This window comes from Chroicocephalus ridibundus, chromosome 20 (genome assembly GCF_963924245.1).
Source record: "Chroicocephalus ridibundus chromosome 20, bChrRid1.1, whole genome shotgun sequence".
NCBI lineage: Eukaryota > Metazoa > Chordata > Aves > Charadriiformes > Laridae > Chroicocephalus > Chroicocephalus ridibundus.
Window position 1 is genome coordinate 2,487,698 of NC_086303.1, and position 136,668 is coordinate 2,624,365.

Genomic DNA, 136,668 nt, shown 5'->3' on the forward strand with positions numbered 1-136,668 from the left:
GCTTTGTTCCTTGTATCTTGTAACAGGTGGCAAATGTAAAGATGTGAATCTGTATATGGTTCTGAGCAGATCATATGATTTGTAATATTAACCACTTTACAATGTACCATTATACATAATTTTTTGTTTGTGTTGAATGGTAATCAGTTTGTCTTGCATAGATAGAAGAATGTTTCAGGTCTTGACGTACTGGGGTGTGTTTTGCTGGGGTTCAGCTGTTGGAAGGAAGTGTGCAATGAAGCTGTGTTCATTGTGGAAGTGTGGCTGTGAGCGGTGTCCGTCTGCAGAATGAGGTGTAGGCGCTCCATAGTGCAGTTCCCGGAAATAGTCAGGAACGTCGAGCCAGTGGTGTGTGAAGGGAATGACTGAGCTGCAGTCTTATCCAGAGCTCTAGTTCTGACTTCCATTACCTGGAACTGAGCTACTTTATATTATGTGAAATATAAATTTTTAGCCGTAGGGTCAGTTAATTTTGTACTTCATGTGAGTGACTAGAGTACTACTTAAATAGCCAATTGTTTGATTGACCATCTATTCCAGAACCTCTGAACAGACCAAATACACAGCAGAACTGACAACTGGAGTGGATGTGTTGAGTGTGTAATGGTACATTGTAAAAGTTATGAATTAAACATTTCTTTACTGTACAAGAATTTTCATGTCACTTGTAAAATGTCTTTTGTGAGATCCTTGGGATTAAAGTTTTGGTTACAACTTGTTGTTCAGTATTTAACTCGAGTACCTGCTCCATACCTTGGCTTTGCAGAACGCGTGCTTGGGTCTCGTGGTGCAGCTTGGTTCAAATTCAGTGCTCTCTGCAGTTCGGGGTGAGATGGCACTGGTCACATCTTGCTGTGACACACCTGTGAACCGTTCCCATGCTGCTGTGACAGGTCCCTGCCTGCAGTTGGGCTGTGTCCTGCCTTGCGTCCCTGCCTTATGCTGTCACTGGTGTCTGGATACCAGTGTTACAGGTGCAGTCTAGGTGAGATTGGTGACACCAGCTTGACTTCTTGCCTTGCGGTGAGCTCCGTAACACTTACTCAGAAAGCTGTCTGGGGATTCCAAGGTTCACAACGTTCTCTGCGTCTGGGATGTGGGTTGGGAACATTTAAGGTGTTCTTCATATCTGTCAGTTCTGAAATGGCTGGTCTGTAAACTGAAGCTTTGCATGAAGATTTCACTGGGAGTGTAAACCCGTGGCATGGCTCGAGTGCGATTGGAGCTCCCGCACTGCTCAGTGCCTCCTTTTTATTCCTTTGCATTTAGATTAAATCAGTTAAATCTGTCTTGTGGTTTAATTTCCTTCAACTTGTGGTATCCAGGCGGGGACAAGGCTGGAGAAGCTGTAATGGAAAGAAATTCTGCTGCTTCATGTGGTGCCTGGAGAGGGAGGTGGGGACAGTGGAGGCAGAGGTGTAGTGTTGATTTATTTATTTTTTTAATTTAGTACTACTTATGGTTGAGATTCAATGATCTTAAAGGTCTTTTCCAACCTGAATGATCCTGTGATTCTCTGGACTAGGAGTTTACCAGCCCCTGGCCCAAACTGGGAGTGCGGTGAGCTTAAAAGCCAGAGAAAAATCCATCATGAGTGTCGGGCTCATGGCTGGCGCAGGGCTCAGAGGCCGTGGGTGCGGTGGCCGCTGCCATGCAGTGTCACGGCTCCCCAGCAGAGGTCGGGGTGTCCCCATCCAGCTCCTGTCCCTTCCCGGGCGGGTTCGGCCTCAAGACGCTGACAGCCCAGCTCCTTCGGGGCTGTTTGTGTGAGGTGAAGGGCAGCTGGGGGCTGAGATCACACCGTGTGCTGCACGCAGCTGGGCTCCCTTCTTCTAATATGTGCTTTAGCAGGGTTTGATCTGTGGAAGGATTGTGGCGCTCGTTGCCTGGGAGCCAGCCTCTGCTGGCACAACGCTTCCTCTCGTGGTTACGCGGTGGGGGACAAGCGCCTTTCAGTGGTTTTGACTACCCGAGGGGAACGGAGGGAAAGAAACCTGAAGCACCAGAGACAGCGTACGCTGCGGGGAAGCAAGTTGTGGGTTTCGTGCACAAGGGAGTCTGCAGAACTGGGAATGTTTATCAGTTTCGGGTTTCTGACTTCATATCTTACTCCTCAGCTGATGGAAGAGGTTGGCCCTTAGGCTGGATCTGAGCTGCTGTTGCACAGCAGACGGCTGGGTTTATGTAATCAGGTGGGGGTTTGATTGGGAACAAAATTAGCAACTTCTAGAGAAAGATGGGAAGTGTATAAATGCTGGCTGTGTACAGCCAGGGTGTAATTAGCAAGTGTTATTTTTAATGCAGCAACACATTCTCGCGTTTAAGGCTTCCAGTTTGCTCTGTGAGAGAGTAACCAGCCCGGTGAACAGGCAGAGCCTTGTGGCTCGTGTTTAGAAAGTCTACTCTGAAACTAAATTTATAAGGAAATACTCGTGTTGACCTTCTAAGACCAGGACCATCTCTCACCTCTCCCCAAAGATTCTCAAAGTGGGAAGAGAGGCCGACTGATCTGTCCTGGCCAAGGAGGACAGACAGATGCTACCCAGCGGTTCCCCGGCAGCATGAGGGGACTCACACCCCGTCATTGGCCACAGCCCTGCTCTGAGGGCTCCCGAGTGACGGAGGAATCTCCTCTGTCTGCCACTTTCTAAATTGTTGTGGAGCTTCCTGGTACTGACACGAACGTGTTCGGCTGCATTTTTGATTTGGGGGGAGGTTTTGCTGCCTTTGCTTTTGCCCCCTAGAAGTCTCCTGAGGTTAATGCTGCCCTGGTTCCAGAGGGGAAAAACGCTCATCAGCGCTGGGTCCCAGCACATCCCAGAGCACATTAAACGATGTAACGAGCCTCTGTTTATGTGCAGTTTGTTCTTTTCTCACACTCTCCCTTGGGAGGGTATTGTGTGCAAATGGCTTTGTGAAGAAAGGGATTATTTTTTTTTCTTTTTATGTGCATGCTGCTCTCTGTTTATGGCAGAGAAGATCATTTTAAGAATGTGCCTTGCACTTCAAACGGAAAATGGAGAGGTTACATATGTTCTTCCTTTCAATGGGCTGTGTTCCACTGACCTTCAAAGAGGTTCAGCTACCCTAGATCGTGCTCGGGTGAGAAACTGCCATCTTACCCAACACCGACCGTGGTTCTAGTTAAAAAAGTCGTGTTTCAGGTATGCTGGGGAGCTGCCGCAGTTCACCTCCAGAAGGAACACTTTGCTGGAGCTGCGCTGTTCCGCGCTCCAGGTGCACCAAGAGCTCAGATGTGTTCTCAACAGCAAATCACTTGCACGCTTCCTACTCTGGGCCTTTGCATTTCGTTTGGTTTGGCGTCAGGGGAGACGCTGCGCCGTGCCCTCGGGTCCTGGAGGGGCCGGTTGTGCCTCTTATCTCTGAGCCTCTACGTGCTTCTGCAGGGACCTGGCAGCAGAACTCCCCACTGGGAGTGACAGCACCCGAGCGGTTCCGCAGCTTTTTTTTTTTTTTTGCTGTTAACATCACCTCGTTTCAGTTCTGGTTTTACTTTCTTTTACTCATGATCCCATCACCACCAGATTCCGCAATGTCTCCTGACATAAAGATCTGTGAAGCAGCTGAACATTTGACAAACTTTCTGCCGTTTCTGCTGGTTTTAATCCCTGTCCCCATACCCCTGTTCAAATCATACCTCAGAATAACATCCCAAAACCTGAGCTACTGTCACGCTCCTCAGTCGTCCTACTCTGGTGCTGCTGTAGTGCAGAGTCACTTAGCTAGGAAAAAAAAATAAAGTGAAAAAACTGGAGCATCAACCCCTTTTGCAAACAGAAGGCTGAAGGGCAGAAGTGCGATTCCGGCAGCTCTGGTTCGACCTTGGATCCCGCACGGGGAGGCGACAGCGCAGCACCTGGGACCTGCCGGGAAGAGGCGGGTCTCAGCCTCCCGGCTGCTGAAACGCAGCGAGCTTCAATTTCACACCTCAACCTGCCAAAAGTAGGCAAAATAAAGACAATTTTCGCTTGGCAACTGCTTGCAGTCATTTAGTAAAGAAGTAGCTGACGCCGAAGCAGCATCCCAGCCTGCCAGCCCACGCAAGAAGCGCTCCGGCTTCTTAGAAACACTGTCACTGTCTCCGTTTTCTGTTTCACTTCTGAAGTTTCACTACCATTAGTTACATTCTCTTAGTGCCCTTCAAACAAATACTGTTGGGGACTAAAATAAACACGAGATCCAGACAAATATAAAATAGACTATGCAATAGGAACGCTATGTTCCCAAGTGATTCATTCATCTATTATTTAATAATTTAGGAGCTGACATAACTTTTCGTTGAACAAATCTTCGCATTGATGCAAGTGGTGTTTTTGCTCCGTCCTCCGAGTAATTTTAGCTGTCAGATGTTTCTGTGGGAGTAATCCCAATCGGAAAAGGGAAGTGTATCTCCTTCCTGGCTGGATGCTGCCACTGATTCAAGTGGTGGTACCCCACCCGGCAGTACCCCGGGATTCATCCTGCTACAGCCGGAGTCCGCCTGTCCTGGCTTGGGGCGCTTCGCTGGGGGACACATGAGGACGCTGACGGGTCGCGCAGCACGTGCAGCCACCGCCACCGGCAAAGCAGCCCGGCGACGCTGTGGTGTGAACAGCCCGTAGCAAAGCCGCAGCCCTCCGTCGGGAGCTGCGGTATCAGGGTGGAGCCGCGGTATCAGGGTGAGGCACCGTGTCACCCTGGGTGTCACTTCGGAGCCAGCTGGGAGATCGCTACCGCCAGCTGTGAGAGAGCAGCATTATCTCCCCTGCTTTGCCCATGAATATTCAGCAATATTCATCGGCGTCCCCGCGAGGAAGCCGCCGCCGCAACGCCCAGCCTTTCCCCGCCGCTGCCGACGCGGGGCTCGCCTCTGTTTGCTAGAAAACGTTTGCAGTCGCTCATTTCTGACTAATACTGACATTATTTGCCCTCAAATTAAAATGCAGTCGGTCACTGCCGAACGCCCGCCGGCTGCGCTGGGTGCTGTGCTTCCTGCTGCTGGCAAACGGTGGATTGATCAGCTTTTGATACGGTGTTATTATTATAAGCTTTTGGGGAGGAGGTTGCCCCAGCGGGAGAGATAAGCTTCAGGAGTGCCACGCTGCTGCTCCTGCCAATAGTCATTCTTCAAGCTGCCTGGTTGACATCTCCTGCTCGGAGACTCGTGGTTGAACGTTCACCAGATTTGGGACTCGGGAGGTTCCTCTGCCCAGGGACCGCTGGGGTGGTTTTTGACCTATAGGCATTTTGGGGTTTTTGTGTTTCACAACCTCCCTCTCCCTCTTTGTCTCCCTCCTGCCCTCTTTGTGGCACATTGCAGTTGGTCATCTGGAAATCTTTTCTGGTCTTCTGCGAAGCCCAGGTTTGTTACGGCGGGTGGGAAGGGCTCTGGTGCAGCGTCACTGCTGGCAGGTGAAGGATGGGACATTTTTAACCTGTTTCCAGCAGCTCCAAGATCCAGCAAATTGCCTTTCCCTGGTGCACTGTGGATTCTCACGGACGAGGCAGGAACCACTGAGGGAGGCTGAAACCAAAAGAAAAAGGTTTTATATTGGCACCTGGGACTCCTCGACTCAGCTCCTTGTTGGGTGGAACCCAGCGGAGCTCCACCACGCTGCATGGACCACGTCCGTCCCCACAGCTCTGTGTCAAGGCCAGCGGAGGTTCAGAGTGGGGTGAAAGCTGCTCCTTCACCCCCGTCTCCAGGAAATCCTGCTGGGCACGACCGACACGTGGAAAGGAAAGTGCAATCGACCCTTACCCTGGCGGCTGGGTGGCGGCTGCCATATCATCACCGATGGCTTTATTGGAAGTTGTACACGCAGAGCCGTCCCCTCCCATTGCCTCTGCTCCGCGCCGGACCGTGCACTGAGCCACCGTGCCAGACACCCATCCGTCCGTCCATCCGTCCGTGGCGCGTGGTCTGGGCACGGCCCTCCTGCAGATGCCCCTTCAGGCATCCCTTTACTCCCCGTGCCCCGATCCGCCCCTTCCCATTCCCTCTGCTCTGCCCCACGCCCAGCCCCACTCCTCGCCCCCCAGGGAGGTGAATCACATCCCCAAGGCGACAGGAATCCCGAAACGCCTGTCGTGAGCGGGGAGATCCCAGGACGTGCTGACACACGGTGAGCCACCGGCACCGGGGCGGGCGAGCGGGCTGCAGCACACGTCTCCCCGAAGTTCGGCGTCGCTGCCTCCGCCAGCGGGAGCCTTGCGGATGCCCCGTCCTTGTGTCTGCCTGCTGCGGGCGCAGGGTGCTGCGCTGGCTCGGGGATTGTTTTTAAAGCGCCCGCGGTGAGCAAGCGTTAGCCAACACCTCTTCATAGTCCCCTCCTTCTCACGCACGGCTCTAAAGGGCCAGGTCATGCTCCCAATGGATTTCAAGCAACGCCGCGGCTCGGGGAGCAGCACATCCCTCGTCGGCAGCGCTGTGCCGCACGTGTCATCCGCTGGGGACAAGTTATGTCGGTCGACAACCTCCCGTGGCTGCACCAAGAGCGGTCTGGACACCCCGCACGCCGCATGGACGGGAGCAATTCTGCCCCACACTCTGCTCCTTTATTCCCACCCGTGAGACGAATCCTGCCACGGGAAGTCCCGGTGGGCCTGGAGAAGTCCTTGCCCACCACAACCCCGACAGGACGCTCCCCCCTGCCCTCGCCGAGCTGCCTGCAGGGAAGAGCTGGCACCAAAAAAAAAACACCCCTGGGGATGTTTTGGATGGAGCTTTTGCGAAAGGCCGGAGCCGTCGGCCCCAGTTCCCAGCGGGGCGTCCGTGCTCCCCCCGGCCGCTGCACGGTCCTGCCTTGCTCTGGGGTCGTGGTCAATGGGGGGAAGCGGCGAGTGAATGAAGAGGGAAACGAGCCCGAGGTTCGAAGCCAGGTACCCGCCGCCGCCCTCGCCGGGTCCGAACAATGGGGTCCTGTGCTGCCAGCAAAAAAAAACCAAACCCACAAACCAACCCACAAAGCTTCCGAGCTGCTCATGGAAAGTCAGTGAAGCAATTACGTTAATGACTGTGAATGGGGCTAAAAACAATCTCGGATGAAAATGAGTGAGGGGCCGAATGAAGCGAGCGATTCATAGCCCGGCTCCCGCATCCAGGAATATTTCCAGTAAGCAAAAGCCTTGTTTTAGGGACTGTCTCATCCCCCATTTGTGCTTGGTGGGACTCGATTTCCACTCTGCTGGGTCCGGTGTCTCATCAAAATGCCTTCATAAATGGAGCAAACAAGGGCTGTATATGGCAGGGAAACAGTCAATTAACACGATCCGAGTTCTTTTAGGGGCAGAGTTAATCAAGCATTCAGCGTTTTGTCATTCTTGTCTTTCTTTCCTGGGAAAATCCTATTAGTATAAAATCACTTAATTGGGCACTTCAAAGAGCTGATGGGAAAACAGCCTTCGCCGGGATATAAACGCCATTCAGCCGAACACTGGGTTCATTTAGACTTTTGCTGGAGCGTGAGTGTTTCATTAAGAGCCTTCACGTTTCCCACTTAAAAGAAAAAAGCTTGTTAGCGGAGATAATAAAAAATAAAATGGGGGGGGGGGGGGAAATATCTCGGAAATTTGAATCTTGCTGAAGAGGGGTTTTTACTGCCTGAATGCGCGGGGCTTTGTTGGGGGGGGTGGGGGGGGGCTTTGTAAGAGCCTCTCACACCTCGAGGGAGCGTCTGGGCTTTCCCGAGCCTTTGGGGGGGGTGTTTTTGCGAGTAAAGGCTGTTGGAGGAGGGAAAGAGTCACCCCCGCGTCCCACGGGATCTGGGTGACAGCCGTGGGTCTGACCTGGGGGGCGGAGGACGGTGCGTTTTGTGGGACCGAACCCCCCCCCCCCCAACCCCGCGTGCTCGTCCCCGCTCTCCGTGCCGGGGCGGGGGTCCCGCGTTACCTCCCCCCTTCTCAGGTTGTTTTCCTTGGGCAGAAATTCAGGTTTTCGCAGAGCTTATGTTTATCCCACCATGAAAAATCACACCCCGCGCCCTGCTCTGTCATTCCCAGCTCCATCCCCGAAGACCCGAAGGATGCTCGTCCGCCCGACCCTGCGCTGTTTCTTCCCCCCACGTTGCTTGATCTAACAGGAATATGACGTTTCACCCCGCCGAAAAAAACCCACTTCGCGTACACCTTTCACCACCAAATTTCCAAACCTTCCTCGCTGCCGGGGAGGGCTGGGAGAGGAACCACGCGAGTTGCTTCATTTCTGCGGTCGGCGCTGGAAGGCTTCCGTCTGGGAAGACATTTCCAGGTTGACCACGTACTTAGATGTAGTAATGACATTTTGTATTCAGCCTTGACGAAATCCTTACATGGGGGTGTTCGTGTGCATTTGGGTTACGAGCACGGGCTGGACCTCAGTGCGTGATTCCCACAAAACACGCCGGGATCCTTCCTTGGCACCACGTTTGGCTCCTCTCTTTGGGGTCAGGATTACCCGACGTGGCTCCGCGAAGCCACTTTTCCCCATTCTCCACTTTCTCACCCCAAGGCTGGGGCATCCGAACCCTGATTTCTTCACCCAGCCCGAACCATTCCCCCGCTCCGGGCCAAAGCTCCCACCCGCGTCCCCCCTGGGGGTGCTGCTCCCCGTGTCCCCGGAGAGGATGAAAGTCGGTGGCAGAGACGATGTGCCCGGTCACGCTCCCTTGATGAAACCCCGGCGCTGAGGACGGGCTGAGTCATGCTCCGGCTCTGCCCGCCGTGAATAACGTATTTGCAGCCGTGTCCGCCGTGCCTTCCTCTCCCCTCGGCGCCTGCAGGACCTGCCTGGGGAGATCCGCCGGGAAGGGAACGTTCCCGAGGGCTCCAGGCCCAGGCAGTGGCCGCCGCTCGGTGTTTGGGTGCCCCCAGTGCTGGGGAGAAGGTAACTTTGGAGGCCGTGAAACGAGCAGTCATTTAATACATTCCTTTTTGCTTCCAGGCGTTGGGGTGGGTTTTTCAAGTTATAAGGACGGGTTCTCCCCCCGCTCCGGGGTGGGGGTTTGGGACACCCCTCACGGCCTGGGCGAAGCGACAGCTCCCGGAGGGTGGCTGCGAAGGGGGAGGAGGGAACCCCCCACCTGCCCGTCCTGGTCCCAGCCCCGCGTCTCTGCCCTCCTCCGGCTGCGGTTCTTGGGGCTGAACATCGTGAGTCACCTCTGGGATTTTATTTTTTTTAAAGTTCCTGTTACCGCCTTCTGTATTAATCACGCTTTTTTTTTTTTTTTCCCCCTCCCCCCTTTTTTTTTTTTTTCTGGAGGTGCCGCTGCAAACATGACCACGGACTCTCTGACCCAGACCCTGCCGCCGTTCCTCTCCCCACTTCCCATTTCCAGTAACCCCCTTTGGCGATGCCGCAGCTCCCGGCGCGGGGGCACGAGGATGGGGAGCGAGAGGCAGAAACCTGCCCGCCCCCAGCCCGGAACCAAGCCCCCACCAAAAAGAAATCACAGAAATAATGATATTTTTCCTAAGGGAAAATCCGCATCCGCTTTATTTTCTGGCTGGGTTTGCCCTGGAATGTCTCCCCCGTGGAAGCGGGATGCTCGCACCGGGCGGGCTGGGGGTTTATCTCCCGTCGCTTTGCTTTTTCGGTCCCTCGCTCTTGCATCAGCGGTCGCCGGATCCCGCTGTGGGTTGCACAAGCGACGCCACTCCTTCCTCTGCCACTTCGGGCGCTAATTTAAAAAGCTGCCGCTTTTGATATTCCTGTTCCCTTTTGCGTATTCGGGGGGACTTTTCTGGGGGGAAAAAAAAAAAAAAAGCTGATTTAAGCGGTGAGCATCCTCTGCTTCGTCTGAGCGCCCCGGCTGGAGGCTGCGCTGACGGTGGCGGGGGGATGCCCACAGCGCTTTGAGCTTCCCTTCGGTGCCGATCGCGTCCTCCTCGCATCCAGAGGGAGCGAAACGGCAAACCGCGGCTGGAGGGGAGCTGGCGGTCGGCGAGGAAATGAGCCGTGACGTGTCCAGCCCTCCGCAACGCAGCTCCAAAAGCTGCTCTTTGCCACCAGGACCAAAAATCATTCCCAGGTGGAAACAGCAGCCGGGCCGGCACCCGCCTCTCCCTGCGTGTTACCAACGGAAAGGCAGAATTCGGGAACATCCCCAGCTTTCCCAGGGTGGATTTTCTGCAGTGTGTGGTATTAATTTAGGCTGCTTTCAGCATTCCCCATCCACCTCTCACCTTCCCTCCCCATCCCACCGGGCCCGGAGGCAGCCACGGGGGTGAGCGGATGCCCCCGACCCAGCCACCAGCACCTCGTGCTGGCCCAGTGCCGCGGAGGGGACACCGGTGACGGCAAACGCTGCCGCGGCGCGTGGCAGCCTCCAGCCAAACATGCCCGAACACATCCTCCAGCTGCTCCGGCCGGTGGGAAGCTGCTGGTCCAGCCGGGAGATGTAGGGGTGTTTTACACACCCAGGGTCCCGCTCAGCACCCCCAGCTCCAGGGGCCTTCGAGGGCACCTGCCACCCCCGAGGGACCGATTTGACTTGGTCTCTGTCACTCGGGAGCGCGCCGTCGCCTTCTTGTGCCCTGCAGGAATGACACTTTTGCCCCTTTGCTGCCCAAGTCGCGATGCCCACGGTGCCTGGGCAGCTCGTGCCACGCCGGGGGGTGCTGCAGGACACGGCCCCCCCGTGCGCCGGGATAAGCTGACTCCGAGGGCATCAGCTCTGGCGCCGTGGGGCAGAGTCGGCCCCACTGCCCCAGCTCCTTCAGCAGCACAGGGGGTCGCTGCCCCCCGGCCTTGAAGTGTAACCCCCGGCAGAAGCCCCCTGGATTCCAACCTTCCCTGCCTGTGGACTCGGATGCATTTTCCAGATAAGCCACAAATCCCTCCAAATCCTCCCCCCGGGTTCATGCAGGACATGAACGGACTTGTTCCTCCTCTTCATCCCTGCAGGACTCAGACCAGCAAATCCTTCCCCAAAACGCTTTTGGGTGCTGGGGGGGTTCAGCTGGCGGAGCAGAGCCAGGCCCCGGGGAGAAAATCCGGCAGGAGAGGGCAGGGGTGGCCCCCGCGGCCCAGGACGGGGTCGGGCCGTGCCTGGGAACCAGGGGACCATCGTCCCGGCTGGCTCCGAGGTGGGCACCCGGAGGGGAAGAGGCCGTCGCCCCATCCTTGACCAGTTATCCCCCTTTCCCACCGGAATCCTCTGCATTAGGGAGCCGGTGGACAGGAAAGCCTGGGTGGGATGTGGAGCCCCCCAGCCCTCCCCAGCCAGCTAAAGCGTTGCTGTCTCAGGTCCCTGTGTCTCCCGATGGGGAGGGGGCACCCCTCTACCCTCTGATGGGGGGTCCCCTGCATCCCCTGATGGGGAGGTCCCTTTATCCCCTAACAGCGGGGTCCCTGCACCCCCTAGGAAGGAGGTCGCTGCACCCCCTGATGTGGAGCTGCCTGCATCCCCTGCTGGGGCTGGGGGTGTCCCTGCACCCCCCTAGGAAGGGGGTCGCTGTATCCTGTAAGTGGGGCGGGGGGGGCTGCATCCCCTAGGAAGGGAGTTCCTGTATCCTCTAATGGGGAGGTCCCTCGGTCCCCTGCTAGGGGGGTTCCGTGTATCTCCTGATGGGGGGGGTCCTTGCACCCCCGTAGGAAGGGGTTCCCTGTATCCCCTGATGTGAGGTCACTGCACCCCCCTGGGAAGGATGTCCCTGTATCCCCTAAACGGGAAATCTCTATCCCCTTATGCCGACATTGCTGCATCCCCAACTGGGGGGGGTGTCCCTGCATCCCCTTGGAAGGGGGTCCCTGTACCCCCTGATGGGGGGGTCCCCGCAGCCCTTACTGAGGGGGTTCCCTGCATCCCCTGGGAAGGGGGGTCCCCGCACCCGGTGACCGGCGGGTCCCGGTAGGTCCCGCTCCCCGCTGGCACCGCGCGTCCTCCCGGGACCGGGGACGGGGATGGCGGGGCGGGGGGGGGGGGGGGGAGGACGACACACACAGACCGGCGGGTCCCGGGGCGGGGCGGGGCGGGGCTGGGGCGGGAGGGAAATCCCGGGCGACGCGGGGAGCGGCGGCGAGGCCCCGCCCCGCGCCGGTATAAAGCGCGGCGAGACGCGACGGGCACCGGCCGCCGGGAGACGCGACGAGACGGTGAGGGCGGCGGCGGCCGGTGGCTCCTGCCCGGGGGGGGGGGGGGGCGGTGTGTGACACGGTGGAGGGGGGTGACACCGTGGGGGGAGTGTCACCGTGGGGAGGGCGCCGGTGCCCGGCTCGGGGGAGCGGGGAAGGCGCCGCAGCGGGAGCGGGCGGCGGCGGCGGCTCCGCCCCGGTGGTCGCGTCCCCGGCGCGGGGGAGGGAGCGGGGCCGCTCCCGGTGGCGGGGCCGGGGGTGGTTGAGCCCGGGGGGTGGGCGGGATGTGCGGAGCCGCCGCAGTCTGTCCTTCCCCCCCCCCCGCCCTTCCCCGGGCGCGGGGCGCCGGTCCGGGCTGCGGTCGCCCCCCGGTGGCGGTGGGGCGCGGTGCGGGGCGCGGCCGCGGAGCATCCCCGTGTGTCCGCCGTCCCCCCGGGCTGGGCGGCGGCGGGTTGGGATCCGGTCGCCTCCCCCCGAGGGCTCTGGAATAGCCCCCGCGGTTGAAAAGCCCCACGGGCTCATCGGTGTCGTGAGCGGGGCGTTCTCGGCGCCTCGGCCCCCCCGGCCCCGGGAGGCACCTGGCGCGGGGTCCCATCGGCTGCCGGCTCCGTCCTCCCCCGGGTGTGGGTACTCCCCCCTCCTCCTGCTCCCCAACTGGTGTAACTGGTCCTGGGTGTCGCAGGTGGGGCTGGCGAGGGTGTCCCCGGGAGTGTCTTCATCTCCCGGCCGGGCTGGGTGAGGTGTGAAGGCAGCCGCGCACCTGCCTCACCCCGGGGTTCTCCAGCTGGGCTCAGGAAGCCTTGAAACCTCGGAGAGGCTGCGAAAAGCACGGCCAGCCCCATGGGAGGGGACGGTGACCTGGACCCTGTCCTTCCCTATTCGGTGGCTCCGTCAATCTGCAATCATGAGTCAGGGCGAAGCTGTTATCTCAAGGCGTGGGGCTCTGGGGTGGCACCTGGGCCATGGCGGTGGCCCGAGGATGGGGAGGTCGGCGCCTGACACAAGCCGGGAGGGCCGGAGGGTGGCCAGTCGGGGCGTCGAAACATGCCCCCTGCCCGCTACCTGCCAGGGCTTGCCTGGACATGCTGGGACTTGCCTTGCAGTGAGGTCACCCTGTTTACGCGCTCCCTCTGCCAGGAGATAGGAAGCTGGATTGCTATTTTTACTCGGGGATGCTCGAGTTGGGTTGGGAGCGGGGCCGGGCGGAGGGTCGTGGTGGCCCCGGGGACAGAGTGTGGCCCCCCCCCCCGGCCCCCAGGCTGGTGGCTCTCCAGCCGCCCGTGGGCACGCCGTGCCGGTGACATGCTCGGTCGCGCGGCACAGGCCATCCGGAGGGGCCGGGGGTGCTGAATTTGGGCAGAAATCTTCCCTGCAGGAGGCTGAGCGCTCCGTCCCTGGGGACACTTGGGGGTGCAAACCCCGGGGGGGGGGGGGGCAGGGGGTCTGTTGCGGTCCCGGCTTTGGGAGTCCCAGAGCGGGTGGGCAATGAGGAAGCTGTCTTGCACGTAGGGATTTTATTTCCGTGAATTTTTTTTTTTAAAGCAGATTTAACGAGCACGGCTAATCCAAGTGGGGTCAAGCCTTAGCTCCAAAAGCTGTCAAATCCCGGAGCGTTGTTCGCTTTGCTCTGATAACCAGGTTCCTCGTAACCGCGGGCGGTGCGAGGGATCCGCGAGCCCCACGCGTGTGGAAGGGGGAGGAAGGAGAGGCTTTGCCACTTACTGTGAAGGTCATGGCTTTTGGCACCGATTTGAATAAAAACAAACAAACAGGTTCTTGCCTCCGGTTACCCAACAGCTTCTTGCAGATAAGGAGGGTGGTTAACAAAGTGGTCAAGCTTGTGGCATGTTCTTGCAGTTGCTTAAAAGGCTTCCTTGCCACCGGACCTGGGTTCTTGAGAAACTGGCCAGAAAAATATCTCGTTGCTTCACTTGCCCATCCGCCGACTTGCCTTGTGGCTGCGTGGAGGTGGGACCGCGGCAGGGTTGTGGATGGAGCTGGTGGTGGTGTCGAAGTGCCGGATGTGCTTCCTGGCAGGACTTTACCTGCTGGAGGAGGAATGGGGAACGTCAGCGTTTGCACCTTCCCCATCCTTCTGTGTCGCACCAGGCCGCCTTTCGTGCTCAAACCTCTGCCAGAGACACCACTAAAATCCAAATGTCCGAGTCCAGGATGAGCGCTGGCAGATGGAGGTCCCCATCTCCAGAGCACAACCCAGCTTGTCCCACCTTGACTACTGCCTGCTTTGCCGTGGTAGCCAATGTGCCAGCCCTTGGGCTTGCTCGTGGCTTGCCCAACACCCCAGTAACTCGCTCTGCTCTCCTCCCAGCCACCACGATGCCACTGTCTCAGAGCAGGGCCGGGCAGATGCCATGCAGCAGTAAGGTGTGCAGGAACCTCTTTGGCCCCGTGGACCACCACCAGCTCCAGAATGACTATGAGAACATGTTGAGGCAACAGCTGGAAGAAGCTCAGCAGCGGTGGAACTTCAACTTTGAGACGGAGACTCCCTTGGAAGGACACTTCAAGTGGGAGAGGGTCTACCTGGATGAGCAGCCGCCCCAGGAGGTCCACAGCCTGGTCACGGTCACCGGCAGCGGGAGCTCCTTGGTCCACAAGGTCTCTCCCAAGGGCCATCTTGGCAGGATTTGCCCTGAGGGGTCTCAGCAGAGCTCGGAGGTTTACAGGGCTGGTTCCCCACAGAGCTTGAAACGTGGGCAGACCACCATCAAAGGTGAGTGCTGGAGGCTTGGTGTCACTCCATGCGTGCTTCGTGGCACTGCTTGTGTCATGGCTTTCCTGGGAGGGACAGATGGAGAGGACTTGGGTGCAAGAACCCTGCCTGGCTTCTGGGCATGGGGAGGGGACCACCCTCCATGCATCTCTCTCCTGGGTGAGCAGAGCCCATCTTCCAAGGGAAAAAAGGCTGCGAACTGGGTGCCTTTTGTTGCTGCGGTTAGGCAGGGGGCTCGCGTCAGGTTTGTGGGTCTTACAGCTGAAGATGCCCCAAAATAGTTCATCACCCTCAGTTCCTGTGGTCAGAGCCTGTCCTCTAAGATCAAGGGCTGGGGTGGAAGTACAGGTGAGACCAAACAGAAGGGATGGTGGAGACCTACAGGCTCTTCAGGAATGCCTGGCTTTGGGTGGGTGGTTCTAAAATGGAGTCCACCTGGGCTGGGTTTTGAGGTGCTTCCCTGGGGACACCTCCCTCTTCCTGCTCTGCTGCTCCTGATGGGCTGGAGGCACTTTCCAACCCTCTCTTTCTGCCTTCCAGACTTCTACAGCGCCAAGCGGAGGAACATCCCTGACAAGCCCAAGCCTGACAAGCCCAAGCTGTGACCTGGTGGTGCTCAGCTCCTCTGCCACTGGGGACAGCTGCCGATGCCCTGGGGGTGTCCGTGTCTCTTTTCCCCCCCACCCTGTACAGTGTAAGCTGTCTGCATGAAGCAATGTAGAGTTTGTAGTTCCCTATTTATGAGTAGCTCTGGGGTCCTGAGGGACCTTCGCTGTGTGCAATGTATAGGAGTAGCCCACGTTGAGGCGTGTAGCCCGATGGAGGAGGACTGAAGAAAGAGTGTGTCTCCTGCCTTGTGTTGGTGGGGCCAAGCATCGTCCTTGCACCATCCTGCTGTCTGGCTGTGGTCCCTCCCCTGCCTGACGGCTGGCCATGGAGGACACTTGTGTCCCAGCCACCTGGTGGCACCAGATATCCTGAAGAAAGTGGCAGAGATATGGATCGTAGAGCCCTGGGACAGCCTGACCCTGAGGACACCCCGTTTGCTGGCACATGGTGGTGGCCCCTCTTCCCAGCGGGATGGACCCAGCGGTGGCAAGCCCTTGTCCATGCGTGGAAGCGGAGCGACGCGGGGGCCGCTCCTTCCCGTGGCCGCCTGGGAGAGGAAGCGCTCTTCCCTGGACAGCCCTTCCTTCGGGTGACTCACCGGTGCCGTCACCCTCAGATGGGCTGCAGACAGTGACAAACCCGCTGGAGGTCCCCAGCGCTGAGCTCATTGTGGGACCAAGGCTGCCTTAGGAGGCTTTGGGCTCCCCTGGACTCTGCTGACCCAAAACCCCACTTTCTTACCTTGCCGTTGGGTTTGCCCTCCTGTTCCTGCCTCCTTCAACACTGACACCGGGCTGGGGAGCCGCCTGCTCTGGCCATGTTGGACTGCTCTAGGAAGGAAGGAGTCCTGCTCGCCAGCAGGGATGACACCGAAAGAAGAAACTGTAGTTTTCCTCCTGGACTTTTTCTCCTTCGGGACCGGGGGAGAGAAGACCCTCACCTGGCTCTGCGGAGCGAGCAGCTTCGGTCGCCTCTGGGACCAAGGGATGTCCTGGAGCGAAGGTTGCTCGGTCCCAGCACTGAAGGATGGGTCCCTGCTCTTGAAGGACTCAAGACTGTCAGGTCTCAGCACTTTGATGGGGTTCATCTCCTGCCTCTGCTGGAGTTGGACTCTGGAAACTGGTGCAAGATGGTCCCAGGCAGAAAAGGAACGGGATCGACCCCCCACCTTGCACCGTGATGCACTTTGCTGTCGGTGAAGCTGGCAAGTTCCCAGCATTAAATGTTTATTTATAAAAAAAAATTAATAATAATAATTAAATGCTATTAAGTCTATGCGGGGGGGGGGAGGGGAAGGGGAAATACCTGTTTGTCTGTTAATGTTAACTCTGAATAAAGACTTGTCTCGTAGGGGAACTGGTGTCTCTGGGTTGATGGGAATGATTGTGCTGGGAGCAGGGTCTAGCTGGGGGCAGGAGGATGCTCTGGTCTGGGTCCCTGCCTGGCTCTGGGGGCTTGGGGGCGGGTGTGTCGCTTTGGGGGGTCACTCTGGGGGTGCAGCCCCGAGCTGGGAGCCGCCCTTGGGCTGGCGGGGAGCAGGGGCGGCTGCAGCACAAACCCGGCTGTGGGAAGGGGCTGTGGCAGCCCTGGGTGACTCCTCTGCAGCACGAAACATGGCAGCGGGGGGCTGGGGGGGGAGCTGTGTGAGGGCTGAGAGGGGCGAAACCTCGCCACAGCCCCCGCGTGTAACCCTGTGTCTGTGCCGTGGTCCTGGGTGCAGGACTGGTGACGCCACCGTGTCCCTGGCAGAAGCCACTGCTGCCTGTGCAGGGTGTCACTGCAGGACCCCTGTGTTAACGTAGGCTCCTCTGCTGCCCACGTCGTTCCTCCTCCTCCACAGTGACCCCAGTCCCCTACTCCCACCCCCCCAGTGCACTATCTTGTGGGGCAAGTGGCCGTTAGCCGTGGGCAAGCTGGTCATGTCTTCCAGTCCTCTTTTAAATGGGTCCCAGGTTGAGGGTGACCCAAGGTGTGGGACAGGGACATGTAAGAGCGTGTGGTGGCACTGCTGATGGAAACATGCAGCAGCGAGTCCCAGGTGGGACAGACTGGAGCTGCTGGATGCCAGGGCTGATGGTGGGAGCCAGGGATGCCTCCCCCCTGCCATCGGCTGCTTCCTCTGAGGGCTGAGCAAAGGCTTGGCTGCGGGCTGTGAGCTCAAGTTATGGTTAATGTGATAAACGACCTGATTTGCAGAGGATCCAGGTGAAAATAAAGTTTTGATGGCAATGAGAACCCTGGGTCATCGTTCAACCGAGGATCCCTAAGGCATCTGCCTGTCCCCATAGTGTTGGGTGACACTCACAGGTGCCGATGCCCCTTGAAATGCTTGCGGAGCACAATCACCCAGCCTTTTAGCTGCTGCTGAGTCAAGCCCTACACATTTAGCCCTTTTAATCTTTCCCCTTACGTCAGTCCTTCCAGCCCCCTCGGCTGCTGCCAGCTGCTCCCCTCTGCTGTCACCTCCTGTTTGTCCGGAGCGGTGGTGATGGAGGAAGCAAGAAATAAATCAGCAAATATTTTCTCATCCCTCTTTGTGGTGCTCTGAGGGCAGCCAGGGTCTGGCTCTGCTGTGCAAGAGGGAGCTGGTACGTCCAGCGCCGGGGCCACCAACAGCAGAAGGACACGGAGCTGTTGGAGCGGGGCTGGAGGAGGCCCCGGAGCTGCTGGGAGGGCTGGAGCCCCTCTGCTGTGGGGACAGGCTGAGAGAGCTGGGGGGGTTCAGCCTGGAGAAGAGAAGGCTCCGGGGAGACCTTCCAGTCCCTGCCAGTCCCTAAAGGGGCTCCAGGAAAGCTGGGGAGGGACTCGGGATCAGGAAGGGGAGCCATGGGACGAGGGGGAATGGCTTCAAACAGAAAAAGGGGAGATTTAGATCGGATATCGGGAAGAAATTTTTGGCTGTGAGAGCGGTGGAGCCCCTGGCCCAGGTTGCCCAGAGAAGCTGTGGCTGCCCCATCCCTGGAGGGGTTCAAGGCCAGGTTGGACGGGGCTTGGAGCAACCTGGGCTGGTGGGAGGTGTCCCTGCCCAGGGCAGGGGGTGGCACTGGATGATCTTTAAGGTCCCTTTCAACTCAGACCATTCTGTGATTCCATGTCTCCATCTCCTCGGGGCTGGAAGGGGCCGCTGGTGCTGTGGGGCCGGATCGTACCCTCCCAGGGCTGGTGCTCACCCCGGCTCTGCAGCTGGAGGCTGGGCAGAGGGCCCGAATCAATGAGCTCTCCCAGGGGCATTTAGGCTTTCCCCCCTAAAATGCATCCTCAGGGAAAGGAAAGCCGAAATTCAGTCTTTATGCAGCAGCAAACAGCTCCGGGGTTGCGAGACAGGGCGACAAACGCGAGCTCGGAGGTGGTGGTTGCCAGCGGAGCCCCCAGCCTGGCCGCGGGGCTGCTCCAGCCCCAGGATAACAGGCACCAGCTCGGCGAGGAGAGGAAACAGCTGAGCCTTGAATTGTGCCTACAGACGCCCAAAAGGAGCGGCTGCACCTGAGCTGGCTGCTGCTTCGTTAGGTTAAACAGCAAACGAGCTGGGCTGGGCTGGGCGCGGGTGGGTGTGATGGGGCAGGGCACTGGCGCAACTGGTTCCCAGCGAGTGATTTAACCAGCTCGGACGGGAGAGACGGGCACAGCACCGGCCTCCACCCCACAGCTCCTGCCCCGGGAGCCCCTGGATGTTAAGTCTAGTTATAACCTAAAGGCAATAGTTAGTATTTTTCCCTTGCTTGGGCCCTCTTCCCGATTTGCAGTGAAAATGCAGCGAAAATGGGTGCCACCCACCTAATTCTGCCATCCCCTCGCAGCCCAGAGCGGGTGCAGTCGGTGGGTTTGGTGTTGGCTTTAAAGCTGAATTAACGATACAGCCAGGAGCCTGGGAAAAAAGAAAACATCCATGTGAGGAGCACAGCCAGGGAGATCTCCAAATCCTGGGGCCAAAAAGCTTCTGCAGGGAGGCGGGGGGGGAGGTTGCAGGTTTTTTCTGTCTTTGGCAGGACATTATCATCTGTGAGTTATACGTTAATCTGTGAGTTATACATATTCGTGTAGCTTGGGTTATTTTTAGTCTTGTAGTCTTGTAGTTTGGGTTATTCGGGCTCTTAAAATAACACTTGCTGTTTCTCCGATGCTTTTTTTTTGCCCCAAACACCTTCCAGCCCTGGCCGGAACCACCGCAAACAAGGGAAGGCCGGGGGCTTGTGCCGCAGTTCCCGATGGCGCCGGCGGTGCCCTTGCTTTGGGACACGGCGGGGTTTGGGGGGGACGGTGACCCTGCGGAAGGGCCCTTCCCGCACCCCGCTTGCACGGCGGCAAACAGGAAACGTGTGAGCGCCGGCAGTTGAGTGTCACCCGAAAACGGAAAAGTCGCCTTGAGTAAGAGAGAAGATGAGAGCTCGGGCGCGGGGCAGGTGGGTGGGCGGCAGCAGCACCCCCGGCGTGGGACCCGCATCCCCCCTGGCACAGGGAGCCGCGCTGCCCCCGGCACCCATAAGCTGAGGATTCTTCTTGGGACACGGGAAAGGTAAGCGTTGCTGCTCCGGGGATAGCTCGTACATCACCTGAAAAAATAGAAAAGCAAGGAAAATAAAGGGGTTTTCTCACTGGTGATAAACCAGGGGGGGTGGGGGGGTCGTTTTCTCCTGCCCGTGGAGGGGACTGCGGCTGGGGGCCCTTTTCCGATGGCTGGGAGCAGCGTGGGGTGTTTTGGAGGGGAGGTGGGTCGCCGGGAGTCGGTGATGCTGGCGGGTGGGGGGACGGCCCCGCTCAGCCGGGGATGGGGGGTGCGCGGTTCCCATCCCAGCCCCCATCCTTGTTCTGCACCACCTTTGTGCAGTGGGCGCCCCCATGGCTGGGGCAGGTAACTGGGGGCTTCTCGATGCCTTAAACAACCCCACCTGCCCCCCGGAGCTCCCACTTCTGCTGTCTTAGAGCCTGGGACCACCATAAAAGCACCCAGTTTCTGCCCCCGCCTCACCCCCCCGCCCCCGGTGTCCTGTGGGCCTCCAGCAACTCCACGAGACCTTCTTGCTTGAAGGGGCTGATTTTGGGGCTTCTTCCCATGTTTCTGGTGCACCCTGGGATTTAGCAGAAGTGCTGTTTCACATTGCAGAAAGACGGGGGCAGAGGGCTGGAGCCAGGTCGGTGCCGGGGGGGGTCCCTGGACCGGGAGCGGAAAGCCGGCTCGAGCGTGGCCCCAGCTCTGCGTCACCTTCTCCGTGGCTGTGGTTTCCTCTGCTCGGTTTTTTGGCTTTGCCATGCAGAGAACAATCCCTCCTGGGGACGGCGGGGGGGCTGTTGGTGACGCCGCCACCCACCCAGGATGGGGAGAGGGGACAAGGGTTGGGGGGTGGGGGGGTGGAATGTCCCGTGCTCAGACCCCGCAAGCCGGGGGGAGTGATGAAAACCTGCCCGAGGTCTCGCGCAGCCTCCCCAGGGGTGACTCACGGCTGTGAAAGCCGGGGGAGGAATTTTAAAAGCTGCTGCTGAGCTCCCAGAAAGCAGGTGGAGCCACCATGTTCTACCCAGACCCCCAGCAGTGCCTTGGCTGGTCCTTTGCCGGTGTCACCTCCCGGCTGTGTCACCTCCCAGGTGGCCCTCAAGCCCCCCATGGTGCCAGTGCCCTGCGCATCCTCCATAGCCGGGCTGGAGCATGGGGAGATTTGGGGTGGGCACTTGGCCAGTGGCAGGAGAAGCCGCTTGCCCGGGGGGTGCTGGGCTCTCAGCCGGTGGGGGCGGCCGTTGCTGGCTGCAGGTCGAGGCTCCGTTAGCACCACGCAATCGGAGATAAGCGCTTCTCTTCCTATTGCCAAACCCGGGGGCCTTTTACATCAGCCAAAATGAATTTTCAGCTCGATCCTGCTCTGAGGACCCACCACAGCAGAGCAAAGAGCTCCGGCAAGGAGAGAGCTGGCCGAGGCTCAGCACCCGTGGGTTTCCCCCTCGGCAGGACCGAGCCGGGAGCCATGGCCGAGCACCGGGTGGCCACCAAGGGTCGGCGGATGGGCTCCAGCCGGCGCAAGCAGCTGCGTGAAGGCTCCGGTGAGGCACCGGCACCAGCCCCCAGCCCCGGTGAGGAGCCACCATGGGCATCCGAAATCGCACAGAGGGTGCAGGACTTCTTCAAGGAGCGGGACAAGGACCAGGCGGGGTTTGTCACCCGCTCGGACATGCAGGTAAGGCACGGGGACATCTTCTCAGGTCAAATGCCACAGGGGTGGAAGGAGACTGGATGACGGGTAGGTTTTTTTCCCCTGACTTGCTTTGTTCTTAGAAATTGCAGGAGGAGGATTTCCCGTGCAGCATGGAGGAGCTGGAGCTCGTCTTCGATGGGCTGGACACTGCCGGCACCGGGCGGTTAAGCACCGAGGAGTTCACTGCCGGGCTCCGTAAGTGCCAGCAGGCTGCCTCCAATAAATGCTCCTCCTGCTGGGTGGCACACGATGGCCCCAGAAGTGTCCCCATGCCCGGGTCTCAGCCCATGGCTTGCCTGGTGACGGCCTCTATTGTGCTGAAGTCGCTTGTCAAAGCCCTGGGGTGGGGAGTGTCGGGGTTTGGGCTTTGCTTTCGCCCCAGGCAGGCGCTGAGGGTTTGGGGTGTCTTGTTGGCAGGGCAGTTCCTGAGATCCCAAAAAGCTGCCAGGGACCACCGCCGGCGGAAAACGGCATCCCGGAGGGTCCGCTTGGTCCTCCCCAGCCCAACGTTGGAGGGGGCGGACAGCGAGGAGCGGAGACACTTTGCTGCCTTCATGGACCAGCTGGGCACAGCCAACGTCTCTGAAGAGTAAGCCGCCTTGCTCAGCACCCATGGGTGTCCTGCAGGATGGGGCAGAGCTGTGCAAGCGGGGAAAGACTTGGGGCAAAGAGCTCAGAAATGGCTCGGAGGTGCCTTTGCCCCAAGCATGGGAGTAGAGGACAGGACCATGGTCACCCCACTTCTCATCTGTCCCCCTCAGGACCACACATCCCGAATGGTGTGAGCTAAATGTCCCAAGACCCCATAGCCGGCCTGTCTTTAGGGGGTTCGGGGGGGGATGCTCACCACAAAACGCCCCTCTCCCTGCAGACAGGAGATCTGGCAGCTCTGGGTGAAGCTGCGGCAGGACGAACCCCAGCTCCTGGGGAACCTGGAGGACTTTCTGGCCAAGATGAGGCACCGCATCCAAGAAGCCAGGAGTAAGAAGAAGGCTTTGGAGGTGACCCTCAACAAGTGAGTCACGCCTGGGCAGCAGAGGGAGATGGGACGGGAAGGATGGGGACAGGGATGGGGCCCCCTGCTCACCCCAGCTGTGGAGACGTACTTGAGGAGGGAGAAACCTGGGTGCTTTCAGCATCTCCATGGGTGGCTGAAGGTTTCACTTGGAGCCAATGTTTGAGGTTGGGCTCCCTCTACAGTCCCACACGGGATGACAGAAGTGCCGGACTCAGACCGCTGGACACGTCCTTGCTGGGTGAACCCCTCTGAGCAGACCTGCTGCAGCCTGTGCATCCCATGGGCAATGTGGGGTCCCGGGGACCTGCACCTGCTGCAGCAGGGTCTGACCACCCCCACCCCGTCCCCACCAGGCATGTGGCTGAGCACGACAAGGAGGTGCAGCAGCTCTGCGAGGCCCTGGAGCAGCAGATCCATCAGGAGCAGCAGCAGCTGCAGCAGGAGGTGGGTCACCAGCTGCTCCTCTCCCCTTACCACCCACCCCAGGAGGGCACCCAGCACCCCCAAACCCCCGTGGCAGTTCCCAGGTGGGCAAGTGGGTGCTAACATCCTTGTTGCCATCCCAGAGCATGGCCCGGAGCCACCAGCACAGCGTGGAGCTGCAGCAAGCGCTGGATGCCAGCGAGAGGGAGGTGCAGCGCTTGGTCATGGCGCAGATGGAGGTGAGCTGGCCTCAACCCCTGGTCCCCCATCGTGCGTATGGGGTCTCTGGGCTGCACCTGTAGCAGCAACACGGTGTTGCACAGCTTATCCCAGTCTGTCCCCACCAGCCCTTGGTGCAGGTTGTCACATAGGACCTCTCCTTTGCCATCCCCATGCTCCCCTCCAATCCCAGAGCGTCCAAGTTGAGTTTCCCACCCACCACCCCGAGGGATGGAAATTCAGCCCCAGGTCTAGAGGAGATGGTTATCCATCGTTCTTTGGCATGGTTCTCGTGGGGGTCCTGGCAGGGTGCAAGTGTCCTGGTTGCCATCCCGCAGCTGGAGACCCGATGCCGCAGCCTCCGCAGCACACAACAAGCCGCCAGCACCGAAAACCAGCAGCTGGAGGAGAGCAACCGGGTGCTGGAGGATCACCTGCAGCATCTCCGCCAGCAGCTCCAGCAGACCCAGGGGCGGCTACAGGCAGCGAGGGCTTCGGTGGTCTGGGAGCGCACGGAGGAGCCCGGGTGAGCAGCTGGGTGACCACCATATCCCTGCGCGCATATGTGGTTTCCTTCTGGGGGCTGGAGAGGATGGGGAATGAGTTTGATGGGTCTCAGCCATCGTGGTGCTTCAGTGGTCTCCACGGTGCAGATTAATCGTGGCTTGGTGTGAAAAACATCAGGAAAAAAAACCCAGGACTGTCACCACCATGCACTGAACCTGTCATTCAAGGGCAGTGGCGGCAGAGAGGGGGATGTCCTTCACCCAGAAGAACCTGACCAGGACTGATCCAAGGGTCATAGGTCTTGCTGTCCTGCTCCAGCCCATCACTGCCTTTGGGGCTGGGGACAGCCCTGGGGCAGGGGTGGACATGGTGAAGAGGATGCAATTGCCATTTTGACCCCTGTGCTCTGTGTTTGCAGGGACGGAGCAGCGGCAGAGCTGCCCGGTGAGATGCCCCTGTCCCCACAGGTACCTCAGCTGGGACGGGGTGGGGTGTCTGGGCTCCAGGGCCTCGCGCTGTTCGGTTTGGGACTGTCAGGGAGCCCAAGAGCACCGGGTGCTTCTGCGGCAGGGGCAGCGCCTCCCCTAAAAGCTTTCTTAAACTGGGTCAGCACAGTGCCCTACGGATGCTTGGGAAGGGAGGGGGTAGCAGCACCTTAGTTCTGATACCCCCAAGATTTCGGGCAGGTACGTCTGGATGCCTGCTGGAAAGTTCAGCATCGTTTCTGGTAGATACGCTCCCTCGCCAAGAGCTTTCCTCTCTCCTCTTCCCACCCTGTTTGCTGCAGACGAGCCTGGAGAAGAGCGAGAAGCACCGCTCCGAGATGCGGATCAGGCTGGGGTCCCAGAGCGGCGAGCCCAAAGCCAAGGCAACCTACCAAGTGTAAGGGGTCCTGGGCAACGGCTGCTGCTTCAGCTCGTGCCCCCGACATCTGCGAGCCGGTACCGAGCACCCAAGTCCCCCTCCCTCCCCAGGCAAAACTCGATATTTACTCCTTCTATTGCTTCTTTCCCACCCGTCTCTCATCCCGGGGAGGAGACCTCTTACCCCAGCTTGCTGCCCTGCGTCGCTCCTGTGGCTCAGGCAGTACCTGGCCAAGAGCTGGTTTTTTCATTCCTGATAATGAGCTTGGGAAGAGGCACGTTCACTTGCTGGGCAGGATTTGGCCCCGGGTCTGTCTCCCTGGGGATGCGTCCCCTTTTCCCCTGTCCCTCACCGCCGCCTGTGTGACCCTGCGGTACACCCGGAGCGTCAATACGGTTGGGTTTGGAGCGGGACGGGGTGAGGTGGTGGAGGAGGGACCCTCCTGGTGCCAGCCCAGCTGGACAGGAGGGAGCTGGAGCCTCACATGTGGACTGGGCTGACCCCCTCCCTTTTCTGCCCTTTCCAGAGTTTGGGAAATGCCGCCGGCAGACATAAGCCTTTTGGGAGCCCCGCGGAGAGCGAGCTCTGCGGAAGAGGACCCCTTCCCAGAATTTCTGAAAGAGGAACGCTTTTCTGACCAAAGCTCTTTGCTAAGAGAGATGAATGATGCAATAGCAGCTCTGAGCAAACAGCTGAAGCCACAGGCACCGGGAGCATCCCCCGCCCCAGCAGACGCTGCCCGTCACCCCCGGGATGATGCTGAGCCCCAAACAGGGCCGGAGGCAGCCACAGCCCACGGCACAACCCCCGGAGTCGGGCGAAAGACCCTCCCCGGCCACATCGGTCACCAGCCGGTTGAAGGAGACCTGCAAGAGGGACCGGCCGCAGCTGAGCTTCGTGCTCCAGACGTGACACAGGCTGGTGCGTCTGTGGGAGCCGGGCACCGCAGGGCTCAGGAGCCGGGGGCAGAGCAGGGAGAGAGCCCAGAGGAGGCATGGAGGATGTCATTCCTGCAGGGAAAGGGTGCTGGTGTGAAGGAGCTGATGCTAAAGGCAGCTGAGCATCTGCAAGGAGCACCGGGAGAGAGCATGGAGGCAGGAGAGCAGGCACTAATGGAGGTGGAGGTAGAAGGATGGATGCAGGAAAAAACAGGTTGGGAAAAAGTGCAGCCCCCAGGAGAAGCTGAGGAAGCGGCATTAAGTCAGGGAGAAAATCTGGAGGCAGGTCTGGGGACACCTGAAGCTGGGGACGCAGGTCTAGCAGCGGGATGGCGGCTTGCCATGGATGAGCTTGGCCCGGCTGCGACTCCGGGAGAGCTCGCACAGCCCCTGAACGTAGGGCTGGGGGAAGAGGCTGATCCACCACTGGGGCTCTCCGAGAAACCTGAAGTAAAGCCGGGAGAGTGCCTGGAGCCAGAGCCACCATCCCCAGGTGAGGCACCAATGGGAGCAGCCCAGGGGGACGGTGTCATGCCTGAGGTGACAGTGGCTCCTGGCCCTGGGAGGCTGGCGGAAGAGCGCGTTGGTGCGGAGGTGCAGCCCTGGGGACAGACCTTAGGTGCCCAGGAGCTGCCAGCCCAGGCTCAGCACGGAGGGAGCAGCAGAGCCGGGGCTGAGGAAGGGGATGTGGAGGGGCCGCAGCCACAGGGTGAGTCCGCGAGGGGAGCGGCAGCAGCGAGGGGAGGGAGCCTGGGCGCGGGGGTGACGGCGGCTGCGCCACCCGCCGAGGTGCAGGATGGCAGAGCGGGACCAGATGTGGCACCGCTGGAGGCCCAGAGCAGCGATGCCAACATGCAGCTGCTTCCAGAGGTGGAGGCGGCTCTGCAGCCCCCGGGTGAGCCCGGCTTCCCGGGGACAGGGCAGGGAGGGAGCCTGGCTCCAGATGTTGAACCCTTGGATCAGGTCGATAAACCAGAGTTCGTGGAAATGGAGGCAGAGGACTCCCAGGCAGACATGAAGCTGTGTGGGGGTCCCAGCCTTGAAACCCCCCAGGGATGTCATGCAGCCCTGCAGCATGTGGAGGACGCAGAGGATGGGGCACAAGGGCTGGAGGAACATGAGCTGCCACATGAGCCTGCGCTGGATCCGCAGGGAGCAGGAGCGGGGCAGGCAGAGGGGGCTGGTGCAGGTGTGGAGCCCCCTGAGGAGGCTGAAATCCTGGACACGCTGGAGGACCAGAGCATTGATGCCAATGTGCAGGTAATTGCAGAGGCAGATGAGCTCAAACTGACCCCAGGAGGGGGCACAGAGACAGATCTGCAGCCCCAGAATAAGGCTGGTGCCCTGTGGACAGAGCAGGGAGGGAGCCTGGCTCCAGATGTTGAACCCCGGGATCAGGTTGATAAACCAGTGTTCGTGGAAATGGAGGCAGGGGACTCTCAGGCAGACATGGAGCCGTGTGAGGGTCCCAGCCTTGAAACCCTCCAGGGGTGCCATGCAGCCCTGCAACACATGGAGGAGGCAGAGGATGGGGCACAAGGGCAGGGTGAGCGTGAGCTGCCACATGAGCCTGTGTTTCAGCCCCACAGAGTGACCATCAGGCAGGGAGAGGGGGCTGGTGCAGGTCTGCAACCGCAGGAGGAGCCTGAAATCCTGGACACGCTGGAGGACCAGAGCACTGATGGCAACGTGCAGCTAATTGAAGGGGCAGATGAGCTCAAACTGACCCCAGGAGGGAGCACGGAGACAGATCTGCAGCCCCTGAGCGAAGCTGGTGCCCTGTGGACAGAGCAGGGATGGAGTCTGGCTCCAGGTGTTGAACCCCTGGATCAGGTCGATAAACCAGAACTAGTGGGAATGGTGGAGGCAGAGGACTCTCAGGCAGACACACAGCTGCGTGGGGGTCCCAGCCCAGAAACCCCCCAGGGATGGGAGGACCATGCAGCCCTGCAGCATGTGGAGGAGGCAGAGGATGGGGCACAAGGGCTGGAGGAACATGAGCTGCCACGTGAGCCTGTGCTTGACCCGCAGGGAGCAGGAGTGGGGCAGGGAGAGGGGACTGGTGCAGGTGTGGAGCCCCCTGAGGAGGCTGAAATCCTGGACACGCTGGAGGACCAGAGCATTGATGCCAACGTGCAGCTAATTGCAGAGGCAGATGAACTCAAACTGACCCCAGGAGGGGGCACGGAGACAGATCTGCAGCCCCAGAATAAGGCTGGTGCCCTGTGGACAGAGCAGGGAGGGAGCCTGGCTCCAGATTTTGAACCCCTGGATCAGGTTGATAAAGAAGAGTCAGTGAAAATGGAGGCAGGGGACTCTCAGGCAGACATGGAGCTGTGTGGGAGTCCCAGCCTTGAAACCCCCCAGGGATGCCATGCAGCCCTGCAGCATGTGGAGGACGCAGAGGATGGGGCACAAGGGCTGGAGGAACATGAGCTGCCATGTGAGCCTGCGCTGGATCCGCAGGGAGCAGGAGTGGGGCAGGGAGAGGGGGCTGGTGCAGGTGTGGAGCCCCCTGAGGAGGTTGGAATCCTGGACACGCTGGAGGACCAGAGCACTGATGCCAACGTGCAGCTAATTGCAGAGGCAGACGAGCTCAAACTGACCCCAGGAGGGGGCACGGAGACAGATCTGCAGCTCTCGAGTGAGGCCAGCTCCCTGGATACAGAGCAGGGAGGGAGCCTGGCTCCAGATGTTGAACCACTGGATCAGGCCGATAAACCAGAGTCAGTGGAACTGGAGATAGAGGACACCCAGGCAGATACGAAGCTGCATGGGGGTCTCAGCCCAGAAGCCCCACGGGGAGGGCCGCGTGGAGCAGCCGTGCAGCTTGGGGAGGAGGCAGAGGATGGGGCACAAGGGCTGGAGGAACATGAGCTGCCACGTGAGCCTGTGCTGGATCCGCAGGGAGCAGGAGTGGGGCAGGGAGAGGGGGCTGGTGCAGGTGTGGAGCCCCCTGAGGAGGCTGAAATCCTGCACACGCTGGAGGCTCAAAGCACTGATGCCAATGCACAGCCAGTTGCAGAGGCAGATAAGCTCAAACTGACCCCCGGAGGGAGCACGGAGGCAGATCTGGCACCCTGGGATGCAGCTGGGATGCGGGAAGAGGAGCAGAGCCAGATGCCTGGTTCCATGGCAGGTCTGTGTGCCGCTCACACCGCAGATGCCTGGGAGGGAGCTGCTGGTGCACATGCGTCCCCTCCAGCTGAGGCCACTTTGTACCCTGAGCGTGCCGCTGCTGCCGAGGGTCCTGCTCTGGGAGCAAAGCTGGGAGCGCTTGCTGGTCCTGGTGGGCAGATCCTGGAGGACACCCAGCCACTGGAATTACCGCAGGGAGACGGGGCTGCTGCAGAGGGGGGGCCTCTGGATGGAGCTCAAGGTCTGGAAGTGGTGCAGGGAGAGAGGCTGGAGGCAGGGACGAGTTTAGGCGAAACTCAGGATTTAGGGCTAAAGCAGGGCCATGATGACGGTGCATCTGCACTGGCCTCCCCGGTCTCCAAGGTGCCAGTACAAATCAGCACACTAAAGCTGGAAACGATGATGCAGGAGGATGTTCTCGTTCCAGATGTGCGGCGGCTAAGCGCTTCGGGACAGGGAGCCCAAAGCGAACTTCAGGAGCAGGTCTCAGCGCAGGCAGATAAGGTGAGGCTTCACACTGCTTCCCAGCAGCCGGAGGAGAAGCCGCCGCATGTGATGGAAACAGAACAAGCAGCTGCCGGACCTGCTGAGCCTCCAAAACCAGAGGTGCCACCAGCGTCAACCCTTCACACGAGGGTCCGACAGGAAGATGCTGGAAACGACCAGTTGGGGATGGTCCTCGGAGACAGCTCACTGGGGGATGCAGCCAACAGCAGCCTGCAGCCTCAGAGGCAGCTCGTGGGAGAACAGGGCGATGACCTCACCGTTGGTCAACGGGAGAAGCAGCAAGAAGTTGGGCGGAAAATGAGCCAGAAATCCCAGCCCAGCCCAGGAGAGTGGGGGGATGTGACTGCAGATGGGGCAGGAGCTGCCCCAAGGGGTTCTCCTGAGGCCTCCCCGGACCCAGACCACCTCTACAACGTGCTGTTCATCGGGGACTCCCACGTGGGCAAAACGTCATTCCTGTACCGCTTGCACGCCGACACCTTCAACCCGCACCTCGCCGCCACAGTGGGTAGGTCTCCTCCAGCTCCAGCACAGCTCCACACCCGCTGGGGTGACCTTTCACGATTCCCTTTCCACCACCCCACAAGCTGCTGGTGATCATTACGCCCATGTAATGATCATGCACGCTCATGCCAAGCATCTATACAACCTATTTGGTCACCAAGGACCAAATAGGACTACCAACTTCACATGCCTGGATGCTCACAAGCAGGCGATGCCGGTCCTCCTTGCCCTCTCTAGGGCAGCAATACCAATGGCCCTAGTGCTTTTCCCTCTGCTTTGCCTTTCAGCTCTCTTCTCCTCTCTTAACCAAACTGGTTTTACTCATCGTGAAATTAGAGCCCTTCCCCAAATCCAGCCCTTAAAAGATCTAGAAGCTGGAGGTTCACTTGGGACCAGCCTGCTTGAGCTGCAGCCTCAGCCCACACTTGCACCATGTGCCCTCTCCATCCATCCATCCTCTGTTGCAGGGATGGGCTCTACAGTATCAAAATATCCCTTTTTGTGTCTCCTAGGACTGGATTATCACGTCAAAAACCTCATCGTGGACAACAAGTGCTTTGCCCTCCGCCTGTGGGATTCAGCTGGTCAAGAAAGGTGAGCTGCCGTGCTGTCCGCTTAAGGAGAGCAACCTGTGGGTTTCTCTTTTTCTGGTAATTTACTGGAAATGAACATTATTTGTTTCGCTAAGCAAAGGAGGGGTTGTTTAAGAAGGGACTCTGGACAGTGTGTGATCTGATAAAGCATAATAAGGGAAGTAATTAAGATAAAGGCTGTTTATACGGCCTCTACGATCAGGATGGGAGCAAAATCTGGGTTTTGCCTTTTGTTGTAGACATGCGTTCCTAACTTTCCCACTGGGATTTCAGATCGCTCCTAGGCAAAAATGTCCTTAGACCGTATCGGTGACCGTTTAAAATACCCGCAGGTACCGCAGCATCACCAAGCAGTTCTTCCGGAAGGCGGACGGGGTCGTGGTGATGTACGATATCACGTCGGAGTACTCCTTCTCGGACACGCGGTACTGGCTGAGCTGCATCCAGGTGGGTGAAGCTGGAAAACCTTGTTCTGTCCCAAGGTCTGAGAACTCTGAGATCAGCATTTCCCCACCCGACCTCTGCCACCGGTTAAGGATGGACGTCCGGGGGTGACCAAGAACTTTGTAAAGGGCTTTTTGCTTTGCTTTAGTTAGAAAATATTTTTTCTTGGAGGTTTTAAATTCAGATATTGACAATTGTCACATTTTTTGCAGTGTTCCCTGGGGTAATTTGTTGATAGCATCGTTATGCTAATGATCAACTTTTTAAAAATTAAAAACTGGAAAATGTTAAAAGTTATTTTTATAACAATTTAAAATCAAGAATAGCCCACTTTGAGTCCTGGGAAACAGGAGGCAACTTGTGTCTTATTAAAAAACTTCATGGCAGAGATTTCCAGTCCAGTACAAAGTCCGTGTTTACAAACAAACGCCGCAACAAAATGGGATGTCGCCTTGTTCAGTGCGTGTAAATCCCAGCCAGAGCATCTTCTGGAGGGTTCCTGAAGTCAAACACAAAGGTGACTCACCCGGTGTTATGCCCTGTTAATAGATCAGGACAGATGATTTAAGGGGAAAAAAAATATCCCTTTCTTAAATGCTGTTAAACGCGCTTAAGGATTTAAGGTTTTGTCATTGGCCCAAATCCATGGGCATCCCTCAGGGTGCTCCGGGATGCTGCAGGCAACGTGGCCGGCTGTGATTCGAGGGAGATCCGGTCGCGCTCCTGAGCCTCCCCTCTCTAATTGCGCAGGAAGGAGCAGAAGACGGAGTCGTTATTCTGCTCCTCGGGAACAAAACCGACTGCGCCGCAGAGAGACAGGTCCCCACCAAGGAGGGGGAACGCTTGGCCAAGGTAGGTGCATGGCCCTGCTGAAGCCTGCTGTCCTGCCGTCCCCCCAAGTTAAGCTACCCCCCAGGACAGCTAAGGGTGGTGCCACCAGCCCGAGGACCTGGGGAAAGGTGAAAGCCCTTCACCCGCCTTTTGTGCCTCGGCAAAGTGATCTCTGAACCCATCTTTCACCCTGCTTTTGCCCTTTTAGTTTTGACTCAGCACCGCCCCAGTAAAACAGTTTGTGGAACCGGATCTATGAATTAAAATGCTTTCATCTCTGCTGGGAAGTGCTGCGCATCTTCCTAGCATCATATAAATAATAAGCCCACCAAGCCCTACCTGTTTTAAAGATAGTGAAATGTTTAAAGTACGATTAATCCCTTCAAATGTAGGTGGCTAATAAAAATTAGGCGAGAAGAATCACACCTTTACCAACTTAATTTCAAAGTTTACGGGATTTGGGGCAGTATCCAGTGACTGGTTTTACAAATAGAGACACCAGGACAAGGGGTTAGATGCTGTTTTTATTTTTATCTTTTTCTTTCACAAACCTGTCACTGGCAGGCACAAAAGACCTGGGAACGTCGAGTTATGTCTCTGTATTCGCTCCACTAACGGGAGCGCATCCCATCTCGGTCCATCTGCAGTGTCAGCCTTTTCCTTGATACTAAATGTTGATGTTGTAGCTACCAAAAAAGCCGGATTTCACCCTCACATTCCAGTAAACCAGTTATTGAGTTATTTGTTTCCTTGAGTCCTTCTGTTTCCCCTTGACCGTGGCTGTCCCTTGGCCATTTACTCCCATATTAAGCTATTCCAACTCAAGAATATTACAATTCTCTTCGGGCTCTGTGTCTTCCAGGAGCATCAGCTCATGTTTTATGAATGCAGCGCTGCCTCGGGCCACAACGTCTCCGAGTCCATGGTCAGCTTAATCAGGTGAGGCCTGTGCTTGGGTTTTTCAAGGTGTCCTGAATTTAATGGCCTCCCTCCTTGTTTGTTTGGTTTTTTTTTTAACTCCAAATGCTGGTGTGTTACTGTCATTTGAGACTCCCTCTGCCCAAATGGCAGGGAAAACTGGGAGCAGCGTGAGCATGGCCGGGATGAGCTGGAGAGAAGCGCTGCAAGACGTCTCCTGAGCAGTCGGCACTGCAAGGAGATTAATAAAAACCCTTCTCGGGATGCTGCTGATTTCTCCCTGGGCTGACTGAAATAAATTCTGTCTGTGATTTGATTTAGGTTGGCGTTTTTTAGCAGAGCCCAGGGTTCTCCAATCACGCTGGGCTGGAAGGCTCCTAATTCCTTTCAGCCCTGCTGAGCCTCCTTGACCAACGCTCATCAAGACAAATCGCAAAGCAATGGGAAATAGGGGGGGGGAAATATCCGGCTAATTTGCTTCCTTTTCTCCCAGGTCGCTCAAAGTTCGTGAAGATGAATTAAAAAATGAGGCAAAAGAGGTAGCAAAGCCACCCCAGAAGAAGAAGGGCTGTTGCTGGTGATGGACGGACTGCCCCCCCCGCCCCTGTTGTGATCGGAAATGGCAATGACAACCAGAAAAGCATAAAAATAGCCCTGGGGGGGGACCACCTCGTCTCCCCATGTGTCGGCCCTGCCTGATGTCCCTCGGATGCTGAGAGCAAAAGCCGCTGCGGAGGAGCCGGCTGTCACCCGTCCCTGTCCCCGCTCACCTGCTGCTGTTGTCCCAGAGCACACGAGCCCCCCGAAATACTTGTTGGGAAACTTTTTACCACTTTGTGGAGACAAAAACAGGCTAAGGAAAGAGGCAGAAAAGGAATCCGCCTGGATGCGAGATGCTGGAGCAATACTGGAAGCAGCAGGGAGAAAAACTGAGTCTTGGGATAAAAGAAAATAATACCAGGAGTCACTTGAAGACTCCTGAAGTGTATGAAATAAGGGGGTTTAGGGCTGTCAGTGCCACTGTGCAGCGGTGACTTTTGCTCTGGCTTTTTAATCAGATTGGATCTGGAACGATGAAATCTGCGGTATATCCTAAAGGCACTTTCTAAGTCTTTCCAATTAGGCAAAGCAAAGCTAATTTTTCTCTTTCCTGGTTTATCGTGCCAGGGAGCGTAACGGATCTTGACAGAAAACTACTAAAAACTGCTCCAAATGAATACAAAAGCCCCAAAAGCGTGTTCAGGATAATAGAAAGAGCCATGGGGTGGTGGGATATAGGATCAGATAAATGCTTGCAAGAGCCCTTTTTCCTTGCATTGCCCCCAGAACAGATTTTTTTTTTTTTTTTTGCGCTATTGCAGGGAATTTAAGGTCGGGCAGGGAAAAGCAATCTGCTGCACCCTGCCCTTCCGCAGCCCCGCATCGGTTTTAAAACCCAGCCTGAAAAATCTAAACAAGCACACCTCACAATTTCAAGGCTTTTTTTTTTTTTTTTTTCTTTTCTTCTTTCTCCTTTCCACAGCTTGATGCAGAGCGCTATATTTTTGCAGAGGAAGACACACAGACTAAATAAACCAGAATACAAGCGTTACATTTCAGTATTTTTATATATCGCCTGCGTTGCCTCGTCCCCAGCAGATGTAGTGAGATACTGCGCTTCCATGCGGATGTGGGGGAAATAATTCTGCTCAGATGGGCTTGCTTTTTGTCGCCGTTATTATTTATATGTATAGTATGGCCAAGTATCATAGTAGCCAGTTTCTGCTTTTTACAAAAATATAGTGACAACAAAAGTTGATTTACTAATAACACTATATAGTTTAACAAAAAAAAAAAAGGAATATCATTCTGCATGTTTCTGACTCTGTTATAGCTCAGCTTTCCAAGGAAACAAGGCTTAAGAGCTCCTGATGCCTGTGTACATGTACCTGGTTTTTCTTTCCCTGCTTCAAATGGTTTTGGAGCCCAGGGGCTGTTTTTAGCAGCCCCCCACGGGTAGCAACCGCTGTATGAATAAAGGCCTGAGTACCCGGGACTAATTAACACCCCCATTGATGGAAAAATTGCAGTTTAAGTTTAGTCTTTATCAGACGGTGACAAATCTCCCTGGGAGCCAGGTGAGAGCAGACTCTCCTGCTTCTGCTTGTCACGGAATTACGCCTTCAAACGGGGCCAGCTCTGTGTAATACCCAAAAAGCGCTCGGTGGAAAGGGTGGTGATCTGCAGACGGAGATGCACAGAGACCACCGCTGGACCAAGCTCATGCTCAGTAAAATCAGGGATACGAGCTTCCCCAGGCAGGGTAGGGTACAACTTTGCGATGATGGAGGAATTTCCCAGTCTTTTACAGGTGAGTTATCTCCTCTGCACACCCCGTCTCGCTGTTCTGGCACCTCTGTGCCACCAAAGCTCCCATCCCCTGTCCCAAGCCACCCTCCCTGGGCTCTCCATCCTTAAAAGACTTCCTTTTCTTAATGTGATACGTTCGTACTCCCATGCCATGTCCATCCCTCTTTACCGTATTTCATTATAAAATATTTTTAGCGATGGAGCAGCCTGAAGACCACAGCTCCTCAGGACGAGTTTACGCGGCTCCATTCAGAGCTGTGCCTGGAGTTGGGGTAGTTAAGAATAGGGTATTTTTGTGGTTGTTTGGGCCCATCTTCACTATTTCTGCTTTGCTGTTTTTATCATAAAATAATATAAATTCAACTACAACTTGCGAGTCTGGCCTGTGGTAAGAGAAGCACCATTTCAGCCTAATTCATCCTAAAAGGCCCTTTTTACTGGCTCCGCGTGTCCCCGTGCAGAGCCGCCCAGCTGCACGTACGCCGAAGCCATCCAGCAGATCGGTTTGTCCCGTCGCCTAAATTTGCTGGGATTATGTGCGGAAGATGCTGCTTGGCCGACTGGCAGCAGGATTGTGCAGGAAAACGCTTTTATTTGCTCGCAAAATAACGAGTTGAGGTCGCCGAGGCTAAATCCTCCCGTTAGATGGCAGCAAATGCAGGAATACCTTCAAACTGCGGTGTTGCCGCTGCCAGGGAAGACCAGGGAAGCTTCAATAGGGGCCAAAAGAGAGACCTGCAAAAGAAAAGGCTTCCCAGAACAGCAGACAGAAAGAAATGTCTGACTTAATTCCACTAGAAATCACGTCTAGGAAAAAGGCTTGAGTTTGTGCCCAAAGGTGTTGCAGAACACAAGCGTTATCCCCCTCCAAACCTCCCCTCCGCACTTGGAAACCAATTTTTTTATTGCCAGGTCAAGAGAAAGACCAGGAAGGCAATAAAACCTGTTGGGAAACGTGGTCAGCGCGTTGCATTTGAAACCATCATTCGGCTTTAATCATTCACGATCCCAGCAAACGTTCCCACTCCACAATCAAAGGCACCGCTCATTTGCAAGCTGTTAAACGCACCCACCAGCGTCTGGAGGAGGATCAAGGTCTGAGATATTAATAGCAACAGGGAAACGCATATTTGTTTGGACCACAGGAATTATTTTTTTTTGTAAATCAGGTTGTTTCCCTTCGAGCCATTTGTAATTCCTCGAGGCGCTTCGTGAGAAATAGAGGAGCTGCCCCAGCTCGAGCCAAGATTGCGGAAGATCTCGGAAACCAGCCCAAATTTAGCGGGCGTTTGCCACCGTCTCGCTTTGAGGCGTCCACCTGGAAAGCAGAGAACCCGGACAGGGTCCTGCCGAGCGGCAACAAACCATCAGGCAAAGCTTTCGGTGCCCCAGAATTTCACCCCATTCCCCTCAAAAAGGCAGTAAAATCGGGACGTGGAGACCATCCCGCTTCCCGCGCTGGGATTGACAGGGCAGGAAACTCCAACCTGATCGGAGGAAGTACTTTTTCTCGCAATGTTTAATTAAACTGCAGAATTCCTCGCTGCAGGAAGTTGTTGGGGCCGAGAACTTTAAACAAGGCTGAAAAGGGAGCAGAGAGATACCAAAACCACCCGTCACAGCCGTGACCAACAGCTGACTCTAAAAATGCATTTAATTGCAATTAAGAAGCAAAGCTGTGCCTGAGACCTCTTGCTCCTGCTTCCTTCTGAGCTTTTCATGCTGTGGGGTGGCTCTGGGGACCTCCAATTGCTCCATCTCCCAGCCCTTTAGTCCTGGAAGCCTTTCCCATGCTTTTTAGGGCTTTCCCACCCTTTTTAGGGGGTTAACACCCCGTGGGTGGTCACTGCGTGTCACTCGAGCTGCGGGAATAGGCAGCCGTGTCCCCGTGGGGCTGGGGGTAAGTGGGCTTTAGTGGGGCACTGGATGGGTCTTGGTGGGGAGCAGAAATGGGGCGCAGTGGAGCTGGGGGAGGTAAATGGGTCTGGGGGGGGCTGCTGTCAGGTCTGGGGGGCCATAGGGGGTGATGGATGGGCGCTGGGGGGGGATGCTGGGGCTATCTTGGGGTCTTAGGGAGTGCAAAGGAGATCTCAGGGGTGCTGTGGGATCTGGCTATCAAAGGATTTGGGGGTGCTGGGGGGGTCTTGGGGGTGCTGTGCGCTCAGGCAGGTGCTGGGTTTTTTTTTTAACGTTACTGGGGGGAGTCTGAGGGTGCTGGGGTTTCAGGTGGGTGTTGGGGGGTGTCTTAAGGTTCTTGGGGCTCATGTGGGTGCTGGGTGGGGGGCATCTTAAGGTGCTGGTGGAGGGTCTGAGGGTGCTGGGGGCTCAGGGAGATGTTGGGAGGGGCTTTAGGGTTAGCAGGGGGGTGTCTGAGGGTGCTGGGGGCTCAGGTGGTTGTTGGGGGGGATCTGTGGGTAATGGTGGGGTCATGTAGGTGCTAGGGGGGGTTCTCAAGGTGTTCATGAGCTCAGGTGGGTGCTGGGGGGGAGCATCTTAGGGTTCCCAGGGGGGTCAGGCTGGTGCTGAGGGGGGTGGCCTCAGGGTTGTTATGGGCTCAGGTAGGTGCTGGGGGGTGTCTGAGTTTGCTGGGGGCTCAGGTGGTTGTTGGGGTTGATCTGTGGGTGATGGGGGGGTCAGGCTGGTGCTGGGGGTGGTATAGTGGTCTCAAGCTGTTCATGGGAGCAGGTGGGTATTGGGGGGGAGTCTTAGGGTTCCCAGGAGGATCTGAGGGTATGGGGAGAGGTCAGGCTGGTGCTGGAGGGGGGTGTCTGAGGGTGGTCATGGGCTCAGGTTGGTGCTGGGGGGGATCTGTGGGTAATGGTGGGGTCATGCAGGTGCTGGGGGGGTTCTCAAGGTGTTCGTGAACTCAGGTGGGTGCTGGGGGGGAGCATCTTAGGGTTCCCAGGGGGGTCAGGCTGGTGCTGGGGGGGGGGGGGGGGGCTTCAGGGTTGTTATGGGCTCAGGTAGGTGCTGGGGGGGGTCTTAGGGCTAGCAGGGGGGTGTCTGAGGGTGGTCATGGGCTCAGGTTGGTGCTGGGGGGGATCTGTGGGTAATGGTGGGGTCATGCAGGTGCTGGGGGGGTTCTCAAGGTGTTCGTGAACTCAGGTGGGTGCTGGGGGGGAGCATCTTAGGGTTCCCAGGGGGGTCAGGCTGGTGCTGGGGGGGGGGGGCCTCAGGGTTGTTATGGGCTCAGGTAGGTGCTGGTGGGGTCTTAGGGCTAGCAGGGGGGTGTCTGAGGTTGCTGGGGGCTCAGGGGGTGCTGGGGGGATGTCTGAAGGTAATGGGGGGTCAGGCAGGTGCTGGGTGGGTCTCGAGGTGTTCGTGGGCTCAAGCGGGTGCTGGGGGGGGTGTGTCTTGCCCGGGGGGGTGTCTGAGGGTCCTAGGGAAGCAGATGTTGCAGGGGGGTCTGAGGGTTCCCGGGGGGTCTGAGGGTACTGGGGCTTCAGACAGGTGCCTGAAGGGGAGCTGAGGGTGCTCATGGACTCGGGGGGGTGCTGGGGGTGTGTGTGTGTTAGGGATACGGGGGTTTGTCCGTGTTCTGGGCTCAAATCTATGCTGGGGGGGTCTCAGGGGGACGCTGGGCTCCGGTGGGTATTGGGGGGTCTCAGGGCCACCGGGGGAGAGGGCTCTGGATGCGGGGGGAGTCTTAGGGCCGCTGGGGTTGTGGGGGTGCCCGGCCCGGCGCCATGTCGGAAGCAGGAAGCGGGGGGGCGGCCCGGCCCGGCCCCTCGGCCCCCCGCGTCCCGCCTCCATCGCGGGCGGGAGGAGCCCGGAGCCGGGCGGCGGAGCGGGGCAGCCGCCGGGCGGTGCCGGGGTGAGGCCGGGGGCGGCTGACGGGGGGCATGGGGCCGGGGGGTCGGGGGGGAACTTCGGCCCCTCACGGTGGGCCCGGGCCGGGAGGTGGGGGGTGGCGGCTCCCCGGGCCTGGCGGGGCTCCCCGGGCCTCAGCCAGGCCCTCGCCAGGCGCCCAGCTGCGGGGGTGGGGGCTGTTTTCTCCTTCAATTTATTGATTATTTTTTTAATTAAAAAAAAAAAGAAAGGCTCTGGCTGGAGCTCCTCTGCCTCAGAGATTAATAAGGGCGATGCCGTGGGCCTGTGGTGGGGTGCAGGCCCCGCTCCCGAGGGCTTTTAGCCCAGAGCTGGGACCTGACCCCCCTGAGCAGGGCCGAGGGAGGCGGATTAATGGTGTTAAAGCAGATGAGAATGGGGTTTTTTTAATTATATCGCTGTTTCAGGTTCACCAGCAAGGCAAGCAAGCTTTCCCTTTTAAAGACTCCTGCGACAGCGTTTCTCTCTAAATATTTATCTTTCTAAGGCCTGGGTTGGAACACCTCGCTGTGCATCGGGTTTGCGGGTGGGACTGGGCGCTCTGGTGGAAACCCTTCAGGCTGAGAACCATCGCTATGTATGTCTGCAGAGAGAGCTGCTTATTCCTCCTAGGGTGGTGGAGTTTATAAAAAAATAGCCCTAACATATGGGTTCCCTCGTTTCAAAGGCCTGTCTCTGAGGGGCTGCTGTGTGCAAGGGATAAGACTTGCTCAGTCTGTGTGTGTGATGGCGGAGCGGGTACAGTAGTCTGTTGTTATTATTTTGTCGGTTGTATTGTGGTAATAGGAAGGGAAATAATGGGTTGTTATTTGTTTTTTAAGGCCTCATCTGTTCTCAAAACAATGTGAGAGCCCAATGCCTTATTTCCTAGCTGAGGACCTTGGTTACTTTTGAGTTTGCCAAGGAGCTGCATTGGGTTTTTAGTGCCTGTGACTTGCAGGGGTTGTCTACAAAGGTGTTTGTTCAGAGTTGAAGACAAATGGGGGGGCGGGGGGGGTGGGGAAGATGCATCTCAGCATTTTATCCTAGCGGGATGCTCCTGCTGTTTGGAAAGGGGGAAATCACCACATTTGACAGCATTTTTGTTTTAAGTGGTTCCAGGCAGATTCTGTAAGCAGGGAAAGCTCGCTGAAACTGCTGGAATTCAGCACAGGAGAACTTCACGGGCGAAAGCTTTGGCACACGGGAGCCTGAGGAAGCTAGATAACCTTTCAGACCATTTAATGCACCAGTTGCAGCATCAAGGCAAACTAGGGTAATCATAAAAGCTAGGGGGAAAAAAAAAGGCATTTAATGTCCTGCAGATGTGCTGGCTCTTGCTTGTTATATGAAGCAGGGTATTATATAAATGAAAGAGTTTGTAAAGCAGTGTATTGTTTTCATAGAGCCAAGTGCATGCCAGGTGCTTTACAGACAAGAAAAGGTTCCTGCCTTGGAGAGCTTACGATCCATAATGAGATATTATTGATCAAACCTGGTTTAGGGCAGCTTTGCTGGCCCATGGGGCTGCTCAGGTGGTAAGATCTGGGACAAATATTTGCATGGAACGCAAGGAATGTCAGTAGAACAGGGCCAGGAGCTAATTAACCTGGCAATGTAGTGCAGTATGTTCTCATTGCGTGCTTGGGGTTAGCTTTTAATTTGGCATTTTACTCTTTTGGTGTTTCTAAGGCTGTGGCTAGAAATTTGACACTAATGTTAATGTAACATCTGACATTAACTGCTTGAGTTGGATGCTTAGGCAGCTGCTGACCAAACAAATAGGAGTTATTTTTCAGCCAGATAATTTTCCTGATCTGATTCACCATGTGACCACATAAACAAATGTGCAAGAGCAGAACAGGGAGTTTATCTGGAAGGGAGAGTCCTGTTGAAAAGTGGTTGGTTTTTTTCTGAAACTACACTCTAGCACTGCAGGAAAAAAAGATATAAAATGCTATGGTGTCCTGGTGTGAGGTAAAACAGAACCAATTTTCTGTCTTGTAATTTTACTTTTTAGCTGGGCCTCTTCTAACTGACTAAACTCTGAAATTAACAGCATATTGTTCAGAAACTGTTCTCTCTCAGAGTGATAAGACCTGATTATACCAAGGGATGGTACGCAGAGAGGCTCTTGCTTATACTTACTGCTATAACAACTAAAGTCAGCTAATTTCGTTATTTGCCCCGTTAGAGGGTCAGAAGTGGAAAAGCCTAGAGGGGTCCCACCTGTAGGGAGGAGTGGACAGGAGAGGTGACCCAAACCTGACCAACAGAGGTGTTCCATCCCATCTGCCCCACGCTCAGTATAAAAGCTGAGGGATCAAAAGGTCGAGTCTTCTTTCTTCAATGGCCGACGTCCGAGGAGGACCCTGTCTGTTCGTCTGCCTTTGATCCCGATCTGAGCATTCCTGATTCCAGATCCGGAATTCAGCTCCTGCCCATCACTGTCTCCAGTCTGGGACTTTCCCTGTGCCTGCTGGTGATGGGAGGTCATCCTAGGAGCTGGATACGGTTTTGTGTATATACTTTTTAAAAATTTTATTATTATTTAATTATTGATTAATATTTTTATTAAAGTAGTTTAGTTCTTTTTCTAAACTCATACATCTCCTTGTCTCTTCCTCTCCTCTCTTTGGAGGTCGGGGGGAGGGCCATTTGTCATTCTACTTGGCCAATCCGGCCAAAACCACGACACATGGCTTGGGTTCTGACTTGTAGGAGCCCATGGTTTAGGGGGAGAGCTGTCAACCAGTTCTTTAAAGGCAAATCAGATTTCAAGTTTGGTGAAATCTTATTTCTTGGTACGTACATCCATTTATGGCTGATTTGTCCTGCAGGAGCAGCCAGAATGAGTTACAGCAGAGCAAATCTAAGTTTAGGGAGCATGTTATGCAGTGCTTGTCAGCTTGTTCTCGAGTGAGCAAAACGGATCTGTGCTTTTAAAACGCCGGCTGTGCTGCGAGGTGTGTGCAGAGCAGACCTGTGTAAATAGTTATACAATTCCTGCAGTACGGCGCCAGACTCCCTGGGGCGAGGTGGTGAATTGGGTGAAGCAGGACGCGGGATTCACGAGCGGGTTGCTGGTGTCAGGGGGTACTTGGAGAAAAAGGGGCCTGATTGCCATTTTCAGCTGTGAGCTGGGTGTATTGGTTGTGCTGCTTGTGTTTTTTACGTGATGATCCTCAGGCTGTGCATTCAGGGTGATGCATTGCTAAATTGTGTCTCTCCAGAAAGAGTTTCGGTTGTTCCAGTTTGATCCAAGTTAGTTTTCCCAGCTCAGAAACAAGAAGCAAAGCAAGGCCTCACAGATGCTCCCTTTCCCCCAGCAGTGTTTCTCTGAGGCTAAATGTCTCTCTAACGATAAGATTCTCGCATTGGCAGCTATTAGCTTGTCCAGCAGTTTCTTTGCATCTTTTCTTCAGCCCATCTGCTGCTCTTGGTATCGCAAGGCTCTGCCTTTGTGGCAGACAGGGGGAGTGGTAGAGGAATGCATTTATCTTTTTTTTTTTTTTTGGTCATCTTAATGTTGATCGCTCATAGGTGTGTTCTTACAAGCTTCCCCGTTGAAATTTCACGGTGGGAAATAATTTGCTGTTAAATGCCATTTTGTCTCTGTTTTGTATTCACGATGCTATTCTTCCTGTGGTATTTAGTTAGGTGGTATTTCTGCATCTGAACGACCTGCAGGCAAATTTTCAGAGGAACTAGGACCTTTCGTTGCCTGCAGAGCATGCTGCTATCACGTTACTGTTACTCAATAATCAGTTGGCCTGGACGTCATGTTGCGAAAACCTAAACAAATTGTAAACTGTTGAACTTTGCCCCGCATGTACTGCTTATTTCTCTATCATGTTCTTATTGCTGTCAGGAGATTTAATGAAAACAAACCTACGTTAATATAAGTGACTAAAATGATAGCGCAGGCGAGCTTAGCTTGGCCACTGTGTGTGATGATCAGCTTTGTATTGCCGGCTCTTGTACTTGGTGAGCAATCGCTTTATGGGACATATTCATTTGGAATAGATGAATAAATGGAGTTTCATTGATTTCTGGGAAGCTTTGTTCATTTACATAAGCTGTGAATCTCAGCCGGTTCTTCTCTTGTCAGGAAATTTCACGGCTTCTTTCAATCCCAGGGAGATATTGAACCAGCTGAGACTATTAGGATTGCAGCTAGATGTTGTGCCTCAGGCTGTGAACAGGTTTGCTCCGGAGAAGCCTTCCTTCTTGCCTAGACATTGCGACGTTCCTGTGATCTCTCTGCACATGCTGGTGTTGAGCTGTACGGCTGGAGTGTGTTTTCTGTTAACGTACTGAATCTCTCCGCAGGGATTTTTCATCGGAGGCCATGGAGCTTTCGGCCAACGAGCTCAGCATCTATGACAAGCTATCGGAGACGATTGATCTAGTGAGGCAGACTGGCCACCAGTGTGGGATGTCAGAAAAAGCCATTGAGAAATTTATCAAGCAGCTCTTGGAAAGAAATGAACCCCAAAGGGGACCTCCGCGGTACCCTATCTTAGTAGCACTCTACAAGGTAAGGTGTCTTTTGGGCATGCGCAGACCATTTGGAGGGTCGGAGTTCTTCTTTTGCACCTGAACCTTTTATTTCCCATTGCGTTTTCTTGATGACTTTTTGTGAGTTCTTTATTTAAAAAGCTGTGAAGTGTAGTTTCCTTCCTTTGTCCCACGAGCTTGTTTGAAAACAGAATACAGCCGACCGAGATTTGAAATTACTCATGTACATCGAAAGTTTAACATGTCAACACCTTCCTCTCCTTAAACTATTAAAGAATGAGGCTTGGATTGATTCTTCAGGCAAAGATTCCTAGTGTCAACACCCTCAGTGGAACTGCGAGGAAGGGAGGAGATTCTTAAAGTTCAGGGTTGAATAATGAAGCGATCCAAGTTCTGTTTCTGATCCTGTCACAAGCTTCTTGCCTGTCTTTATTCTCCTTCTAGTCTAATAAACCGGTTGCCGTGATGCTTGATGCTAGAAAAATGCTTTGAGACCCATAACTAAAAGATGCTGTAAAAGGTTTTGCAAAGTGGGTGAAAGGATGCTATTGTTAGGCAGGTTCGAGGTGTTTGCTGCAAGGATGAAAAGCTTCCCACTGGCATAATATTCAGTAATATTTTAGTGTCATCTGTACAAAATCATTGGGATGGTTTCTATTTAGAAAAAAAATCAAGCTTTCTTCCTCATGTCCTATAAAAAGCTGTAAAATGAGGCAGGAGAACAGGAAACTGGAAGCTTGAACTTTTGGCTTCTGTTCTTGTTTTTGTTGTTGATTCACTTTGACTTTGGCCAGGGGGCGAAATGCGTCATGTCATCTCTTTAAGGCTTATTTGGGATTCTGGTATGGAGGAGGGAGCTGGTGCCAACTCTGCCAAAGCGTTTCAAGGCTTGACGGATGTTTGCAAAAAGCCTTGAAAACCTTGTGTAAGAGGTATGGCAGAAGTGCGAGCTTTTATTTGATTAGGTGGGAGGAATCGGAAGTATCTGTAGATGATCCTCATTGGTCTGGCGCTAGATTACTTGCAGTGCTAAGATAGAAGAACAGAGTTGTGTGGCTTGGGTTTGAAGGCTGCTTGATTTTTGTCCTTGGACACCCCTAACAATAAAACTGAGTGACAACTCTGTGTACGTAAATAGCATTGCAGTTGAACAAGGAGCCACAGCAAAAATGTGAGTGTTCCTGTTACAGCACGCAGCCACAACCCTTTGATACCAGCCAGAAGGTGTGTCCTGTCCTGAAGACACACCAACTCACTGCATATAATTAATTACATGCCTCTTTTCTCTCGCAGGGCCTGCTCACGCTGGGATTGGTCTTGCTGACTGTTTACTTTGTGATCCAGCCATACAGCCCGCTGCCACCCGAAGCTCCGCTCTCCAGAGCCCATGCCTGGGGCTCCCTCATCGGTCACATCCGGCTGCTCTCTCTGCCCATTGCCAAGAAGTACATGCTCGAGAGTAAGGAAACGATTTCTCTGCTGTAACATAAGCCTAGCAAGAAATACCAAGTTAAATATCAGCCATGCGAATCATTTGAGTGTCTCCCTGGGCACCAAATAACAAACGTGTTACTGGCATGGCACCATGGTTTTCTCTTTTTCTACCACTGTACTTAAAAATAGCATCCTGAGTTCTAGCTAGGGCACTTTTCCTTCCATTCACTGGGGCTGAAGCATATTTTGTCTCTAACTTCGTTTTGTTCTTGCACGTTCTCTTTTTCTTGCTTTTAACACCTCAGGTTTTTTCTTCCACAAGAGTTCCCCTTCCTCTAAAAAAGATCTCTTCAGTTCTGAGAATCATACTGAGTTATGCTGGGTAAATGTCACTTTTTTTTTCTCTCTCCCCCCCCCCCCCCCCCCCCCCCGAGTAAGCAGGCAAAAACAGTTTGTCAACCAAATCTTGGTATCTATGAGCAAAGTGTAAAAACCTCAACACGTGACGAGGAAGGGTAGTTTTTGCCAAGTGGCATGTTGGGAAAGGACTGGGGGCTTGAGAGCTAGGGCGTTTATAGCAGTTAACCTAACATTAAGAGTAATGTGTGTGTGAGGAAGCTAGATAAATGGCTCCCTAATGAGGTGGTCCCATCATGGGAGAGCAACATAATAGATTTTCCTAGGCTGGCATAATAGAGATGGAAAATTTTGAGTATTTCTCATTCTCAGTTAATCATTTCCACTGACTTAGGCTGGCAAATGGGTGTAAGCATGGGTTCTGCCTCTGATAAAATACAAAGACTGTCAGTGGTGATAAAGCTGTGAATTATTTTGAGCAGGGATGTGGCACAATGTTGATCGTCTGTCGGCTCACTGTAAAAACAAACTCCTGTATCCATGCCCTCGACGGGTTTATATTTAGCTTCGGCAGCTCATTGTGTTGGAGTTGCCTGTTCTGGCTCTGACCTTCCTGCTGTAGCTAAAAAGGGCGCCCTGAAATGCCAGCGCCGTCCTGCGTTTTCTCTGTGTGTCTCCCTCTCTTCCGCTGACACGTGGGATTTCTGTTGGTTTGGGCCCCTATGGGTGGGATGGGGTATCCCCCATTGTTCGTCTCCTTCCTTATACACTGGCATCTCTCACAGGGAGGAAAAAACAAAGGCGAGGAGATGGCTCTGATAGTGACTTGGCATTTGTAGCCTGCGTATCTACTGCATTTCAGCCTTGACATGAGTGAAGACCCCTCTGCTTCTGTGTGGAGGAGGAAACCAACGTGAACTTTAATGTTCCTATTTGTTCAGTGAAGTTTTGTTCAGAAGGTTGGTAGGTTCTTCCTTTAGATGCCGCCAGGCTCCCTTGGGTGGGGAGAGCCCAGGGAGGTTCCTTGGGACAGCAAAAGGTTTATAGGACAAGGGCTGCCTGAAATCACGAGCCTCTTGCTGTGAAGATAAATAAGAGCAGGAGCAAGTCTGGGCTACTGATGGGGAAACCAGCTGAATGGGGAGGAGACAGGGAAACATCCAAAGGAGCAGGGCAAAAGGGAAGGATGGATGGGGAGGAAGGATGTGAGGTGATTGTTTAAATGCATATAAAACCCCTCATACCTCCATGAGTCCCGGAAATCTTCTGAAGTCATGAGCAATAGGGTGGACAGCAAGCGAGCTCTGGGGAAAGGAGGGGAGGTGCAGAGGGGATGAGGCAGTTGCCGCTCTGTTTTTCCAACAGTATTAGGTGTGGTGGAAACCATAGCATGTCCCAATTAACATATTCGCTAGGGGTGGCTGGGGTAACTTTGATCCTGCCTCAGCAAAAGAAAGTGGACTAGACTCTGGTTATTGGAATGGGAGAGTGCAGCACCCAGCCTGAACCTTGGCTGGGATCCTGTGGGAATCCCTCACGTCCTGGCTTCCCAGCAGGCAGCTGTGGCCCCCGGGGCTCTCCCAGCATCCGGCTGTCCCAATGGCGCTGGTGTCAACTTCACGGCTCGCTGCTGAGTGGACCATAGTAAAGCCATCCAGCAGGGATCCGGAAGAGGGAGCAGCATGGCCTGAAGCTGGGGGGCTCCCGAGCTGTCTGTCAGCCCTGCCTTGTGCATGATGTGACGTTTTGCCCTTAATTTTGGCCTTGTTGTCTGCTGAAGGGAAGGGGTAGTGCTATGGCTTGTCATCCTGTTTGTTGATGCGAGCATAAGGCCGGGAGGTTTTGTAAGCAGGCGTAGTGTTCTCTGGTGCGTGATTGCATAGGAGATGGCACTGTCCAAGGAGACTGAGCAGCAGAGAAAAGCACTAACGAAGGGACTCGATGTACAGACGAGTCCTTTCTCTACGTAGATCCTGGTAGATGAAAATTTTGAGGGGGCTGAGGAGGAAACTTGGAACTTTCTGTGCTTGGGCACCAGTTCAAATCCAGCTCGGGCTGTTCTTGTTGAAAGCCACCTGTTAGCCGTTTGGAGGCTGCCTTGGCCCACCGGCAGCGCTGGCAGGCTTCCCCTGCCTGCGCCGCCCAACGTGGTGCGGACGGAGCCCAGTCGTGGCCAGTGTGGGCGCATGGGTGGTCCAGTTTGCTTCCTCCGGGCTTGAAGCCGCCTGGGCAGGCAGGGACAGCCCGCCTGCGTGGGGATGTGCTCTGGGGCCGTGCTGTCCCTCCTGAGCCTGCCCAGAGCAGCTTTCCTGTCTCCGGGACTGCAGGTTGGAGCCTGGTCTCCTGGTAGATGTGGGCTGAGCAGGCAGGTGTGTGTTGCAGAACAAAGGGAGCTCGGATGCCTGGTTTTACCCCAAGAGCCAGAGCCCCATGTTAGAGTAGTGGTGAGGCTTTGGGAGGAGCGGGGGTGCAGTATACTCAGGGTGATCTGCCTTCATCCCCACCATCATCCTCGTCCCTTCCACCCCAAGAGCCGTGCTGTGGATAACAAGGGCTGCCTGTCTGTCGGTGGCTGTGGGTGGACCTTTGAGCGGCCAAGGTGAGGAGCAGTGTCCACAAAGCTCTTGATTGCATTAAGTTTATAGGATTAGGTCCAAAGTAAATTTCCTTTTTGCCTGTCTCTCTGCTCCATTGCTTGCTGGCTTTCACCCCCGGACCAATTCCCATATTAAAACTAATGTTCCCACCCTTTGTTTCTTCAAAGCTGACTCTTAGACCCTTGGCCTTGGCGTCCATGCCTCTTTTTCAGCTGTTTTCCCAGGGCTAGGAACTGAGGTCCCTTCAGTTGGGGAAAAGTTCTGCATAAATGTGGTTTGCATTTGGTCTTCCTGAGCTGGTGTTTACGCAGAGCTTGTGAAAGCCCCAGTGCTGGGTCACGCTGCCTGCTTTGGGCTGGAGGAAACGCCTCTCACCATCACGGCCTGTGGCTGTTGACCGGGTAGATCTGCGCTTCAGGTAGCCCCCAGGGAGGCAGTGGGTTTGCAGACCTCTGGGCTCTACCTCCTATAAGGAACATGGTGGATTTTGGGTGGGCACATGGGTTGACCTTCTGGTGCTGTCCCAAGGAGAAAGTAGGGCCTATGTAACCTGGATTCGTTTCTCTTCTCTGACATAGGCTGGGGTGGACATGTCATTCCCTCTGTGTTTCAGTTCTTTGGTGGTAAGTAGGGGTGCAGGTACCTCCCTCTCCCTGCAAGCATTAGGAAATAATATAAAAGAAACACAGAATGGTTTTTGTTGGAAGGGACCTTAAAGCCCAGCCAGTGCCACCCCCTGCCCTGGGCAGGGACACCTCCCACCAGCCCAGGTTGCTCCAAGCCCTGTCCAACCTGGCCTTGAACCCCTCCAGGGATGGGGCAGCCACAGCTTCTCTGGGCAACCTGGGCCAGGGGCTCACCACCCTCACAGCCAAGAATTTCTTCCCTAGATCCCATCGAAATCTCCCCTTTTCCAGTGTAAATCCATTCCCCTTGTCCCATGGCTCCCCTCCCTGATCCCAAGTCCCTCCCCAGCTTTCCTGGAGCCCCTTTAGGGACTGGAAGGTCTCCCCGGAGCCTTCTCTTGTCCAGGCTGACCCCCCCAGCTCTCTCAACCTGTCCCCACAGCAGAGGGGCTCCAGCCCTCCCAGCATCTCTGGGGCTGCCTCTGACCCTGCTCCAACAGGTCCATGAACGAGCTCTCAAAGTCTGTAGTAATTGGAGCCAAATGAAAAGGGGGTTTCTCTCTCTCTTTTTTTTTTTTAGTTTTAAACCCACAATGGTGATCACCCTACTCGTTTTTCAGTGGTTCTTCCCTTCACAACTGTGTGACATCTGTATAGCTTTGTTAATATCTAAATATGAATTTTCATGTCAACTGGTTGATGACTGTTTCCTGCAAGCCACACAGAGCAATGACGTGATGAGCAGAGCGTTAAGTTGCTCTTACATGAACCTGTGTGTCTGCCTGTGGTAAATTCAGTCCTCGCAGCTCAAAAACCTCAGCAGAGCAGGTCGGGCAGTGGCGAACAGGCTCTCATCCAACAACGTGACAATTTGCACGTTGTACCGATAGCAGGCGTTTGTAACGACCTCAAGGAAAATCCAACTTTGCTTCTGATAATGAGACCCAGTCCTCACCGCATACGTCGTACAGAGTTCAAAATCAACTGGATCGGTAGCTGCTCAGCACACCTAAAATCAGATGCAAGCATATACATAGCTCAGTGTTGGAAAAGGGATCCTGTGCTAGTTGTCCCTAGCTTGGAGAAGACTCCTTGTGTTAAATATTCCTTTTTGCCGAGACCAGTAGGGCTAAAATTATGTCTATGGGTTTTATATGTAATTTATTTTAGAGAAAGGAACCGTGCTGGAGGAACTGTGTTTAAGCAACGCCTTGTAAATGGCCTGTCACTGTCCCGTCCCAAGGCCTGCTGGGTGCCTTGGGGACGGGTCACAGCAGGCTGGGTGTCTGGGAGAGGACGGCAGCCTCTGCCTCTTGGCTGGCCACCTTCCATTTAGCTGGAGGCTTGTCTTGGCGCCTGGCCAGGTCCTGGCCGTCTTTCTCATCTTAACCCTTCGCAGGCAGCCTGCAGTGGACCAGCCACTGCCGCGTTTCTCTTCGCTTCTCACACTCCTCTCCTCCCCTCTTACTTTAGCCCTGAGGTGTGTTTATCCTTGGCGCAGCTCCGTGCAGAAAGGCAGCATCCAGCACGCCTGCCTTACATGAGGGTGGACTTTCTGTTTCGACATGGGCTTAAGCGCCCAGGTATTCAGCCAGTCTTTCCCCGTGGGTTTTGCAGCCCACGCTGCGTCTGACCTGCTGGGTTCAGCGATGCGTGAGCCCGAGGAACATGGGCCTGCGCTGAATGAAAGGGTTGCACAACAACGCTGCTTGGGAGGTAAAGCAGGATCTGATTTCTAACTTCGTGCTGCCTTCAGCATGGCCTTCTCCTCTTGCTCATCAAGGATCTCACTTTTTTTTTCTTTTTTTTTTTTCCCCCACTAAGCAAAGTTAAGCTGGTTTGCTCTTGTTTGTGCGTATTTTCATGCACCCGCTCCAGGGGCTGGAGCGTTTTGAGGTGTATGTGGGTTGCAGCACTGTGCAGGGCTCCCTCCCATCGCTGTACAGCTGCCAGTTTATCTGATCTCTTTTTGTGTGTGTGTAAACAACCCTTTTATAATATAACCTGAGAGTGACCAACAGACACGTGTGTCTTGGCTCGTTCAAAGGGGGAAAAAAAAAAAAAAGGCTGACTTTGCAGTGCAGGGTGGTGCCAAGCTGTTTTTGTATACTGCTTTACTTTGGCCTCCGTTCAGCCAGTGGACTGTTTGTTTGCATTTACTGACAGTAAACTAACTCCAAATCATTGTGGTAATCCAGAAGATGAAAAACTCTTCCTTTTGCTTCTATATTTTGATGCCTCCAGAATTTCTTGTTTCCTCATTTGCAGAGCAAGCGAATTCTCGCTTTGGATTTGCTTCCCTGGAGAGAGAGCGAGCGTGCCGTGCGTGGCCTGTCGCAGAGGCATTTAGCAGCCTAGCAGAGCCCTCCTTGCGCTAGTGACACAGGCACATCAAACCTTTTACGGAGTGAAGCCACCTTCGGGCAAATGGCAGCAACTGGGAGGGATTTGCTTCCAAAGTGTGCTGTTCCTCCGAGCCAGACCGCTGCTGTGGACGCTGCCAGAGCAGCACGAGCTGCCTTCTAGGGCACGTCACCAGCGGTGCAGGCTGGAGTGGACTTTGGAGGCTTTCCTGACAGCTTGGTCCCTGCCTTCAGTTTTCTAGATTGGTAGGTGCAGATTTCTCCTGGAAATAATGCTCTTTTGCCCCAGTGGACTCTGAATTCCTCTTGGGCTAGGCTGAGCAGACTTGATTTCACAATGTCTCATTGGATCAAAATCATTTTTGTGCTTTGCTAGAGATTGACTAATCATCCTTTGGTTGTTTGACCAGCCGTTACCCATTAGTGAAATGAATGAGTAGTTCTTCGAGATGTTGACTTTTTACCCAGAACAAAAGTAGAAGTTTCTTGATGGGTTTGTTTGTAGCTGTTATTTTGTTGCTAGCTGTTCCTAAAAATGCTGTGAACCAAATGGGGAGGTACTTTCTTCTCCTGGCACAAATATATTAAATATAGTCAGAGCTACAAAAAAGTTCCATATGAGAAAGAAGTGAGGATCTTGTGCTGCACAGGGACCCTCTTTGTAGTATAGATTTAAAACCCCACTGTGATGCATTCCTTAATCAGGACTTCCACGCTGTAATTAATAAGCACTCCTTATGATTCCTGTCTGACTTACTCAAGAACTCATCAGTTTAGCCTGACTTTGACATGACATTATAAATGATCAAATTAATTTTTAGCCTAGTGAAAAATTTCAGCAAGATGGAGCTTGGGAAATGTTGCTTTTGGGCCAAGTGCTGCCAATGTCTCCTCTGAACTGTGCCACACAGTAATTGCAAAGCTCTTAATTTCTACAGCTGTAAAGTAAGAATGATGAGATTTGCCCAGGTCATAGATTGTGATCATGAATTGATGTCCAAATTGCTTTGAGTGTTTAAAATACTGTTTTATCTTTCTATAAAGTCTAGGAAAGGGAGCGTGATAAGCATATAGTATGTCCTGCTGCGATGACATGGCTTGACAAGTAACGAGCTACTCACTTGCGGCTATGGTATAGTATCTATAAGTGGTCTCAATGTGGCAAGTGGCTAGTTGTATCTTAGGAGTAAGAACAACCTGGCCTGCATATTCTTTGGCTGTCAAAGCAATAACAGTAGGTTATGAGCTGCAACTTCACTTCAAGGTTAAGGGCTAGACCTTGCAAATCCCTGTCCTTAAAATAATGGAAAACAGCACTGTAAAATCCAGCATCTGGAAGCTAGATGTTTCCAACTGGAGGGAGAGCTGCAGCCCTTCTGTGGTGATAGTAATGGGATGTCAGAGCGCTGAGGATCTTGTGGCCCCTTCATCAGTGGGAATTTTACAGGTAGGGTCAAATGCCTCTTAAAAAGCTCTACCCTATGTCAACCATAAGAATCAACTGGGAGTTGGGCTTTTGCTATGACAATTAATGGACGAGGTAAGTATCCCATGGTCTGTGTCAGATGCAAGTCCATGAAGGGTCTCTTTGGCCAAGGGGAAAGTGTGGTCGCAGACAGCAGAGCGTAGGCTGAGTTCTTAATCCCTTCTTTTGAAGGGTCTCTTCAGATCCACCTTGAAAAATTCCCTGTCTTTTAGAAATGTGCAGCTGAGGGGAGACACTGTAGGAGTGGACATCAGCATCTTCTCATTTTTGGATGTAGCACGTAGGAGCAAGGTTGTGGCTGTCAGTGCAGTGCCATAAATGTGTCACTGGGTTGGGCCCGGGTGAGTCCATCCCATCCTGAGCTTACATTTGAATTGGCCAATGTAGAGTTGCTCACGCTTTTTGAGAGCCCTGAAGTTTTACCTGCTCACCTACCCTGATTACAAGTATTTTTGTAGTTCTTGATGCTGTGTTGGATCCTGTGAGGGACACTCCAAAAGTGGTTTGGGTGTTAATGAGCATTTGCAGCCAGACTTGTACAATGGACCTACAAGAAAGGACAGAGAAACGTCTTGTGAATATTCAGCGCACAGGCTAGTCTTTCTTTAGAGCCCTGAGTTCATCTAGGCTTCCTGAAGTTCCCTGAACCCTCGTAGCGCTGGTCCCTAGTGAGGTACATGGTGGGAATGGGGAATAGTGTCATCCTAAGAGGAATCGGGGATTTGGAACCAACCTTTGCAGATTGTGGAGCTGCTTAGAGCATTAGGCAGTCCTCCGGGGAGCTTTCTTCTAGTTATCATGGGTGAGGGTAGCAACGACCTGTAAGGTCAGAAGACCTGGGGTTACTGCGAAGTCCCGGGGGAGTCCCCCTTCCCCTGGACCAGACTTTCCTGTGCAGACCTAGCCATCGCTCGCCTGCTGGAGGTTCCTTCAGCCTTGTATTCCTGAGTGCTGGGGAGCAAACCAGCTTGGTGGAGAGCCAGCAAGCTGCCTCAGCACCTGCAGCTCTACGTGCAGCAGGGTTTACGTTCTCAACACTTCATTAGGGTCAGGAGCAGCCCTTGGTTCCCTGTGTCTTGCAAGAGCAAAAGGTCGCCCGGCTACAGGGCTTCCCTTTGAACCTGCTGCAGTCGCAGACTGATATTTAGCTCTCCATATCGTCCCTAAAGACACCAGGGCTGTTGCTGAGGTGCTGCTCTCAGATCTATGTGGGCAAGTTTCCATAAGTTTTATTGCTTCACTGCAGTAAAACCGTAGAAGCAGGGCCAGGTCTTCTCAGTAACCTCTTAGCTTCCAATCTGATCATCCACACCCAGCATCTCTGGGGTTGTGCACACACACCCCTCTGTAGTTCTGGGGACAGCCAAGAACTTGGGAGATCCTCTGTGAAAATGGCCAAGAAGGGCGGGGTACTCATTTGAAACTAATTGCAAGTTGAAAATTATTTTTCTGCAGAGTGGAAAGTACAGTCATAAACTCCTTCTAGCATTAATCATAGGCGCATTTTAAGGAAAGTTGTTATCTCTGTCTGTGCTGTGTTAGCAGCTGGAAGTCCCCAGCCCTGGCTCTGCTAGGAGTTATCCTGACACAGGGGAGGAGACAGCTCTTGTTCTGGAGAGCCAATAAAGCATAAAAGCAAGTATTAGGTGGGTATGACCAATGGGGAGCTGAGGTTCTGCTTTACGAACTGAAGGCTGCTCCTCAGAGAGGGGTGAGAAAGCCCAAGCGTGGAGGAGAGGTTAGCTGAGACTGGCCCGCGCTTCTGTCGCGCAATGGATATTGTACGTGTCAATACTACAGCTGCTTTCCTGCACTCGGGCTCCGCAGGGATAATTGCACACGCCCAGCACTTTAACATTTGAATGCGAGTGGATGGGACCATCGTGTGACGGCTGCACGTGATGGTTGCACTGGGATGAAAAGTGTATCTTTCTTTTCAGTCTCCGAGCAGACTGTGCGTGCGCACAGACAGCGGGCTCGACTTAAACCAAAATAATCCCCCAGGGTGTCTGGGAAGGGTGATAATGTAAAAGGAATGCAGGGAGGGTAATCGAAAGAGAGAATAAGCATCCTTGGTAAAACTCCTGCTCTGGTCCCCAGTGTGCAGTTGCATGCCCTCTCCTCTGCGCCCCGGCTCTTCTCCCTCCCTCCCTGGGAAGGGCAGGCGCTTCTCGCTGCCCGTACTTGTCATGCCAGTCACACGCATGCTGGTGCACAGACTAACACCCTCAACAATAAATCTAAAAGATTAATTACCAAAAAAAAAAGAAAAAAAAAAAAAGAAAAAAAAAATCCCACAACCCCACTTGCGGCGTTTGAAATGCGTCTCAACCCTGCTCCGCTTGGGTTATTCATGGGGAAAAGAAATAACCTCCTGAATCGAGCAATTGAGAATGCAAATATCCCAGCTTAGCTCAAAAGAGGAATCAAGCTCTATACTGTCAAGCTGATTAGCATCCCCTTACGTGGGGCACTGCCCTGAGCCCGAAGAGAAAATTTTGGGACAACTGTGCTTAATGCTCTGGGATGAGGTTTCTAAGTTTTGCCCAGAAAGAAATTATAGTATTGCTACTCCCTGTGTGATGAGACACCATAAGATATATTTTCTTGTTCTCTTCATGGCGACTGCCCTTCCTCTGGTGAGATCTTTCAGCCTTTTGTTTCCTGTCACTGACCAGCTGTTTTTTGTGAGTTGAGTTTTTTTGTTGTTGTAAAATTGAAGCTTTCTACAGGCAGTGGAACAAAGATTTTCTTTTTTCTCTTGTGAGCAGGGAGGGAAAGTACGTTGGAGCAGTTTCTCATGGGACTGGGACTTCTGCTCGCAATAAGGATTTTACACTTTGTTTTGCCTTTTTACCCCTTTCCCTGAAAGCAGTGTAGACGCGTCTTCCAGAAAGACTGGGAATTATATCCTAGTCCCTTTCAGTCCATACCCCGGCAGTAGGGTGGGAAATGCAGCATTTGGGAGTCGACTGGACATATTGAGAGAGAAAAAAAGCAAAATTAATCCAAATCTGCTCCTTGTTGTTCTGTCCCAATGAACGTAAATCCTCTAGAATATTCCTTGTTGTCTGTTGCAGATGTCAGAGGGAAAAATAAAACAAGAGCTTTCCTATCAAGCGCTGTTCATCAGTTATTACCCGTGTGCGGGAGCATGAGTGTGGCTGGAAGCTGCCATGGCAGTAACAGGCAGGCTGTGTGTGGTCTCTTTCGCCCCCCCTGAAAAGCTGCTGTGCGTCCACATTTCCCAATTTTATTTTTCAGACAGGTTTCGCTGTCTCTGCCTTCTCACCTTTCCCATCCGCTCCATTTCCCAAGTGGGTGGCCTGCAGCAATGTCCGGGAGACATCAGCTCTTTTGACATGCGCTGGCACCATGCGGGGGGGCCGGTGGGCCTGGCGTGAGGACAGATCTCTGGACTTTTTGTGTGAGGTGTGTCCTGAGCCTTCAGTTTTTCCTAATCCGCCCTGACAGATCAGGCATTCGGGTGGGTTTGCTGCCGCTGACAAAGTTAAACGTCTCCCTGTCAGATTAAGGCTGTAGAACCAGGGCTGTCACTGCCGTGAAATTAAAGCCGCCTCCTTTTATTGTGGCGGCTGCTCCTGCAGATCCTTTAGCGTGGAAATACATGGGGCGTTCGGCATTATCAGCTCTTCTTCTGTTCATTCAGAGCTGCAACAAGTCTCTTCTGTTAATGTTTACTTACTTTTTTTGCGCTGTGAGGGCTGTTAAGTTGGAGCAGGGAAGCGGGATATGGGCATCAAGTAATGGTTTCCCATAAAAAATTGAATTTTTGAAGATGTAAACATATGCAGTGTTCATTGTAGGCCAGTTCAGCCAACTGTGGTGTAACAATGATTTCTGGAATTTGACATGGATATAGCTGTGGTCCAGGGGTTTCTCATGCTGGGACTTTTCTCCCCAGTTCATCTTCAAGTCAATGCATGGGATGAGTGAAAACAGCAGCAGCACATCTTCGTGAAATCCCACATTCCCCAGCATCTTCTGCCCGGGACAGAATCTTTCTTAGTTAATGCGGTGGTAAAGGGTAGTGATTTTAGGGATGTCGTAGCAGGGTTCATGGCATCAGTGCTAACCAGAATAGAGTTACTCTTTTCAACCTGGATCTTCTTTTTTTTTTTTTAAAATCTTCTGGGTGTCTCCTTGAGGATTGCTCTTTTGACTGTGGACTCGTTTCGATTTAATTGCACTATATATAGTGGTCGCCATCCTCCTATTGATAATGAAAGGGTAACTTAGCCTGTATGCCTCATATGTACAGAAAAGTGTAATTTCTGTAAAGCTCTCCCATTTCTCACAACCCCAAGCCTTATCTCCAGAATCTCCAGCCTGTGCTGTAAACGTTCTGTGACGAGTTCCCTGGCCTGGTGAAACTTGCACTTTTTGATTAACTTACAACCTTGGAAGCTATAAGAAATCTCAGTGTTTCATATTAGAGAGAATGAGTTTATCATCGAGTCTGTCTCCTTTCCAATTCATTTTTGATCTTATTAAACACATTTCTCTTGTTTCTTCCCAAGAATGCCAGGACTGGTGGGCAGCAGGTTGCAGACAGAACACCTCTACGCTTCCTGCAAACTGCACAGTCTGTTCTGCTGTGAAAAGCCTTCAGATAGTGACAGACTTCGGAGAACTATCAGAAAAGCTCCAGAGGTCTCAGCCTTTTCTAATCAAGGTAATGCATGGATATGTCAGGCCAGATGATTAATCCAAACTCTTGATTAGCAGCACCTAAAGACCCCTGCCCAGTATTTTCAACCACAAACTCCAGCTGATAGAACATATATCTAAGACATTTAGCCCCAGTTTAAAGATGTCAGGGGGTGAGGAGCCCACTGCATCCTTAGCAAGTTAGTCCTCTAACTAATTATCGTTATAGTTGGAAACTTAGCGATTTAGATGGCTGTTACTTTTGGATGTTCTTTGGCAGGATGGAAATAGGAGAGGGAGAGAACCCCAGGCGCCCAGCTTTTATCTTTGTTTTGTGTCGTTTAAGACAGGGCAGCATCTCTCCTATGAAGAACTGAAGCATTTTCAGTCCCAGGATCCAGACCTGGCAGAGGTTATAATAGAAGAAAATTCAGCTGAATTGTGGAGCTGCCCATTTTTCTTTCCCTGGTGAGTCAAAGACAAAACCCGTGATAGATGCATGCGTCCCTTCTGCAGGGGTGCCCAGGCTTTTGGCCGATGTGAATTACCAGGCGCTTGCACGTTGCACTTTAACTGGAGGGAACTCGTTTGATCCAAGCAGAAGACTTCTGCACTAAAAATGGAGTGCTGTGGCTGGGACTTCGCATATTTCTCCCCTTACAAGACAAAAATATCCCAGTGACGGCTCAGTCCTGTTCTTCAGGCCATATGTTAATCATCTGGGCTGTGGTCTGATCACCTGAGGCAATTGGTTTACATTTCTCATCGCTGCTGTCCGCCCAGTGGAAATCCTTCACCATTAGTGTTGACCAAGAAGAAATGGCATGATTTTAGCAAAACACCGAGAATTAACAGAAAGCCAGGGGATCCTGCAGTTTGTGTTTGGTTTCACACAGGAAAAATGGGCAACCCTAATCGTGACCCCCTGTTAACTAAAAGCTTCTTGCTAAAGCCTTTAGTGTGGCTACAAGACATGTGAACTCCAAGAGGTGTCTAAGAGGTTTCTAAGATTACAGAGCAACCCAACTTATTAGCAAAGTCTTTTCATGTGGAGAAGGGTGAGAAGTAACGTGAGAAGGTGCCACCTGGTGTGGACCAGGCTCCCTGGCACCTCTGTAGGAGCAAAGGAGCAGTGTCCAAGCAGACTTGGAGAAAGGCATGGTGGAGTCTGTGCTTTGGCTAATGCTTAGATGGGATCTTCTTGCTGCACTTCTCGACTGCAGCACTGGTAGATGGATGATCAGGGGACAGAAGTATTAATCATGTCAAGACACTAGACAAAGATGTAAAAATAACAAGCCCCACCCTGCCTTTTCCAGTTACATTCCCTGGCCTAGAGAACAGACTTGGACTCCCCCCGCCTCGCCATGTGGTTTCAGTTATGGTTGTGTACAATGCCACCTCTCTGCATCTTTTGCGATTAATGGATCCGATCAATGACTCAGATCATTTTAAGGGAAGAGGTGGGAGGGAAATTAAGTTTAGAGATCCATGATGATCTGTTTGTTCCCTGTTTACATGGTCCTGCTGCCCGTGCCAAGATGAAGGTATGAAGGAGCACAGGTTTGGAAGCTGAGAGGTCGAATTCTGCGCCTAGAGGCTAGTCTGTCAGCAGGCTGTTTATCAAGCATGAATATTTGTGAAGAATTTTGACCTTGGAAGTAGCCTTTTAAATACAAGCATTATCGTTGCATGATAATTCTTTAATATGGGTTGTTTTGTTTTGTTTAGGAACAAATCTGTGAATAAAACTTGGATTCTGCAGGAATTTTTCCCCTCTTCTTCTCTGCTGTCCTTCCCCAAAACAGTGTCCTTGGAGAGCTGCTTCCTCATCCGCCATCCAGATTTGGGGAATAAGGTGAGAAATCCATCCCAGAGGTGTATTATCTCCCTGTCTGTGATTCGTCCTCCAGTCCCCCGAGTCTTTGGGCGATTTGCAGGATATTTTCAGCTGATAGAATCCTGGCAGAAGGGATTAGTGTGGTATCAGTTCTGGGACGTCTCAAGGTTGCTGCACCACCCAGAAGTCGCGTCTAGTTTCTTTTGGGTGGTACCGGTACCCCACATCCATCTCCCTCAGCAGCTACAGATGCCTGCATGGTGTCCCAGCTCCTTTCACATTCACGTCCTGGCTTTGCTCTGTAGCTGGATGAGGGATGGTCTTTTTGTGCACGGTTGGGCAGAATTCATTGAAGAGTTGCATTTTAGGAGCGGTTTCTGGCAGTAAGTGTCACCCATTCTGAGATACCTGCCATGGGGACGTTTCACTGACAGTTCGGGCTTCTAGCCTGATCTCCTCCTCCGTTTTCTTGTGGGCTTTTTGGGTGTGGAGGGCCTGTATTGCCTTGGACAGAAGAGGGGAGGAGGACCCTTGCATGCAGCTGACCCCAGCTATGATCCGCTGGTAGCTGGGATGAGAAGCAAATCTGCGGTTTGCACTGTCTCACCTTGCGGCAGGGCAGTGACTGGCCCCTGGTTTGATCAGACAGACCCAAGGAGAGCTAGGAATGCTTTTGAAATATTGTCCTCTCATCCTAGAGCTACAGCCTGCACAGCCTCTTTGCTGTTGGAAGTGGACAGCTCACCCTGACTGTTGTACCTCTGGACACGTGCAGAGGACACTGTGAGATGTTCAAGGTGGAGCTGGAAGCTGGAGACCTGGGTGAGTACTGTGGCTGTAGCATGCAGGGTCTGGGAGATCCCTCGGAGTCAGGAGACTGCTTCCAACTGGGTCTTTTCTGTCTGACACCTCTGTGTGCCATTACCGCCTGCAAACTGGTGTGTACCTGCTTGTGTGGAGGAGTGACTGGGAGTTTGTGGCCTGGAACACAAACAACGGGATATGATGAGATGCTCAGTGTGAAAACTGAACAGTATGGGCCACACAAGACTCAATGCTCTGCTGGGTGTTACAAACCCAGCGTGTCATTGAGGGCAGTGTCTTTCCAAAGAGCTTCTGCCTACCCCCATCGGTTCATGGGAAATGCGAACAGTCGTTAAACATGGATTCCTCTAATTTGGCCTCTATTGCGTCTTCCAAAGGTTATGCCAGCGCAGATTACTGGACGATGAGCTTCATGGCCAAAGGGACAGAGCCGGCGGTTGTTTGTGACGGAGCTGCTAGCTAAGAACAGTGAGGCGGGAAAACAGAGCTGTTTCCAGGACAAGAAGACTTTCAGCTTTGAAGCCAAGGCAATGTCTTGAAAGCGATAGAGCTGGGGCAACTGGGGCAGGCAGCTTTGCCACCCTGCATGTTTACAGTGTTTAAAAATGACTGTTTTCCTGACCCTCGAGGTAATTCTTTGCCTTTCCTCAAATGTATTTTGGGAGAAGCTCAAGCTATTTATGACCTTCCCTGTCCCCTCAGGTAAGCCCTGGGTTTGCAGCAAAGGTTTTTTTTTTTTTTCCGTGAACAACAGAGGGATTTCTCAGGATGAGATTCACCTTGTGTCCTTTGTGGATTATGGCACTTCTGAAACTTCCTGGGGGGGTCTGGGAGTGGAGGGGGTGTGTGACATTGCTGTGTACGTTCCTCCTGAGGAGGAGGCTTTGAGCCTGTCTTGTCAGGCCAGCTCTATAAAGGGAATGAATTGGTGACGTGTCCCAGCTCCACCCCGTCTCTCCATCACGTACGTAGCTGTGTGCCTCAGTAGTGTACCCTGTAAAGCCCATGTCGGCTCCGTGCTCCAGGGCTGAGATGAGCCTTGAAGCTTCGGGGCAGAGACCCTCACCCACTGCGTTGTTCTTGTACCAAAAGAATCTGTTCAGGCCTCTTCTTTGTGTCTTGTGGTCACTCTTCTGCGGTTCTCTATCAGCAGGTTGTGAGTGAGTCAAATAGTAGCTGTGCTGCTTCTTTTTTCCCCCCCTTCGCCTCCTTTCCTACAAAAATCCTGATGCAAGTTTTAGTGGGGATGGTGCTGAGAGTGCAGTAGGTGGGGATGTAGATGGGGCTGGGTGCAGAGCAGCTCTGTACAAGTTTCACCTTCTGATCGTGTACCTGAGACACGCCAGGGCTGCACCATGTTCATATACTCCTTGCTTTGAGAGGTGCTGCCTGCGTTCCTGGCCCAGGGTACCTACGGGAGCACCCGAAAGTTTTCTCATCCCTGGCATTTTTTTTGCATCGACTTCTTCCAGACCTGGAACTCTGTCTTCAGAACGAACATTGGTTTTTCCTGAGTCCTTTCCAAGCTGCCTTCGCATGCTTCCTGTTGCTTGAGCACTGCTTTATCCAATGCCCTGAGAGAGGCTCGGTTTCAGTGTTTGCAGGCCGCGGATGCTGTGGTCCCTTCCAAGTCTGATCCTTTGGGTCTGATCCTGCTGTTGAAGATCATTTACAGATGTGTGAGGCTGAACTCATAGGCCAGGGCTGCGGTTCAGGACATACTCTCACACTTGTTAATATGGAATTGGGAGGGGTTTTGTTTGAAAGCAAGTTAACTCTGTTCTCACGAGTGAGAACCTTTTCCTCTGTAAATATTTTAGGTACGCGTAAAATGATAGATTGGAAAAATGTCTGTCCAGCCTTTGTTTTTGAAAAAGACCAGGAGAATGGGAGCAAACGTGGTATTAATCTTATTAGGGCCTGACAAAAGCTGCCAAGTGGGATGACCACGTCTGGCTCCTGTACAAGCATAAGGCAGAGGCCAGCTCCTGCTCCAAAGAATTTAGTTTGAGGCCTTGACACTACAAACATTTCTATGCATAACCCTTGTTTTTCTCCTGTAAACGAATAAGAACAGCGGCAGCACCCATGTCAGCCTGTGTGCATGGCCCTCGACACTGGACAAACACGGACCAGATTTAATAGAACCAAAGGGAGAGAGTCTGACTCTCTTAGAAGAGAAAAGGACTGATTTAATTTGTAGCAAAATATTAAAGGGAATGGGATTAATAAGGCTTCTGTTAGTATTGTTAATGCTTGGGGTGTGTTTTACACTTGTGACACTACCTGCAATCTTGTACATGCCAAGACACACACACATACGCACACACCACCCCTCTCCCTCCTCTTAAAGCCTGGGGCTTAGTTCATGGAAATTTGGGAGTTTGGTGATGGCAGAATTAGGGCCTTGTTAGTGACTGTTGCTATTTACACTTTGGCAGCTTCTCAAGTCAAATTCAAAGGCTGACGGGGTTACTTCACCTCTTACTGGTTTTGTACCTGGTCCCTTTCTGCAGAGCGTTTGGTTGGAGATGCGTGGGGAGAGAACCTGCTGGAGCCATCAGTGCTGAGATCGCAGGTGGTTTGGTGATGCTCTTCCTTCTAAGTGTCCTTGAATGTAACTTGTAAAAAAGCTGCGGAGACAATTCTCAAGTGTCTGCGAAATGCCTGTATTTTGTGAGTCGCACTTAAGCCATTGTGGCTGTCTGGCTCCTTTGGGAAGAATTGGAGAAAATGGATCTATTTACGGTTGCTGTTTAGATTGGGGGGAAAGGGGCGGTTCTAGGGCAGGTTTGTGCCTATTTAGCAAAAGTGCTCTCACGTATTGCTTCTCCCCTCCGCAAAGAGTTGCAGCTGGTTGGACAGAAGATGGTGAATCTGGACTGTTTGCAGATCAGCTTTCCAAGTGCACTTTATGGTCTCTGCATAAGTTTCCAGATCTGTGTCTAGGCGATACATTGCATATGTCCCAACCTCACTCCCTTTGGAGTTTACATCATTTGTTTTTAAACTTCCAGTATATTTTCTCTTCCTCTTCCAAAAGCTGTAAGGAATTAGCTGCTAAACTGAAACAGGAGGGCAATTCTCCTGCTGATAAAGAGCCGATTTTGGCCCTGGCCGCTGTTGAGTGCGGAGCCCCGGTCTGTAGCATGGCTTCTAGAGCAGCTCCTGTCTTCTGCTGCCAGAGAAGTAGTGCTAACGCCTTCCGCATCGCAACGCGGGCAAGGAGCCGGGATGGAAAACTCAGAGGTGAAGCCAAAGCGGCAAAACTCGGATGGCCGAAAGGAGGTGTTGACACCTTGGCCAAATGGCTGCAAGCGAGCCCTGGTCGTCTTCCTCATCCAGGGCTCTGGCTTCACAGAGCCTTTGCAATGGCCGCAGGAGGCTGTGGCTTCCCTAGAGTTCCTGGCAGCTCCTAGCGATCTGCCGGGGCTGGACTGGGGGGAACGTGGCTGTTTTCTCAGCTATCGATGCATTGCGGGACAGATGTGATCGGATGAGTCACAGAGGGTGTGTGTCCCATCATGGTCTCCCTCACCTCTAGCTTCACTTTGACACTTGCGCGTATCCAGGCTGGTTTGGACAATCCCCCACTCCCCACCCTGCCCAGCTCAGAGGGGTGCCTGCTCGCTGCCTGCATCCTAGCTTTTTAAAAATCTGCTTGCGTGCTTCAGAGCTCTCTGCCTGGGAGCTGGGAGATGGACTCCTACTCGCCCACCGTGCCGGAGGCTGCAAAGCAGCTCTGAAATCACACCAGCGAGGCGCGGAAATCGGTGCTACCGGAAAAGCCCCGTGGGCAGAGATGCGGAGAGGGGTCATTGCTCTCCTTGTCAGGCTGGAAAGATGGGCTGTTGCCTGTCAGCTGGGCAGGAGGATCGTGGTTTAAAGCTGGTTTCCAAAAGCAGGGGTCATTGACCTGTTGCTCTCAGTCAGTCCTGAACTCAGGGTAACTGAAAGGGGGAGAAAGGAGTATTATTATGTACTTCAGTACCAGGAAATCAGCATCCCCTACGGGAGCCAAGCTGCCAGTTTCTATTGATTCTTTTTTTTTTTTTCTTCTTCTTTCTGTGTTGTTTTTTTTCCCCTCTGCACTGGCATTGCACACACAAATTCCCCCAAGGCAGCTCTGCAGATCCCAGCCTCAAACTCCCTTTGCGAAACCCCGGAGAGCTTTCTAGGGTCGGGTTTCCCGGGAATTTGGGCCTTTAGCTTCTCCCGCTAGTCCTTTTGCCGTAATGGTCTGGCAGAGAAACTGGTTTTACTGGGCTGGATCAAAGCACCTCCCTTCTCTCGTGGCTGGCCTCCCCGGCTTTCTGGCAGCAAGCCTTGTCCACCCTTCCACGGCAAATCCCACTCGCAGCGTGGGAACACCCGGAGCGAGAGGAGGTGAGGAGCAGGAGAGCATCTTGTTATTAAACATACGAGCTCTGTGAACACCAGCTGCTCAGAAAGCTGTGATCCTCCTGCCTTTAAACCCCTGTGTTCACACCGGGAATGCTGCTCCGGGGAGGGACGTTGGCAGGGTCAGCCCAGTCCCAGGCTCGGTGGTCCATGTTCAGCCCCGGGGAACCGAGCGCTTTCTGGGGTGAGGCCAGTTTCGGTGGGGACGCAAAAAGCTTTTGCTTCCTGTGAACCAAACTTTCTCCTCTTCGTAAATTTTTTTTGTGTGTAGAACTCTATATTCTCCTCTTCAGGAAACTCCTCCTCGTAAAGGATAGATTTACTGTCCTGCTGAGCTTAAACAAGGGAGATGCTGGACTTCCCCTTTGCTTTGGAGATTCAGACAACTGACAGGTGATTTATTTTTAGCATTATCTCTTTGTCTACAGGGAGGGGAGGCAGGTTATAAAGGCTCAGGGGTGCCAGGAGGTAAAGCTATATATGCATAAAGACTGTTTCAATGCTGAACACTATAAATTCAGTGGTGGATTAAAAAAAGAAAAAAAAAAAAAAAAGAATGTAAATATGCACTTAATGCAGAATTTTACGGATGGTCATAATTTAATATATTGCAAACTTTGTAAATACTTGGAAAAAGCCTGTAAAGTGTGTAAATAAATGAGATTTGTATGTAAGAAGAATAAAAAAAAAAGTTTTTACTTTTTGCAATTAAATACAAGTGTTTAACGCACCTTTTCCTCTTTCCTGCTTTATTTTCTTTTCATGTTGCATGTCTGCCACTAAGGGGTTATCTGACCCTTTTTAGGGCACTTTTTCTAAGCAGAAGTGTCATTTTAAGTGAAAAGCTGGAACACTTCAGTTTGGAAAATGTCGAAAGAAACACTTTGGCAAATGTTTTGTCAGTTTTAGCCTGGTTCCCTAAACAAAGTGGATGCAACAGCTCTGCCTGTTCCTCCTTCCTAATAACAGCCTCTGCCCGTCCTTCACAAATTCAGCTTGTTTCAGCCAAACCTGAGGGGCAGAAGACGATGAGCTCTTAGAGGCAAGTAGAGAAAGATCCTGCTGCTCCCAAGACGATGCGTTAGCCTTGTTAGACGCCAGAGAAGCCACGCTGAAGACCCTCGAGACGTGAGTCAGTAGAAAACCCGGCTTCCTTGCTCCTGCAGGGAAGAGTTGGGCCTTCTTGGAGCCCACCAGCCTTGAGGCAGACCCCACACACCCCATCAGGTGTCGGCGTTCAGCTCCTGTCCCCTGTGCTGGCTCCTGGGGGTGCGGTGGACGGGCTGTTCCTTGAGTGAGCAGAAGGAAAGCCGCATTCTTCATGCGCTTACCTAATGCCGGCTGGACACCAGCTTGTCAGCTCCAGGGTGGGGCTTGGACCTTGGGCTGTTAATGCTTCAGACATTGGCTCCAGAAAGAGCTGTCGGGGGCAGGTTGGGGAGTTGAGAAATGGCCCTGCACCCCTTTTGCCAGCAGCCGCGCCTGACCTTGCCAAAGGCATCGGCTGTTCCTCACGTTTCCCCCACCGGCCACGTGCCCCGGTTGTGGCTCCTCCAGGGCTGTTTTTCTCTTGCCCACAAGCACTGCGTGTCCCATTCCCTTGATCCTTGTTGCTGTGCTATCTTCTGCGAGGCTTCGTCAGGATGCTGTAGTGCCAGGGGCTATGTGGAGCTTGGCCCTTCGTCTCCATGTCACATTTGCAGGGAGCGGTGTGTGTTTTGGGGTCTTCTCAGCACTGCCGTGTTCCTCGTAAGCCATGCCGCAGCGAGCTGGCCCACAGGAGCTGGAGCCAGTGTTGGCCCTTGCTAGTTGTTTCTCCAGGTCTCTGGAGATGCAGCAGCAGAGCTTTGGAGGTGTCTCATGATGGAGACAGGTTTGCCTTGACCCAGATTCCAGTTCACCTTAGCAATAAATGGGAACCTCTGCTTTGACCAGATGGGTTGACGAGAGGTTGTTGAGATGTGAGCCTCAGACCCTGCTTGCAGAAATTGCACTGTTGAGAGTATGGTAGACCCTGGACCTGATGGAGATGATAATACGCAGAGGTAGGAGATCTGGGGGGCCGTAGGAGAGCTATTGTGTCAAGAGAGGTGATCCACAAAGGGAAAAATGGCAAAGTATTGCCTGGGGAGCCAGGAGGGGAAAGGGGGAGGCAGAGCCACCAGCATGTGATGAACTTGGCTCTGCCAGAGCTGCCCACCTGCGGATCCGTTCTAACTGCCTGCGGTCCCCCGGGGCAGCGCCTGGAGCAGGGCCGGGTGGTTGCACAATCTCCAATGGGGAGGAAGAGGCTGGAGGGTCTCTGCCGGGCAGTCTCCGTGGCAGGGTGATTGGGGACACCTGGTGCTGAGCCCCCCAGGTGTCTGCCTGGGGACGGAGCACAGCCTGGCCCCACAGAGCCAAAGGCTGGTTATTCCAGCCAGCCCCGAAGGCAGCTGTAGGCTGGCTCCCCTTTTGGGGGGCAATTTCACCTCTGTATCCTCTTCTTCCTCTCCTGCTCACCCTTCTCCTGTTGGCACAGGGAAGGGGCATCAACCCTCTGCTTACCCGCCCCCCTTCCCAGCAGGCGGGGGGAGCCCCAGGGGGGCTATTCCCCAATTGCCCACAGCTTTCCCCCCAACACGGCCGGGGCACAGGCTCAGGGCTGGATGAGGTGGGCTCTGGCTCCCAGCTGGGGAGTTCCTACGCTGCAAACCGCTCTCAGCAGTTGCATCTTGCTGCCTTCGTTTCTAGACACAGCTGCGTTCCAGGGACAGGGGAGGAGGACCCTTGTGTAAAACAGGGCTTTGCCGGTTGCTTAGGGATGATGATTATTATTATAGTTTAAGAGAACAGGGGCAGGGGGTAGAAGAGAGGACCCGTAACTGAGGGCTAAGTCGACGTCTGAGGGTTGGAGCGGCAGAGGCTGGGATGAAAATATTTCGATTTGGGGATTACGAATCAGGCACAGGGTCTGTCTCGGGGAGCGGACCACGCGCGCTCGTTGGCACCGGCCGTACTGCAGCTTCTCCATCACGGCCGATATGTGAGATGGGTGTGTACCGCGTGGCTCCGAAACTCTGCTCTAATAAAGAAATACATTTCCTCCCCAATCTTCAAGCTGTTGGGTGTTCCTTGCTTTTGGGAGGTGCTTTAAATGTGACTGCCAGAGCCGTGGGCTGCTAAGAGCAGAAGCTGGCTGCACGATGCTGAGCTCAGGTCTTCCTCCTGTTTTCCTGTTGCTCACAGCGCTGGAGCTGAGCTGGTCCCTGAGCGATGAAGAAAAGCAGATAATCTTGGATGGGCACAATAAATACCGCTCCCAGGTCTCTCCTCCTGCTATGGATATGCTGAAGATGGTAAGTGGCTTTTCTTGCAGGGGAATGTCAGAGGGTGTTTGTGTAGCGCGAGCTTCAATCTTAATGCTGGGAGAGTTTTCTTTAGGGGAGACAGGGCAATTCCTCTGTAGGGTTACAGCCAGGCAGCAATGGAGGGGTTCCCTAAATTGCCTCTAAAGAGATGAGTTTCCTTTCACCCATAGCGTTGCCTTTGATTGTTTGTGGAAGTTCCTAAGTGTGATCCGAGTCCCCTGATGCTCTGTGCCAGAGCGCTGCAGGTCTCACTCACGGGAGTGCTCCTGGTGATGGGGAGCAAAGGCAGGTGAGACATCGCCATGGGCTGGAGGGGGGATCCTGCCGTCCGGGGTGTTTGCCTTTGCGGGGCTTTTGTCTATGGGAGGGGACACCAACTTCGCACATGACAACCGGGTCACTCAGTTATTGGGGCTTTCCGTCGTGCTCCTGATCCCCTCCGTGACTTGTGTGTGGCTTTCTTGGAGGTGAGGGGTCCCCCATTTTGCTTGGGGAAACCGAGTCAGGTTTCTACACCATCACGTGTAGCCGCAGTGGCAGCCAAAAGGAGCTCTGGAGCTGGTGCTGCTTTTTGTCTTACTCGGACCCTTGATTTGATTAAAATTTGGCTATCGTGTTTTATCTTGCACCACATGTGATTTTTCTCACTGTTTGCAATGCGCGTGGAGGAGGAGGAGGAGGACAACAACTGTTTATCACGGATAGTTGGAATGCTTTGCTCTTTCGGTCATGGTGAGCTTGGAGGAGACCTCTCTGCCTGGCCCAAAAGTTGCCCAGGCTGAATTAAACCTTTGTGGGCTGGTAAATGGGAGCTTACAGAGCAAAGGAAGCAAGAAGCGATATTCAGGCATAGGAGGGCTGACCGGTGCCTTCAGACTCAAAGGGGACAGAGCCAGAACCCCGATCACCGTGATCCCACGGACACCCACCAGAGCAAGGCATGGAAAAGTTGGAGAATAAGGGATTTGGAGCTAAGGTCTTAGAAAAAGCCTGAGGGAAACAATCTCTCAAGGTTCTTGAGGCAGCGGCAATTCTGAACCGGTGACTGCTGCTGCCAGCTGAAGCTTTGATTGCAGATCGCGTGCTTTGAGGTGCTCCCCGCCGCAGCGTTGCTTGCTTTCTGCTTAAACACGGGGGACCCACTCGCAGCCCAGAGCCAAAGGCTTTTATTTTTGAAGCGCAAGGAACATTCAGCTTACGGCAGCCCTGACAATTTCTTGGTAGAGGTTTTCCGTGAGAGCGCCGTCCTCGCCTCCCTCCTGGGATGTTTGCTTGGGCTGCCTTCGCCTCCGAGCTCACCTGCTGCGGTGGCACCGTGCCCGGCTGAGGTCACCCCGCGCTTCTGTTTGGGACACGGCTCTGGTTGCTGTGGAAATAGTTAGGCGATGGGGGGGGGGGGGGGGAAGGGGGGGATACGTAGCCTAAAGCTACTTTTCTTTTTTAATGAGGCAAATCCTGCAGGTGTGAGTCTCAGATTCTGGAGCCCAGCTCCGTGCCAGAGGGGTGTGCACTCCCCAAACAGGGTTTCCAGCCATCGCTCTCAGCCTGGCTTGGGGCCACGGTGGGAGGTCAACCAACATTCTGTGCCTCCATCCAGATGTTTTGGTGTTTCCTTCTCCCCTGGTCCCTTAGCGCTGCTGCTTGGTGTCCCCTCGACACCGCAAAGGTGACATGTCCTGCAGCAGCGCCATGCTCTGTCCCCCTTTGGATCCAGCCCTGGCTCTGTTTGGGAAGGTCCCCCCTCAGGACCCGCTGTTTGCTGGGCTGCCTTCCAGCCCGATGCAGAAGCAAAGCTGCTGTCTCCATCAAATGGCGCAAGGACGGTCCAAACAGCTGCAGTGTAGGGTTCCCTGCATGTCTCCCTGTGAGAAAACCTCTTCTCCTCTCCTCCTCCTCCTCCTCCTCCTCCTGCATGTCAATGCGGTCAGCAGGGGACCGTGGGCCGGTGGGCTCAGCTGGCGGTGGGGCCGCTGCCGCTCCGGAGGGGGCTCCTGGCAGCCGGCCGCATCTCGCATCCAGGCAAACAGATGATGTTTCCCAGGAGTGTGTGCTCCCAGGCTCTGTGCAGCTGCTAGGGGAGATGTGTCCTGCTCCCCTCCCGTCCCCACCCTGGTCAAAGAGGGATGTCCCCTCCTGTGTGACCCAGGGGGAGTTTCCTCCCTTCCTCCATCCAACTTCACAGTTTCTCCACGCTGAGTTGAGGATGGTCATGATGATGTTAGAGATGCTCCAGGCAAGGTTGTGAGAGTCGTGCTGATGCACTGACCTTCCCCTATTTGCCCTATAAGCTAAGGTTTGGGTTGTGCTGGGACTGACTGAGGAGCTCCCCTCTCCTGAGGACTCCTCAGAGGACACTCAGAGACACCCACGTATCGGGTAAGAATTTGAGTTTTACACGTGAATGGGAAAATTGTGGCCAGAGAGTCCAGGGGTCCTTGGTACGCATCCTTGTGTATGTTGGAGAGCCTGGTGTCCCTCTCTGTGTGCTGACGCCGAGTTTCTTCCAGAGCTGGGACACGGAGCTGGAGGCCTTTGCTCAAGCTTACGCAGAGAAGTGCATCTGGGACCACAACAAGGAGAGGGGCAGACGAGGGGAAAACCTCTTCGCTATGGCCCCAACCCTGGACCTGGAATTCGCGGTGGAAGACTGGAATGGGGAGGAGAAATACTACAACCTGACGACTTCCACGTGTGTCCCCGGGCAGATGTGTGGCCACTACACCCAGGTACCGAGTCGGTGGGGCGGAGGGATGGGGTTGTTGGGAAAGGAGCTGGGCCCCCAGAGTCTTTGCAAAGGTGTGAGGAACCGGGCGGGAATCAGAATGATACAGGGGGACGTGGGCATGGTGCCAGCCATGACCAGCCTTTTTGGAGAAGACCTCTTTTAAACAAGCTGTGCAGCCCTTTTTTTTGGCTCCTTGGCAGAGCTGGGTGCCAGTTTGTCTCGGGCAGAGATATGAAGTCTCTGTTTCTTCACGGTTTGGTTGGGAGCAAGGAGAAGCAGAGATGGTGGTGGTAAATACGAGGATGGATGGATGGATGGAAGGTTCCAGAACCAAAGCCGAGATGGTGATGCTCTACCGGGGTGGACTCTGTGGTAGGAAAGCTGGGACACTTGGATAAGGGGGCTGCAGCCCGAGGTTGGGAAGGTGGTGCAGACAGGAGCAAGGGGCAGGATCCTGAATGCTAAAGCAACGTGAGGGTGTGGGATCTGGGGCGCACACTAAGAGATGAGGGGGACATTGGTATAGTGACAGCAGCTTTCAAGGCTGGGGACCAGGCTGCCAACAGGGCACCTGCCTTCACCCAATCACCTCACCTTCACCCCTGGTCTTTGCCTCAGGTGGTCTGGGCAAGCACGCATCAGATCGGCTGTGGGTCAAAGTTTTGTGAGAAGATCGAAGGAATCGAAACAGAGGACATGTACCTGCTTGTTTGCAACTACTATCCCCCGTAAGTCCCGTGGCTCGCGTGGCTTGGTGCTTCTTGACGGGGTTTCTGTGCTGGAAATGTCCTTCCTTCAGTCCCTATAGCAGAGCAGGATTTGGCCTTGTTCAGAAATAAAAACAAAGCAATTCCAAGAAAGGCTTTTGTTATCTTGGGTTGGTCACAAAGGAAGGAAGGGTTGTCTGGTGATCCTTGCCCATGATTGCGATTACTGAGGTCTGGTTCAGCTCCTGGTGCAGACCCGGGGAGGGAGTTCCCCCTGAGAGCCACCCAAGGCTGATGCTGAGGATACAACCGGCAGCTCCCTGCTCCATGCCTTGTTCTTCCCTGCCAGCAGCAGCAGTTGCCTGGGATGGAGAAGCACGTTTGCACCAGCAGGAAGGGTTGGATGTGGGAGGAGAGGTGGGTGCCTGCTTGCAAGGCCCTGGGACTAGCCTTGGGGACCACTTGCTTGGAGCTGCTGAGACCAACAAGAGCAGCCAGTTGCTGCAGACCTTCTTAGGGGTCTTGTGATTTTGTCTCCCTTCTGCTCCTGTCTCAGTGCCCATCATCTGCTCCATTCTAGGGGGTGGTGAAGGAGCTGGTCCATGGAGCTGTCTCCCCTGGTTTTAGCAGCCTTGAGGTCAGGCTGTTGAGTAAACGGCACTGACACTCTGTGGCAGGAGACCAAGACCTGATTTTTACATTAATCCTGAGTCTTGGCTTGGCTGGGATATTCGAGTTGACTCAAGCCCCCTCTTTGGGATGGGTGTTTCCCTCTCTCCTCACGCCGCCGTCTTCTGCTTCCAGGGGTAATATGAAAGGCCGAAAGCCGTACAAGGAAGGACCCTCATGCTCGCAGTGTCCTGAGGGCAGAGTCTGTGTCAACTCCTTGTGTGGTAAGTGAAGTGAACCCTTGTGGGTTGGGCTCCGAGCTCTCAGGAAGTCCTGGCCCAGCAGTCCCAGGGCTGGACCATGACACATCAGGTGCGACGGCAGCCGCTAAGACAGGTCAGCTGCCTCGAGATGAGGAGGATCAGACAAGGACCTTGCACCCCCTTAGCCAGCAATTGTTGCCCCATGAGGATGCCCCTTGAGGGGCAGGAGGTTGTGTGAGGCAGACGAGCTGTCTCCAGGTTGGGACCTCAGAGTGGGGGATGGCCCAGAGTGACCTGAAAAGGGTCGGCTGCTGCTTCACACACCCCCGCTGGTTTCTGCTGGCCCTGCTCAGAGCAGGGGAGCCGTTGAGGTCAGCTGACCCCAGCCCTAACCCATGGCACTTTTCGTCTCTTACCAGAACCCACTGTAGAAGAGACCACTCCAGCCTCTGTGACAACAAAGGCAAGCCCATCCACCCCAACCACAGCCATGCCAAAACCCACAACCACGCCAAAACCCACAACCACAGCCAAGCCAGCACCCACAACACCAGTGCCCACCACAGCCAAGCCACCACCCACAACCATGCTCCCCACCACAGCCAAGCCACCACCCACAACCACGCTCCCCACCACAGCCAAGCCACCACCCACAACCACGCTCCCCACCACAGCCAAGCCACCACCCACAACCACGCTCCCCACCACAGCCAAGCCACCACCCACAACCACGCTCCCCACCACAGCCAAGCCACCACCCACAACCACGCTCCCCACCACAGCCAAGCCAAAACCCACAACCACGCTCCCCACCACAGCCAAGCCACCACCCACAACCACGCTCCCCACCACAGCCAAGCCACCACCCACAACCACGCTCCCCACCACAGCCAAGCCACCACCCACAACCATGCTCCCCACCACAGCCAAACCAGAGCCCACGCTCCCCACCACAGCCAAGCCACCACCCACAACCATGCTCCCCACCACAACCACAGCCAAGCTACCACCCACAACAACACTCCCGACCACAGCCACGCTCCCAACCACAGCCAAGCCAAAACCTGCAACACTAGCACCGATCACAACGGCACCAAAGCCAAAACTTACGACCACGCTCCCAACAACAACCCCAGCCAAGCCAAAACCCACACTGCTAGCACCCAGCAGCACTACTGCCAAGCCAAAGCCCACCATGCTAACAACCACCATGCCAAAACCCACTACAACTACCACTACCGCCAAGCCAACTACCACCACACCAAAACCCACTACAACTACCACTACCCCTAAGCCAACCACCACACCAAAACCCACCACAACTACCACTACCGCCAAGCCAACAACCACCACACCAAAACCCACCACAACTACCACTACCGCCAAGCCAACAACCACCACACCAAAACCCACCACAACTACCACTACCCCTAAGCCAACCACCACGCCAAAACCCACCACAACTACCACTACCCCTAAGCCAACCACCACACCAAAACCCACCACGACTACCCCTACCACCAAGTCAACAACCACAATACCCAAGCCAACACCCACCACACCAAAACCCACCACAACAACCACTGCAGCCAGGCCAATGCCCACCACACTGAAACCCACCTCAACCACCACTATGGTCAAAGCAGCACCCACCACACTGAAACCCACCCCAACCACTACTATAGTCAAACCAGCACCCACCACACTGAAACCCACCACAACCACCACTAGAGCCAAGCCAATGCCCACCACACTGAAACCCACCCCAACCACCACTATAGTCAAACCAGCACCCACCACACTGAAACCCACCACAACCACCACTACAGCCAAGCCAACACCCACCACAGCAAAACCCACCACCACTATAGCCAAGCCAGCACCCACCACAACTGTAGCTAAGACAAAACCTGCCACAGCCAAGCCAACACCCACCACGCCAGCATCTACCACCACTACAGCCCAGCCAACACCTGCCTCTACAACATCACCAAAGCCAAAACTCACCACTACAACACCAGTACGTACTACAACAGCAAAGACACAACTGAAAACTGCCACAACCACAAAGTCAGAACCCACTGAAACAGAAAGACCCGGTCCTACTGAGGCAACTGGGCTAACTCTTTCCTTTGAGCCCACATTAGACCTGGATTATAAAGTATCTCCAGAAGCAGAGGCAGAGGTAGACACTGGAGAGCCTGTTAGCCCCTCAACCACAGAGGATCCAGCCTTATTAGAAAGCATGGGCACGGCCTTCAGCCCCAAATCAGTCCCAGAAACAAATAAAGGTGTAGAAGAGGACAGGAAAGAGAAATCTGCCTTTTCCAGTCCGCCTCCATCCCTCAGCCAAATTGTTCCAGAGATCAAGTTAGGTTTCAATAAAGCTGAGCTCATAACCCCCTCAAAGTCAGTAGTCTTCAGCCCTGAAGAGCCCACCTTCTTGCGCTTAACATCATCTTCCAAAGAAAAAAGAGGGCAGAGCCCTGCTTTCCAGACCTCCCTCTCAGGTAAGGTACTTGTGGAGTCTGTCCTGGCATGGACACTCGGATGTTCAGTGATCCCCAAGCAGCATGGAGAGCGCTTGGGAGGAACCAGTATCAAACTGGTCCTCTGGATCCTCCTCTCGTATGTGGCACCAACTCTTTTCCTCACTCTTTCCTCTAACACTGGAAGGGGCTGGTTGGATGTCTCGTTCGTGAAGCATGGTTTTGTTTACAGCCTGCTCCCCACTAACCCACCGGCTGTGTCATGCCCTCGCTGGATCGGTGCACTGCTGCCTCACACCTCGCGGTGTCTTGGTGCACATCACTGATGGACCTGCATGAGCGGGAGTTTCTCTTTTGCCCAGATCTTCCCCTCTAACTCCGTGTTTTCTTCTCTTCTGCCAGCAGGTGCCCTGGACACTGAAGAACTGGAGACAAACTCAGACCAGACAAGTATGGATCAGCCCACAGCTGGAGCCCCAACTACCTGCTTGGGGCTTTCACTCTTCCTCCTACCCAGTCTCATCCTGGTGGGCCTTCTGCTTTGAATGGTCTTTCTCAGCTGTCCCTCCACCAGTCACCAAGGCTTTCTTCAGCATTGGTTGTTCCACAACCCCGGTAGGCTTGGGAGACACCACGGACAATTCAGGTTGACACACTCTCTTCTTACACTGCCTTATCTGCTCCAACCCCGACGAGCCAAGGGCAGCTGGCAGTCCTGTGGGGACTTGGTCCCCTTCCCAAGGAGACCCAAGGGCAGGAGGGTGCCTGCCATAATGCTGGTGACCTTGGATGCTTCTCCTTTCTTCCCAGCCAGCCTGGGCTTCTGGTCTGTTTCCGAACTGGAAATGATGAGCTGTCCCACCCACCTGTGTGGCTGGCAGGCCCCGCCACACCATGTCCCCAGGGAAAGCAGAATGGCTTGGCCACCCAGGCGGCGATGAGACACGGTCATTGGTTTTGGTGTGTGTCTGTAGATGAGACATGGTGGTGGGGTTTGGTGTTTTGTCAGGATGAGTTTCCAACAAAAATGCTCTTTTCCCCTCCTGATGTGTCTGTCTGTCTCAATTTTGGAGAAGTTTCATCTCTTCTCTCCGTGTCCAAAAAGAGTGGCGCTTTTATTTTTTCCACAGGAAAGGATTCCTATTTCCTTCCTGGTTCTGGTACAGCTGCGGCCAGTACTACCCAGCTCCACTCCTTTCTCCTCCTCACACTTCTGCAACCCTTCCTCCTCCTCCCTTCTGCTCTCTGCCGCCATTCCACAGTTAGTCCATGGCCACGACTTTATTCTACGCGTGTGCCTGCACGTGTGTGCACGCACAGAAGAAAAACCTTCAGCGCTAAAGAGGAGCTCCCGGCTCCTTCCTACAGCTTTCTTCTGCATGGCTTCCTTCTTTGCATAACTTAAGTGTATTTGAATTTAGATACAGATCCCGGTTGACATATATTTTGCGTGTGGTGGAACCTGGTCCAGGAGAAACAAGTCATCACGTGTGCTGGTACAAATTGAGCTCGAGAGAGCCAAGTGAATGATGTTAGAGGTTACTGGTGGTTCCAGGACTTGTTGGAGGACCACTTTTGTTGTCTGGGACACTGTGTGTTTTATTCCCCCATGTCTCTGCTCCCTTCACCTGAGGATTCCCAGAAAGGTGTGTTAAATATGTGACGAGCTTTGCAGAGTGGTGGAAGGGGTTAGAAGACATAGGCCCTTCTCTGGCTGTAGCACCCTTTGGTTTCTTAAAGAGATGAGGTGGAGAACGACCTGAAGGCCAATACTCGTGTCCTCCCCTGTGATGCTGTGTCCTGTGCATCCCCAGAACATGCACTGAATAAATCCTCTTGCGAAAGTCTCTTGTGGGGCGTGCAGTGTCTCGCTGGGGGATCTGGAAGCCGGGGACCTGCGTATTCAATCTGTAAAATGCTCTCGATGGTGTCCTTAGGTGGAATTGCTAAAAGACAACGTGGCTCCTGGGGTTGCTGAAGGGTTTGTTGGGTTTTTTTTGTGGCTTTCCAAAAGCATCGGGGTGCAATGTAACGTTTTTAAGCCTGTGTAAAAGCAGCAGGAGGAGGCGGCTGAGGATGACGTAGGCAGTATTCTCCGAGCGCCCAGCTGAGTGCAAAGCAAAAATGTGTCCCCACCAGGAATTTTTGGGCAAGGAAAGCAAGAGGAAGAGAGCTCAGAGCAAAAAAAAAAAAAAAAAAGGATCAAAACCGGGGCTGGAGCACTTCTGGTTCCCCGTTTGGAGAGACCCGGCAGCCAGACTCTCCCCACCCCCAAACACACACTTTTTCATCGTTGCAGCAAAGAGCGAAGTTGCCTGCGAGTGTGTGTCCCCAGATCCCGTGTTTCTGCAGCATTTTCACTGCAGAATGTCACCCAGCTGCCAGCGGCGTTGGGAGAAAGGGCCGCGCGAGGCGCAAACTCGCAGCACGGGAGCGACGCTGGGGTGAGACCTTGGCTTTTTGCTTTTCCCCATCCTTGTGCCTCTGCTGCCCCACGGCTCTGTGTTTCCCTTCTCCCTAAAACCCTGCTGCAGGAGCCCAGCAGCACCAGTTCTCTCGCAGGAAACCAGCTGCCTGCGGGGTTTTTTTAGGTCACGGTCACGGCTGGCCCCGCTGAACGGTGACCGGCAGATGGCAGTGGGAGAGACACCGCAGAGAACTGGGCAGCTCCGAACTCGCTACGCAGAACCCTACAGAGAGTCCAGGGCTTTATTTAATCACAGGCATCAGATGTAGTTAAGAATCAGATTAAAAATAACCTCCTGCCCAGGTGCCATGGCTGCCGTAGGCTCTCGTTGCAGGCTGAGCTCCTGCTACTGAGCTGTTTTCGGGGGGAAAAAAAAGCCAGCTTTGGGTTAGGGACAAGATGACAGAAATACAGCCAGAGCGGCTGCCGTCCGCCTGTTGTAAGGGATGGAGCTGGGAGAGCATTTCAGGCCCCTGACTGGTTTTGCATCTGGGTGAAGGAGACTGTAGCGTTAATTCCCTAGAAACAATAAAAGGAGCAGAAAAGCATTTTTCCTCCCAGCAAAATCAGGGCATTTGGTCAACACCTGATTTTTTGCAATGCTGGATCCCCCACCCTGCTGAGAGCCGTTATGGAGCTGGGAGCAACCGTGCTGCTGATTAACAGCATTAGCAGAAGCCCATCAAAATAACTGTAGAATCTGACTGTTTTATCATGATTTTGGGGCTAGTGAACCTTCTAAAAACCGTTGAGTTTTGTTTTCCTTAAGGGTTTGACTTCTGGAGACCTGTAATTGTGCAAGGACCTATTTATAGAGTTCCTTGTAACAGAAAATTCAATACCCGAAAGCAAATCCTCTTCCCCCCGCACCCCAGGGCTGTGGGGCTGAGCCCTGCCAGCACCAGCATTTGGATTGGGTTGGTTTAATCCTAAATTAGAGGGATTTAGGGAAGGTGACCTCATGGCAGGGGCAGGGTATGGCATGCAGGGGAGGACACAAAACATCCAGGGGAGAATTTTGCAGCGTTTCGGCTCCATTTCTGGGGTTGGCATGGAGGATGGATGCTCTGGCATCAGGGTGACACAGCGGGAAGCTCCTGGAGGTGGGAGGGGAAATGGAGCCAAGACCCTGGCAAAGATGCTGCTGGGTCCTGGCAGCCCCATAGTGTGGTGGGAGGAGGCATTTCACCATCAGCTGTGGTCAGTTGAGTTAAAATCGTGGGATTTGTGGTGTTTATAAGGCTTGGCTGCTGCGTTAACCCCACCTGCTTGGTTCCTCCCCGCAACCCTGGGTCCTGTTTCCCAGCAGGGAGAGGGACGTACCTGCTGTGGGTTGAGCGAGAGGTCGCTGAGCTTCGTGCTCCTGAAGCTCCCCTGAAGGTGGTGAGTCGGAAGGGTTGGGGCAAGCGTCACCATCCTGGGGATCTGTGACTGGGGCCGTGCTGGGGGTAGGTCCAGCCAACTGCCCAATATTCCCTCTGAGTGCTTGGGCTGAAAGCGCTCTCATCCCGCGGTGTCCCCAAGGGTGCCAGAGGGGACCCACCTTTCTCCCTCTTGTTTCCTGGCTGGTTTTTGCTAAAAGAAGGTGCCTGCCCCCTCCTTGCCATTGCAGCCAGCGATGGCATTGCTGCCCTGCTGAGATGTGCCTGGAGTTAGCTGGGTGTCCTAAATATCCATAGTTATAAGCTCAGACAACCTGCCAACCCTCCTCCTGGGCGCAGGCTGCCCTTTCCCATATTCCAGGAAGTTCTGGAGAAAGTAAATATTGCCTTGGCAGGTTTCTGAGCCCTAGTTGTGATTTATCGGAGACAAGACGATGGGTTAGTGGCGCCTGGAAGTCCCTGTGTTTTCCTGTTGCTGGTATCAGAGTTCTAAACATGCTTATAGCGAGGATTGGCCAAGGCAGAGAGAAGCCCAACCTGCAGCCCTTGAGCTGGCCAAGGGTGAGGAAGCAGGTCAGGGCTTTGGGCTAGGACTTGGGTCGGCCCAGGAAAGCACCTGCCGACAGCCAAAATGGATGGTCTCAGCTGCTCGGCCCACCCCATCTGCCCCACATCCTCATCGTCTCCTGGCTGTGGCTTCCCGTTCACGCTCGGGGTTTTGGTCAAATGGAGAATTTGGTCAGTGACTCAGAGTCAGGAACACTGGCCGCCCCTCCAGAGGTCCCAATACACCAGGCAAGCTCACTTCAAGGCAGAAAAAAGACAGTGTTTTTTAAAAAAGTCAAAACAAGTTTATTTTCACAAGAGAATATCTCCGGTAATATTTTATTCATGGCTTCCAGCTCACAGTTTCACTGCTTGAGATTCTCTGCATTAACATCAACGCAATGGAGGGGGACTGAACCAGATTCATTTGGGACACGCAGGATCGGTTCTTTTCTAGGGGATACCTCCTAAATATGAAGTGGCTATGCCGCTCTGTTCCCACGCTTGTGGTGCTATTTCCGTACCTTCCAAGCAATTTGTGGGTAGGAGTCCTGCCCCTTAGCAAGCAGCTAGAGGATAATAATGCATCTGAGAGGACCAAGCTGTAGTTTTGCGCAGCAAGTCGCCAGGACGGCTGAAGAGCCAGATTTATGGAGAGAGGACTGCATTCCTTCGCCGCTAGACACTGCGGCATCCCCACCCACCAGCTGTTGCCCAGCCTGAGGAATTCACATCCCTGTTTCTTGCTGGAGCTACTCCCCATCCCAAGAAGCAGAGGAGCCTTAACCAAGCTGCTTCGTTTTGGGGAGTCCCATGGCCCAAGCAGGCGGGTCTGGGTCTCCCTGTGTGTTTGCTCAGGGTGAAATGCGAGGGCTCCAATTTCTTTTCGTAGCTCTCTTCCTCCCACTTCATCTGAGAAGGTGTCCTCTGCTTGCCCCCGCTCCCCGACGTCTCAGGTCTCCCGCGTTTCTCCGACAGTGAGATGGCAGTGATAATGGCCCGAGACGTCCTTCAGTCGTGAAGAACTGACGCAGCCCTCATCGTGTTACAGCTCCACTCACGGTCTTGAGCCTACTTAACTCTGGAACATGGCAGAGGGACAGTCCTTTCTGCTCTGAAGAAAGAGAAGGAACAACGATTCCCTGTCCCTTGACAAGTGCCAGAGCTCTGAAGCTTGCTGTCTTCTCATATGCCCGTTGTCAGAGAACCCAAAAGGATTAGGACTTGCTCCCTTGGGCTCCCGTCTCTTCCTTACCTGTCTGCCCTCAAGGACAGGGTGTTAGTCTGAATCGGTGGCTTATTCTACGTAAATACACAGGAGCCCTAATCTCCTCGCTGGGGTTTGCATATAAGTGAGTTAGGTTGATATGGATTATCAAATCAGAAAGAACCACCCTCTGACTCTATACTATGGGAGAGCTGGGAACTTGTCCAAAGCAGAATGTACTTCCTGAGCAGGGGCCAAGCAGCCAAATCTGATCAGCTCCCGGGGCTTTGAGTACACAGGCTGAGCTTGCTCTTGGATCTAGTTCTTAACCCGAACTTCAGAATTAGGTGCAACAAACTTAAATCACAAGCTCAGACCTATTCTCTTTGTACCAAAGTATCCAGTCCCTTCCAGAGGACAGGACTCGAGGACAGAACAGAGAAGAACAGCACGCTTAAACCCTCTACAACTTGCACTCATCTCCTGCAAAAAAAAGAGTAGACCTGAACAGCAGGAGGTGACGCACCGACTCATTTCATTGTTTCTCTTGCACCCGTTAAACAGAGAGGTAGATTTTCTGTAAGCAGGTGGTGCCATGCTCTTTTGACCGAGGCACAGAGCAGTCTCTGGAAGAATGCAATCCCGGATGCTATAAGAGAAGACCCCCTGAGTGGTTCAACAACATCGTGCTGTGTTTTGGGGTCCTCAACAGAAAGAGGTGACGCCTCAGGAGCTCTGTGGCTGAGCCAGTCCTCTGGTGGTTTTGCTGCTCTTTAAGGAAGGCAATAGACTGTATAGTTATCACCTGAAATGGGATAAAATCCCTCCCACCAAACTATACAACCTACTACCTCACCTCCACAGAGCAGTACAGAGGTCTCGCCTGATTCACGGCCGTGTCGCTGGCTTTGCCTTACTTGTACCACCCGCCTCCATGCTTGGTGTAGAAATAGACGACGAGAACTGAAGACCTGACTGTCTCCTTAGGAAAGACAGTAGATTGTATAGTTAGCTCAAAGGGAGGATCGGACTCCACAACTATTCAATCTACTACCTCAGCCTCAAGGACAGCTTGGGACCGTGGCAGTCTACGGCAGTGAGATGATCCTTATCCAGGCGTCGGGTGCTCCGCGGCTCCTGGGGAGAGAAATGCGTGAAAATTCATCAGACTTCATGATGGTAGGGAAAAGGAGTCTCACACCCAACCTTGTCCCGGACCTGCCTTTCCTTCTTTAAACCTCCTTCAGTCCACTTGGACTATACTTTATCCTTGGCAATCACACTGGCTGCAAACTTTATGCACCCAAGGCCTTACGGCAGCAGCAGCCCTCCCCTTTGAACCCAGGGCCACGCAGGCAGATAGCACGTCCCTTCTGAAACGGCAGTAACGCCAAGCAACATCCAGCCAGGCTGACCTCACCTCTTGAACACACAGCGTATCTAGAACAAACCTGCCAGACCAGATAAGAGAATCCATCAATTTAGCTGCTAGGCACTCCAGGGAATTGAGCAGATTAGAAATAACTGAGTACAAGGAAGCTTTTAGGCTGCAAATGTAATAGTATCGAGTACATCAAGGCAGATCTCATTTCCTAAACAAATGAGTGCAACATGCAGGCTTGGTGTCCCTTTAATGCTACAGCTCAGCCAGGCAATATTAGCATGGATCTGAGACAGACTGGCTTCCCCCCAAGCCCTTGGCTCACCTTCTGAGGCTTTTTCGTTCTCTCTACACCCAAATACAGATGCAAGGTATTAAGTTGGCAGTTTAAAAGAAACGTGTGAGGTTCTTTTGAGAAAGAATTCCCCTCGCAGATTAAAGAAAGCCGTAGCGAACAGGGAGCCACCAGTGGCACGTTACGGGAGCTGCGCGTGCAGCACAGCAGAGACCCAACGGAGGACTTCCCAGGAGAGCTCGGCAGGAGGGTCCCCAGCCTCCCCCAGCGTCTGCTGAGTGTGGTGGTGGGAGAGGCAGGGGCTAAGAGAGAAGTCCCTCAAGGGACAAAGGCTGCCTAACGCTTTGTGCTTCCACAGCTAACAGGCAGCAGCCCAAATGAGCGAGATTCCCAAAGGTTTGGTGAACTGTTGTAGCTGGGATCCTTGAGGTGAGAGTTTAGGATGGGCTGGGGTACAAGGACATCTTTGCAGCAAGGTTTGGAACGTGTCCCGCTTCCTTGGCAGAGCTCTCCAGAAGTCCTTCTCACTGGCATTCAACACAGTTCAGGTAATTCTCTTAATTTCCTTTGACAAACTCAGCCTTCACAAGGGATGACCTACTGCGCCAGGCCATCTGGCCCAAGCCTCTCCTAGTGTGACAGAGTGTAAACAACGTCAAAAAATCAATGTGGCAGGACTGATTCCTATAGCATTTAAGTATGCAGCCCATCCACAGTGCCAAGTACCTTGCATTCCAAACAGCCTTTTGATGGGAAATATTATTCTTCCTGGTTTATTGGCCTAAAAAGCGATGCATGGAGGTTGCGCATCCCTCCTTAGGACACGCAGCACCAGCCAGAGCTTCACCGAGGTTACAATCAGGCTCAAAGGTCCATCCCGTCCATCCCAGGCCACTCTGCCTCCTCAGGGACAGAACTTTTAGTTTAAACTAAAGTGTTTCAGCTGCCCAAAAATTAAGCTAATGCCACAGGCATCAACCGGAAGGGATCATGGTGGCAAGAAAGCCAGCGGTTGCTGCAATGGTGGAGGACTGGGGAGGTGGCTGGCCCCGATGATCGCATCAGGTGATGCTTAGAGCAGAGGACACTCATCTTCTCCAAAGAGACTCTTGGCAATTGACCTGGAGGGACAATTTTTCCTGATTGCCAACCTGGTGCTTTATATCATTTTAAGCATACAAGCAAGATGTATAGGCCAGGCATTTAAAAGGTCATTCCTGAAATCACGGCAGAGAATAAGCGTTCGGGTCAATCTCAAACTGTGGGTGGGAAATTACATTAAATAACTCCTAGTTCACATAGATCTAATTATACACGGAGAGAAAAAAAAAAATCCCTTCTGACTTCTATAAGTAATCCTGAAAACAGGAGATTTAATTATTATAATTTTCTTAATGAGTATAGGTTTTGGGCATACCCAGCTGCTGACTCTGCAATCCTGATCTTGCCAGGATCCATGAAGAAAGGAGTCAAAACAGGAGGATTTAGAAATACAATGCCTGGTAAGGATCACTACGACCATCCCATCCTTAGTATCACCGTCACGCTTGTTTGTGCTATACGCATTCCAACAAGAGCAAGCCCCTCTCCTGGGTGGCTTGTGGTCTAAACCACTAGGACAAAAGATGGGGGAAGAAGGAGAAGCAGAGAGGTGACCAAATTTGTCAAAGATCGCACAGCAAGTCCATGGAACCAGCCTTGGGAAGTCTCTGATCACACTCGCCTGGGTCAGCCTAACCGGGTTAGGACAGGTCGATATCCACCTCTCCCGGCTGTCTTTAACAGAGGGGGAAAGAGTGATGTTCCGTTTTAATATCTGCAGAAGAACCATAGATCCTGGGAGAGAGAGGATCACGCGCATACTGGATAACAGCTCAATGGTAAACCCCCCCCTGGAGTTTCACAAAGAGGCATTATGAATTAGTCATATATATATATATCTCCATGCAGCCACAAGATTCGTGCAAACTCCGTATCTACTGAGATTCTCAACAAAAATCCCACGGCAATCGCCAAAGCGAGCTGCGTTCCAGCTCTGCCCTGCATTCCAGACACGAAGCCTTCCCTTCGAGCGCATCGATGCAGCTATGCAAAATTCTGGATAAAACAGCCAACAGGGTCTGTAGGAGTCGGAAGCCCATACCCCAAGGCCTCTCACTGCCTTCTCAGTTATTTAAGCCCATTTTTTGAAGATTTTTTGTACACTTGACTGCTAAGAGCTGGACCTCTCTGAAAAAGGCCATTTTCCGTGCAGCCCTTAAGGTGGTGGCACTGCAATTTTCCTCTTCCACGTTCCTATGACTCCTTCAAAAGTAGCCAAATTTGACTTTTGTGAAAAAGCTGGGAAGGTCCCCGTGCTCAGCGTGTGCCACAGCACAGTCCTGCTGCCTAGAGGTGCTTGGAGGCGTGAGGAAAATTGGCAGGTAGAGGATTAATATGTTCCTTCGCAGCAAGATCCTCCAGGCTGGCAAAAAAATGGCATTTCTAGTCCAGCTTTCAGGCTCGTTTTTGAAAGGGAGAGGCGACCCACAACTATTCTTCAGTTTGCAGGGCTCAGGGCGGCTCGTGGTGACCCCAAGCTGATGTTCACCCCCCAGATTTTGACACATTTGCAAAGCAAAGATGCCCAAGCGCGGCCAAGTCTCTGCCTTTAAAACGGGGAGGCGCGGTGCCCGCCTCGGAGAGAAGCTGGAAAGGCTCCGAAGCTTTGAGGAGCTGATCTGGTTTATTAAGGAGCACTGAATGAAATGGAGGAGGGGGGAGGAGGGAGGAGGAAACCATAAAACAACAAAGTCGCTCCTTTAAAAGCAGACACTGCTTTTCAGCCTTTGTATAGCCGCGGTCCCGCGCGTCGGTGCCAAAACGTGCCGGGGACAGGCAGGGCTTCTCAGCGGGAAATCAGGGCCCCGCGTCCCTGAGAGGCTTTTTAGCCTCCAGGAGGACGGAGGACGGGCTGGGCTGGGGCAGAAGCGGCCCTGGCCAAGGCGAAGCCTGCCGGCAGCCAGCCGGCTGCGTTGGCACAAAATGGCTGACCGTCAGCCATTTTGTTTCCTTAGCTTTGCCCGTAGGGAAGCCGGTCGTGACTTCACGTCCCTCGCCTCACCGCGTTGCTTGGAGTGGCAAAATGAAAAAAAAAATAAAACCAAACCCGAAATAAGCAGAAACAAAAAAGAGGTGGGAAGGTTTTCAATAGCTCCCCAACGTTGCCGAGGTGTGCATCCACATACAGCACCGCTCAGAACCGCGCAACTCTACCGGCCGGCAGCAAGGAAACCCGCTCAGAGAAAATGCAGCAGACAGCCCAAAAAAACATCTTGGATGCACCCGGTGCCACTGGAAAGCAAAAAATTGACATTTGCCAAACTAGCCACAAGGACAAGTTGCTTTTAACTTCTCACAGGCCAGGCGAACCTCTCGGAAAAGCAAGGCCAGCCATCTTCCCTGGCACCCCATCCGGGAGTCGGTATTAAAATATTACCCTTCGAAACAGTTAATCAAAGGTACTGCAAATAGGCGAAGGGAAATGGAAGTAAAAATATTTAAAGTTCATTCCTGCAACAGCCCCCGTGTCTCAGCAATACTTTTCCTCCATGCTTTTTTAATGACGTAGGTAGTTTTTCGTATCAACATTGCTGTAGCATTTGTTTATTATTAAACAATTAGCAGGTATCTTAATAAATAGCTACTCATCTGTTAGGGGTTGTCTCGAGTCCTTTCAGGTGTTTATAAACATCTGGATCATCATTAATGAATGTGGAATTCTTATTTATAATACAGGCATCTGTAACCTGCTTGTTACACAACTTATCTTTTATTAACCCTTCATAAATCTGTTATTAAAGGTGGCCACAAACGTAACGTTTTTTTCTAAATGTTCATGTATTTTCCTTGTAAATTAGCATATAATTTACAATCTCCTGAAGGAAAAAAAAAATCCCAGAATTTTTGTCATTAAACTGAAACAGGCGTTATTGATATTTCATAGCGTCATTTCTCCAAAATACTAAAAATCAAGAGATATAAGAGGAAAAAAACAGCCTTTTGGCTTACTTTTACCTGCTCCATACTCAATTCTATAGGTGTAGCTCAAAAATCTAAAGAAAGAAGATCCATCCCTGGCATACTCTGTAAAACTCTTCCATTAATACTGTTTTCCTTCTCGATGTTCAGTTCAAAAGCTGCTCACGGAAGGTGCGCAGGTTAACGTCCACCCCGAACGTAGATTTGGACCAAAACATTTACTTTGCAACGCGAACCGCCCGCCCAGCGCCCACCCATGCCGCCCCGGCGCCGGGACCACCGTCACCCCTGCGATTCTCCACATTGTCTGTTTGTAAGCAAGCCAAGCAGATATGGAGGCAAATACCTTGCTGTGCAAGAAAAGCGATTTCCCCTCTTTCTGCTCTCCTTCCCAGCTCCTCTCTGAAAGTGTCTGCGTCTTTCCAGATGTCCGGGAAGCCCCTCAAGGAAAGGCAGGATGATCACCCCAACACCGATGCCTTATCAAAGCCCGATCCCCCCCCCCCATGCCACTGGACGGAGAGCTGTTCCTCCGATCGGCCGTGAACGAAGAGACGTGACTACTAACTCCAAGACATCCAGGCTACCGAAGGAAATGCAGAATCACTTTAAAAAAAAAAAAAAAAAAAAAAAATCGCTTTTATTTGGCGCATGTTCTGGTATTTTTGCCACGCTTCTGCGCAAAATTGTATGGTAACGCCACCAAGTTCCCTTAAACTTTCAAGGCGTGTTACTGTTGATGGCGTCTCTGTTGTGTATCGCACCTGAACGTGTGCGGGATACACAGGCTGGCGCAGTAAACAGCTTGCCACCACAGTACAGCTCCATCCTCCTAAGAAAAGCGAGGGCTTAAAAAGCCAAGACCAGCTATTTCTTTTAATATTTAAATGAAGTTTTTGTGCTCCCGAGATGAAAACTTTCAAGGCAAGAAGGCAATAAACAAAACAAAAATTCCTAAAATAAATCCTCCGGATCACATCAGCTAAATCCAGGCACTGCCAGATCAGTGGAAAGGTCGGATCTTATATCCACCAAAAAACAAGAGGACACACAACAGGTTAAAATGCTACCGTCCGGCAATGACCGGCTCTAATCATACCAAGCCGATGTGTAAAACCATCCGCCTGTCCAAAAACAAATTAGACAACAGTGCTCTCTGGTACTTTATAAATACAGAAGAAAGGAGGGCTGTTTTATTGAATATAGCGAACAAACCTTTCCGTCCGGCTATACCGTGCAGCCCCGCGACTCTGCGTGCACCGAGTAGCCTTACGCTGCTAATACAAAAGCTCAGTTTGGCAATTCCAGGCATTTTCAGTGTTCAACATACGCCAAAACTACCCACTCTCTGCCTCTGACTTTGGTCTCGTTCCAAAAGGTCCTTTTTTTTTTTTTTTCTTTTTTTTTTTTTTTTCTCTCGCTCTCTCTCGCTACAGCCGGTGCCACGTCGAGACGGGAGAGTTGGGCTCGAACATGGCCGCAGCCTCCAAAAAAGAGCCAAGTCCCAGCATCCTGGCTTCTTCCCCCTTCCAGACGGAAAACAAAATGGCCATGCAGCAGCCATTTTGTTTGCTGCGGGATGGGAGGGAGAAGGGAAGGGAGGGGAGACGCAGGCCAGGCGGGAAAGATGGGGGGGGTGAGGGGGAGGGCGTCGATTCGGCAGGAACCCAAAAGCTCCGCAGCAATGCCCGGGCGCGTCCTCCCTTCCTCCCGCCGGGGCTGAGCGGGTCCTGCCCCACCGCAGGACCCACGCGGAGGGATGGACACGGGGTCGGCTTTTCCAGCCTTCCCAGGCCGGTTGAGCTCGAGGCGTCCGGCCTGAAAGGGGTTACGCTGCCTTCCCCGGGCCCAGCTGGCACCTCCGTCCTCCCCACTGGCACAGGCAGGCTCCTGCCCGGCCACCGCCGGTACCGCAGGGCTCTGCTGGAGCTGCCGGCGGGAAACCTGACTGCGGAAACCAACCCGGTAACGTCAAACTCCTGAACTTCCCTGGGCAGGAAACAGTGTAAATAACACCCGCAGGGAGGGGGAGAGGAACCCGCAGCAGGCCAGGAGGCCTCAGGGACAGCAGCTCGGCAGCAGCATGGCGTCCACAACCCGGATCCTAACGGCATCTGCGGCAAGGAGCGAGCCGAGGTTTCCTCGCTCCGGATAAGTCTGCCTCAGAAACAGGGCTGCACGGCTGAGGCCTGTGCAGGGTCTGGGCTGGCCGGCCATGATGCCTCCCCACTCTCAAGCACACCGGGGACAGTGCGGGTGGCTGCCTGGTTCCTGCCCATAACCTGGGGACAGGTCTGTCCCCGATCCTGCGAGCACGCCGAGGATGGTGCTGAGCCGCACCGAGCGCTCAGCCCTGCCTGCCCAGCGACCGCCTGGCTCTCTCCAGCAGCGCAAAAGCACTTCATGAGCTCCATGGCTTTTACCTGTCTTTCTGCCCTTCCACAGATCACCACCACAAGTGCCCGGCCAGACAGCACGGCTGTGGCCTGAGGGACCAGAGAAGCATGGAGTGACAGCCCCTCAACCCTCTTCTCCCTAGAGCATGGAGCTCCTAGTTAGCAGCCTTACTGAAGAAGCCCACAAGCTGTTGAGATGAAGCCACCGCAGAGGTGAAGTCCCTTCAAGTCCTGACCAAAACCAGACGAGAGGTTTTTAGAGCAGGGCAAGCACCTCACAACCTTGTGTGACAGTAACCCTCATGGGAAGACCCTTAGGAGGACGCAAATCGAACACCTCCTGGGCTTTCTGCTTCTCTAGGCAAGGCAAGCGGTGAAAATCGGGACTTTCCCAGGATTCAGGATGGGTAAGAGTTCCCAGTTAAAAGCCCTGTGCCCTAAGGATGCAGGGAACTGGAAATGACAAGACCTAGAAGAGTTTTGAAGCTGTTAGAGATCTTGTAGGAAAATCCTATTAAGGAAGGTTGTTAATTGGCCAAGGCACTTTGTGGCATATTCATGTGGGATAAATTTAAGCACCAGAGGCTGGACCTGCTGGGCTTTATCTAGGCAGTGGGAAGGGCCATTTCTCTGCGGAGTAATTCCGAGCAGAAACATAATGCCGACATCTTGAGTTATCCCATGAAGAAACCTAAAATCAGAAGATTTTTTTTTTAATAACCGCTATTCCTCACTATTTGATCATCACCAACTTTCTGCAAACCAACCTAAGATCTCCAGGTGAAAGTTGTTACGGAGGCATTGCTTAGTCATTTGCTGTGGTTGATTAGTTCCTGAAAATAAGCATCACCTGCAACACACTTTATCAAGTGCCTGCTGGCCCTAGCTTCTCCCAGGGGCTTGGTGGGGAGCCATATGACCTCAGAGGTAGGTTTGCGCACTTCAGATTAACCTTGTAGTTTGGGGAAATGTGAAGGTATTTGAGAAATCCAAGCCCAGTTTATTTTAATAGGATTTGGGGAAGGCAAGGCTGACTTGCAGACCCGAGCCTTTGTACTGCAAGGATATTGCGTTTCTTGTGCAATGCTCTTCCAGGAAAAACATCAGGGCAGCTCGCAGAATAAAGACCAAAGGGCCTTTAGCGATAGAGGAAGGCCAAAGATGCCTATAGCGATAGATCAAGAAACGACGACGTGCGGCATGTCAGTTTGAACTTAGGAATGAGAAACAACTTCAGCTGCTCTGACACCAATACTCTCATCTAGAAAAACCCTGACAAACTAAGGAACTTTATTTTTATCCTTATTCTAAGTGAAAACTTACAATGCCCAGGGCAGGGCAAGATACAGGAGAGGCTGGTTTGCCTTTCCCAGTAACAGAGCCCCTGGGTCAGCTGGGCAGCACCTTCCCGGTGGGTCCTGATGGGGCAAGAGAGGATTAGGAACATGCATGGGGCTGGGACGATGAAGATATTAATAGCCCACGCAAAATGGCATATAGCCCCTCAGCACTAATTGCTTATTCAATATATCTTAGCCAAATGGGGGGAGGGGGTGCACAGGGTGAAGGATGGGAATAAGAGTAAGTAAGAGGGGTGTATGCACTAAGGAGGCTTATTAGCATGGAGGGGAAAGCATCTGAGTGTATCAGCAAGGGAAGGGGATTACGAACGCACAGGTTTTGTGGACCTGGGTTACTGCGAGAGCTGAGACCGTTTTGTGTGAATACGATTGAAATGCTGGAGCTTTACAAGGGACGAGCTGCTGAGCAGGGGGATATTTTTGTAGCCTCCAATCTGGGCCGCTGTGGGCTTAGCAAACTGGTGGTAGATTAAGACGTGGTTATGAAAGAGTCCCTTCTACAGGACAAGCGACTTGCTCTTGGCGCTTTCTGCTTTCAGGTGCTGCTGCTGTGGCCTCACCAGAGCTCTCATTCAAGGCACAGCCTTGACGTTGCTGGTCAAGCTTCCAGCGTTGTGAAGGGCTTACTGCCTGGGCAAAAGCCGGTCGAAAATCAGGAGCAAAGGGCTGGTAAGGCATGTGGGCCCATACTCAAGCCCCAGCGGACTCTCTTCCACAGGGAAATGATCGTTGAGTGCAGGAGTTGGTGCTCGTTCTTCCACACACGTGTACATGCTGCCAAGGACTGTCATTTGATGGGAAGCAGAGCAAAGAGGGCTGTCTGACTTCAGATCAGAGCTGGGTGGGGAGGACAAGGTTCCCATTTCTGTTTGTGCTCAGGGCTTGTGAGAAAGAGCCTGTGATGCTGTCATGCGTCTTGCAAGCGGAAGACCTCTATCCTTGTGCTTTAGCTCTATTTTTTTCCTACCACGTTGTAAAGCAGTGGAAATCAGCTGCCTCCTCATCATGCGTTTGAGTCTGTGGACTTCCTCAGCATCAAAGCTTCCCCTCTGGCTGTTTGCTGGAATCTCTTCAGGTCTCATCCTTCTGGTCTATTCGCATCCCAGTGAGCCCATACAGACGTGGCCCCACCATCATCTCTCACGTGCTCTCTACTCCCCGCGCTGGCCATTTTGCTCCTGGTTCATGAAATTTAGACTGGATGAAAATGTGAGTAAGAAGCAAAGGGATTTTATTCATTTGCTGATGAGAAAAACTTTCCTCGTAAACGGGGAGAAATGGCATTAGCTTTTTTCCCTTAGTTAGTACAAGCATGCGGGTGAATCAAATTGCCTCTTCTGGGTATTTGGATGGGTTCTTTTCTTCTCCAGGTGTGTCCAGTGGTACCTTTCCTCACTGAGCCTAAGCGCTCTCTTGGGAGTTTTTAGGACTCCCCCATTTCTGTCTCAGGGGAACTATGTACCTAAGGCCACAGCAGCAACCACAAAACCATTTGGGAAAGGAAAAAACCCAGACTTAATACAGCGGCATTGCTGAGCTCCTGCATCCCGTCTTAGTGAGTCACTTTGCCTCGGTTTCCTCCTTTGGGAGATAGATACTCCCTACCTGGGATGCTGAGAAGGTTAATTAGTTAATGTACTAATTAACCGAATGTGCTTTGAACAATGGAATTGCTTGAGGCGGTAGATCTCATGAAGGTCTAAGTCTAATGCTGGCTTTAACAAGAGTGGGCTCCCAGTTCTTATCAGCTGGGACACCTTGCCCTCAGCCAGAGAGAAAAGAATTGAACTTCTATGCATTATTCATACTGTTGCCACAGCACATCTGAAGTACAAATGGTACATCCAAGCTCTTCCCTGCCTGCTTCTCCCACCAAGGCTGACGATGCAGCTGGCTTTCTTCTCACAAACACAGCCCAGGGTCTCCAGACCAAGGAAACGGAGAAATCCAAGCTAGGGTTTTTTGACAACATTGCCAGTCTTTTTGGTACATGCCCAGCAGTCTGTTTGTGACCCACATCCCACCTTGCTTTGGAGGACCACCAACACCCAAGGCAGTTTCTTCTCTCTCTTCCAGAAGATGGATGGTGGTAGAGAGCACTCTGCCTGCTAAAGTGTGAGCTGGCTTCGCTTTCCACTTCCCTGGGACCCACCCCAAACTGGATTTGGAGCTGCAGCTGCAATGAATCCCACAAGCCAAACTGTTTTAGGCTTTGGCCAGGCCTGAGCTCATCCAAAGGCCATTTCATGCAGCTTCAAACACTTTCTGTGTCTATAGAGGCAACTGAACAGTGAAGTCAAACCCCCCAGCGGAGGCTGTAACCTAGTTCTAAAGGTTCCAACAAAGATGTAACCACCGGAGCTGATGAAGGTTGTTTGCCTTACACAGGTGTGGATACAGCAATCCATCTACAGCCTGCACTTCCTCAGGGTGCCAAAAGTTACCCCTGAAGAGGGAGACTGTCCCCAAGCCATCCTGTGTGAGGTGGATGGAAGAGAAATTGCCGCAGTTTTGATTGCTCAGGGAGCTGAGGTCAAATTTGCTTTTCAAATGTGAGACTAAATTCTCCTTCCACATCAGTTCTGCAAGCTCTGACACTCTGCAGGTTTAGCTGGGTTCCTCCCCAGCTGGAGAAGAAAACGCAAGGCAATGTCACAGCCACTTCTTCTGTGTCACGTTTACACAAAGCAAAGGCCTAATCTTAAGAAGCTGGAAATCATAATTAGGCAGGCAAGAACCTACAGTCTGAAAAATGCATCCCTCTTTCTAGTCTGAGACGTGTATTGTATTAGACTCTCAAGGGCTGAGCTTTCAGAGCCGCATTTTCAGAAATGAACTGCTGCAGGAAGCAGGCCCCCTAAAATAAGCAAGATTAGCAAATGTTCCCACCTCCACCAGTTCTGACGATGACACCAACAGGCAGATTTTCATCACCCTTTTGGCTGAGCCCTTCTGGAACTGTGGACATATTTTCTACAGGCAGAGTTCTTTACAAAACTCCCCTTTTCCAACACAGAAATTATACAGATTCCTGATTGCAGCCAAGTTTGACCACAGCTACCATAACACAGATCCATCTCTCTTCCCTCTTTGTTGACGAAAAAATGCCTCTGAGAAATAATATCAATATGTCTTTGCTAATTGATGGTGTCGTGTTGGCTTTGACCCATCAGTTGATTGGCCATCCTCAACTGTCATTTCCTAAAACCAATATTTTTCTGCTTATTTATCTTCCCTGGCCTTATTTGCACACAGCCACCACCCAAAACCCCTCTCTCTGTCCAGGGAGTAGGATTTATTGCCTCTGTTTTGGTAGCAGTAGAACACGGAACAATGTAGGGCCTATGCAAACAAGTACTGCTGTTTTCTTTTGCTTTTCATTTATTCCTTAGCGGTAAATCAGTGCATTCCAAAACAAACAAAAATCAGAAGATTTAGGACCCAAAGAGCAGTCCAGCGCAATATAACAGGGGCCGAAGACAGGTTGCATTTAGAAGTTAAGCAACAAGTACCCCTTGAAAGCAAATGAAATGTTTAATCTGCGTTGCATACCTCAAATTGTTTCTGGCCGGTGGTGACATTTTGGCACTCTGTGCAAATGGCAGAAGCTCAGGTGCCTGGATCGCTTAAAACTACACCCAGGAGAGATCTGGGCTGGGCGTACAAGCTGCCCCGGGTAAGGATTCTTTATCTTCTGTATGTGGACGGCACTTAGTACAATGGATCCCTCAAGACGCTCCAACGACCCAATGCAACGCAAGGAAGAGCTAATATAATGGCAAGTTCACACAGTTTGTGTTTACAGGACAACAGGACTGGGAATTGTAACGCTTAGATTTTTGTCCTGCCTCTGGCACCAGGCTTGACCTTTCAGAAGACCCTGAAGGACCATCCAAGCTTGAGCCACTGCATTGCGGAAAAGCATAGATCCACACACCAGTTCCTCCTTTGACTTCACTTCAGCCCAAGCTGGGCATTTGCAAGCCAACACAGGGCTACCACATGCCTTTTTGCATAGTTGAACAAGATTGCCAAGGAAAAGAAGGCGGAACGAATCCTCAGGATCCTGCACCAACGCCTCTCAACTTGAACCAGTGCTCCTACAGAGCGGGACTGAAAGCCCAGTCCCTTCCGCGACCACGTGGGGACTGTATAACCCGTCCTCAGCGTCCCACCTGATGAACAAGACTTTACAAGCCTGGCAGCTGAACGTAATCCACCTTCACCTACCTGCTTGCGGTAAAGCTGAGCTCAAATGAGCAGGCAGCATCTGGAAAGCTGAGCTTATCAGCCCGCTACAAAGACCGCTTTGAACTTCTGTTCAAAGCCCTTTGCAGAAGGGGCCCGCCCTCCCTCCCTCCAAAGAAGAGGCTTTTCCTGGGCTTGGTCATGCCGTTTGCAGCAATCGTAGCTGGTTTGTTGGCTGTAGCTCTCCCTGGGGCTCCCTCTGGCCTGACCTACGCTGCTGAGCCCGGCAGGGAGAGGGAGCAGACGCCGTCACGGCACCCACGGCTCAGAGCAAGCCTTGTTCTCAGCCTGCCCGGACTGGCGATGGCAGACACGGCTAAAAACAGTGCCTGGGAGGCATCTGCCTGCAACGGGGTGTGCGCTGTTGATGCGCAGGGATGAACAGATGGGTTGATTACACAGGGAGAAATGGACACTAATCGTATCCAGATTCACCAGCTGCAGGATTTCCTCCTGAGCCCTAAAGGACAGGAAGCCCCTACCTGCTTCGTTATCCTGTCTCTGTTCATTAGCCCCTTCCCCCACCCTGGGAACCACATCTCGGCTAATCCCCTGGGCAGGGGAGGGCCCAGGCTGGAAAGCTGAGATCCAGATGGGAACTCCCCCAGTGCTCAGGCACGGCTGGATCCAGCCTCAGGTCGGGGGCCTGTCCTGCCCCTCAGCTCCAGCACAGCCAGGCTCCACCGCCTCGAGTATCCCTTTTCTGGGAGCTCATTGCCGGACTCTTCTTTTGCTGCTGCCTCTCTGAACAGCCAGGAAGATTTCAGGACTAATGGGAGCAACTTGTGTAACAAAGACTGCGTTGGGGATCGACACACCGTGTGTCACCACGACTCTGCTGAGATGCAGCCACTTCTGGGGTGGAGTCCGGTGTGCGCTGAACAGCCCACGGCTGATGGAGCCAGGGAGGGAAGGAGCTTTTGCAGACTTAAAACAGCAGAGGCAATCCCCCAGCCGGCTGTAGGACGACCGGCCGGACTGAACTGGGAGGTAACGTTGGAGACCTTCTTATCTGTATTCATATTCCTGGGAGACTGAAACGTGCTGAGCGGTCAGGTTGCTTAACTTTTGTGCAGTGCCAGCTTGGAGAAAGGAGCCAAACCCTCCTAGACCCCTTTATCCGTGTCCCTTTGCGTCCATCCCAGCTCTTCAGCCACAGTGATGTGCTCCCAAGGCAGCATGGCTGGAGGGATGGCCCCAGACGTTCTCCCTGTGGGGCTGTTCCCAACCCTTCTCCCACAACCAGGAGCCCTCGGAGCAGATGTGCAGAAGTTCAAGCTGTTGATCACGTTGGAATCAGCCCCCACCCTGACTTTCGGTGGAGTCTCCACATGAGGAGTGCAGCCTGCTTCAAAAACGTTATAACCCAAGCTCTTGTTCCGAGTCAGGCTTTTTTGGACCCTCTCCCCATGCGTGCGCAGGATGCCGCCATTCCTAGCCCTCAGGTTTGTGTTGTCAAACTTGGTGCAAGCAAATTATCCTGCTCCCATCCTGCTGCCTGCTTGCAGCCATCCCGGCTCCACACACCAGGATGCCACGTGCTGCCCCTGCAACCTCCATTCCCCTCGGCTGAGACAGTGCCCGGCACCGAGGAAGCCAAGACTGAAGGAGCGGAAAACCATTCCTGGGAATTCTTGGTGTTACTCCCAGAACCTCCCTGCCCAGCCAAAGCCACTTCGGGTCCCCACGCCTCACACTAAAACGTCAGCATGGGCCATCCTGCGGGTTCAAACCAGACCCTGAAGGTCCTGGCTCAACAGTCGGTCAAGTCAAAGGCAGCTGTGGCTGCCCTGCGGAGCCCTTGAGCTGGGAGGAGGAGGAGGAAGAGGAAGCACAATGCTTGTCATGGTCTTGCAGGTGAGGAGAAACCTCCTGCCCGGTCCTGCATGGGCCAGGGCTGCCCTGGGATGCACGGCCATCTCCCCTGGGCTGGTCCACCGTCCCCAAGCCCCACCGGATGGTGACACTGATGTGCTGGCAGCAGCCGCAGGACAGAACAGTGCTGGTGGGAATGAGGAGAGGTACTTCCAAAACTGCCACCCCACAGCCTGGCTACGGACCTCCCAAAACCACAGGGTGTTACATACGGGGCGATTTTTGGTCGTCGTCACCGCAACAATATAAGACCTACCTCTTAGTCCCCACAGACCTCACTTCAAGCAGCGTGTTGGTCGTGCCCTGTGCTGGGCGGCTACTCCTCTTACATTTTCTGCAGCCAGGACGATCTTGTGAGCAACCTTAGCATGCCAAACCCGGTGTGCATTAGCCCCGCGTATCTCACGGGCTTTCCAACCGCAAATCCAGACAGCACAGCTCAGTGCCCATGAGCAACCCTACAATAACAAACCGCCCGCCTCGCTTTGTCCTCCCAGACCTCACCTTTTGCAGCAGCCAAGTAACATCAAAGCTAAACAGTAGCCATGAGCAACTCCACAATAACAAACCAGTACTACAGAAAAAAGCAGAGGGAAATTAGGGAATGAAAGAGGTGGCAGAGAGAGAGGAAAAAAAACTGCAGGAAGGAAAATAAATTATATTGATTCTTCCGAGGACCAGCTGTGGGGTGGTACGGAGGGTGAATCAGCTCTGGGTACCTCTGGATACTGTATGTTCCCCATGGTGCATGAAGCTGCCAGCATCAGCTCTCCCTTGGATGTGTTTCTACAAAGATCCCGTTAAACTGGTGCCCCCGGATCCATTGGAACAATGAGTGGAAAGGCTGAGGATGGAGCCCGCAAAGGCCAAAGTCAGCCTCCCTGCCTTTACCCGCTCTTTCCCCACCAGAAGCGGTCACTGGAGCGGTGAAGCTGACTACATGGATGGTCCAGCATGGGGGAAGCTGGTCCCCTCAGGGCTGGCCTGTGGAGACACAGAGCACAGCGTTTTCTGCAACACTAAATCAGGCGATTTTCACCAATGCGAGTTTTGCTCCTAGTTTTAAACAAAAAAAAAAAAAAAAGGAAATCACAATCCAAAATTCTGCCTTGGCCAAACCTGGCCCTTTTAAGGAAAGGAAATTTCCCAGAGCCCCCCTCGACAAACCTGGAGGCCCGATCCTGCTCTCAGGAATGTCAATGCAAATGCAGAGTGGCTCTGCTGACTGCTGGGGGGTTATAGCAGCCGAGTCAGGCTCGAGCCTTGGGGAAAAGCTCCGGGTCTCCTGCCTGGAGTCAGAGCAGAGCTCGCCCCAGAGCAGCCTGAGAGCAAAGGCAATAAACAGCAGAAAGATCCAACTCCCAATTTCAAGAATTCATCTTTTTTGCTGAGCCATGTTCTGGAAGCACGAGCCCTATTTTGCTGCGAGCTGTGTGGAATAAAACAGCTGCGTCCCTTGGCTGGATGGCTCTTCCAGGGGTGCCAGATGTTTTGCTTAGGACACGTCAGAAGTGTCTTGCTTGAGTTCAGACTTTCTCTCCTCTCGGGCTGCCCACGGCAGAGCCCACTGCAGCTTCAGTGGGTTTTTTTTCATATCTGCCCTCCACCAGCTTTTCCCAGGGAAGCAACAGGGACTGGGAGCAAACTGGGAGAGGTCTGGTTTCACCCCAGCCCCCTCTTGGTGTAAATAATCTGCAAGGAGAAAGCTGGGCTGATGAGCAAAAAACTTGTGCTGCCTTCTCACTGGCGTTGAGGGTCTGGATGTAAAGCGGTGTGTAAACGCTCCGCTGGAGAGGCCATCCCAGCACGTTTTGGGGGTCAGACCCCTCGAACGACTGACCACCCCCAGCCCCCGCAACACGGGAGCTTCGGCTTCCAAACCAGCCGCAGGGTATTGTGAAAACCTGCCTACGGCTGTGCCGAACGGCGAGGTTCAGAGCCAGACCCCGGCATCCCGGCCACCAAACCTGGGTGCACGAGGCCATGCAGCTCTCTGTGGGGCCGGGAAGATGTGCAACACCCGGGAGAGGATCTCTGGGAGGAAAAGGACAGGCGAGGGAATTTTAGGGACATCCCTGGAGCACAGCTGAGCCGGCCAGCGCAGGCTGTCGGGTCATGGAGGCAAAGCAGGGCCGAGGCGTTCGGGTGTTTTGTGGCCAGTCTGAAGGCTTTACCGTAGGGCCATGCGTCACTCACTGAAAGAGGGTTTTTTTCGGAGAAGGGAGGAGGAGGGGGGAAGCTGGGCGGGGGGGGGGGGGGGCGGGAAGGAGGAGGAAAAATTTGGTGAAGGAGGAGGGGTGGCTTTCATGGCTCCTGAGCGCTTGCGAAGCGCACGGTGGCCGGGAAGGAGGACCCTGCCCTGCAAACAAACCGCTTTTGTTGTGTCCCAAACGGGCCTAAATTAAGTTTGACAGAAAGAGGGCAGATTCACACGCGCTGGGGCCAAACCCCTGGGCTCGGTTACAGCTGGACAGACCTGGAGAGCTTCGGCGCAGCGGTGCCAGATCTCGCCCGGCTGCGAGCGGAGAGGCGCGAACCTCCACGAGGCGGGAGGCACTGGGCAGCCACGCTAATGGTCCCGATGCCTTCGCAAAGCAGCTGCCTCCGGGGAGCGCCCGGCTCAGTCCATCCCCAAAGCCTAAAGGCCGCCATCGTTCCGGGAAAATCATCCGCCAGAGTGTTCCCTCGGCCGGTTTCGCTCGCCGGGGCCAGCAGAGCCTCCCACTCCGCTCCCGGGCATCTCCCCGGCCCTGCCGCCTGCCCTGGCACGCCATGCCAGCGTGGAAAACAAGCCAGATTCTAAACAGTTAACGCTGACAAAACCAGACCGCTTGAGTTCCCTCCTTTCCTGAATCGCTCCTGGTGTAATTCACCCCCCCAAAAAAGAAATAAAATTATCCTCCTCCTCTGACCTCGCCCGGGTGTCCTCCCTCCCTCCCTCCCGTCCTCCCTCTCCTTCCTTCCACCCTTCCCGTGCCCCCACCCTGCGCTGGCACGGCCGGCCGGGAGCACGCGTGCCCGCCGGTCTGCTCGGTGCTAGGAGCTCCCACCACGTTAGCTGCGGCTGCCATGTTGAATTGCAAATCCGACATGATTCGACATATTTTTTTCCCCCCCTCGGTAGTACCCGGTGGGGAACTAAAGAAGCGCCCGGGCAACGCGCACCCAGCCCTGGGTAGCTCTCGGGGACGTCCCGGGCGGCGGGGCGAGGGCAGGGAGAGAAATCACCCTCCAGTCCTGCTCCAAACGCCGCACGTAGGGACCTGCCTATCTGCTATACATCCCTCTCTATAGGAGACCGATTTTAAAGTCGGATGTTTTAGCACCAAGGGCCGGAGGACTCCACGGGAAGGGGTTTCGGGGAGAAGGCAGGTTACAGCAACAACAAAGCGACTGAGCAAGTGGAGGAACAAAACGTTATTTCAAATCAAAGGCAAAAAAACCCAACCGCACGAACAAAAAAAAAAAAAAAAAAAAAAAGGAAAAAGAAAAACCACCCAAAATTAAGAGTGAGGTTCGATTTCGTACCAAGGCAGCAAGAGAGACGCACCGTGGAAGAGAGTGGTTTTGTTGTTGAGTGGTGGCTGGATTTAGCTCCGCTTATCCGGACAATCATCGGGGAAGGATCCTTTTCCGAGAAAGGCCAGTTTGAGTGAGACAGCTTTTTTTTTTCCCTTCTCTCGCTCGCTCTCTCCCCTTTCCTTCTCCTCGCAGCTCAACGCCAAGAAATGGGCGGTGCCTGGATGCCAGGCTCCATCCGAACGAGACACCCAAGGCCAACGGAGGCTGGCACAAAGGCGAGCTGGCAGGAATTCCTGCACTCGGAGCTGCGCGCCCGCGGGACGAGCCCGCCACCTCCCCAAAAAATCAACCTCCGACACCACCCGCTCCGGAAAGTTGCCCCGTTGGGCTCGAAAACGCCCCGCCAGGCTCAAGCACGGGGGTAAAAAAAGAGGACAAGGGGAGGAAAATAAAAAAGCCATTGATGCAGGTTAAACAAAAGGCCTGGGGAGGTGGATTATTTTTTTTTCCGCCCCCCCCCAAGCTCCTTTTCCCGCCTGCTCGTCCCCCTCCTCCATCCTGGCACCCTCCGTCGCCGGCTCCCTCGCCCGCCGCCCCAGCGTCCATCAGAAATGAGCCCTGGGCTCCCTCCTTCCTGGTTTTAGCACGACAGGAGGCGGCGGGTCCTTGAATAGGAACGCACACACCCAACGCGAGAGGGATCCGATGGGGGGGGGGAAGATTAAAAAAAAAAAAAAAAAAAAAAGACCAAAAAGGACAAAAAAAAAGGATAGACAAACAACAACCCACCCGCCATGGAGGAAGGTTGGGAGCAGTCGCTGCCAAGGGGGGCGGATTGGGGGTGGTTTGGGTGCCAAGGGGTATTTTTGGCCTTTTTTATTTTTGCAGCCCGAGCACCTGGGTTGTGCCGATTGTAAAAGGGGAGTCGCGACGGGGAAGGGACCGGAGAGAGGATGAGAGGGGAGGGAAGGGGGGGGGGGAAGGCGGCCAGGGTTGGTAGCGCTGCTGGGGAGATGCCAAAAAAACAAAACAAAACACGTTTTCATTTTGTCTGCACCAGCCTGGGCGCAGGCGAGCGCGGGAGAGAGGGAGGGAGAGGGAGGCGCACGCCGCCAGAAAGCCGCCGCGCTCCGACGCGGGCCTGCGGCCACGTCCCTCCGCAGCCGCCCCGGCGGCCGCTCCCGCTCCCTCGTCCCCCTTCTCCCTGCCCACCCGCCTTCGCCTGCCAAGTCCGAGTTGGCACGGCTCCCCCGGCCGCGCCGAACAAAGCCGTCACCCATCCCCGAGCCGGCGCTGACAGTAAGCAAAGTGACAGGCGCATCTTCCGCATGTTAATCCCAACGGCGAGAAGGCGAACGAGCGGCGGAGGGGCCCCCCCCCCGGGCTTTGCCATGCACCCACCACCACCACCCCCCCCGACCGCCGACGGGCCCCCGCGCCCCACCCTTGGCACCCACCGGCCGCGCCGGCCTCGTGCGGGGATGGCGAGGCCCCCGCCGGCGGGAGAATCGAAGCCTCCCTTATTCGGCGAGGTTTAAATCCAGCCGAAGCCCCGCTCGGGCGGGCAAACGAGGCCACTCGGCATCTGCTGTACCTGTTCCCGCTGCCTTCATCTCGCCTTGGAACCGTGACAAGAGCGCACTCGCCTCTGGTGGGCTCTCAAAGCCGCGGGTCTGTAACCCTTTGCAGGAAGTTGGCACCGATCCCAGGTAGGACTTTACTCCCCGGCTCCCGCTCTCTCCCCCCACCGCCGCCTCCCGCTCCCTCCCCTCCGCTCCCCCACCCATCCTCTCCCTTGGGCCCCCTCTCCCGTCCCCCAAAAACACCCCCTCCTTCCGCCCCTCCACCGCCTCGTCGGCTCGGGGGGCAAGGCTGGGGGCGGCCGCCCGCCGCTGGGGCGGCCGCCGAGCCCCCCGCGCCCACCGCTCTGGCACACGTACCCTGCGAGGATGACCTGGGCAAGACACAGAACAACAACTTCCTGCTCCGGCTCCCTAAAACGCCTGTTTCCACGCAGGGGTTAGGCGGCGCGGCGAGACGGGGGGAGCTGGGAGGAGGTTTGGGGGTTTGTCGTCATTGAACCATGCTTTTTTTTTTTTTTCCCTTTTTTTCCCCTTTTTTTCCTTTTTTTCCCTTTTTTTCCCTTTTTTCTTTTATTTTTTGCCTTTTTTTCCTTTTTTTTTTTGCCTTTTTTCCTTTTTTTTGCCTTTTTTCCTTTTCTTTGGCCTTTTTTCTTTTTTTTTTTCCCCCTCCGCTCCTCTTTTTTTTTTTTTTTTTTTTTTGGAATGTATATTTTTTGCCCGGCAGCCCAAACCCAACACGAAGCGAAATGGCTGGGGCGGGGGGCGGGGGGGGTGAAGAAGAGAAATCGAATGGGAAGAGAAAAGCTCCAAGTCGGCAGGACAATGCACGGGAAACGGGGAGATTAGCCCAGCTCTCGAAATCCATCGCGCCCGCCCCGTTTCTGAACCGTTCGCCCCCGCGCCTCGTCTTTTTTTTTAATACTCCCAGCTCCTGAATTATTCCAGTCCATGAGCGGGAGGGGAACGCACAGTCCGGAGTCCCTCGGAGCTGCCAAGAGCGTTGCAACAGGAAAGAAAGAAAGCGAGAGAAGGGAGAGCCAGGCAGAGCCCTCACAATCGAGCAGCAAGAAGAGCAAGGAGAAATTAACATCCAATTAGTGCCGTGTTTAACGAGGGAGACAGAGGCGGCTGTTGTTTTATTGCCCTGTTCTTTTCAGGCGCATCTGACAGGCAGCGGGGAAGGCACCCCAGCTCCAAGTGACGTCATCATATTTTATTTTTTAATTATTTCCCCCCCCCCGCCTCCCCGCTCCCTTCCTCGCCTTTTCCTCCCCCCCCGTCTTTTCCTCCTTCAAGTTTTGCAGAGACTCGGCAACTCGGCCAGGGAAATTCGGGACTTTCTCGCCTTCAAGCCACCGGTTCCCCCCCTTCCTTCCCCCCTCGCCGTCCCCGACACCAACCCCGGAAAAACAAACGCGCCAACCCACCCCAAAGTCTTTGTTCTTCCAAAAACAAAAACGGAAAAAAAAAAAAGGAGGAAAAAAACCAAAAGAAAACATATTAATAAACGTTGGGATCAGAGCCGGAGGGAGCCCGGAGGAGGTTTCTCCGCGTCCGAGTGCGTGCGTGCGTCTGTCCCCTCTCCCGTCCCTCTCCCCAGACGGCTCCGCTCGCCTTGTAAAACTTTGCGGCGTGTGACGCTGCTCCGGCCTCCTCTGGCAGCCTGACAAGAGCCGCGCCGCGCGGCCGCAGAGCGCAGGCGGCTTTTTAAGGGAGAAACTCCACTCCGAAAGATTAGAGAATTAACACGGGCTTGGGTGGGTTTTTTTTTTTCCGACAAGAGACGGCGCCTCGAACAAGGGCCACCGCTGCAGCGCTGCGGCCCCTCGCCACGCTGGCCCGGCCGTCGGGTCACAAGCCAAATCGAAAGCCCAGGAGAGTTTTCCCCCCTCCCTGAGCTCACCAGGCCTCCTGCTTCTCCCCCAGGACCCGGGGGGCCCGGCATCGTGCAAGTGCCAGGGAGGCGTGCGGCGGCTGCGGGGAAACATCTCGGCTGACCCCGGCCGGCCTGTGCCACCACCTCTGTCCCCAAGGCCCGGGGTCTCCTCAGGGCGGGATAAAACACCATCAGCTCCCCCCGGGAGCGCTGCCATCTCCGGAGGGGACGGGGCAACTCGGCTTGGGGGGATTTGAGGGAGTTATCCCCAAAAAAGGGCCCGCAGCAGGAAGGGGGAGCGTGGAAAGCAGCTCTTCCCCTCCTCTCCGGCAGCCACGGACGGAGCCGCCACCGCCAGCGTGGCAGGTCAGGCCACCGCTCCCAGCGGTCCCACCGTGCCCTTTGTGGCCTTCTCTCCTTGTTTCCAGCCGGGATTTCCCTTGTCCAGGGGAGGAGGAATCTGGCACAACCCATCTCCTCTGTAACCCCCCACTTTGAGCGAAGACCATGCCGGGGGACGGGGCCGTGCGAGGACAGGGGACGGGTCTAGGGCCACCGCGCCACCAGCGCCTGGGTCCGGTCCAAGTCCCCACCCCGAGCATTTCCTGGCACCAGCCAGTCCCACCTCCCCGGCGGCAGGATCTCCTCCACCAGGGTTATTATTTATTTTTTAATTTTTTTTTTTTATTATTTTTTTTCTAAAGAACGATTTGCCTACGTGGAGCTCGGCGCTGCGGGAGAACAGCGCAAACAGCCTTATCGAGGGCGGCCGCGCCGCGGGGGCACTTCCTCGTGCGCGGCCGCGAGACGGGGCCCCTCCATCGCTGCCGGGGCTGGTGAGGGGGGACCGGCAGCCCCTGGCCTTCCCTGCCCAGACACCAGGGTGACGGGCACCAGGCAGCCATCGGGAGAGCTCTTTTCTCGGGGAAGGCAGCACGGTCGGGGCGGGGGGGTTGGTTTTCATCGCAGGGCCTTCAGCAGGGGGAAAGGGAAGGAGGATGCGATCGGTCCGAGCTCAGCTGCCCTTTCCCCAGGCACAAGGGCTTCACCAGCACCTCGTTGCTCCCCAGACGCTGCCAGCCCCAAGCAGCTCGGCCCCGCGGAGAGGCAGGGCAGCCTTGACCCGACTTTCCCTCTCCCAGCTGCGGTCGCTGCCTCCCTTCTCCCCCCGGCAGCTGGGAGCAGATGAGGCCAAAGTCCCAGCAATCTCTGCTTTCCACTGGGGGCTGATAAACGGCGCGGGCGCCGCACGGCAGCGATCTCCACCCGTCCCGGTTTTGCACAGGAGAGAGTCAATATTTAAACCCAAGTTTGTTTCCTGGGCAGACAGGGGAGCGCTGGGGCTGCGCAGGGCGGGGAGAAATCTCCGGCTCCATCCCGGGCACCAGACCCAAACCTTCTCCACCCATCCATTTGTTCTCCCGACCGCAGGTTTCAGGTCCGTCCCCCCCGTCCCCCGTCCCCATCAGCTATGCTAAACCAGCCCCAGCTGCGGGGCCAAGCACCCGCTAACGAACAGGGCAGTATTTAAGGGAGGGGGGTGCTCAGCCAGGGTTTGGGTTCTCTCCTTGCCTGCTGCTGATGCTGTCCTCGTGGTGGGACACCTCAAACAAAGCATGGGATGAGAACCAGGGTTAGGAACAGGTGGAGGTAAGGAAATATTTAATCATCCTACAAACGGCAGCCCCTGCTTCAAGGTAAGGCAGCGTGTTGAAACCTGGTTTTTGTTTAAATTGATCAAAAATTACGTTCGGGTGTTGTTTCCAGCAAACCTCGTGGGTCCCAGTGAACTGGTAGAAATCGCAGGCAGAATGCCTCCTCCGGGGCAGATTTAGGTAAATTCTTTAAAGGAAATAGTGCTTTTCCTTGCAGTGGCCGCAGCCAGGCTGTGCGTGGGGTGTAGGAGGTTGCACGGGTGTGTGACCGGCAGAAGGTGGCCTTAATTTAGAAGGTAAAGGCGTGTGTTCCTGAGCAGGCGCTGTGTGACCCGGGAGATGCAGTGCCCAGCGTTGGGGTGGGGAAGAAACCAGGCAACGCGATCAAAGGCCGGTGGGGAAGGAAGGACCCCGTGAGCCGTGCAGGGGAGGACGGAGCAGCTGAGCTGCCCTGAGGGGTCTGACAGCAGCACAGGGTCTCCACCACCCCTTCCAGAATTGCTCAGGTCCATTTTAACTCCAAATACCTACTTTGAGGTACGTTGTTTGGGAGCAGCCAAGCCCACTCCTGCCTCCACCCTTGCTCCAGGTGCTCCCAGTTGGCTCAGCCTAAACCCGCTGCCCTTCTACGGAGCTGAGGAAGATCAGAGGGAATCGGAGTTTGCAGCAGCTGGTTTAGCCCTGGGTTTGGGGAAGAAACCAAAGGAAATGCCTGTCTTAAACTGAAACCCTCCCTGAGTGAGGGAGCCTGTTATGCAAAAAAAAAAAAAAACAAAAACCCCCCACTTTTTAACAAAAGAAACACCCAAGAGTTGTTGTTTTATAGCTGTATTTTTGGAGCATAGTTAAATCCTCCTTGAAATAATCTCTGGTGTTAGGGAACAGGGCCATGCATTATTTAACTTCTGTTACCGTAAGACAAACCGTAACGGGAGGAAGGGAGGACAGACAGGAGCAACGTCACGACACCGAAGGGAGCTGGGTGGGAACCACCGGTCCCAGCGTGTACCAGCACTGTCCCGCACGCCCTGCCTTGTCCCCAACCTGCCTGAGGGAGGAAAACCCCTGTGCGATGGCAGGTCGGGGTCCCCAGAGGACCCCAGAGGATGGGCTGTGACCCCACCTGCTGCAGCACGTGGGAACCTGCTCAAGGAGCCCAAAACCTCTTCCCAGGGAGCGCAGCGACATCTCTGTGCAAAAGACTGCTTCGTGGGGGAAGCCAAGTGGGGGGAAATCTGCCTGCCCGCCGCGACAGCACAGACTGGTGCGAAAAAACCCTCTTATCTGGTGAGCTGGGGATAAATCCTGCCCTGCTGCCACCGGTGAGCTCTGCTACGCGAGGGCCAGCCATGCTCCTGTGTGCATGAGGAGCTCCTGAACCCGACGCCTCACAAGCCTTTGGCGAATTTAAGGTTTATTCCTCTACTCCAGCCAGCCAAGGAGCGAGTGCCCCTCCTGCAACCGAACCCTTCTGTGTGTAGCTATCAGCAGGACGCTGCCACGCAGCAGCCCAGCACCGCAACACGCGGCTCCGTGTCCATCGGTGAAGCCCCAGCTTGTGGTCCTGCGGCCGGGAGATGCTCATGGGATGCGGCCGGGCCAGTCCAACCCAGGACCCCCCTCCCCTGAGACCTGCGTGCAGGCTGCCCGCCCAGGTTACACCCAGCAGCTCCGCCAGGTGTATCCTAAATACAGCCCATCCTGCGGGGAAAAAGCCTTCCCAAAGCCGTTACCATCTGCAGCGCACGCCCCTCCCCGAGTGCTCGCTCCGTGTCCAAGTCCCAGCGCTGCCCTGGAGCCGAGCCGTACCAGTCTCTTTGGGACTGTGCTGCTCTTTGTGGTGGGACGGTGTTTCCCTTTTCTGTTTGGATACTGTAATTTCCTTCTCAGGCCCAGGGGAGGTGGTGTGCTCCCTAGTGTTCAGGTACCCTCAAAACCTTAAATATGGGTGGCAGGGTTGATCTCGCCCGAGCTGAGCCACCTGCCATGCAAACGTTTGCCCTCTCCAGAAGAGATGAGGCTGGAGCCGGCGTAGCCTTCCCAGCAAAGTGACCCGGATCTCTTGCCGCTTCTCAGCTCAGGCAGAACGAAGCAGTCTTTTGTCCCTGCATCTCAGGGCTGGCTCGTTTAGTACCTGGGCATTTTCTGGTTGCCCAAACTTCCCCAGTGACTCCAGCGCTACAGCCTGGACCAAAGAGACAACTCCCTTCTGCTCTCTCTGCTACACATCCTGGTCGAGACAGCCATGAGGATGGGGCTTTGGTCCAGCTGGGGCCTGAAGCTGTATCTCCAGAAGCCAACTTCTTGCCGGCCTTGCTGGAGAGGAATTGTCTTGTTCTGGCACCACGGACTTTGGATTGAAAAGAAAAAAATATACATATATCGAAACAAGCTTAGGGTTTCTTGAGGAGTCCACGTTCATCAGCTCTCCCTGTGAGCTGGGGGGGGTCAATCGATGGGGAAGCAGGTGGCCGGCATGGGAGCTCTGCGGAAGAGCAGGCTGGAGCCGCGGAAGAGCTGCCCCTACGGAGGAGAGAGCAGAGGGTCAGGGCAGCCGTGCTGAGACCCGGCCAGGGAACTGCCGCAGGGACCGACCCGCGCCCACCGCAGGGCTGCGAGGCCTGAGCACCCCGGAGGAGAAATCAGGGTTTCAGCCCTGTGAGCGCTGGGGTTGGGCATTTCCCCCCAGGGAGGGCTGATGGAGAAGCGCAGAGCCACCTCGCTTTGCTGTGCACAACGCTTTTGCCAAAAGTTCGCAGGCTGCAAGCTCGGGGTGTGTAACGGGCAGACCAGTACTGTCATGCCTGGTACCAGTGCCAGAACTGGAGGGATGGAAACGGGTTACTGAGCATGTCAAGGATGCGGCACAGGCACTTCTGGGGCAGCGCTGAAGACCTTGGGAAGAAGCAGATGGAACCCAAAGCTCCGTGTGTGCCCTGCTCCCTCACCTGAGCACTGAGATACCTCCAGCAATGGATCCAGGACGTAAACGCGGGAGCGTAGGGAGGGAGGCCGGCACGCAACCTGCATGGCAATGAGAAAGAGCTGAGACGGTCTGTACAGATGTCACATTATCCAGACAGGTAACACAAGAGCAGCGAGAAGTGTAAGCAAAGACACAGAAACAGTGTCCGCACTGGGCTGAAGGCCAAATGACCAGCTCGTTATTTACAGTGCAACAGATCGTGTAATTTAATTACCCCTGGAGCGTACAAACAAGGAGCCGTTACCTGGATACACTGAGTCCAGGACCATACGCTCTATCTACGCCTCCAGGAGCCAGCAGATATCAAGACGTTACACCAGCTTGGATGCAGTCCCCTTCCCACCAGCACAAACTCAGAAGATTTCTTGTAGCCATGGGATTGGGAAAGCCAGCTTGGTCCTGCTCCTGTCTGTACCCGCCGCGGCACTAAGAGCTTTGCTTTCCCTTGGGCTGCTCCCCGGGGCCGGCACGGTCCCTTTCATCCCTTCTGCCTCCGGTCTCGTTCAGATCGGACCACGCCACCGTGACTCTCCCTATTTCTCTCCATTTGAGCTTTTATGCTGCTCTTGTCTGTGCCCTCTGATGTAAAATTATAAGCAACCTGGGACAGGAAACGAGGCAGCTCCGCGAGGTGCCGTATAGTTTACGGTTCTGTATGAAAGCTTTACGATCGTTAGCAGAGGATTCAGACAACAAGGGGCTGGAAGAAAGGAAGGGAAAGCCTTAGATCTCGGTGTGACGGACATACCCACAGTTGTTCACTGCCATGAGATCTCCCACCAGAAGGAATGGGTACGTCAGCATGCTCACAGCGATCTGAAAGCACAGAAAACCTGTAGCCTCTCTAATGTTCGTCAAAAAAAAAAAAAAAAGCTAGTCCCAGCTTTTGCACATTAACAAAGATATCCTCATCTTTCGATACAAAGTACAGACCAGCCTTTGTCCCCAGACCATGAGCTGTCACCCCCCGGCATCAGGAAGAGGAGTAATGACACGGCGGTTGCCTACGTACCCCCATCACGAATTTTGTGTAGCTCCGGATCACCGATGCCTGGCTGAACTGGAAAGAGAAACCAAAAGGGATTGTGGAGGAGGTGGATGACACCAGGCTGTCACTGTCCCTACCTGACACCCCTCGGAGCCTGAGGTGATGGGTGCGGGGCAGGGGAAGAAGGCAGAAAGCAGCAGTAACCACACAGCACCCCAAGCTGAGGATCAGGGAGGACATTTGCTCTCCAACCTCAACCTCTAAACTGCAGCAGAAACACAGCCCAGAGCAGACGCTGCATCTTTAGCACTTTTACAGAAAGAGACGCTAATTTGGATAAATTAGCCATTAATTCCTTCCAACTGCAGGTCCTTGGTACGGGCCCCCCCCCCAAACCCTCCACTGACCACTTCCACTCACGTTATCGTCCACCGCGTAGGTGTTGATGAAGTGAGCCAAGAGGTTGCAGCACCAGAGGAAGATGACATCCCCCAGGATGTGAGGGACTAAACCGCTGCAACGGCAAAAAGAGGAGTGTGAGGTGTAGAAGGGTCCCAGTGCCACCTTCCATGGTGCCCAGCCCTCCCTCCGCCAGCGCAGAGGAACCCCACTCCCCCAAAATGCATCTTTACTTAGACAGGAATTGAAGGGAAAGGGGGAAAAATTCAGGGAAGAGCTCGCCTGGTCTTCAAACGTGGTTCTATGTGTGCTGCCAGCTGCTCTGGCCGGGGGATGCTCTGGAGTAGGAAGTTTGGGATCTGTCACGTGGGCAAGGCTTAGCCAAGTCCCCTTGTTCCACCCCAAATCCCTCCTTGGCCCAACTCCGGCTCTGACATCCAGGCGAGACCCAGATGAAGTGGGTTTCCATTAAGCTCATTTTGCAGACGCTCTTCAGGATGCAGAATGAGAAGTTCATCTCTTCGTGGAATCTCCCTCCTTTTAGAAATCAAAACGACAGGGGTTGCTCCTGCAAAACCTGCTCTGCTGCCAAGTGGGATGAGCTGGGGGCAGCACTCCATTCCCCGATTTTTCCCAGTCCCTGATCTTCCCCATCCCTGCTGCCACCTGAGAGCGTGGGGACACACGGTGATGTGCTGCTTAGGCTTATGGCTCTCATTGACACGTGGGCCGGAGCTCCCAGCAGCATGAACACGCCCAGCTTCCACAGCTACTGGCACTAAAACACTTTTTTTAAAAAAAAAAAAGTTTCAGAGGGTTTTTCCAGTTTGTCAGAGCTCCTGCAGCATCTGTTGCAGCAGCGCAGGCATCGAGCGCAGGGCCCCCTGCTTTGGCTGTGCAGCCGTTCCACTGCAAAAGGATCCAGGTGTGTTTTAAACCTGCCTGTTTCACCAGCAGATGTGTTCAGCCAGTTCTGAAAATGAGCCTGTGGAGAGCCCCAGGAGTGTTTGCTGGGCCGGGAAAGGCCACCTCCAAGCACACGACTCCGAGTCGATGGTTTCTTCCCAAACACAACGCTGCCTCTTTGGAGCAGGGCACCAGTTTTCTCTCCTGCTGTGGTCGCTGCAGCAGCAGAACGGCGATCGGGACTCTGATTCAGGCTGTTTCACTTGCTTGGTGTTAGGGTTTATACTTTTTGGAGACAACCCAGGTATTATCAAGGCTCTGGAGATGCAGCCGAGGTCTCAGGGGCTAGGCACAGCAGAAGTCTCCAACAGAAGATCTGCTGGCTTTAAAAGATGTGATGCATGAGAGTGACAGACAGGATAAAGAAATCAAAGCTCTCTGGTCCCAAAGAGATGGTCTGCTTTGCATTTAGCATTCAGTCTTTGTAAAAAAAAAAAAAAAAAAAAAAAAAAAAATCCTTTCTCTAACTCGAAGTCAAGTCTGAAGCAGGCTCCTGAGCTGCTGCAGATGCAACAGGGGCTTAACAAAGACCAGAAAGAGAGGGCTGGGCCACGGCAGCCGCGTATGTAAAACCTCACCCATCTATTGACAGAGAATCAGATCATTTGTTCTATTTGCAATCAGGATCCCACCCCTCTCTTTCCTCTGTCATCAAAGTAATGACAGATGCTGAGCCTGAGTTGGCGGGATGACTGGAGATCAGGGGTCTCGGAGCGCTGCAGAAAGGGACTAAAAAAAAACCCAAATTCACTTGTGCGACAGCTCTCGCACCCAGCGAGACGCCCAAGGAGATCCAGACTAGGAATATTTTTAGAAGACGACAAGTCGTTAAAAGCTGAACCAGCGGCAGGCAGCTGGTGAAGCCTGTGATTATGGTGATGGTACCCAGCGGGAGAAATCCCAGTGCCAGGCAGGGCTGGGACAAGCCATCTTCGAGGTGACCGCGCACAGCAATCTCGGAGCCCCAGGAAGATCTTTCTGGCCTGCTGGCAGGCAGGAGAGTGCTGCAGATACGAGGGGAAGCAAGATAAGACCATCCCCTGAAAAGTCTTTATCTCTAGAGGCACGCATCCAGAGCGTGTGCCGCTGTTATTGCTGCGTAGAGGTTATAAGGCCACGAGAAGGGCGAGCACCGCAATGATTTTAAGGGAGTGGAGGTGTTTGGATTGCGTTAGGAGGGCAGAAAAGCAGCAGTTTGGTCCTACAGATGCAGTCTGTGTTCCCCTCACGGCAGTGCGATTTCCTAGCGGGGCTGTACGAGCACGTATAACTTCAGAGCCCTCCTGAGACATTTTGGGTTGTGTTAAAGCCTTTCCTGTGAACTATTAAGTTTAATTAGGCTACCAACAGTGTTTATTTTATGTGGAGGAAGGGAACGCGGCGGCTCCTTTCACGTTATTTCCTCGGGAGAGGGAGGATTGCTGGGCAGCATGCTCCAACCGTGCCCCATGCCCAGGGAACGTCCCAGAGGAACCTGTATTTAATGGAGGAGATGTGGGGCTGCCCAGCTCAGCAGAGGAGCTGTGGGCTGCAAAAGGAAGATGCAGTGACACTCGATTGATGGGGTCTCTGCAGACCCCTGGGCCTCTCCCCTTGGGAAAAGGACACGGAGAGACGCCCTGCGATTGCTCGCTTCTTCCCGAAGCGTTCGTCTTTTATCAGGAGGCCCAAATTTTCTGATTGCAGAGCCAAAGGCATCAGGCCTGAAAGCCCCTCCGGAAATTTTGGAGCTGCCTTTACTGTTTTTAACATAATAAAGCGAGTTATCCCAGTGCTGGGAGCGGAGGCAGCAGGTGGTTCTGCTTTTCTATAGATGTGGGGAAAAAAAGGCAAGAAGTGTTAATTAAGGGTTCAAGCAAAAAAAATGGTGTCCGCTAGACTTCCACTTCAGCGACGCGACCAATTCACCACGCTTCCTAAGCGGCTGGAAGCACCTTTCAGGTGCAGGCGGCAATGCCGCTGAGCCGGGCATCACGCTCCCACCATACAGGCGAACCTGCTGCCAGCACCAACCGCCTGCTCGTTACAAGCACCCACGGTGCTCTTCAGAGGAATGCGCCGCTTATCCGGGCCCTGGCTTTTATTTCAACACGGGGTCTCATTGTTGCACTTGACCTTGGTGCCTGTTGCACAAACAAATGCTTTAAATGGCCCTTCACTGAAACACAAAGAAGCACCAGGGGGAAAAAGAAAGGTAAGAAAAAAAAAAAGAAAAATACAGAGTTTTCTCTGGGCTCTGAAGGTTTGATTGAAGATAAGATCTGGGGCAAACTTAATGGTCAAACTGGAGCGCTGTCAAAGGCGCAGATTTAATCTGCTCTCATGGGAGCGATGTGAGAGTCCCGCGGTCAGACAAGGTTTCAGATGGGGGAGCTCAGCGCGACTCTGCAGCTGGCAGAGCGTCCAGGAGAGCCATCAGCACCTTCGGACTATGGGGAAAAGCACTTAAGCAACAACTCACGTACACAAAGAATCCCAGGATCCCTTCTTCCTTAAATATCCTGCCGATGGCGCTGAACACACCGCTGCCAAGAAAGGAAAAGAGCTATAAGCGTGCAGGGATTGCTCTGACTCTGTCCCGCACAGCTTCACGTGCACTCTGCAGCCACCAGCCACAGCAGTGTCCCCCCGCAAGCCACCCTGCCAGCAATGCAGCGGCCAGCTCTGCTCTGCTGCTTCTCCTCGACCTCTTAAGGAGGGTCATGTCTGCATTCTGCCAGTCCGCAATAACGCCTGGGACAACGCTCGAGTTGCTGATGGCTGTTTAGATGCCGAAGCCAGAAGAGCTCTGCTTGGCTTTGCGTGAGTGGATACACATGCCGCAACTACGGCACGTAACATGCTTTGATTAGGCTGGTTTTCAACCCGAGAGCCCTGTCCTGCCTCGAGGAGCTCGCACTGGAAGCCGTGGGCTGGCTGCAATTGTGTCGAGCATGCTTTCAGGTGGCTGCATGTGTAGGTTTGTCCTGCAGAGAGGCAGGTATTACTGAAAAAGGCTTGGAAAAACCTTGCAGAGTAGCAGGGCTGAACCAGCACTTCATATTACCCACTCTGCCTCCCTGCTGACTTCCCTTTCTATTAACACGTAAAGCAAAAAGGCAGGAGACTCACCGTGTGATCAGTAAGGTGCATTACAGCCACCAAAATCCACAGAGGCACACCAGGGACAGAGCCCAGCCTCCCCACATCCCTTCATCCCAAACTCATCCACCCTCTAACCACGGCTCAGATTCACTTTTCGGTCTCCCAAACCTCCTGGGTTGCCCTATCCCCCACTGGATGGGGCACCGCTGACTCCTGGACTCGTGCTTCTCTGTGCCCAAACCCTTCAGAGCTGCAGCCGCTCACCTGTATTTGACTTCCCGGCCTACGAACTGGACCATGCAGCGCATCGAGATCACTAGGAGGAAAGAAACATAGGGCTGATAAAGCAATAAATCCAGTTTGGGTTGCAACGGACGTGAAGGAAAATGCAACTTGACCCTTCTGCCCTCCCTTCCATCATCGCCTCCGTCTCCTCTCGGTGGTCCTCATCACTGCAAGGCTCATTAGAAACTAGAGCTCTCCCTTAGTCTGTAAGTGATGGGAAGGATTTTTGGCCCTAACCTCAACGGGATCTCTAGGACAAGCTCTTGGATGAATGGGAAGAGAGCACCTCACTGCTCAGTTGGGGTAGTCCCTGAAGGCCAACCCAAGCATCAGCCTTCCAAATGACCGCTCGAGACCTGCATCTGTTCTGTAGTTTTGTACGAAGCCATTTCTGATAGAGAAGTACATCGAGTAAACGTGGGTTTTGGGGTGATCCCCAGGCAGGGCAGGGCTCCTCGCTCTGGAGGGGGTTGCCAGGCAGAGGGACAGGACTCACCGTGCAGCGGATGTGAGACAACCCGGGACACGCACTGCATCATCATCTCGTGAGATGTCTGGGAAGGGGGGAAAAAAAACACACCTGTATGAAAATCCGCACTGTTCCACCTGCACAGATCATGCCCCTTCCCTTAGTGTAGCGAAACCCATTTTAGGTCCCTCTTTTGAAATCTGCTGTTCAAGATAAACCTCAATTTCTATGGAATTTTTCATGCCTGGACTCAGAGTGGCTACTAAATACCATGGCCTTTTCATCCAGTTTTCTCTCCGAGTAATTTCACCCTCAGCCCACAATTTTAAGCTTCCTTTGCTCCCCAGGCACACCCCCAATGGGATCTTCCCGATCACTCCTTAACATGCAATATCCACTTCTCACCTCTTTTACCACTTTCCTAAGGGAGGTCTTCACATCATCCTTGTTAGAAACATGCTCCATGTCTTCCAGTGGAAAGGCCTGAGTGGGGAGAGAAGAAACATATGGTCAAAACTGAGGGAGATGCTGACCCACAAACCCTCGATGTCTGAGGACAGGAGGAAACCACAAGCAGTTGCACTCTAGATGGAAGGAGAAGAAAAACAGGCAAGAAAGAACAGAAGAGAAGGAAGGAGGGAAAGCAAAACAGGGAAGAGAGGGGTCATGAAACTGCACACAAAAGGCAAGTGGTTGTTCAAATTAAATAAATATTGTTTAGAAAACAAGTTTTGGGGATATGGGCACTATCCTCCTCCTGTCCTGGAGGATTATTCAAAGCCCTTAGGAGACAGAGAGGGATGGGGGCTTTTCTCCTCCACGCACAGTCGTGGCTGGGTACATGCAGGCTCCCTGGCTCCGCTGCAGTAGCACGGGCAGACCCTGCAAGCTGATTTATGGAGAGAGAAGCCGACCTTTACCTTCTTCACGCTCCCCCTGGTGATGGTTGATAAAGTGCTTGAGATGAGGCGAGGAGTAAGACCGCGGAAGAGGCCTCTTTTCCCATCCACTTCCACGATGTGTCTGGCTGGGTAAGAAAAGACCAGGCTGCCGTCAATCGGGAACTGGCCAACTCGCCGAGAGCACCCCAGACACCTCCGGCGTTCAGCCGAAACTGCACCGGAGCTCAGCACAGCACGGCAACCACTCTGCGGTCCCACCGTAAGTGATTTATTGTAACAGTCCTAAATAAATTTCACCTAGGATGCAAACAATTCTTAAGTATTCCCTGTCCTATCTGTCTAAGCTGGAAGGATAGCTCCAGTATTTTGGGCTACTTGATTGTTTCGCTCACCCGAAAGGGCTACAAGGCAGTTTGGAGTGAATTGGGGGAGGGAGGTGTGGTGTCACCTCCTCCCTCTGCCCTGAGGGGTCAGACTCAGGCTTAAAATGCATCTCGGGATGGTTCCTGATCACCACCTTCTCCCAGGCAAGCTTCCTCAGGTCTCCAGCCAAAAAATAAGCCAACAGATCCAATTTCTCCCTGATGTGACAAGGTGGAATAGGACCCACCAAATGCCTGTGGGTACCGATTGCTCCTGCCCCCACCCTCTGCTGTCCCAAGCGAAGCCAGGAAGGCTCTGCGCACCTCCATAACCCAACACTGTAAATCTATTTGGAAAATGCATCTTCCAAAGGGCAGCACGGGAGCGTTTCCAGCCCCGGGTGACCCAGGATGGGTCTGCAGTGCTTACGTACTGCTCCTGCGCTGGGTCCCCCCCACCCCATGGGTACCGCTGTCCCATTTTGGGGTCGGTCCAACTCGGCTTTCAGGACTGTGCGCTCCCCTTCCCCACAGCAAACCCGCTGTGAAAGCAGCCCCCAAGGTCACAGAGTGTTCACCCACCTCTCCCGTGCTGCTCCACCCACAAAGAGAGAAAAACAGTACTTTATTTCCCTTCTAAACATATTACCTTCCCTTTTCTTGGTATTTCTGTCCCTTTAGGGCTCCATCTACAATACAAATGAGCAGGGCAGGGGGCCGAGTTATTGCAGGGTAGCGAAGAAAAGCGTTTTGCTGTCTCTAACACGTGCAAAACCCTCCACCAACAAACCTAATCTACTTAAACCCCCACTGCTCCCTCCGCTACGGTGCAAACCCAGAGCGACCTGCCATGGGAAGGGGATGCAGCACCAACGCTGAGGCCACCACCTCCTTGTCCCCAACAACAGGTGGGTAAATGTGACGGCTTTGTGGCTAGCTGTAGTGGTTTATGTCTCATTGGAGCCACAGGATGCTGCCAAGGGGAGGCGGGAGTGCTGCTGGAGGTCGGCGAGGTCGGCCTGGCGGCTCCCAGCCCTGTTTTTGGGGAGGACGTCGCGCTGGCAGGGAGGGACGTTTGCTCACCGTAGGTGAAGAAGCCGGGCAGGTACAGGACTTTCCTTCCCAGCACGTTTCTTCCAACGGTTGGAGGTAGTGGCTCGTGCCCAACCTGCAAGAGAAACCCTGTGAGTAGGTCCCTGTCCTGGGGTTCCTGAAGCCCCTGAGGTCTTGATCCTGGCACCCGTGAGCTGCTGGAGGGCCACGAGCCGTCACCCTCAAATACAGGGGGGTGCCATGACACATGGGGTCCCCAGGGTACACGGGGTCCTCAACCCTCCCATTTTATGGGGCTCCCTGTTAGAGGGGTTCTGTGGATACCCATTCCATAGGGGTTTCGTCTCCCACGTTATATAGAAGCCCCCACTGCAGAGCGTATCCTTATCCCCCCCCCCCCCTTTTAAGGGGTCCCCACTGTACAGGGTGTCCCCATCCCCTGTCATATGAGGGGGTCCCGATGCCCCTGCTATAAAGGAGTCCCCGCTGCACAGGGCCCCTCACCCTTCCGTTACATAGGGGTCCCTGTTCCATAGGGGTCCCTGTTGCCGTGGGTTTCCTCATCCTCCCACAATATAAGTTCCCCCATTTTTATAGGTGCCCTCACCCCCCCCCGAGTTGTACAGGGACCCCCGTTATACGGGGTGACCTCATCCCCTGTTATATACATATATATATGCCCCATGCTGGACGGGGTTCCTCGTTGCCTCCTTATATAGGGGTGTCCGTCCCCCCCCATTATACAGGTGCCCCCATTGTGTCCCGTTATAAAAGGGGGGGCTGTATATATAGTGGTCCCCAGCGCATGGAGGCCTCCATAGGGGCACTATAGGGTCCCCCACCCCCCGCTACACTGGGGTCCCGATACCCCGTTATACACGGGGTTCCCCGGTGCCCCTCTCCCCCGCCCCCCCCCCCCCCCCCCGCCTTCCCGGCAGCCCCGGACCTGGACGAGCAGCTTGACGTAGAGCAGGGGGTGGCTGGCGGCGGCGAGCCCCGCTCCCAGCACCACGAACAGCCCCTCGGCGCCCTCGGCCCGGGGTCCCCCCGGGGCCGCCGCCGCCGCCCGCCCCGCGGCACCGCCAGGGGGCGCCCCCCCGGCCGGGGGCAGCGGCGCCGCCGCCGCCATGGCCCCCCCCCGCCGCCGCCACTGCGCCTGCGCCGCACGCGCTGTGCGTGGCTGCGTCACGGCGCCGGGAGGGGGGTGGGCGGAACCATTGCGTGAGGGGCGGGGAGCGCGGGCGGAACCATGGCGGGAGCGGCGGGGGGGAGAGGGAGCCGCGGTGTGAGGGAGGGGCCGGGGCCGGGGCCGGGGCCGCGGCCGCCATGACAGGGCGGGCACGGGGCAGGGCCCTGACGGGGAGTCGTAGAATGGTTTGGGTGGGAAGGGACCTTAAAGCCCAGCCAGTGCCACCCCCTGCCCTGGGCAGGGACACCTCCCACCAGCCCAGGTTGCTCCAAGCCCCGTCCAACCCGGCCTTGAACCCCTCCAGGGATGGGGCAGCCACAGCTTCTCTGGGCAACCTGGGCCAGTGTCACACTGCCCTCACAGCAAACAATTTCTTCATGCTATCCAATCTAAATCTCCCCTCTTTCAGTTTAAACCCGTCCCCCCTCGTCCCATGGCTCCCCTCCCTGCTCCAGAGTCCCTCCCCAGCTTTCCTGGAGCCCCTTTAGGGACTGGAAGGGGCTGGAAGGTCCCCCCGGAGCCTTCTCTTCTCCAGGCTGAACCCCCCCAGCTCTCTCAGCCTGTCCCCACAGCAGAGGGGCTCCAGCCCTCCCAGCATCTCCGGGGCCTCCTCTGGCCCTGCTCCAACAGCTCCGTCTCCTTCTGCTGTTGGTGCCCCAGCGCTGGAGGCAGCACTGCAGGGGGGTCTCCCAGAGCGCAGCAGAGGGGCAGAATCCCCCCCTCGCCCTGCTGCCCACGCTGCTGGGGATGCAGCCCAGGCTGCGGGGGGTTTCTGGGCTGCCAGCGCACGTTGCCGTGGCGTGTGGAGCTTCTCCTCCACCAACACCCCCAAATCCTTCTCCTCAGGGCTGCTTTCCAGCCATTCTCCACCCAGCCCAGACTGGTCTTTAAGGTCCCTTCCAACTCTGACCATTGTGTGATTCTATGACTCGTGCACAGCCCCTGAGGGCCACCCCAGGGCTCCAACACGTGGTGGGACACAGCCCACCCCGTTGCAGCGGCTCAGGCCTCCTCCTGCCCAGCTTGTCCCTGTGTACCATCCCCGCTGCTGCTCTGGGCTTGGTTATGCCACCAGTTTGGGCCACATGGCAAGGTCCCCCCAAGCTGAACAAATTCCCAGGGTTTTCTCAGCGTTTCTCCTACTTGCAACCTGCTCCGCTTCCTCTTTCCTTTTCCTTTTGAGGCCAACGCAGAGACAAGCTCTCCTATCACAGTAAGAAGGACAGCAGATGCTCTTCGCCTTGTGCAAACCCTCTTCCCTGAACAACATCGTGGATCCCAGAAACACCTTGAAGCAGAGAGGGGGAGAGAAGAAGGGAGCCGCAGCCATCAGCACCCTGCAACTCCTTTACACCCGGCACCCGCTCACAGCCAGGGCCATGGAGGGAGAGGCCGATAATCAACGGAGCGTGTTGAACCTGGTGGCTGTGTTTGAAGAGCACTGGTAAGGAAGGAGCGTCCTGGGGGCTATGGGTGCATTAGGGCTCCCCGTGGTTTTGGAAGGAAGAAACCCGCTGTGGAGGTGGTTTGGAGGCTGTGGAGAAGCTGACTAGAGGATTTGCTGTTCTTTAGCATTCAGATCTTCTTCCTCCTGCTGCAGGTCATGGACAGAAGACTGAAAACCTCAGTGGGATGTGCCTGACCCAGGGTTAGGTTGTGGCATGCTTGTTCCCTCCGGGCTCAGCACCTTTGCAGTGGGCCTGGCTGGTGAATGCTTTTTCCCCTGCTGCCGGGGAAAAAGGATTTTAGTTTGCAACTACGTTGGCAGGGGTCTTCACTAGGAATTAAGTGCGTGAGTGTCTGGGAGGATCCGAGCCTCAGGCACCAGCCTCAGACTGTCCAGCTATTTGCAGCCATGTGGCTCCTAGGAAGGGGAAGAGAAAGTGTTGTTTGGAAGGGGAAAGCGAGTTTCTTTTGAGCAGCATGGCAGTCCCGTAAAACAGCACCTTCTCTTGGAGCATGAGCTGGGATCCGCAAACAATGTGTGTCAGAGTCGGAGCGAGGCAATCTGCCTTGCCCTTGGTGTAGAAGTAATTCCGAGGCTTGGGGTGAGTCATTGTTGTGGTCCATGCCTTGGTTTCCCCATCTGTTGAATCGGGATACCGAATCTTGCCTTTCCTTGCATCAGTGAGGTGCTCTCAGTGAGCCTTAATGAGGCTGCGTGGTTGGGCAGTTTTGCAGCGCTTCCTAAAGATGGTCAGGCACGAGATTTCCTTCTGCTCCAGGAACTTCGCCTGCGCCTCTGCTGTGTGCTTTGCCCCAGGCTTTGTGCTCTTGTTGGCTCCAGAGCAGCATGGTTGTCCCCATGATCCCACGGTGGAAATTTGTTGTGTTGGAACCATTTGCGGCATTTGATCTGCCTCCAGTTCGCTGCTGCAGTGTGTTTGTTGTTTATTGTGAAGCGTGAGGTTCATTTAGAGGAAATAAAAGTAACTTAGGACTTTCAGAGGAAGCTGGGGAACCTGTAAACATGTTTTCTGGAACAGAAAACAGTTTTAGCCTAAGTCAGCACAAATAGAAAGAGAGAAGTTCCCTGTTGGATCTCGGCAGTGGGTTTAGGCTGGCAGAGGTCTGGGAGGCACCAGGGGGGACAGATAAAGCCTCTCTGTCACATGCAGGGTTATGCCAGCCCCCCTGGACAGGAAAGGATGCACATGGCTGTGGATGCACTCCCAAGTTCACAGACATGTGCTCATCAGCATGGGGATGGACCCGTCATCCTCTTCAGATGAACGTCTGCCACTCAAGTCATCTCCTATCCTCAACTTTGCAGTTTTACGCCCGATTTCGTCCCAATTTTCTCCTTCATCCCACTCCTGTCTGCAGGCCGCTGGTGGATGTGTTCCTACTTTCTGCCCAGAGCAATTTACTACAGGAACCAGCTCTCAGATGGCAACTCACTGTTATCATCTTCAGGGCCTGTGCTCTGTGAGGTTTCTCCCCCATGGCTGCTCTGGACCTGTTTTCCTTGTCTTTGACAGAAAAGGGAAGAGAGAAAACCACCAAAAAACTACCCCTCTGCAAAACCGCCTACACAAGCCCTCTTCTTGACTGACACCTCTTGGTTATTTGGCTTTTAAAGCCTCGTGCCCAAGGCTGCTGGCTCCCTGCTTTGGCTCCACGGTGGCAGCAGCCAGAAAGGAGAGCTGTGCCAGCACCGCAAAGGCTACGCTTCGGGCACTGGATGGCTGTGGATGAGCAATGGCTGTGGGTGGGATAAACGGCAGTCGTGCTTTTCTAGAGCAGGATGGGAGCTAAACATAGCAGCAGGAGGCACTGTGAGAAGAGAGCCTGGATCCTGGCCCCCTTGGAGGATGTACGGGCTTTTAGACCTTGGTTTGTATCAGGGTTGTAGCAGAGCAAAGCAAGTCAGCGCTGGGGTGCTGCTGTGCCTTATCGCCTTCACTCGAGGACGGTGGCTTTAATCTGGGCTTGAGTGTGCTGGGGCAACAGGCGAGCTGATCACACTGATTCCTCCATGGCAGGGCCAGCAAATTTTCCTGGAGGGACAAACAGGCTCCGCACGACCAGGCTGCTCCTGCAACCAGCCAGCCCCAGCAGCTTCCAGCATCCCCTGCCAGCCAGGGCCAGGGCCTCTCCCAGATGGCTGCCAGGCACCAAGCGGAGCAGGAGAACAAGGAGGAGGAGGAGCAGCAGGGTCAGCGGGGGCTCAGCTTCAAATGCCTCCGTTCATTCCGACACAAAATCAGCGAGGACAACTGGAGGAGGCAGCAGGACCCCGGCTTCGAGACCGGCAGCAAGGTAAGCTCCAGAGGAGCCTCAGGAGAGGCTGGTGCGTGCCCATGCTCAGACCGGGAGTCATGTGGGCTGGATCAGGGAGCTGAGGTCTCTGTTGGCCCTGAGCAAGTGCCTGCCCTGCAAGGGCCAGTGTGTGGGGTGACAGAGAAGTGTCCTGTTCCCTGGTGCTTCGGGCACAAATTCCCCATAGTCAGGTAGATCCAAGCAGACCTTGTCTCTTCCAGCTGTGACGTAACTACGACATGGGGATCGGATGCACAAGTGGGCCCAGCCAGGTCCGTCCCGGGACATCCCCAGGGCTGTGCTGCTCTTTGCCAACTGCAGATATGTTTCTGCAGGACCGCATTCAATTCCTTAGTGGAATTGCAGGCCATAGGGTTAACCCATCCCACCTTTCCCCACTCTTTAAGGCTGCTAGCCCTGTATTACTCTGGGAGAAAAAGGCACACAAAGAAAGGGGTGACCTAGGAACATGAACCAGACTTCCCAACAGCCCCAAAAATGCTTTGTTTTCACCCTCGTTTTTACCACATGCTTTGTTGAGGTCCTTCCTTTGCCTTCCCCTGGAGCGAGGTCCAGTTTAATGTGGGCTGTGAACACTGGGGAACAGAGCTGCATCCCCTTGGGCCGGTGAGTAAAGCTTGTTTTGCAGCCCACGAGACTGAGCCCTTCTCCCTATACAGGAACCAGAGGAAAAGAAAATAGCTCTGGAGCTGTTGGAGACAGAGCAGGCTTACGTCAGCCGCCTCCACCTTCTCGACCAGGTGAGCTGGGGAGCAGAAGGGCTCATGGAAGTCTTGAAAGCGATAGCCCTGCTGCCGTCTGCCCCCACCAGCACAGCTCAGACACCTGTGCACAAGCCAGGGACTGTTTCCTGGAGGTTTTGGAGAGACTAAAGCTGGTTCTGGACTTTGCTTTTGCTATACCCCACACTTTCAAGGAGCACCTTTGTCCCAGGAAAGCTTTCCATCCCCCCTGATTCTCTCCTGGGGCCTGGGATTTCCCTCCTGTCGAGTCTCAGCCCTTTTCACTGGGTGACATGGCAGTCTCAGGGAGGGAATGGGGTCCTCAGGCCTCTTCCTGACCCTTTTTATTCACCCCTGCTTTCTTCCAGGTATTCTATACAGAGTTGATGAAAGAAGCCAAAAATGGGAAGACAGTCCCGGAGGAGGTGGTGAAAATGATCTTCTCCAACATCTCCTCCATCTACCAGTTCCACGCCAAGTTCTTCCTGCCAGAGCTGCAGAAGCGCATGGAAGATTGGTGAGCTGCAGGAGGGGAGGGCAGGACTCCTGGCTTTCTTTGCCAGAATGGGGGAGCAGCGATGAATTTGGTCTCCCACCAGGACCAGAGAGCTCGGCCTGTTTTGCTCCAAATGTCTTTGTGCTGGAAAGCACTTCTTTAAAACACTCCATCCCATATCGGGGTATTTCTGAAAAGGGGGGTGACAGCTCAGATGCTTTAGGGACATGCCCAGGTATGAATGGCCCAGGCTGGCTGCAAATTGGGCATGTTCTCGTTCTGGAGAGTGAGAAGTTGTATGGGGACGTAACAGGTGGCAGCTGCAAACCTCTGTCCTCCACCCCTTTGCTTTATCCCTCATTATCTGTCTGCCCCCCTGGACTGAGGAAGCTGCCCATCTGCGGTTCCCTTCCACAGGAGCTGCAACCCACGGATCGGGGATGTGATCCAGAAGCTTGCGCCGTTCCTCAAGATGTACGGCGAATACGTAAAGAACTTCGACAAGGCTGTGGAGCTCATCACCTTCTGGTCAGAGAAATCCCCGCCCTTCCAGGAGCTCATTGCTGACATCCAGGTAATGGGCCACAGCAGCACGGAGGACCTCAGCAATGCTCCCCAAAACCTCCCCACAAGGGAGATGCAGTGGAGGGTGGGAGCTGCCTTGGTCACCGTTCCTGTCTTTGTGTGTCTTTCTGTCTTGTCTCTCCCCAGAAGAGGAAGGTCTGTGCTAACCTAACGCTGCAGCACCACATGCTGGAACCTGTGCAGAGGATCCCGCGCTACGAACTCCTCCTGAAAGATTATGTCCGAAAACTACCACCTGAGTCCCCAGACCGGGACGATGCAGAGAGTAAGGGCTGCGTCTGGCTCTCCCTGCTGTGGGGGCAGGCAGGGTGGGTTTGTGGGGGAAACAGCAACCCCCGATGTTGTACACAGGCATCAGGATACCTGGATTCTCTGACCAGCTGCCCCGTGCCCTTGGATAAACCTCTCAGTCTGACCCTTTTCTAGCAGAGAGAGGGATTAATCTGCCCTTTCGGGGTCTGTAGAGGTCAGCGGGGAAGGCGGTGGTGTTTCAGGATAAGGATGATCCCTCCCGAGCATCCCCCAGGGAGACCCGCGGTGACCGCGGGAGCTGTCAGACCCCTGAGGATCACGGCAGCTCCCAGTCCCACTGGGACGGAGCGATAAAGGAGCCGGCTGTGTGTCCCCCCCCAGGACCCGACCATGCCACCACACAGTCCGGCCGAACCTGGACTCCTGTGCAGCGTTCAGGGCCATTCAGGTTGTGTCCAGGGGAGGGCAGCAGCCACCACACATGGCTCCCTCACGAGAGAGAGACTCGGGGGTTTTCTCCCACGGCTCTCGGTCAAGTGTTTAGCCCTCCTGCCTTTCTCTTCTCGTTGCAGAGGCCCTGGAGATGATTTTTATGGTGGCCAAGCACTCAAACGCAGCTATCGCCGAGATGGTGAGTGCCTGTCCCAGCTGGTAGGGCTTTGCAGCTCATGTCACGGTGATTTGCCAGATTTCCTCGTGGCCTCTCGACTCAGTGGAGCACAGCCCTGCCCTGAATGGGACGGGAGCACCGTGGGTTCAGTGGAGGAGGTTACACCCTGCTCCTAATGCCTGATCCCATCACCCTGAGCCTGGGGAAGTCATGTCTGCAACATCAACTGTGATGTGACCAGCTGTTTCAAGGCTGGGAGCTGCTCTCGAAGATCAGTCTGGAGTGAGAGAGCTGTACCCCCTCTCTTGGTACTCAGCAGCTGGCACGGGAGGTGGGGATGGAGGGGACCCAGGGGTGACAAGGTTGCGGCTGCTCAACTGCCCCCAGAAACAGGTCCCTCTGCCTCCCCCAGGAACGGCTGCAGAACCTCTGGGCGGTCTATCAGCGACTGGGCCTCGAGGACGACATTGTGGATCCCTCCAATGAGCTGATCAAGGAGGGGCCGATCCAGAAAATCTCCACCCGCAACAACAGCACATCGGAGAAGTACCTGTTCCTGGTGGGAGCTGGGATGCCCAGGGGAAGGGACAGGGGTAGGACAGGAACGGGGAGAGGGACAGCACAGCCTGGACGGGGTGTTGCTGGGTCATCTCTACCCAGAGGGGATGAATTCAGAGCGGGGGGGTTTGAGCCCCTCAGTGCAGGGCACCCTGTAGAGGACATGGTTGGGAACCAGCTCATCCCATGGGCACGGCAGCCCTTGGGGGACGTCACGCTCCAAGAGTGCTTTGCATTTCCAGGGTGGGAGAGGGCTGTGGCAAAAGCAGTCACGTTTTAGTCTGGATTCTTCCCAAGGACCAGCTCAGCCCCAGGGGGGTGAAGGACCCTAGACCCCAGGGAAGCCCCCAGCTCTGAGCAGGCAGGTGCTGGGCTCCAATCAACCCTCTCCTCCTCCTCCTCCTCCCTGCCCAGTTCAACAACATGCTGCTGTACTGCGTGCCCAAGGTCATCCAGGTGGGCGCCGAGTTCCAGGTCCACCTCCGCATCAACGTGGACGGCATGAAGGTCAGACAGGCACCTTGTATTTGTGATTCCCCCAGACCCTGGCTCCCCTAAAATGCATGCTGCTCTGGGGTGTTCCTGCACTTCCTCAGAAAGGAGGGAGAAGATGGAGCCAGGGGTGGCTTTGTGGGTGAGGAGGACTGGTTGATACGCTCTGATCCGGTGAGACTGCAGTGCAGCCGCATGCACGTAGGATCGGAGGGGCTGAAGGGTTTGTGCCTGAGGGAAATCCCTGTCCCCCACATCACAGAGGAAGGGCCCTGTGTGCTGGATGTGGGCCCAGCCACTCCACATCCTTTCTTGGGTCTCTCTCAGGTGCGGGAGCTGAACGACACACAGTTCCCTCACACCTTCCTGGTCTCGGGAAAACAGCGGACGCTGGAGCTGCAAGCTAGGTAAGGGGAAGGGCGACAGTCCTGCAGACCCTCTCGAGGAGGAGGGACACCAGCTCACTCATCTCCCCTTTTGTACCAGGTCTGACGAGGAGATGAACGCCTGGATCAAGGTACCACTGAGTGCTGGCAGAGGCAGCACATCTCACTCATCCTGGCTTGGATGCCTGGGGCCCCAAACCGGGCTGATTCCCCACTGCCTGTGTCGGGGCAGCCCCCCCCAACTGCTCCTCCAGCCCTGCCTTCCCCTCTAGGCCTTCCAAGATGCCATTGACAGAAAGGAGAAGAGGAGTGAGACCTTTAAGACAGCAGTGCACGGGCTGGAGACGGGCACCTCTGCATTGAAGGTAACCCTCCTGCCCTCCCCATGCCTTGCCTGCACGGAAGCTCAGGGAGAGCCCACCTGGCTGTGCCTCAGTTTCCCAAGCTAAACAGAGCTTGGGGGGAAGGCTGCAGACAAGAGGAAAGGCTAGGGAAGAGAAAGGTGAGAGCAGAGGGGCTGGGACCACCTGGACCACGGCTAGCTAGCCCCAGCAATGCTCCCACCCCCAGGCAGAGGAGCTGGGCCGTCGAGCTCCACAGTGGGTGCGGGACAACCTGGTGACCATGTGCATGCGCTGCAAGGAGCCCTTCAACGCCATCATGCGCCGGAGACACCACTGCCGAGCTTGTGGATACGTGAGTCGCCCCGTCCCCTCTCTCTTCCCTCCCTCCTGGCTTGCTCAGGTGGCCGCTGGGGCAGAAGCACACATCTCCTACACCTTGTACCTTTTCCCCTGGCTCCTGCCCCTCAGCTCCTCATGGAGTTGTCCCTGGGATGCCCCAGCCCTGCCCCAGTCTCACTGGTGTCCCTGTCTGGTGGTTGTAGGTGGTGTGCGCTCGCTGCTCTGACTACAAGGCTGAGCTGCAGTATGATGGGAACCGCCTGAACCGCGTCTGCCAGGAGTGTTACGTCTTCCTGACAGGCCACGTGGTGCTCGAAGACCGGGAGGGGAAGCACAAAGGCATCCTGGAGGTGAGCTCTACCCCTCTCTGCCCGACCTCCTCGTGTCCTGCTCCTCTGTCCCTCTTTCTCCAAGCTCTGCCACCCACCACTGTCCCCAGCGCTGCTGTCCCAGCTTGGCCGTGTGCCTGCAGCAGGAGGGGTGGGAGTTGCTCCTGCAGGAGTCAGAGGGTGCGAGGATGCTGGATGTGCTGGGACGCTCCCTCCCACTCTGCGAGCCTTGGGACCAGGCAGCCAGGGCTCCCTGCACCACAGGATCTGAGCAGGACCTGCACAACCAGGATCACCCCTCACCTGCCCCTGGCTTGGTGGGGGAGTTTATGGAGCAGGCAGAGAATTCCCCAGGAAATGTCGTTCACACAGTGCCCTTTCTGCCTCTTTCATGGGATATTTAGGGATTTCTTTGCTGTTTTTTGGCAGAAAGGTGCTGCAGAGATATCAGGCAGGAGTTTGCTGTGCAGTTCCCTGCAGCTGCTGGACAAGAACGGCAAGGGGGGCACACGGGGCTGGTTCGTCATCCCGCAGGATGATCCCCTCGTGTTGTACATCTACGCAGCTCCCCAGGTAAGACCGGGCTTGGCTCCACCTGCAAGGGACATCCCGGTGTGCCCATCCCCTGCCTCCCACCGTGGTCTCTTGACAGGACGTCCGAGCCCACACCTCCATCCCACTGCTGGGCTACCAGGTGAAGGACCTGCCCCAGAGCGACTCCCGTCACCTCTTCCAGCTGGTGCAGTCCCGGCAGGTCTACACCTTCGTGGCCGACACGGAGGAGCTGAAGCAGCGCTGGATGAGGGCCATGGCGCGCTCTGCCGCGGGGATTACACTCTCGGAGGAGGAGGATGAGGATGCAGACTCCTGCGACGAAGCAGAATAAGGCCATGCCCACCTCCTGGGCTGCCTGGAGCGTCAAACCTCCCCCTGCCCGTCCTGCTCGCCGCTGGCTTCGGGCTGATCCCCGACCTCTCTGCGCTTTGGTTTTTCGTCACGAAAAGGACAAGGCGGAGGCACGTTTGCCACCGCACGGTCAAGCCGGATCCCCTTTCCTCTCCCTCCTTGCTCTCCGCATTGGACAGAGATGATGGAGGTACCCGAGCCGGGAAGCGGAGGGAGAGCCGGGGGGGTTTCGGGGAGCCTGCGCCCCCGCAGCCAGCCCCAGCCCGCTGTGCCGTGCCGCCTGCTGCCGCCCGAGGGCAGCAGCGCCTCAGCCTTCCTCCCGGGGGGATGGTGCAGGGGGGATGCCCCGTTTTGTTGAAAGCGTGTGTGGAATTGGGACTGCTGTGATAAATCCTACCTGCAACCCCCGTGTACAGTCCAAGGAGCATTTCTGGGGGGGGGGGGGGGTGTATTTTCCAGAGCGCCCGGTGGGATTGTCATCGGGATCCCACATCGCCTTATCTATAAGCATCCCCGTTCTGAAACCCTGCAGAGACACCCAGCGTGTAGCTCACCCTCACCCGGCTCGGGGACCCTGGTGCTGGATTTAGGATGTCCCTCTCCCAGCCTGTCACAGCCCTGGCCTCGCACTGCAGCAGTCCTGTGCTGTGGGGGTACCCCTTAACCACAGACACCCCCAGCCCGCCTCCCCACGCCAGCCTGCACTCCCGCCCATCCCACACTCCACCTGCACCCCATCCTGCCCCCAAGCACCTTCCACCCTTGTACCTCTCTCGGTCACCCGTTTCCTGGGGGGCAGATGCTCTGGGGCAAGGCTGGGTGCACACAGGTGGTGCTGCCGCGCTGGTGCTGGGCAGCGATGCTGGGGAGACACGGGGGGGGAATTCCCCTCTCCAGCCTCAGCATAACGAGCACCCCTGCTCGTTTCACATAGCGCTGCACCTGCAGCCCCACGTTTCTCTCTGCATCCTCTCCAGCTTCCCCAAAAATGTTGCCCAGGCAGATTTTGCCACTCCTGAGCCATGGGATGTGGGAGCCCCATGCAGGGATGGCTGTCCCCGGCAGGCAGGGATGGCTGCCTGCACCCGCATCCCGCAGCAGCTCCAGCCCACCAGCCTCGGGCAGGGCCTGGGGATGTCACAGGCCAGATGGATCCATGGAGAGTGGGAAGGGACATGAGTCGGAGCCTGATGCTGCAAATGGGGACAACACTCGGGGAAAGGATGGGGAGCAAAGATGAACCAGTCATCACCAGTCGGGGAGGGCTTCGGGGAGCCAGGAGAAAGCTGTGAGCGTCGTCCTCCTTCCTCAACACACCCAGCTCAGCCCATCCCAGGAAAGGGCAAACCATGGTGGCTTTACCTCCTCCGACTTAAGAGATACCATCAAGGAAGGGGGAGAGGAGCTAGCTGTCGGGGGGAGAGCTCTGCCAAAGCGATTGCCCCTTGGGGTGCCACCCAGCACAGAGCAAAGCGCACGGGGCTTCCCCGAGACACCCCAAAACCGCCCTCCCCTCCCACCACCGCCTCACGTGAAGGGGGAAACCCCAGCACCCCTGGAAAAGCCGGGTGCCGCTGGAGGGAAAGAGTGAGCAAGGGGAAGCCCGCGGGGCTGGAAGGTTCTGCCTGGTGGCCTTCCGCCACGGCGTCACCCCTGTGTCAGCCAGGGACAAAACACGCCCGGAGCGGGGAGCTGCCGTCAGCCCGCGGCTCATGAATGGGCCTAAGAATAGATTTCCTGTTTACCGACCGAGAAATCGCTTCTGGGGCAGAGGGCACCTGGGCGCTATTTTTACCAGCCCCTGCCCACCCCGGTCCTGGCCTCCGGCCACCCACGGGGACCACTGCCCCGCTGCTGCATCCGCGTGTGCCGGGGGAGAGAGGTGGCCGAGGGATGCAGGGGGGTGATGGAGGGGGCAGGTTACCGCCACGGCCTCGGCGTCGCGCTGTCCCCACAGACGGCTGGGGGGGAGACAGCATCGCTCAGCTGCCCCGAGCTTAGAATCACCGATTCTGTGATTCTTAGAATCATACGATGGTTTAGGTTGGAATGGACCTTAAAGATCATCTGGTTCCAAACCCCCCCGCGCTGAGAACGGACACGTGCATCCCCGAAATGGGCTGGTGGGAGACCTAACTCGTGGGCTGTTTGGTGGTTCCCCCGCTCCGCTCTCCTATAAAAAAAAGGAAAAGATTTTTTTTTTTTTTTTTTTTTCACCCAAGACATGCAGCAAATGCGCTGATGAATTTTTCTCTTCCCGTGCTTTTTCAGCCCCCGTCGCGGCGATGGTCAAGCGGAGCAGTTTGGCCTCTTGCCTTCCCCGCGCAGAAAGCGAAACCCCATGGAGAAGTCGCGCCGTTTCCTATTCTCGAGAATGAGGAAGGCTCGGAGGCCATTTACTGGAATCCCCCCCCTCCGCCGCAGCCCTCCCCGCGGCCTCTTCTTGTAAGCACTGACCAAAATACATTGTGAAACCCGCGCTGCGGCTACGCTGGGGGCCGGGCCACCCCTCATTGAGAAAATCCTGCAGCAAAGGGGAACAGGAGCCAGCGCAGCCGCTGCTTTCCAGAGGATTCGTTCTCCTCTCATCCCAAACCCCGGGTACCGCACCCCAACCTGCCCCCCCTCCGCTGCGGGAAAGGGGGTGCAGGGAGGTTCAAGGGCATGGAGCGAGAGGAGAGGTGGCTGGAAGGGACATGGAGAAGCGTTGGGGGTGTTACAAACCCCCCCTGCCCCGTGCCCCGCTGTGGGGCTCTGTGCGGTGCAATCCCCCCCTGCGCCCTGGGAAGGGGCTCAGCAGGTCCCGTGGCCGGTTCTCCCATGTCCCCCCCAGGTGTGGGGCGGGATCGGGACCATATGGGCCCTATAAAACCCCACACCCCCAGCCTGCAGGGCTGCTCTTGGATTGCCCTGGGAGCTTGCTCTATAAGGACAGGCTCTATAGGGGGTTTCTCTACAGGGTAGGCTTTCCCCCTCTATAGGCACTGCTCTATCGGGCATATTCTCTTGCTTGCTAATTGTGGGTCCCTATAGGGGCTGCGCTCTGCTACGTGATGGGATTGCCTGCCCTATAGGGGCTGGTCTCCAGGGGGCCGCATCACTGGGGCAACAGCTCTTGCTCTATAATGCCTGGGCTTGGGTTGTAGAGGAGTCGGGGTCCACAGGGGCCAGCCCTCTGCAGCGGGTGCTCTTGCTCTATAGGCGTCGGGCTCTATAGGTATCCAGTTCTATAGGTGTCGGGCTCTATAGGTGTCAAGCTCCACAGGTGCATTCCCCTGTGCCATCATCCCCTATAGGGCAGTGACCCACAGGGGCTGTGCTCACCGATGCTGAGCGTGCAGCCCCGGGGGGGGAACCGATCCAGAGCATCGCAGCCCCGGGGGGGGGCCCGATCCGGAGCATCACCCCCACGGCGGCGCTGGGGCTGCAGAGGCCGGAGCTGCGGCAGCATGGCCTCTCCCCAGCCGCGCAGCCTCCGCAGCCCACGGGGGGTTCCACCGCTTTCAATAACAGATCTGCCGAGGCTGAAGGCAGCGGAGGCAGAGCCGTGCCCTGGCGCATCCCCTCCCCACCATGCCTGGGGCCGCGGGGGGGGGCACGTGGGACCCCCATCTCCCCTGAGACTGGGGGTAACATCCCCCCCCAGGTGAAGGGATTTAAGGACGATGCTAAATGATGCAAAATATCTGTGATGCCCCTCTAAAAAATAAAACCCACAGGCAGGATTTTCCAACCTCAGGGCTGGGGTACCCCCATCCTGCTCTGCCCCCCCCCCCAAGCCCCCCAGGGAGCAATGCAAAGCATCGGGGGGCCCCAGGATCCACCCAGCTGCACCCCCCCCTTCGCATTGCACTGGCAAGACCTCGCTGCTGGGGTGTCCCCAGGCTCAGGGGAGATTTTGGGGGGGGGAGGGGGGGGGTGCAGCTTCCCCGTCCTTTTGGGGGGTCCCCGCAGGCTGCTGGCAAAGGGCGTTTCGTGCAATTGAGAACCAGGTCGTGCATCCCGGCGGCTGGCGAAGGCGGGAGGTGTTTCCCGGTGGCGCAGGAATTTGCTGTTTGCGCCTGTGTTGCAGGAGGCTGGGGGGGAAGGAAGGAGGAAAGGGGTGGGGGGGCGCTGGCGGTTGTTATTATTTAATTTTATTTTCCTGCCTCCATCCAGGAATCTCTGCAATGTGCCGGCTGCTCCCCGGGAGGCCGGGGCGGCCGTGAGTCACTGCTGCCGCTGGAACGTGACTCAGTCCTGCTGCTCTCCCCGGCAGGACATGACCAGACTGCCAACGCCAGGGAGAAGCCCCAGCGCCGCTGCCTGCCCGCGCCGGCGGGCGAGGATACCCGAAATCCCCCCGGAGAGCTTGGCCCCCCCCACTTCTCGATGGGGTATCAGCCCTCCGCCATGGGGCAGAGCTCAGGCTGGGGGGCAGAATGGGCTCTTTTATTTATTTTTATGTAATTTTATGTATTTTTATTTAATTTTATTTAATCTTATGTATTTATCACTTATTTATTACCTTCCCCCCCCCCCCCCCCCGCCCCCAGCCAGGAAAACCCTCCCCACCCACCCTGGCTCCCCCATCTGTGGGTGGCTGGTGGGTACCTCCCCGGGCTTTTGTTGCCCCCATCTTCCAGGCCAGGCCCTATAGAGGAGCAGGGAAAGCTCTTTGGCACCACTCCTGCCCCAGTTCCCGTGCCTCAGTTTCCCCATCCGGTGCGGATAGGAAATTTCCCCATCTAGGGAGCGGGGTTACTTCAGGTTGTGCTTTGAGGTAGGTGAATAGCAGCTGCGGGGGGGTTATTATTAATATTAATAGCCAGGCTTGGTCAGGGCTCAGGTGGAGGGGAGGGACGGGGTGGGGGGGGACGTGAAGCCACCCTGAGTCACCGGGCAGGAGCAGGGGGGTGGCCCACCCCTGCGCTGAGCACCAGCACGCTCGCTGCACCCCAGCTCCACGACATCCAGGGGCTGAGGCCGCCCTGCTCGCCACACCTGGGGCTGGATGAGGCCAGGCACGAGCCCTCCTCGTCCTCATGCCGCTGCCGCATCCGTGGGGAAACGGGCTCCTGGGGTGGGAGCGCAGCGGGGGCGGCTGCGGGGCAGAGCTGAGCACGAGGACGCTCATCACACCTCAGGCCACGCGGTACCTCTGCGGCCGCAGCTGCCTCCGTCAGCCGTGATTGAAAGCCAAGCCGGGCTGGCAGGCCTTCTCTGTGATCTTGTTAATTAAGAAATACATTTAATTAGCAGCACCCCAGCTGTGACTCAGCTAATCATCGTGATCGACACAAGAGCCGCACTCCAGCATCAGGGCACGGAAGCGCCAAACCCACCCCTCCCTACCTCGGCAGACGGGAGCCCCCGGCTCCGCCGCGGGACCCCAGCGCCAGCCGGGCACAGCCCGATGCCCCCCCGGCGTTTTGGGGTGAGTTTTGCCCCGGGCTGGGGGCAGGATGGGGCTGGGACCGTCCCCCTGCATCACCTCGCGCAGGCAGGGCGTCAGCCCCACCCGGGGCATTGCCACGCTGCGAATAATCATATTAATAACCCATTTACCGTGCTATAAATAGCCCCGATAATAACAGCCTGGGCTTTCCAGGAATAGATTGTCCAAAAATGCGGCGAAAACCATTCCCACCCTGGCCTGGGTTGCAGATGGGGAAACTGAGGCAGGGCTGGTTTCGGGCACGGCGCTCGCCCGCTGCAGCGAGCCGAGCCGTCTGCCAGGCAGCTGTGGAATTTGCTCCCGAATAAACCGTCATGTAAATGAGCCCTTATGTATATTTATGAGTGCCATCCTGCCAGCTGGAATCTAATAGGGGAGAAAATAAACTGGGAAACTGCCCTGGAACAGGATGGCGGTGCTTCACACTTCACACCTCGGCCCCACTCCCCGCCGGCGCTGCCCGGGGGTGGGTGTCTGTCCCTCGTCCCCAGGGTGTCTATCCCTGGTTTTGGGTGCCCATCCCTGGTTTTGGGTGCCCAGCCCTGCACCCTGGGGTGCCCAGCCCTGCTCCTGGATGCCCAGCCCTGGTTTTGGGTGCCCAGCCCTGCTCCTGGATGCCCAGCCCTGCTGCTGGGTACCCAGCCCTGCACCCCAGGGTGCCCAGCTCTGGGTCCTGCATGCCCATGTCCCCATGTCCCCAGGTCCTGGGGTGCCCGGGATGCTGACACCGGCTGCCCTGCAGCTCCTGCAGACTGCAGTGGGCTTTGGGGGTGCAGAGAATTTGGGGGTGTTGCCAGGACTGGCTGCAGGGCGGGGAGGGGGGGGGTGTCGCAGTGGGTGACGCTGCAGTGCATATGACATCCCTGTGCACAGGGAGGGGGTGGCACAAGGGGTCCCTCCCCACTCAGCAGGACCTGGGTGGCAGCTCCGTCCCTGGAGCTCACGATGGATGGATGGATGCTCCTTCCTTGCTGTGCCAGGGATGCGCACACACGTGGGGCTGCCACGCGGGTGCTGCGGGACACAGAGCCCCCCACCCTGCGGGCAGCCGGGTCAGGGGTGGCCGTGACCCCCCCCGTGATGGGAGAGCAGAGCCCGGGGGGGTGCCCTGTCCCGGATTCCCCGCAGCCTCCGCAGCGGCGCGGGGCGGGGGAGCGGGCGGCGGGAGCGATGCGATTAGAGATGCAGACAGCGCTGCTCGCCTGATGTCTTCCTGTCTCGAGGAGATGGCAGCAGCCTGCGCGGCCCCTCCGCCGCCAGCCAACCCCCCCCCGGCACCCCACACCCCGGTGGGTGCCCTGTGCCGGGGTGCAGCCCCGCTGCCCGCGGCCAGCTTTTCGCAGCAGGTGGCAGGGGGACGCGGTCCCTCGGGTGCCAGCAGGCCACGAAGGGATGCAGTGGCACCAAGGCCAGGCGTGACCCTGCAGCCATGCCAGGGGCAGGCGGGGGGGAATGTTTCCTCCCCAAAAAGGGTGGGCGGCGAGGCTGGGGGGGTTCGGAGCAGGGATGCTGGCAGGGCTTCATGCTGCAGCACCTCTCCCTCCCTCCCTCCCGCTGCTCCCGAGCGCTCGCCGCCGTGATTCCCTGCAGCAGGCTAAAAATATCCCCGGGAGCCGCCACCGCACACCGGCACTTGGAGGTGGTTATAAATAACCCGGGGGGGGAAAGCTCGTGCTGGCCCCGCGTTGCTCCGGCCCTTCCCGGCTGCTGCAGGAGGAGGACGGAGCCCCCATCCTCGCCAGAATGCTGGAGGGGTGGATGGAAACGGGGACGGAGCAGCCTCTGCCCCTTGGAAACTGAGGCACAGGTGGGGCTCTGCGGGGGGGGGGCGAGGAGAGGGGATGGGCCCCTTTGCCCGCGATGGTGGGGGAGAGAGGATCAGCCCCGTGCTGATGGCAGGGCTGGAAGGAGGGGGGACATAAATGCCTGCGCTCGTGTCACTCTGAGTCACATCCGTCTGCCTCAGACACATCCCTCGGCATCAGACCCGGCCCTTTGCAGCAGCTCCATCCCCTGCAGCAGAACCAGCCTCCCGCATCCGAGCCATCCCTCTGCGCTGGCTCTGTCCCTTCGCACCAGCTCCATCCTCCTGCCTGGGATCCATCCTGCTGCTTCGGATCCATCCTCCTGCCTGGGATCCATCCTGCTGCCTCGGATCCGACCTCCTGCCTGGGATCCATCCTGCTGCCTCGGATCCACCCCCCTTCATCCGATCCAGTCCCAGACCAGCACAGCCTCTCTCTTCCCACACCACCTTCCTCGGGATGGGGGACAAGCTCTGGGGACCAGCTCAGGGGATCTGCCCCCTTCCCTCCCACCTCTCTGTCCCCTGGTGCCCCACTCCATCCATGCACCGAGCTGGGGCAGTTCTCATGCCCGTGCGTCTCAGGCAGCTCCACGTTGTGGCCGGCTTCCTCCGAGGGAATAGGCTGCAGGAGGGCAGTCCCATGCAGGATGCAGGTCCCAGTTTGGCCCCATGTCCCTCTTGGGGCCGAGCATCCCGGGGGACCCCCCTCCCTCCGTCCCTCCCTCCTGGCTCCCGTTCTAGCCGTGTCCCAGCCCACCCCGGCGGAGCTGCCAAAGCACAGGGCAAACGGGGACAAGCCGGGAGAGAGACTGATTTTTGCGAGCGTTTATTTTCCTCCATCAAAATCCACCAGCCAGAGAAAGCGGCGGGAGGCGGGGGGGTGGGGGGAAGGATGGGGAAACCCATCGGGTTTCACGGGGGATGCTGCCGCCTCCCGCGCCGGCGCTGTATTTATTTCTCCCCTTCCCTGCGCCACATTTCATGTCGGCCCCGTAACGAAGCCGGGTAATAAATATCAGCGTGCTGGTAAGCGGTGAATCACCGCCCGCTCCCGGCGCTGACGCGCTGCCACCGCCACCGCGGCACACGGCGTTTCTGTCCCCAGCCCTTGGCCCCCCGCCAGCCCCACCTGGTCCCCGGCCAGCGAAGCCCCCGCCATCCCCGGCCCCGCGCCATGGCCAGGGCCACCGGGCAGTTTCAGCCACGGCATGAACACGTTTGGCCGCATTCCCCTGGCTCCCGCCCCGGAGTGGTGCTGGGAATCGGCTCCAAAAAACACATTTTATGGGAAGGCACCCGCTAGGTAGTAATGATTCACCGACTGCGGGAGACCCAGGGATGCTCCTGTCCCCCAGGTGCTGGGGGTGGCCCCCACTGTCCCCATCCCCTGGTGTCACCAGTGCCTAACTGGTCCCAGTGGGTTAATTCCACCCTGGGGGAGATGTCTGCTTACCCAGCCCCCATTTCCCCCCTTAAACGCCCCTGACACCCACCAGCCCCGGGTCCTGCTGCCTCCCTGCACCCATCCTGCACCCTTCGGCCTCGGCCAGCTGGTCCCTGTGGGATGGGGGGTGGGAGCGAGGGGGCGATCCCGATCTGGGCGGGGGGACCCTGACCCAGCTGCGGTTTCCCTCCCCGCCGGGTCAGCGTGTTCCCGGTTGAGGAACAAAAGTGACACGTCTGTAAAACGCAGCCGCTGCAGGATGCCCTGGGCTGGGGGAGCACCTCCCGCTGCCCCCGCCCACCCAAACCCCCTCCAAAGCAGCTCCCAGGAACCCCAAACCCATCCCAAACCCAGCCTGGGTCCCGCTGCTGTAATGGGGCCGGCACATCTGGGAGGCACATCTGGGGCCATGCTCGGTGTCACCCTCGGTGGCAAGTGCCGCCGCCCATCCCAAGTGCCGCCGAAGTGGCGTGGTCCCCGGGAGCTGGGGTTCAAAGTCTCCCCCGAGTGGCTGATCCCCTCCACAAGTTACAGAAGGTCCTTGGACCTCGTGAGCAGCTGGTGTGAAGCTGTAATTACCTTAATTAGCTCTGGGATTGCATTCCCTCCCCGTGCTAATTTCGTTTCTACAGTAACCAGCCCGAGAGGTGTGCGTGCGCTCGGAGCGAGACGGAGGCAGGAGCCAAACCAGACACCCCGAAACCGCCCCGAAACCGGGGGCCGCCCCCAAATCCCCGTGCCCCAGGGCCTCAGCCGGCCCCGCTCTCCCCCTGCCGAGGTTCCAGAGGGTCCTTGGTGTTTCCCACCATCCCAAGGGGATCATTTGCCGCCGGCAGCATCCAGCCGGCTCTGGGGAAGGGACAGTCGGGGGGAGCGGGATCGGAGGCTGACGGTGCCCAAAGGCAGGGGTGGATTTAGCAGCAGGCAGAGCCCGGGCTGGTTCCTCGCTGCTGGTATTTGCTGTAACCCAATATCCCCCTGATGTAAGAGCCATTTGGGAGGAAACCATAAAAGCTTCAGGAAATGGGTATTAATTCACATCGTGGCAATAAAAGGGAAGGAGGGCTCCCGGGCAACACGGCCACCTCGGGGGAGCAAAGGCGAGCGGGGCCGGGGAGCGCATCCTCCGCCAGGACATCCCAGAGCTGACACACACCCCCCTGCCCCCCCATAATGGGGATTTAACCCCCCCTGAGTCTTCTTGGACCAAAAGAGGGGGTGCTGCCAGGTGGGACCGCCGAGGTCTCATCCGGACGGGGGCGAAGCATCGCCGGCCCCTCGAGTCGGGCGTTTGTTTGGAGCTGGAGCGTGGCTTGGGGCAACTTTCTCGCCCTGGAAATTTGGAGCGGGTCCAGCTCTTCCCCTGCAAACCCTCCCCTGACCGCGTCCCTCCCCGATGCCGGCCGGCTTTGGCATGGAGAGGGCAACCCCCCAGCACGGGCGAGAGGCCGGGACTGCTCCTGACCCACAGACCGAGCAGGGGGGAGCGAGGATGGGGGAGCCCCATGCTCCAACCCCCCATGAGGGCACGCGCCGGGCGATGCCGCTGCCCCGCTGGTCTGGTCCCCGCATCGCGGCCATCACCGTGGTGAGCATCATCCTGCATCAAAAGGCCCCTGGGGCGGGCAGGATCCATCCCGCTGCCTGTGGAGGGAGCGGGGGATGCTCCGGGGATCCCCGGTGGGGGGGGGGATGCATGTGGGGTGCCCTCCGCTCGGCCGCACTGGGAGCCCTGGTCTCGCCGCACGTGTTGGGCTATAAATAGTGCTGGAAAGCAGGT

At 55.1% G+C, this 136,668-nt stretch overlaps 6 protein-coding genes across 13 annotated transcripts; 5 read left to right on the forward strand and 1 right to left on the reverse strand.

The window, feature by feature from the left end:
* The first annotated feature begins 11,959 nt into the window (after positions 1–11,959).
* On the forward strand, positions 11,960–16,661 carry CDKN1A (cyclin dependent kinase inhibitor 1A). Its single transcript, XM_063356793.1, has 3 exons — positions 11,960–12,073; positions 14,382–14,786; positions 15,327–16,661. Exons 2-3 carry the CDS (start codon positions 14,390–14,392, stop codon positions 15,389–15,391), a joined length of 462 nt encoding a protein of 153 aa, XP_063212863.1. The 5' UTR covers positions 11,960–12,073; positions 14,382–14,389; the 3' UTR covers positions 15,392–16,661.
* A 3,081-nt stretch (positions 16,662–19,742) lies between these two features.
* RAB44 (RAB44, member RAS oncogene family) lies at positions 19,743–33,894 on the forward strand. Its single transcript, XM_063356849.1, has 17 exons — positions 19,743–19,908; positions 21,334–21,559; positions 21,658–21,772; positions 21,995–22,166; positions 22,449–22,592; positions 22,949–23,039; positions 23,162–23,257; positions 23,576–23,763; positions 24,163–24,211; positions 24,532–24,626; positions 25,135–25,529; positions 29,112–29,699; positions 30,208–30,289; positions 30,621–30,735; positions 31,483–31,584; positions 32,426–32,502; positions 32,975–33,894. The coding sequence occupies exons 2-17, from the start codon at positions 21,350–21,352 to the stop codon at positions 33,060–33,062; spliced, it is 2,607 nt and encodes an 868-aa protein (XP_063212919.1). The 5' UTR covers positions 19,743–19,908; positions 21,334–21,349; the 3' UTR covers positions 33,063–33,894.
* A 4,644-nt stretch (positions 33,895–38,538) lies between these two features.
* On the forward strand, positions 38,539–64,488 carry C20H6orf89 (chromosome 20 C6orf89 homolog). 2 transcript variants are annotated; one of them, XM_063356315.1, is made up of 8 exons: positions 38,539–38,644; positions 42,970–43,177; positions 44,452–44,617; positions 56,563–56,717; positions 57,039–57,160; positions 58,424–58,550; positions 59,231–59,354; positions 59,735–64,488. In XM_063356315.1, the coding sequence occupies exons 2-8, from the start codon at positions 42,989–42,991 to the stop codon at positions 59,818–59,820; spliced, it is 969 nt and encodes a 322-aa protein (XP_063212385.1). In that variant the 5' UTR covers positions 38,539–38,644; positions 42,970–42,988; the 3' UTR covers positions 59,821–64,488. The 2 variants fall into 2 exon arrangements, with proteins under 2 accessions (XP_063212385.1, XP_063212384.1); XM_063356314.1 differs by lacking the exon at positions 38,539–38,644 and adding an exon at positions 42,171–42,624.
* A 109-nt stretch (positions 64,489–64,597) lies between these two features.
* PI16 (peptidase inhibitor 16) lies at positions 64,598–75,737 on the forward strand. 3 transcript variants are annotated; one of them, XM_063356310.1, is made up of 7 exons: positions 64,600–64,886; positions 66,859–67,096; positions 69,616–69,834; positions 70,452–70,561; positions 71,345–71,433; positions 71,832–73,922; positions 74,304–75,737. In XM_063356310.1, the coding sequence occupies exons 2-7, from the start codon at positions 66,944–66,946 to the stop codon at positions 74,444–74,446; spliced, it is 2,805 nt and encodes a 934-aa protein (XP_063212380.1). In that variant the 5' UTR covers positions 64,600–64,886; positions 66,859–66,943; the 3' UTR covers positions 74,447–75,737. The 3 variants fall into 3 exon arrangements, with proteins under 3 accessions (XP_063212382.1, XP_063212380.1, XP_063212383.1); XM_063356313.1 differs by having other exon boundaries at positions 66,987–67,096; XM_063356312.1 differs by having other exon boundaries at positions 64,598–67,096; positions 74,307–75,737.
* Positions 75,738–104,527: 28,790 nt separating this feature from the next.
* MTCH1 (mitochondrial carrier 1) lies at positions 104,528–116,367 on the reverse strand. The gene is made up of 12 exons (XM_063356674.1): positions 116,156–116,367; positions 115,240–115,324; positions 113,813–113,919; positions 113,298–113,375; positions 112,920–112,977; positions 112,403–112,454; positions 111,520–111,579; positions 108,110–108,203; positions 107,714–107,761; positions 107,450–107,517; positions 106,664–106,739; positions 104,528–106,238 (listed from the first exon to the last, which is right to left on the reverse strand). The coding sequence occupies exons 1-12, from the start codon at positions 116,336–116,338 to the stop codon at positions 106,164–106,166; spliced, it is 984 nt and encodes a 327-aa protein (XP_063212744.1). The 5' UTR covers positions 116,339–116,367; the 3' UTR covers positions 104,528–106,163.
* FGD2 (FYVE, RhoGEF and PH domain containing 2) lies at positions 114,676–130,576 on the forward strand. 5 transcript variants are annotated; one of them, XR_010073821.1, is made up of 18 exons: positions 117,093–117,842; positions 119,884–120,160; positions 120,841–120,921; positions 121,272–121,420; positions 121,817–121,973; positions 122,111–122,249; positions 122,809–122,867; positions 123,259–123,405; positions 123,819–123,911; positions 124,224–124,303; positions 124,383–124,413; positions 124,555–124,647; positions 124,853–124,978; positions 125,169–125,315; positions 125,724–125,867; positions 125,947–126,390; positions 128,472–128,801; positions 130,359–130,576. XR_010073821.1 is itself a non-coding variant. In XM_063356669.1 (17 exons), exons 2-17 carry the CDS (start codon positions 117,628–117,630, stop codon positions 126,178–126,180), a joined length of 2,172 nt encoding a protein of 723 aa, XP_063212739.1. In that variant the 5' UTR covers positions 114,676–115,064; positions 117,582–117,627; the 3' UTR covers positions 126,181–126,910. The 5 variants fall into 5 exon arrangements, 3 of the variants coding, with proteins under 3 accessions (XP_063212739.1, XP_063212741.1, XP_063212740.1); XR_010073822.1 differs by having other exon boundaries at positions 128,472–128,645; positions 130,359–130,575; XM_063356669.1 differs by lacking the exons at positions 128,472–128,801; positions 130,359–130,576 and adding an exon at positions 114,676–115,064 and having other exon boundaries at positions 117,582–117,842; positions 125,947–126,910.
* Positions 130,577–136,668: the final 6,092 nt, after the last annotated feature.

Coding starts and splice junctions, on each gene's coding strand:
- CDKN1A (XM_063356793.1), top strand. CDS start 14,390: ATGCCACTGTCTCAGAGCAGGGCCGGGCAGATGCCATGCAGCAGTAAG. Junction 14,787..15,326: donor TGGGCAGACCACCATCAAAG/GTGAGTGCTGGA, acceptor TCTGCCTTCCAG/ACTTCTACAGCGCCAAGCGG.
- RAB44 (XM_063356849.1), top strand. CDS start 21,350: ATGGCCGAGCACCGGGTGGCCACCAAGGGTCGGCGGATGGGCTCCAGC. Junction 23,040..23,161: donor AGCAGCAGCTGCAGCAGGAG/GTGGGTCACCAG, acceptor TTGCCATCCCAG/AGCATGGCCCGGAGCCACCA. Junction 24,212..24,531: donor AGATGCCCCTGTCCCCACAG/GTACCTCAGCTG, acceptor TGTTTGCTGCAG/ACGAGCCTGGAGAAGAGCGA.
- FGD2 (XM_063356669.1), top strand. CDS start 117,628: ATGCTCTTCGCCTTGTGCAAACCCTCTTCCCTGAACAACATCGTGGAT. Junction 120,922..121,271: donor GCCTCCACCTTCTCGACCAG/GTGAGCTGGGGA, acceptor GCTTTCTTCCAG/GTATTCTATACAGAGTTGAT. Junction 124,304..124,382: donor ACGCTGGAGCTGCAAGCTAG/GTAAGGGGAAGG, acceptor CTTTTGTACCAG/GTCTGACGAGGAGATGAACG.
- C20H6orf89 (XM_063356315.1), top strand. CDS start 42,989: ATGGAGCTTTCGGCCAACGAGCTCAGCATCTATGACAAGCTATCGGAG. Junction 56,718..57,038: donor CTCAGCCTTTTCTAATCAAG/GTAATGCATGGA, acceptor GTGTCGTTTAAG/ACAGGGCAGCATCTCTCCTA. Junction 59,355..59,734: donor GCTGGAAGCTGGAGACCTGG/GTGAGTACTGTG, acceptor CGTCTTCCAAAG/GTTATGCCAGCGCAGATTAC.
- PI16 (XM_063356310.1), top strand. CDS start 66,944: ATGCTGAGCTCAGGTCTTCCTCCTGTTTTCCTGTTGCTCACAGCGCTG. Junction 67,097..69,615: donor CTATGGATATGCTGAAGATG/GTAAGTGGCTTT, acceptor AGTTTCTTCCAG/AGCTGGGACACGGAGCTGGA. Junction 71,434..71,831: donor CTGTGTCAACTCCTTGTGTG/GTAAGTGAAGTG, acceptor GTCTCTTACCAG/AACCCACTGTAGAAGAGACC.
- MTCH1 (XM_063356674.1), bottom strand. CDS start 116,338: ATGGCGGCGGCGGCGCCGCTGCCCCCGGCCGGGGGGGCGCCCCCTGGC. Junction 112,455..112,919: donor TGTCTCACATCCGCTGCACG/GTGAGTCCTGTC, acceptor CTTTCCTCCTAG/TGATCTCGATGCGCTGCATG. Junction 106,740..107,449: donor ATGGCAGTGAACAACTGTGG/GTATGTCCGTCA, acceptor ATTGCCATGCAG/GTTGCGTGCCGGCCTCCCTC.